Source organism: Bolinopsis microptera, chromosome 12 (assembly GCF_026151205.1).
Source record: "Bolinopsis microptera isolate Bmic1 chromosome 12, MBARI_Bmic_1.0, whole genome shotgun sequence".
NCBI classification, from domain to species: domain Eukaryota; kingdom Metazoa; phylum Ctenophora; class Tentaculata; order Lobata; family Bolinopsidae; genus Bolinopsis; species Bolinopsis microptera.
In genome coordinates, this window is record NC_087083.1 from 5,324,271 (window position 1) to 5,450,355 (window position 126,085).

The 126,085-nt window shown below is 39.9% G+C and overlaps 7 protein-coding genes across 7 annotated transcripts; 3 read left to right on the top strand and 4 right to left on the bottom strand.

Moving 5' to 3' along the window:
- Nucleotides 1-1,271: 1,271 nt before the first annotated feature.
- On the bottom strand, nt 1,272-6,197 carry LOC134823973 (isobutyryl-CoA dehydrogenase, mitochondrial-like). The gene is made up of 9 exons (XM_063835572.1): nt 6,112-6,197; nt 5,607-5,764; nt 5,357-5,458; nt 4,971-5,035; nt 4,610-4,760; nt 4,319-4,467; nt 4,117-4,203; nt 2,400-2,513; nt 1,272-1,886 (listed from the first exon to the last, which is right to left on the bottom strand). Exons 2-9 carry the CDS (start codon nt 5,761-5,763, stop codon nt 1,842-1,844), a joined length of 870 nt encoding a protein of 289 aa, XP_063691642.1. The 5' UTR covers nt 5,764; nt 6,112-6,197; the 3' UTR covers nt 1,272-1,841.
- Nucleotides 6,198-23,189: 16,992 nt separating this feature from the next.
- LOC134824539 (probable ATP-dependent RNA helicase DDX49) lies at nt 23,190-24,781 on the bottom strand. The gene is made up of 5 exons (XM_063836447.1): nt 24,621-24,781; nt 24,288-24,411; nt 24,061-24,140; nt 23,586-23,713; nt 23,190-23,399 (listed from the first exon to the last, which is right to left on the bottom strand). Exons 1-5 carry the CDS (start codon nt 24,745-24,747, stop codon nt 23,190-23,192), a joined length of 669 nt encoding a protein of 222 aa, XP_063692517.1. The 5' UTR covers nt 24,748-24,781.
- Nucleotides 24,782-25,223: 442 nt separating this feature from the next.
- On the bottom strand, nt 25,224-26,591 carry LOC134824058 (thioredoxin-like protein 4A). The gene is made up of 4 exons (XM_063835749.1): nt 26,490-26,591; nt 26,147-26,255; nt 25,899-25,992; nt 25,224-25,770 (listed from the first exon to the last, which is right to left on the bottom strand). The coding sequence occupies exons 1-4, from the start codon at nt 26,573-26,575 to the stop codon at nt 25,631-25,633; spliced, it is 429 nt and encodes a 142-aa protein (XP_063691819.1). The 5' UTR covers nt 26,576-26,591; the 3' UTR covers nt 25,224-25,630.
- A 6,986-nt stretch (nt 26,592-33,577) lies between these two features.
- LOC134824540 (craniofacial development protein 2-like) lies at nt 33,578-34,660 on the top strand. The gene has a single exon (XM_063836448.1). The coding sequence runs from the start codon at nt 33,578-33,580 to the stop codon at nt 34,658-34,660; it is 1,083 nt and encodes a 360-aa protein (XP_063692518.1).
- A 531-nt stretch (nt 34,661-35,191) lies between these two features.
- Nucleotides 35,192-45,764, top strand: LOC134824541 (uncharacterized). Its single transcript, XM_063836449.1, has 4 exons — nt 35,192-35,286; nt 38,586-40,621; nt 44,987-45,482; nt 45,752-45,764. The coding sequence occupies exons 1-4, from the start codon at nt 35,192-35,194 to the stop codon at nt 45,762-45,764; spliced, it is 2,640 nt and encodes an 879-aa protein (XP_063692519.1).
- LOC134824277 (sortilin-related receptor-like) lies at nt 44,492-70,092 on the top strand. Its single transcript, XM_063836079.1, has 11 exons — nt 44,492-44,515; nt 51,460-51,634; nt 51,924-52,023; nt 52,203-52,322; nt 52,493-52,618; nt 52,929-53,054; nt 59,003-59,164; nt 59,977-60,069; nt 60,397-60,442; nt 65,564-66,601; nt 69,884-70,092. Exons 2-10 carry the CDS (start codon nt 51,494-51,496, stop codon nt 65,739-65,741), a joined length of 1,092 nt encoding a protein of 363 aa, XP_063692149.1. The 5' UTR covers nt 44,492-44,515; nt 51,460-51,493; the 3' UTR covers nt 65,742-66,601; nt 69,884-70,092.
- Nucleotides 70,093-71,015: 923 nt separating this feature from the next.
- Nucleotides 71,016-87,981, bottom strand: LOC134824232 (uncharacterized). The gene is made up of 8 exons (XM_063836014.1): nt 87,040-87,981; nt 83,396-83,536; nt 82,981-83,107; nt 82,660-82,797; nt 75,828-75,934; nt 74,254-74,390; nt 73,930-74,006; nt 71,016-72,332 (listed from the first exon to the last, which is right to left on the bottom strand). The coding sequence occupies exons 1-8, from the start codon at nt 87,079-87,081 to the stop codon at nt 72,037-72,039; spliced, it is 1,065 nt and encodes a 354-aa protein (XP_063692084.1). The 5' UTR covers nt 87,082-87,981; the 3' UTR covers nt 71,016-72,036.
- Nucleotides 87,982-126,085: the final 38,104 nt, after the last annotated feature.

A 126,085-nucleotide genomic window follows, 5' to 3' on the forward strand; every position in this document is an offset into this window, starting at 1 on the left:
GTGGTGCATCTCGCCGATCTACCGAAGTAGATGGTTGCGAGAAGAAATATTTGATGCGCGGCGCGACCCAGTAGTGCATCGCGCTACAAGCGAAGGTGGTTGCGAAAAGAAATGTTTAATAAATGCACGGCGTAGGAATGTATTGTCATACGTTGTATGACCCGCCGCGCACGAAGTGCGCGGCTCCCCCTGTATCTTTAGGACGATAAACCATAGTGAAACGACCGTGGGGGTCGCAACGTGATACAAGGAATGTACAAGCAAAACCAAAAAAGGATACCATATTGTACCAATTGTTTGTAACTTACCAGCAGTCCAGCACGCGCACCGTGAGTTTAAGGAACAAATATTTTACTATTCACTAGTATCGCCCGTTATATTGTTATAATGGTTAAGTTCTTGCTCTAGTCAGAAGTACGCGTAGACTCGTCACTCATGGCTAGTTGAAGTCTTATATTGAGTAAGCTAACCATATACAATATATGAGTAAGCTAACCATGAATTGTTGTTGAAATTGGATAAAGGGAAGGTTACTCAATGAGCATTTGTTTCAAGAATTTTGTACTGGCCAAAATTAGCGCTAAAAAACCACCCTACAGTCGGCACGCGCGGCTTACTGTCGATGGCGCACTACCTTACATATGATATAGGGCAGGGCGATTCCTGATGAGTTACACACGTACTATATTACTCTTGCCTCACGTTGTAGGCCCGCCGCGCGGATGTAACGTGACTTTCACTCCAATAAGTTAAACACGAAATGACAATGGTATGGGGGTCACGACGTGATACAAAATCAATCTACACTCGATCATCGAGATTTTTCTAGAAGGGCCCCAGACAGCTGAAACCAACCTGAATCAATGTATTTTTGAACACTGATTCCGAATCACCCCGGCCCACATGATATAGAGTTAAACATTAAAATGCTCCCCTGGTGAGATATTTGCTCTAACCAAACCGGCTTTGCGCTTGCAGTAACAAACACGTCACGTATCACGTATACTGACGCGATATATTAATAGCCCGCATGGCCAATGCCAATGGTTAGGTGAAGCAAGATATCGGCTGAAATTAGTTATTTATCGTGTCTGTCAAGGGTGGAACTGTGAATTATGAATATGTGATTGCCAGTCTAGTCACGGTGTCCGCGTATCAAACTAAGCTAATAATATGAGAAAAATCAGAAAGCTTGAAATTTCCTCAGAGTTCAGTGCCCTATAAAAGATGTGGTCCAGAATTACACCCAAAACGTCTAATCAAAATAAAACATTTTTATCATTAATTGTAGAAACAAAATCTAAATAAATATAAGATAAAGTTACGTAAAAACTGACAGAAAGCTTAATAATTTAGATAAGCGTAAAAACCCTTCATATTTTCAGTATATCGAGCAAAGATGATTGTCAATGTAACTTTATTGACCAAACAAAGAAAATCATGTTGTAAAAATTTTCTCAGCAGGTGTTGGAGGGCCCAGTTTCGCATTTTGATTAAACAGATGACCAACTTAACACGCATCTATATAAATGTGCGTATTAAACAACAATGTTATTATAGCAATAATCAATATAAACCGAAAAGTATTAACAAAGCATATCAATATTTACATTTTATAATTTTCTCTTCTAACTAACCTATCTGATGAATCGAAAGCATGCTCAAACTTACAACTAGAGTTAACGAAAATAGAAAATCACCTAAGTTTTTTATTGAAAAATTTGTGATTTTCGGGAGCAAAAGAAGAGTTCAGAGCTATTCTTATTTTTCCTATTAATTGACGAGCAGAGGACAGGTCACACAATGGTCACATGGGTCACAGGTAAATGAGGATCTGATCATTAGAGATGTTTAAGGAGGTCTCTAGCTACCAGCATGTGCATCACCTGGAATAGTTTTAATAGTTCTGGGATAATATCGGGTAGTTAATTAAAGGTATCGTGGTAAACAATAATAATTATAATAATTAATAATTTCATTACCTACATTATAATAATAAAATAAATATTTGTTTTATTAATATTTGTTTTATTAAATAACATATAATTAAGGCAAATCATGTAGGTAACGATTTATTATAAATCGTTACACTTACATGATTTGCCTTAATTATATAAAGTGGATTTATAGAATTACATTTAAACGATTTCAGACTTCATTGGATCTGGAGTCTCCAATACAATTGCAATTTCTTAAATTTGTTTGCTGAATCTGTCGACTCATCTCCCAGAAAAGAAGGTTCATAACTCGGAAGTCTAACCTTGATCCAAACTTTATAATAAAGTTTTGATCAATGTTAGATTTCCGGGTTAAGTAGTTGGTAGCATCGTGAATAAACTGAGTTTATTCACGATGCTACCAACTATACTTTACTACTTGAATATTACAATTTCTCTTACCTCGCTTGTTCCCTCTAATATTCTGTGAACGCGCGAGTCCCTCCAGAACTGCTGAACCGGATAGGACTTCAGGTAACCGTAACCACCGTGCAGCTGTAAAGCGTCATCACACACCTGCAGGTATTAGGAATGTAGGTAATGTAGGTAATGTAGGTAATGTAGGTAATGTAGGTAATGTTATACTAACAGTGTACTTTGAAAGTCAGTTTTATCGCATCAAAAAATATCCATCCCAACCGAAGATACAAGCCATTAAAATGTAACTTGCATTGTATACAACGTAATACCAACAAAACTGATCATAATCCCATGTCAATATCCATTGCACGTGCACGTTCGCATTTCCACCCGCATTACTATGCACGAGGGCGGTCGTTGTATATTGTACAGAGAAAAACTTCCTAAATATAAGAGGTATAGGGAATAGGGTAAGGCACGTAATTTTGTCAGGGTACCTAATTTTGTCATTTTGCTCTGAAAAACTGCCTCGGCTCGGAATTTCAGCTTGAAAGAAAAGGTTTGTGTATAAAAAGAAAGCTTAGACTTTGCTGAAACTGCTCCTACAAAGTTTAAGTTTCTAGCTCTTTTGCATCTGTGTCAAAAATGAAGGCGAAACTGTTAACCCGAAAAATAAATAAGATCCTTAAAGTTTTCTTAAGGAATTTTCAAAATTTTGATTTATTGCTATTTCAAAAGTAATTGAGCTAGCTTCATGCCATTGCATATTTCAAATATCTTCTACAGCAGAAGTATACGTACAAATTTTCAAGTCTCTAGCGCAATTATTGTTCAAGTTACAGAGGGTGACAAAATTAGGTTCGATTTTGCCAAAAGTACCCAATTTTGTCAAAAAAATCGACCTTTCTCAAATTTCTTGTAAATCACAGATTGTGTTGAAAATGGCCTTATACAACTATTCTGAAGTTTTTTTGCCCATAGGATATCTATAAGGCACTTATAATAGCATTTAAACACTTATAATAGCATATTTTCGCCGAGAAATATACTGTAATTCTGGGTTTTAAAGAGCTATTGGTAAATATAGTTTCGTGAATCAGTAACCAATATTGATTCATGCTTCATAGAAAGTTTTCAAGATGCCAGTGGTTTCAGGGGCATTTGGGGGCTATTTTCTAAGATTAGATACCCAAAAAGTGTCATCTTTTCATCAAGCTACAAAACTATGAAAACATCATATCTTTGGGATTTTTGAGGTCAATGTTGGTAAAAAAGCGCTCGAATGATGCATCCAGGTAGTCTAAAATACCGAGAAACGGTTAATTTTTGCACAATCTTCAAGTGACAAAATTAGGTTCGGGGTGACAAAATTAAGTAAAGTCACCTAATTTTGTCATTTTTTCAAAATAATTTTTTTGAACATCTTCAACCCCAGCAATTTCGATCATTTTTGTGTTAGAACTTGCCTAGACTGTCTACTATAACATGGTGGAGGTTTCATCTAAATCGGAATTTCAGACGAGGTTAAAACCCATGGTTTATATCAGGCAGTCGGAAAATTGCCAAAAAATGACAAAATTATGTGCTTTACCCTATTATGTAGGGAATGTAGGGAATGTAGGGAATGCAGGGATGATAATGTTATTACGAGGTTTAGGGTATCACATGATTAGTAATACTAATAATACAAGTAGGATTTGGGAATGTCGAGGAAACTAAAACTCAACGTTTGTCCAATTTGTTTGAGAATGTAAAAAACCTTGAAAAGTCGCTCTGTAGCGTACAGCTTACACATAGCGCACAAGGCTACTGCGTTGGGTTCCTTCGAGTCCAGAGATTTAGCTGCCTGGGATAGAGTCGAATAAAAACAAACAATCGAGGAAGTAAACTTGGGTTATTTGAGAAAGCTATGACGATGTAATAATCGCTATTTAGCAAAAGTTGAGTGTAGTTCCCCGCACCTGTCTAACAATGAGCCGCGCGGTGGTGAGCTCGGTGGCCATCTCCGCCAGTTTAAACTGAACGTGTTGGTTAGCGTTGAGAGGCTGGTTGAAAGCTTTACGGTCGTTAGTATAGTGTAAAACGTCCTCTAAACACTGCTGTGCAGCACCTGTAATATTCAGTTAGAGTGAGAGACTCCAGCTGAAAGTTACGAAACCTTAAAATATTTCAATCTTAAAATTTCTCATATTTTAAAATAATAAAACAAACATTGACCCGAAAAAGCTTAAACTATACGGGCACCAACTTACCTAGACTGCAGGAAGCAATGTTGATGCGGCCCCCGTTTAAACCATGCATAGCAAGGTTGAAGCCCTGTCCCTCCGCTCCCAGTAAGTTTTCACACGGTACCTCTACATCGTCAAAGTTTACAACACAAGTTGGCTGATTGTTCCACCCTATCTGGGGAATATCTTTATTTGATCTATAATTATTATAAATTATTAAAAATAATTAATCATTATATTAGGGGTCGTTCAAATATTACGTAATCAATTTTTTGATCGTAACCAGCGTAACCAGTTTTAGACATAGCTATTGTGTCAAAATTACACTAGCGTAATCATTTGGAAAGATATTTTACTAATGCATTATGATTTTCTGTTGTAGTACCTTCTTTTCTTTCTGTCCGTATGATATCCCAGGAGTGGCCGTGTCAATTATGAGAGCTGACACTCCTGAGGAGACATGTTCATTGTTCAGGAATTAGCACACATTCCAGCAGGTAAACATAGATTAGCACTCTGACCAATTAAGTTATTAATATTGGAAAAGAATTAAATTTTGAAATACATTTTCGGATTTCATATGATGAGCGCCAACTTTTCTTAATAGTTTTTATTTCAAGAGTATTTGCTGTTTGAGCAGATGTCCTGATCACGAGATATCATACTGGTAAACTGCTCCGCTCTAGGTTAGGTTGCGCTGCTCAGATCAACTGTGAAATCTGGAGCCGCGTAATCGAATCTGCACTAAAAAGTGGCAGAGTTCTGTCTTACCTTTAGGGCCTTTCCCTCCCGTCCTCAGCATGACAACAAGCAAATCTGTAACTCCAGCACCCGATATAAACGATTTTGATCCGTTCACTATGTATTTGGATCCTGTAGAATGTAGATATCAATATCAGTCAATTGTAGCATTACCATCGCTACCAGCTTTGCAATTTTCAGACGTTGCCCACTTTAATACTTAGAATTTGCGAAGCGTGCAATTAAACTCGAAAAAAAATATTTCCAAGAGGAAATAAACCGTCAGTAGTAGCTTTAGTAACGAGAGCAGCAGCATCACTCCCGGAACCCGGTTCAGTGAGACAGTAAGACGCTAACTTCTCCATTGTACTCAACTCAGAACAGTATTTCGCTCTCTGATCCTCCGTTCCGAATGTGTCTATCATGGCGTTCACCATACTGTGCAATTTTAGTTTTAGTTGGGCTTGATTAATAATGAATTTGGTTTGCGAAATAAAGTTTATTAGTAGTAATAACGTGAATAACGTAAATAAATTTAAGAAAAGGACTTGATTTGATTATTAAAAGGTTGATCACCATATCGATAAGAAATACTGCCATGAGTAGAAATAGAAAATCTTATGTACAATGTACAATGTACATGGTTACTTTAATGAACCATAACGTTTGTATAATTAGCTCATAGCTTAACAGCGAAGTAGAAGTTTTAGCACATGACCCCGAATAACTAAAGCCTTTAGTCAATATATTGATTGTATAAATATAATATCTACTTAAAGTCCTACTTGTGAATAGTGATGTAAGAAGCAGTGGTCACACACCCCTGACTAAGTGCCTCAAATATTACACTCCCGTCGTGTCTTGGTAACGATAATCCTGGAAGTATTGAAATACTTTAAAAGTTTAAAAAAGGGGAAGGATTCTACCCATTACCAGGAGTACGTATGTTGTAGACACTTATGACAGGAGTCACGTATTGTAACAGCTCATGACAGGATTATTGTATGTACAGTCCGACCTTAACAATAAGGATGGTTGAACAAGGATGGGGGGGGGTGGAGGGGTCGTTGTTTCTATAAACATCACATCTCTCTACTATCGAAGTATTGGTTGTTTTGTCTTTATTGTGTGTTCGCTGGTTTAAAGGTCAGATAAAAACTTTCTAACGTTTTGTTTCGAAATCTTTCGAATTTCAAAACAAAAATGACAGTGGACCAGTGGATGATTGAATTTTTATGACGTGACGAAAAAATAATCACTAGTTTAATCGTTTGTCAAAAATATTAGGAATTAGCCATTGCAATCCAGCTGCCCGAAATATTTCCAACCCTTGTTTGGTCCGCTCTTTGACCCCAAATCAATTCGATAATAGATTTTGTTGACTTTAATGATGATATTGTTCGAATATTTGCCATTCTTCCACAATATAATATTAAGATAATATCGAATACGACTTCAGAAATTGTCATCCTGAAGTCGATAGAGGTGGTGGCATTTAGAATTAATTTGAAAATGAAAGCAGCTTGAGTAACGTGGTTCCATGCAGATTGCAGATCCAGACGTATTTATTGTAGAGCACTGCGTATACATTTAAGTGACCACCTCGCACATTGTTTGACGGGTCCTACCCAACATTTACTCCTCGAACAGCCGCCTATTGAACAATCTGCACTTGAAAAAGAACTTGTTAATTTACTAATTTTCTGGTTAATTTACTAATTTTACCTGAGATCTTAGGGCCTGTCATGATATCTTGGATCGCTTAGGTTTCCACCCAGGAACTGTAGTCCTCATAATTTCTGCGGCCTCTATATCTCGTCATCTCGCACAACTCCGTAAGACCCTTGGTGAGTTTGGCATGTGAAAATTTGCAGCTTCCAGACATTTGATGGGTTAACGAAGGTGTCGTACGTCACCTCAAATCGGGTGACATGGGCTGGACCAGGCCAGAACCCAATTGATTGAGTCCTGTGGTAACGTTATTATAGACCCTGAGGTCACATGACTGTGATCCACGTGACTGTGACGTCACCAGAGCTTGTTCCCTCCGTTTTTGCTTGTGAATGTGGGTGTAAGTACACGGTACTGTATTTTATATCTTAATTACCCCCTATTAGAGAACCCGTAAAATTATTTTCTGACAAGAAAAGCTAGAAATTTACCAAAAATCGACATTGTTTATAAACTGATTTTGATGAACATTCCTGAAGCTGACCTAAAATTGCCACGAGAAATCGATCTAACTTGGTTATTCTAGAGCTCAGCAATGCTTCATAATAGTTATACCTTAAAATCCAATTTTTTATCGATTAACAATCAATCATTATGATCGCTGTTTGATTAATTATTAACAAGTAACAATTTTCTTTACGGATCTTCATATTGTGTAGCTAACCTCAATACATATGCAGTACTAAGTGTGATAACGTTTCAACAGGGTCGAATCACAAAAAATAACGTATACCATTGATTTAAAGCAACCGCCTCTTCGCAAGGACAAAAGAAAAGCGCGATATTTGGGCCAAAAATCGCGGCGCCGCGACAAGTCACACTAGCAAAATCGCCGCGAAGTTGCGAGCTAATTCATAAACTTCGTTAACATCCTTGTTAGTATAGATAATTAGGGAGCGACAGGCACGTCAGGCAAAACACTAGCATCTATATTAATAATCTTAAGTGTTAAGATCAATCTAAACAGACCTTCTTCATGATGTTGTTACACCGAATTATGAATTAGGGAATGCACTGGTTCATAGGATTAGGGTAATGAAAATTACTAGTTGGTTTGTGTGTATGATAGTAAGGTCTGTGCGGCCTTCAGTGAAAAGAAAATTATTAATAATTATTGCGTAAGAATTATTATAAAGTTAGTTTATTAAAGAAAATAAGGAGAGTAACTTACCTCTTGAGGCACTTTGCTAATCCTTAATTGTACCTATCGAGAATGACACAGACCGACATTATCTAAATCCAAATTATTTCAAAGTTTTTCTGGAAACTACTTTTGTTCAAGTTTCACGCTTCCCTGAGCATTATGAGCCGAAAATACTTTTTCGGTCCTACCTACCATCGGAAGGCTGTGGATGTGATTAGTATATCCATATAATTATAAAAGAACGTGATATTTGGCCCCTCGGATTTAAGGAGAATGCGCAAATGAGGGCCCCTCAGAGACCTGGAAGTAATCGCAAATATGGCGCGAAGATCTTTGTTGTCCTCGGCAAACGTCAAAAATCGCGATTTGACGCAGGGAATGAGGAAAATCGCAATTCTGTAAGTGCCGCGATTTCCTTTGACCTTTCCGCTCCTGTCACTTGATTGCTTATTAATGAAGTCATGAACACATGACGTATCCATCACGACGATTATTGTCCACTCCGAAATCGACCCGTTAAATAAGAATGCAATGTACCTTAACGACCGGTATTGGACGACATATAATGAACGGCATTATTATGAACGGATCATTAATAGTGAACGCTAGAATCATTCAAAACCATCAAAAAGTCTGAATTTTTTTTCATTTCTTTGAAGTTTTTGTATACCAGCTAATGACCTTTAGATCCATTTTTTATACAATAGCATATAATATAAGCTCTCAATACTCAAGTACTCCTATATTACATTGCAGCAGCCGACCGCAATACAGAACAGTTTTAAGTTCAACCGTTAACAATTTTTTATTTTTAAATTAGTTTTGTATACGAAACGTACTATTTATTGTTTCTACAAAACATAGCACAATGAAATATGAATCTTAATCCTCAACACTCAAATATATTACATTACAAGCAGCCGACCGCAGTATAGAACCTTTTAATTCAAAAATGTAAATTATCCAAATTTACTTACTTGTTTTATCATTTGTATTGGCGAACTAGTATACTAGCAGTAGCTGGTTCAAAGGACAATAATCGGCGCGGAACTTATTGACATTTGATGTTTAGAAAAATATTTTAATACTCTTCTATTATGTTGTCATTTTCAATAAAGATTGGTACTATGAAAGGGGTGCGTTCACATAGTACGAAAGCAATATTTTGCAATTTTTAAAAAAAAAAAAAAAAACCCGATAGGCTCCCTCCCCCCCCCCCCCCCTCCGTAATCAACCGTAATCAAGACCGAAAAACCCCCCCCCCCACCCCTTATAATACGTAATCAGGTTTGACTCGAAAAAAAGAAAGAAAAAAAACGGCGGCAGCTAAGAGACAAAAGAAAAAGTCTGTGGGGGCGACGAAAGAAAAAAAACGAGACAATAAAAAAAAGAAAGCAAAAACCCCCCCAGCCCCCCCCCCCCGCCCACCCAACCCCACCACCTTCCCACGTTGCCCCACACCTGCCCCCCCCTGCGCTCCCGCCCTCCTCTCCCCCCAACCCTCCCCGTCCCACCCCCCCCCTGGGCGCCCCCCCCCCCCTTTGCCGGCCCCGGACCCCCCAACGCCCTCCCTCTTCCCGGGAGGATGCAGCGGTACGGCTCCCCCCCCCCGCTTCCCTCCCCCACCCCGCCCTCCCCCGCCCCCCCCCCCCCTCTCCTGGCCACCCGCGCCTGGCGCCCGCGTCAGTCCACCCCCCCCCGTTCTACACCGCCTGGTCCCCCTCCCCCCCGCCGCCCCCCCTCCCTCCTCGCGGTCCCCCCTCCCCCCACCGTGCCCCCCATGGCCTCCCCCCCCCCGCCCCATTCCCCGCCCCCGCTCTCAGCCCCCCTCCCCTGCGCCGCCGTCCCTGCCCCGCCTCCACCTCCCTTCACGACCCTCTCTCCCCCGCGCCACATCCCCTCCACGGCCCCGCACCCCAAGCCACGTCCACCGACCAATCCGCCCCCCCCCCCCTCTCCTTCCCCCTCCCCCACCCCCCCCCCCCCCCCGCACTCTCCCACCCCCCGCCCTCGCCCCACTGCCCCCGCCTCCCCACCCGGCCCCTCCCCATCCTCGCGACCCCTCCACTCCGCCCCCCCCCCCCCCCACCCCCCCCCTCCCCGCTCCCCCCCCCACTCCCCCTGACTAACCCCCCCCCTCCCCCTGCTCCCCCCTCCCCGCACCCCCCGCCTTATTGCCCCCTCCCCCCCCGGCCGCTCCTCCCCCCTCCCGCGCCTCCCTTTATCCCCACAGTGGTGTCCCTCGCCCTCTTCCGCCTCCCCCCGCCCTCCCCCCGGCCCCCCCAGAGCTGTCGACGGGCATCCCCTACCGCCCCGCGCCTCTCCGCCTATCCTTGCTCCGCCCCGGGTTGGGCTGCTTACCGCCTGTGTTCAGGTCTGTCCTCGCCCAGTCCCGGCCCTACACCCGCCCTGACCGACCAGTGACATGGACCCTCCCACGTCCCAACTCTCACCTCCTCCCGCTCCCACCAGGCCCACACCACCACTCCTCATCCGCTCCGACCCCCCGGTAGGTACATACTAGGAACCCATCCCCCCGCACGAATCCCCTCCACCAACCAGACCCACCCATAACCCCCCCCGAGTCTGTATCGCCCCGGCCGCCCCCCCCCCTCCCCCCCCCCCTGTTTTTTTCCCAGGCCCCCTTAGTTGCCCCCCGGTGAGTCCCGACGCCCCCCCAACCCCCCCAACCACCAAACACACCCCAACGAGGCACAATGAACCCTTAATCGCACCTCTCCAAGGAACTCCCGCCCCTCCCCCCTGTATCGTTTGCACGTGAAGGCGATGCCCCCCTGACTCGCCCACCCATCCCCCCGCCGCCCCCCACCCAACCGGAACCAACCCCCCCGGTTCTAGCAGAAACGACCGGTAAAGTGATACCTCACGATGCCGACCCCACGACCCCCCCCCTCCCCGTACGTACCGCCCCCCCATACTGGCCCGCTATAAACCTTTCATAGGGTCCCCCCCACCCCCCCCTCCCTCCCCACCCCGCACCCCGCCCCTCCCTTCCCCCCCTTCCCCCCCCAGCTCCACCTCCATCGGTCCCGCCCCCCCCTCCCCACTCCCCTCGCCCTCCCCCCGGTCCTCCCCCCCCCCTCCCTCGCCCCGCCCCCCACCAACTACAGCCCAAGCCGCTCCTCCCCCCCCCCCCCCGCCTCCCCCGCCCCCTCAGCCCCAGACACCCCCGTGCGCGCCACCCCTCCTGCCTCCCAGCCCTCCTCCCCTTCGTACCCCCCTCCTCCCCCCCGCACTCACCAATGTCCCACTTCTCCCCTCCCACATGGTCCCACCCCGCTCCCCCCACCTGGTCGCCTCCACCCTTTAAGGTAGCCCCCTAATGCCCTCCACCCGCCCTGCCCTCCCCCCAAATTGGTCTTCTTCCCCCCCCCCCCTCCCCGCAATCATTCTCCTAACATAGCACCGACCTCCCTCAGTACCCCCCCCCGCCCCGTCCCCCGGCCCTCCCGCCTCTTCCCCCTCGCGCCCACCCCACCCACCCCCCCCTAGCCGCCCCGCCCCCCGCTTCCCCGTCCCCCGTGGCCCCCCCGCCCCCTCCCCCCTCCCCCCCCGAACCCCTCGCCCCCCCTCTCCTCTCAATCTCCCCCCCCCCCGCCGCCTCCCCTCACCCGCCCCGCCCCCCTAGCCCCCGCCTTGCCCTCCTCGACCCACCGTGCCTGCCCCTGGAATCGCCCCGGCCCACAAAACCCATACCCCGCGACCTCGGAGGACTATGTCCGCCCCAGCGCACGATCGTCGGACGACCCCACGCCCCCCCCACCAGCACACCTTGGAATACCGCCGCCCCCCCACCAGCGGGCAAATCTCTGAAAGCGTACTAGCCCCGAGCCCCCCCCCAGCCCCTCCAGCCCCGAGCCCCCCCCATCGCTGTCCCCCCCCCCCCCCAGCCGCCCCTCCCACCCCTCCGCGCGCCGGCCTCGCCTCGCCCGCATGAGGCCCCCACCTCCACCGCCCATCCGACCCCACGCCCCCCAACCCCCTCGGCCTGCAGTGCGTTCCCCCGCCCCCCGACCCTCCCCCCCCCCCCCCACCCCCCCCCCCCCGGTAGTGGGGCTGTTGAAGTTTGCACTGGCGCCCATAAGAACATCGCCCCCCACCAAACGACACCAAATGCCCCCCATCGTCCCCCCAACACCCCTCCCGCGGAAGCCCCCCCCCGCCCCCCGTCCCCCCGTGCCCGAACCCACCCAGGCGCCCCCCCCCCTTGCATCCTGATCCAGAACCCGCGCCCCTCTCCCCTCCTGAGCCCCCCCCATCCCCCCCCCCGCCCCCTCCTATGCGCGCCCAGCATGGCCCTCTGTACACGTACCCCCCCCGACGTGTTTCCGCCAAAGCGGCCGACGACACCACTGAGCCCGCCCGACCCCGCACCAGCCCCCCCAGGTACGCTTGCTTGCCCGCCCTCCCCCTCCACCCCCCCGTCACTCCCCCCCCCCCTCGCGTCTGTTCCCGTCCGGGGTCCCCCCCCCCGAGCCCGCCCCCGCCCCATGCCCTGCTGGCATATAAGACGCCCCGCCCCCTCCCCTCCCCGCTCACCCCCTCCCGCCCCCTGCCCCCCCCGCCCCCCCCCTCATATCCCCCGCACCCCCAACCCCCCTCCGCTCAGCCCCCCGTGCCCCACCCGAGGTGGGGGGACATAGAACCCTACCCCCCTGCCCCCCACACGACCCCGGCCCCACCAGAAGAGCCCCCCCCGCGCGCCCCCCACCCCACGTCCCGCCCCCGCCCCCACCCCCCTACCGGGTACCCCGGTTACGCCCCTCCGCGGACCCCACGCACCCCGCACCCCCTAGCCCCCGTCCCCCGCCACTTTCCCCACCCATCAGTCCCCTCGCCCCCCCCCACTTTGCCGCCCTCCCAGAGGACCCCCCCTCCCACCCCCCGCGCGGCCCGGCCCCCGCTCGTCCCCTCCTCGCTCTCCCCTCCCGCCTCCGAACCCCCCCCCTGCCCCCCCCCCACCCCGTGCCCCCTAATCCCCCTCGCCCGCGCGCTCCCAAGCCTCGCCCGCCCCCCCCGCCACGTCGGGGTGTTTCAATTCCGCAGACAAGAAAACAAAACCGAAAACAAAAAAAAAAAAAAAAACATAAAGAACACAAGAAGAAATGCACACGGGCACCAATAAAAAAAAAAAACAAAATCGAGAAAAAACGAGACCAAAGACGCTCGCAATGCGCAACACTGCACCACCCCCGTAGAAAGGGATGAACCCGCCGGCGCGCCGGTGCCGCCCTCCCGTTCTCGGCCCCCCCACCCCTTTAGCCTCCCCCGCCAGCTCCCGCCTGCCCCCCCCCCCCCTTCCTTCCCCACTACACCCCGCAGCCGCGCCGCCCGCCCCCACTCCCCGCCCCCCGCTCCCTCCGCAGTCCCCCCGTCACCCCATCCCCAGCCAATCCCTCTTGCTTGCCCCCCGTCCCCCCCCCCCCCCCCCCCCCCCCAGTAATCAAGACCCACCCCCCCTCCTATCTTAAGGTAATCAAGATTGAGGAATCGCAAAACACTTACTAAACGAAAATTGGTTTAAAAAACGAAAAGATTTTTGATTACATACTAAACGCAAATTGCCCAATTCTCTTATCTGCAAATAGCAGTGTACTAATTGTGAGAGTCCGATATAAAACTGTTTCTTCCCGGTAACTCCTAGTGAAAATTACCTGCGTGAACCCCGAGCATCCCACTGTATGAAAGGTTTTAAAAAGAGAGTATTCACATACCTTATCCTACCCTTAATTGACGTAGATTAAATGATCGGACATAATTATAACGGACATTAATATGAACGCTAGAAGGTATTCAAAACCATCAAAAATTCCGAATTGTTTTCATTTTTTGACGTTTTTTATTTTCAGCAAATTAGTTTTAAATCCATTTTTTATACAGTAAAGTAAGAATGCAGTCGTTCAGCAGTAAAAATGACAAAGTAGGTGTACATGATCATTTCTAATACACATATCATCTTCATCAAATGGTTTTTCGTGCATGAAATGAGTCCAAGCATATGCCAACAGTGATTTCGTAGCTTACTGGAAACCTTTTTTATCTAAATACCCGGTCCAGCATTTTCAGTGTTAACTTTTCCAAGCCATTGCGGCGTGAAGTGGTTTTATCTATTTAGACAACTTAAGGTTAACCTTAATCACTTGGAGTTTTCCCTACACTGTTTCATTACCTCCCCTGGAGTAATATTAACTAATAACAACGTCGAGCAATGTCCTTAGGCAACACGATTATACCGTAATAGCTAAGGCTGGAAAAAAGTTTGTCATGTTGGCGGGGACTAACTCATGAACTGTGTTGAGTGCCATAATTCCTGACTTTATTCCCCAAGTGACCCTGAAAACCTCATATACTAGTAGAGTTTTTCTGTGGCTTCTGCAGACCAAGGAGAACCTTTCCTTCGTTAACTTAAGGCCACAATAAAGTTCTCATAGTTGTCATATCTGGACAAAAAGTTCAAAGTGTAAAATGTGAAAAAAATTCAACGGACTTTTACTGTACGACCTAAATGAACGTACTTTATTTGAACGGACAATAAAGATAACGTAAGGCCTCCAGCGTTGTCAATTAAAATGTCCGTCCAAATAAGGTCCGATTAAGGTAGGAGTGATGGTTTAGTTTCTGCGAATTGTTACCTGTACTAATTGATAAACAGGATCATACATGTTGATTGTATCGGATAAAAACTGGATTTTAAGGGCTAAGGAATCCCCCAATTGTTGAGCTCTGAAACCAAGTTTAATCGATTTTCTCGTGCAATGTTAGGTCAGCTTCAGGAATGTTCATCAAAATATGTTTAATAACAATGTCGATATCTTTGGTAAATTTCATAGCTTCTGTCAGAAAATGAAATTTACGGTTTTCTATAATAGTGGGTAATTAGATATAAAACTACAAGTACAGTGTAACTTACACCCACATTCACAATCATGCAAGGCTCACGACTGTCCAATGAGCGGGAAACGGAGAACAAGCTCTGGTGACGTCACAGTCCACGTGACCTCATGCTCCATAAGAACGTATTTACCACCGACCTAGTCAATTGGGTTCTGGGCCTGGTCAGGCCCCCTGTCCCACCCGATCTTGAGGTGTCGTACGACACCTCGTTAACCAATCAATGTCTGGTAGGCTGCAAATTTTCACATGCCAAACTCACACGGGACTACGGAGTTGTTCGAAGATGACGATACATAGAGGCCGCAGACTTATGAGGACTACCAGATCCTGGTGGAACCTAAGCGATCCAAGATATACATGACCGGCCCTACTGAATCATTCTTACTTCCCAAATTTTTTTTGCTGAACAATTCACCAAATATGCAGCCTTTAGGTACTCTCAGGTTGGATTATTCAACGGCGTATTATATACGTTGCATTACACGGTCGAGTCGCGGTTGTTGAGTTTTATACATCAAATAACTTACAAGGTTAATGTATTACACCTGATAAAAGGTTTTACAATTAGATGGACAGAATCCGCTTATTTCCAATTGCGCTAATTAACAATTGAGTGAGAGGTCAGCTAAACACAAACTTGTAGTGATTAATTGTCCGCATCAGATCCACCTTCCATTAACATTACATAATGATATCTAAATATTATATATTATGAGCGTAGAGCATTTTGCATATTATATATATAGATATGTAATATTATATATATATATTATATATTACGAATAAAACGGCGACTGTTAGGCTGACCTCCGACTCATTGTTCTACTTGTATAATAAAGCTCCCCTCCCGGGTAGAGCACTCCTGTAACTGGACATAATTATATATATATATATATATATATATACAGTGCACATAGTTAGTTATTAGTTGAACAGCATGAGATAAGTGGAAGAAACAAACGAACGAATAGGCTTCAACAAACAAGGTGTACATTTTATTTCTCCTCTGTAGTTGCGATCATAATAATTGAACCGACTTTTGTTAAACAAAACATTTCCGGATGTTTGACATATTAATCAGTCTCAATAAATGTATATATTTGTAATTTTAGTTGTGAAGCAGTTTAAAATAGACTTAAAAACGGTCGGTTCCTGTATACTGTACGTTTAAAATATATAAAATCACTTAAATCTTTACTTTTAGGTTAAATGGGGGACAAATATCCAAGCTAGCTGTCACCGAAATCCCTGATGCCTATATTGCAATCTCAATATGTTCCAGCTCAAAGATAAGAATCATGAATGTGACACCAGAAGTTAGAGAATTGCTTGAAAGACTTGACCAGGAAATAACAGAAAAATATGGATCACTCGAGGTGCACTTGTAGAATACTTCGGTACTTTGAAAATCCACGTTGGAGACAGGCTTACATTTGGAGAAGGGAGGTGGCAAGGACAGGTTCTACTCTCGGAAGTTCTTTGCTCTCCGTCTCCTGGAAGAAATGTACAACTTGGGATACAACCCGGTTACCAGCAGTGAGTTAGCGACACAGCATGATAAATCTACATGGTTCTTTGCAAAGAGTGCTCATGAAAACAGAGGCAGGGCTAGAATTTGTTGTATTGCTCCAGGTGGAACAATACGGAACAACAAACTTGTCCTGCTACATCATGATGAGCATATAAAAACAAGCAGTTATGCTAGCTGTTGGAAATGCATGGCCGAGCTCATCCGGAGCTGAGGACGGTTTCAGCTGCAGGTGAGACGCTACATGAGATTTCTTTAGGTGGATGCTGGGGTATGACTCATGAAGATGAATGAAAACTCGAAAATTAATTTGCAGCTTGGTGGGGAATATGAGTGCGCTTAATTGGAGGCTTCTCGCTTCAACTAATCTGAAAGGGTCTGCTGACTCCCTCTACTTTATATACGATCAAACTTTTTCTGCTGACCCAAAGGATTTCTGTATGCTGGCCCTAGCTAAATCGGACAGGTTTAGGCTGATTAACTGCGACCAAACTCCTTGAGCCTTTGGAGACGGCTATTACTGATGCTGGTCTTGTTATTCAAGAAAAACTGGATTACTACGGAAGCCATGAGATCAAGATTAAAGGAAATCCTTGGCGTTCTAATGATAGTGAAGCTATTACTGCACGAGAAGTATTTCACGGATTATGGAAGTTTTTGAGCAGAATGGTTACAGCCCTCTCTACGCAATGACGTTAGTCGTGGACTAACTGACAAATCTCCATTCTCTTCCAGAAAACTACAAACCCAGTTAACTGCAAATATGCTTGCCTGGCACTGACCGGTACGAATAGGCTGGCACTACTAGATTTTCCCGCTGATGTTAGTGCCGCTATGAAGGACTGTATACAACAATTCTACCCTACTGGTATCCACAAGGAGGTCCAATTACCAGACTCCAACCTACAAGTTGATGTTCAAGGAGATCCGTGGATGGCTCTTGGATTTGGTAAGGGTAGTGCTCGATTTCACATGAGAGCCGTGATGGGTAAAATGATGGCGGTTGCGGCCCAGCATGGCTGGCATGTCTCAATTTCAGCAGATGTTTCGGCGAAATTCCTGAAGGAAAGGACAATAGATGTTCACAGCCTCTATTTTGTGAACACACAGTAGGAAACGGTTTTTGAACAAAGACTGCTTGAATATTGCTAACTTTTTTATGTAAAATATGTCCAATAGAAAGATAAAAATTTAAGATAATGTTATAGGGAATTAATTTTTTTGTTAAAAACTTGTAACTTTTGTCAGTGTTCAGGCTACACTATGCATATGCGTCTATGCCCTGTGTTTTTTATGACTCTATTTTCCTCCTAATATTTTGTTTCAATGTTCTGATCGTTTGCCCACATCGAACTCTCGCCCTGACTCATGATTGTACATTCAATGGATGCTACTTCTAGATCTTCCTGGTGCACAATGTTCAGTGATGCAATATCCTCGAGTCGGAAAGTTATCCCGGGTTCATGAACTCCCAAAATCTATCCCATGTGTGTAGGTAAATCTTAGATCAAACTTCGCACGTTTAGTAAGGGGAAAAGTGGCATTCCGTTGGATTTGAATGTTCACAAGGATTTCTCAACGGAATATGGTAGTTAAGACCCCTACGAACATAATTAGACTTGTTGCCAATTTTGTATCTCAACAGAAACACCACTTTTACCACTTTTTACCACCTTTGTACCACCTGTCTGGTTTGCCAAATATCTTTAGTTGTGAACGTCGTAAAAGGCTGCAAATTAACCTAGAATGTTTATCTTATCAAGGAGTAAAACTTTTGTGTGAAAAATTTTTACATTGGACAATCAGCTAATTGGATAATTACCAATTAGTTAATCACCAAAAAAAGTGAAAATTTTTTATTGGCTCAAAATGATTGAAATCGTTTGAAACACGGAGAAATGTAGTTTTTAGAAAAACTTCAAAAATTTTTCACTTAAAAATTTTTTTCGAGACTTGGAAAAAAGTTTGAAAATTTAAAAATATTTTTTTCCGCCAAAAGTGATCGAATTGCATGAAACGTGGATAAAAATGCTTTGCAGAAAAACTTCGAAGATTTTGAGATAGGGGAATACTAAAATCATCAATATTTGAAGTTGGAGTTCAGTAAATCTCGACATATTTTAGTAATTAGGAATAGCTTAGCGGAAAGGGCCGAACCTGAAAAAGGTTAACCACACAATATTAGAGTTTCATAACTAATTACAATACAGCTTTTATTCCACAAATTCCACATAAAGAAACAGCACAAAAGGACCATTTAAGATCGAACCGATTTTACCTGCTGTACTATCATTTTATTGATTTCAATGATCAAAACCTCTGTACCGTCCACTGGGAGACTTTGGGGCCGAAAACTGATCCGGCCCCCAAAGAGGAGTCAGATCACGTCACCAATTAGTGACGTATAATTAGTGATGTGATCCATCTGTAGAATTTAATTGGCCCAGAAATAGGCTAGATACTGGGTAGAGTTCACATGTCAATTCTGTACAACATAGCTGTTCATTAAGAAGTAAACATGATCTGACTGCTCGACTCGTAGATCACATAAGGGACGGGAACTCTTGCTAAAGGGGGTTCTCGTATCAAGGGATGTGAGACGTACGTGTCAAAGGCTTGCAAGGGGAGTGAGCCGATCTAGTGTTCTAGGTATAAATATTGGGTGATAGAAGGTAGTAGTATCGCATTTAATTCTATCAACAGTCATGCCTACCTTCTCCAAGTTCCTCAACGGTTTCAGAGGATGTAAACAGGTGCTTGATTCTGACGGATATATCTACAGCCGCAAGAAAAATGATGACACCGTCCTCTCCTCTGCTTGGCGTTGCCAGAAGAACAAATCCCTTAAATGTCCTGCCAAGTGCTATCTCGCTCTCACAGACAACAATCTTTCCCTTGGAAGTAAACCACACAACCACGATTCAGATCTGGCTACCCCACAGAGACTCGAACTCCTTACAACGCTCAAGAGGAAGGCTGCAGAACAACCCCTGTCGGCGACTCAGAACCTGATATCAGAAGTCCTTGCTGATGCTTCAACAGAAGTAAACCAGACGCTACCTAATATGGAATCCCTTGGAAAAGTCGTCCAACGAGCCAGAGCTTCTGCCTCCGGATCTGCCCAACATACCGAGTCGAAGACTTCTCTTGAATTCGTTCTTCCTCCCAGCTGCACATCTACGAGAAGAGACGAACCATTTATCCTCTTTGATGGGAAGACTGACCGAGATGTGAGAATCATAGCCTTCGCCACCAACAGGAACCTTCACACCCTCGCAGAATACAACAATTGGATTGCTGACGGGACAACCTATCAAGGAGCAACAGGTTGTTACAGATTACCATCTGGATCGGCTTGCTGTTGGAAAGACTCCTTCCAAAAAGAAGAGGATTTCCAGCAGTATTCTGTACGACCTTTGTTCCTTCTACACGACATACCCAACAAAGATTGAGTACTTGTTCGCTGTTGCGAAATACTTTGGTAATAATATTGAGTAATTTGTTGTATTCTGAAGTATTATATTATTAATCGATTTAACATTTTATAACCAGCCAATACATTGTCTCAATTTAAAACATGTTCACTTCTTAATTTGTAGCTTCTGTGTGCAGAGTTGTCATATGAACTTTACCCCAGATCTAGCCCATTTCTAGGTCAATTATATTCAATCCATGGATCACATCACTAATTATACGCCACAAGCTTCAAGCTTGCATGTTAATTACTTGATGACGTATATGGTGGATCATATCACTTCGGCCCCAAAGTCTGGCAGCCGTACCGTCAATCTTGCCAATCTATACCGGGTATACCTCTTATTTACCTCTATAATTAGACCCAGTTGTGCAAGAAATGCGATTTCTCACAGGGGTTTCTTTTAACTGTGCACTTTTTGTCACTCTCGCAACTCGCAAGAGGCCCGGTATTATAGGGGGGTATAGGAAGCAAGTGTAAATATACCTTCCATCATCCACTGTGCCCCCACTGTGGCTTTTTTGTATTGTGAATGCGCATGCCGCTTCGTTTGCTATGCCAGATACCTCGAATAACCCCCATATGTCATTGCCAGGGTCGGGATAGAGCTGGAGATAGCATTGAAAAGTTGCTAGAAATAGCTAGATTTAGAGTAAACTGGTGGTAGCTGGGTGGTGCTAGCATGGATGTAGCAGAACGTAGCTACACGGGGTTTCATTGGAGTTGGTTATTTTAATGGCTAAAGAGTGCCGGAACTAAAGTTACTTAAGATTGCAGTTGAGGGGCAGTGTAAACCACGGTGTAGTCAGGGACACAGAGCTACAGTGCAGGAGTACTGCAAGTGCAAAAGAACAGTGCAAGTGATACAGTATGCAACAGTAAAACGCCGAAGAAGGAGATAAGATTGTGGCTGCAGAGGAGGAGAGGAGCTGGAACCTGATTTTGTTTGGGTTGAAAGAAGAGTAGGAAGAAGAGTTTCCTGCTCTGGTAACTGCATTTTTGGAAGAGGTGGGGTGAGAACTTATTTTCAAGCGACAAGGGTGGGCTGGAAGCAACCAGGTACAGCTATCCGACCTATTAAGATCACCGTCCTGAGCTTAACAGCCTTTCATCAGAATCTGATGAAAACAGAGTGACTGACCCACCCTTTTTAGATTGATTGATCAAAGTGAGTCTCTTTAGCCCTCTTCTTCTTTAGAGCTTTAGGTTAGTGATCAAACTCTTCGCTACTCGCTCTTCACTGGATCTATCAGGACAGATTCACATCTTTTTAGGTCTCAACCAGCCTTAGTTTTCCTGTTTTCATCATGTAGTACGTTCTGCTACCTCCATTTTAGCACCACCCAGCTTCCATCAGTTCACTCTAAGTCTAGCTTCGTCGGCGTTTTACTGTTGCAGACTGTATCACTTGCACTGTTCTATTGCACTTGCAGTACTCCTGCACTGTAGCTCTGTGTCCCTGACTACACCGTGGTTTACACTGCCCCTCAACTGCAATCTTAAGTAACTTTAGTTCCGGCACTCTTTAGCCATTAAAATAACCAACTCCAATGAAACCCCGTGTAGCTACGTTCTGCTACATCCATGCTAGCACCACCCAGCTACCACCAGTTTACTCTAAATCTAGCTATTTCTAGCAACTTTTCAATGCTATCTCCAGCTCTATCCCGACCCTGGCAATGACATATGGGGGTTATTCGAGGTATCTGGCATAGCAAACGAAGCGGCATGCGCATTCACAATACAAAAAAGCCACAGTGGGGGCACAGTGGATGATGGAAGGTATATTTACACTTGCTTCCTATACCCCCCTATAATACCGGGCCTCTTGCGAGTTGCGAGAGTGACAAAAAGTGCACAGTTAAAAGAAACCCCTGTGAGAAATCGCATTTCTTGCACAACTGGGTCTAATTATAGAGGTAAATAAGAGGTCCGGTACATTCAGATACCCGGTATAGATTGGCAAGATTGACGGTACAGAGGTTTTGATCATTGAAATCAATAAAATGATAGTACAGCAGGTAAAATCGGTTCGATCTTAAATGGTCCTTTTGTGCTGTTTCTTTATGTGGAATTTGTGGAATAAAAGCTGTATTGTAATTAGTTATGAAACTCTAATATTGTGTGGTTAACCTTTTTCAGGTTCGGCCCTTTCCGCTAAGCTATTCCTAATTACTAAAATATGTCGAGATTTACTGAACTCCAACTTCAAATATTGATGATTTTAGTATTCCCCTATCTCAAAATCTTCGAAGTTTTTCTGCAAAGCATTTTTATCCACGTTTCATGCAATTCGATCACTTTTGGCGGAAAAAAATATTTTTAAATTTTCAAACTTTTTTCCAAGTCTCGAAAAAAATTTTTAAGTGAAAAATTTTTGAAGTTTTTCTAAAAACTACATTTCTCCGCGTTTCAAACGATTTCAATCATTTTGAGCCAATAAAAAATTTTCACTTTTTTTGGTGATTAACTAATTGGTAATTATCCAATTAGCTGATTGTCCAATGTAAAAATTTTTCACACAAAAGTTTTACTCCTTGATAAGATAAACATTCTAGGTTAATTTGCAGCCTTTTACGACGTTCACAACTAAAGATATTTGGCAAACCAGACAGGTGGTACAAAGGTGGTAAAAAGTGGTAAAAGTGGTGTTTCTGTTGAGATACAAAATTGGCAACAAGTCTAATTATGTTCGTAGGGGTCTTAACTACCATATTCCGTTGAGAAATCCTTGTGAACATTCAAATCCAACGGAACCCTTAAATCGACCACTTTTCCCCTTACTAGTTACATTCGCATTTCTACAAAACTCACAGATATACTGTCGTGCGCGCAGCAAAAACTTGAGGTTAATTGTTTTAGCGGCTTACAAATAACATGATATTGTTTAGTGACCGGCCGAAACGTGCCGAAAAAGTGAACGAACTGAGTCTTCCGGAGCAGTCACGGAGGTTAAGAAACACTATCTTTACCGGTACGCTTCCCCGATTCGGAATTATTTTGAATTTTACTTTTCCCGACGTTTACTCATCTAGTCACATCACTTTACTTTATTTTACATCAAAACGATCTATTTAAATCGTGTACTCACAGTAGCGATATCAGTAAGGTCACAGTACACGTGTGGGGCAGTAGCAGACATGGATTTCAACTGTTCTATCGTATCAGTCAGAGTTGCACTGAACAGGAGGGTTTGTCTCTTTTTGGGGAGAGAGCCGAATATGGTGCCCAGATCTGATTCAAAACATGGTTCCAGTAACCGATCAGCTTCGTCGAGAACCTGTTTTGATTAAATAATTTCGTTTTAATTAATTAATTTCGTCAGATAAAATAAACGCTTAAAAAATATATTCTGGATAAAATCAGATTAATTCTGGGAAAATGTATACAGTAAGACAAATTTGTTCACGACACAAAAACTGAAGAGAAAAGCGGTAAGAAAAAACTAATTCTCTAGAAAACTGACCAAAAACTTGACTTTGCCCAACTTGAGACCATCTCCCGAGTTGATGTGATCCGCAAGTCTGCCTGGTGTTGCTATGACGATGTGAGGTGATCTGGACAGTTCCATACTCTGTGTTAACATGTCCATTCCTGTAGAAGAAGATACAATAGTATATAGACACGTATAGTAGACATTATACGTATTTCCGGAATGAACATTTTTATTTCCTTTTCATTTCACATTTTCAGATTTGAGCGCCCCAAATTTCACTGCTTTGACTGAATTTTTCTTGAGTGATCATCTAGCATCAAGCATGGTCACTGAGGATGACACAAGACACGATTGAGGTACTGAAAGTTCTATTCCCAAAAAAAGCTTTTATTTGATAAACGGAAAATCTTGATAATGATATCAACAGTAGTATCAAAAGTCAGCTCGTCGATAATTTCCTCTACTCTGATATTCTTATATTTTAAAAAAACTTTAAAAAACAAACCTCCGATGACAGTGGAAACACGTATGTTGATGTGTGCTCCAATCGCCACAAACTGGTCCTTTATCTGAAACGCTAACTCCCTGAAATACACGTGATAAGAAGCAGTCTTTTTACAGAAACTTTCAGTCTGCAGCAGTGGCGTATCGGGGGGGGGGGGGGGGGGGGGGTTAAAGCCACATTCCACCACATTCCACCACACTCGTAACTATGGTTACCATGCGAATTACCTTGTAGGAGTAAGAACTAGAGCAAATATCCCAAATGGATCATCACTCAATATATCAAGAATGGGAAGGGCAAACGCAGCTGTTTTCCCTGATCCTGTCTTAGCACAGCCAATACAGTCTTTACCTGGTGAGCATGAGGTAAACTAAGGGAAATAAATTTAAAAGTTGGAATTTTGAAGAAGAGCTGTCGAGAAAAATCGATGCAGCTAATACTCTTCGTCATAACTATTGTAGCTTTAGTGCTACAAATATGTCTTAAATTAAACTATAACCGATTAAGTTTATTAAAAAATGTAAAGGAAAAAAAAAGAAGAAAACAGAATTGAAACAAACCAGCTAAGATAGCAGGAACACAGTTAATTTGAACAGGAGTGGGTTGCTTCATTCCCAGACCTTTGCACTGTTGAACCAACCATTTCTTTATACCTAGACTCTCGAACTTTACTCTGGTTTCAGACATGACAACCCCACTACCTCACCACACTGCACATTCTATGTGATATAATAAATGTTAATTAGTATTATTATATTTATTCATGTATGTATTTATTGTATATTTCTAAATTTATTATTACTAAACATTTTTAGTGCCGAGTACTGCCTCCGGGTGGATCTCCTCAATCAATCATATAATTAAAATTTCGCTTGTAAGTTTAATTCATTCTTAGCAGTGTGATGAAAAAAATAGTTACTATGAAGAAGTTTGCTATTCATTTTGTTTCGCCATCATATTTAGAAGCATCAGAAAATATTGGATAAAAAGGCAAACGAATTTTTCCAGATGATCAACTCATAAGTTGTACAGATAAGCTTTCAGATATGAGGAAGCATTTAGAACTAACTCTATTTATAAATGATTTGGGTTGTATACTAATCAGTCGCAAATATAGATCAATAATTTTCTGGCCTTAATATCAGTAAAATATAAAACATAGATTAAGAGAATTTGAAATACAGCATAGTTTTTCACAATACAATTTTCATATGTTTTGTTAGTCATAATGTAACTTGTAAGCTAATCTTAGAGGAATGGAAGTTATGTACGTATACGTTAAAAGCGATGTCACAAAACTTAAAGCCTTAATTTTAAAGAAAAGTAAATCAAGTGGCCAAAGAACAAATAGCGATATTGTATTCTAAATATAGCAATTCTGAATTGTATCCAAGGAGAGCAGTAGTTAACAAATAGCAGCAGCAGCAGCAAGGAGTCATGTCTACATCTTGCTTTCAATTCCTTTCTCTTACGTAAGCATTTCAATTTTTCAGTTAATCTATAAGCCACAACCAAGTCTCTCATAATATCATGTAACACTACAACGTAAATGTAATGACAACACTGTTCATTAATACTTGTACTTGGTAGAGTAATCTTTAGGACTGATTACCAGACCACGCCCTTTTCTGGCACCTCTGTAAACCGTCTCGATGATATCAATCATTTCCTGCTTGTTGTCAATAGGCCAGTTTATCTTGTTGTTGTTTCCTGCAGGGTGGAAATGGTTCAGACGATATAATAATCAGATATTTTTAAAGTTTTAAAGTTTTTCCAATCTTGATTCACTCACTATAAGAGTGCAATTGTTTATTTCTCCTCTCAAATAGCTGACTAACCTGTCCCCAAATCAATCATAATGTGCTTGTTTCTGTAGAAAAACATAACAGTGCAGGGATCATACAGCTCGTACATTTTGTTGAAATCAGGAACCTGAAAATACCAGCTATTGATCTAAATACTAATTATCTCAACTGTTGTATTGGTTTCATTGGTACATGATCAAAAATTATAACCACTTCAATATTCACAGATTTAAAAGTTAGATTTGCTAAGAATTTATTACAGAAATTATGAGACATCCCACCTCAGTGATATCTACCAAGTAGATTTGTGCAAAATTTCTGATCTTGTCTGCAATACCGTACAGTGTTTCGTCCATCTTCATGCATGTTGGATCCCAATCGTGACCGTATCTGGAAGTATGCCAAATAATCCATTTATATAGATATATCATCAACGGAAGCTGTTACCATTAAAAAATAAAACAATTGCAATTAAATCTGTTACTGCTTTTATGAGAAAAGACAATTTTTTTGAGAAAAGACAAGAACTTTAATAAACTTATTGGGGTACTAAATAGCATTAATTTTTCATCTTAGTAATGAGACAAGCACAAGTAATGGTGGGGTTACTCCAACTATACTAACCTAAAAACAATGACTCTGTCTTCCTCTGACAGGATTGCTTGGTCAACTTGCCAGCCGTTGTGTAAATGTGGAAGCATGTACGACATGATGAAATCTAAAGCTGCAATTTAGAAATTATATTTAAAACTGTCTACAACATATGATGATGTACCCGGACAATATCGGGCAAAAACCACTATCCACAGCTAGTAGAGACACAAATTTTTTTTAGAGACACAAATTTGAATTTTGATCTTTATTACAGATTAAACATATCATATATAACCATAAAAGCCGCGCGTCGGCTGATTGCCTCAACTTGGATTGGTAGTAATTTCAGTTTACAGAAGCTGAAGGACGGCAGCTCAAAAGCCCCAGTGAACCATCGGAAAGATCAAGGACTCGAGTGCCAATAGTGGCTTTTTCGAACCCATTTTCGCCGATTTGCTGTGGCCCAGATGAGCCGCGCCCTGCTGCTTAACGGCACATGATGGTTTTTGTTTAAATACTTATTTAAATTTAAGCGATAATTCATTTGGTGGTTTACTGAGAGCTTGCCTTGTCTAATATTCACAAGTCAGAAAAAAATTCGCAGTTAGAAAAATACACCTTAGAAGACAACCTGATTTTAGAGGACAGGTGCTAGATGTCCCATATACACATCATAATGATTTTAATGATTTATTGAGAAAAGACAATTTTTTTGTTGAGAAAAGACAATTTTATTATTTATCACCAATTCAATACATAATCAATAAATATATATCCGAATAAATTTGATTTAAAATTCAATGATACAAGTATGCTAGCAGGCAGCAGCTAGCGCGCTTGTATTTCATCAATATACACGCTGTTAAAATGGGTCTTACCACACCGCCACTCACATTAGCACAGTTGGTGAACGGACCCAGGCGCTGTTAAGCTTTTATGAGCCCTGGTTGACTGCTGAGAGTGGCGACGGGTCTGACATTAATTTTATCTTAGTTTTCCCTATATTCCAGTAAAATTTTAGTTTAGTTTATTGAAGGGGGTTCAGTAAAATTTTAGTTTAGTTTATTGAAGGGGGTTCTTTACTTGAAGGCTCGGGATCTTTTGAATAGCCACACAAGTTTACATTGGAACAAGTTACAAGGCGACAACTATACACAATTATAGGAAAACAAATTTAGGAAAACAAATTTAAATTTTGGTATTTATTAATAACAATCAAAACATATCATATCATAAAAATAAAGCCGCGCGTTGGTTGACTGCCTCAGTAAGGTCAATAATTTAAGCTTGAAGGTGCCCTGCGCATTTACAGAACCTTATGCGGCGATCACATATTCATGAGGACCTGTGAGCGCCAAATTTAATTTAAAGTTTCTAGAAATCATACATCACTACGAGTTACTCATGCTTTTGGATTATAAGAGTGCGGATTGTCAGGTATTTCATTCATTCGGTTTAAAGCTCTATATTCAGAACTCACTATTGTTTAAACTACGAAAGCAGAACGTAGATAATGGACAATATACCGACGACAATACCAAGGACTCGAGTGCCGCATTGACTTTTCCGGATCCGTTTTTACCGAAGGCTTATCCACCAGTTACTCATGCTGCATCTATAGTCTGATAATATTTTGTCTTATCTCTAGCAAGCATTCTGTAAATTGAAGTGTTGTATTTATTATAGGAGAGCCAGCCAACCTCCGCATTATAATCTTTTGTGTGCCAAGTTCGTTTATAAAATCTAATCATATAATAAAATTGATCCAATAATCTAAGATGAACGGTATATATTCATGATATATCATAGCTCATCGTTATTAAAATCCGAATGGATGAATTAATCAAGTAATGTTCCCTTTCAACACAACTAAACAACAAACAAATGCTTGCTCACCAGTGGTGACGCAATCGTAGGGGCATGCAGTTGGTTCAGATAACTCTCACCCCGACGACGGCGTCGAGAAATTATCAAATTATGCATTTGCGCCATACTGGACACATTTTATATTTAATATTTTGTGGTTTGTAGAAATTAGTGTTATCTACACTTATAGCTTAACTGGCGAGCAAACATCATCCCACTTGGCCGGGACGAAAATACCGAGTCCAATCACAGAAAGTTAACCAAAAGATAAAAATAAGAGCTTGGATATCAACAAAAATCACACACTCCAGACGACAGGGGAAGAGAGGAAGGGAAGTTATGGGTTAACGAATTATATTTAAACTGCAAGCAGCCCCCATCTCCTCTGCTGCTTTAGTTTGGTGACAGGATTCAAACAGTGCAACTCAAGTCATACATTATTTCCATGCAGAACTTTTAAACCTCGGTTGGACCCGCCATCTATGCGAAGTTACACATTTCTGTAAAGTTTTCTTGATAGTCATATGCATGATCAGGAAACCATGATCGAAGAAATCAGAAACATGAATTTCTAAGACAGCTGAGATACGATAGTTTGCATAACATAACATAACATTATAAATAGTGCCTCTCTGGGCATCTCAAAAAAGAAATTCACAGAAAATGAACAATTTACGTTTGAAACCATATAATTACAAACTTTTTAAAAAAATCCAACTTAATACCTTTGATATTAACCTTCTTCCCCTTAGCTACCATTGGATTCTCTTTCATATAACTTACATAACTATTCCTATTAGACACAGACACATCTATCCTATCAAAGATGTCATATGACAGTTCCCAGTAGTGGCCAAGCTTATTATAAAACAAATTAAGAAGCTTAGCCCTAGCACTAGAGCTGTATTTGTTTGTCAGCTGCTTCCCACTAGGGACTTACAGCTGAATTTTAAAGTTGATTCATTTAATAGACTTATTCATTTTGACCTGCTCCCTACATGTAAGGATGTTGTGCGTGTTCAGGGTTTTATGAAGTTCGCCTGCAACCGTGTTCTTGCGGACGAACTTTCAAAACAATTTGACAGAAATGGTCGACCTGATACACTTCATCTTAACAAGTCAGGGGCAAGAGTCCTTGCTGGACTCATTAAACAATCTGTATTTACTAGGTTAAATGGCGGAGCAGACAGAAGACATCACATCGGCAAAGTTAATGGACGGCTATACAGCAACGTGGCTAGTGACCCGCCTGCACCGCAGCGGATGGGGAGGAACGGTTAACAGGTATGGTTAATCGTGTTCAAAAGGAAATTTGTTATCACTGTCTGAAGAATATTGGTCTAGGGCTTCCCCACTTCGAATGCTTTAACTGCAACAGTATTTTCCATGCCAAATGTTTTAATCCCTCCAAAGCACAAGTTATTAATGACAACTTTTACTGCATCAAATGTAAACATTCTATATCTAAAAAATATAATCCTTTTAAAGTAATGACCGATCCTGAAGTTAATGACTGTGACCCATGTCTCCAAAAGATGTCTGATGTTTTGGAAAACTGTAGATCCTATACAATTAAGGACTTTAACACACATATCAAACCGTGTTTTGCAAGCAACTGCTCCATGATTTTCCAGAATATAGATGGCAATAAAACAAATTTTGATGCCTTTAGCATGGAACTAGACCTAATAGCCGAAAAATTTAAAATTATTGGACTTGCTGAAACCAATATTGGAATAGAGGAAAGCACTGTTTACCATCTAGAGGGATACAATTGTTTCTACCAAGATAAACATATCAATAAAGCGAAGGGAAGTGGAGTAGCATTGTACTTAAAGAACGAACTTAATGGAGTTGTAAACGAAGAATTATCATGGGTAACCAAAAATCTTGAAACCCTATTTATTACCATTCAACATGATGAACCTCTACATGTAGGAGTTCTGTACCGTCCTCCTAGTGGGAACGCCTCAGAGGCACTAAATGAACTTAGAAAAATGATTGAATCATGCTCAAAAAAGAATGTTTACATACTAGGAGACTTCAACATTAATCTCCATGATGAAAACAGTAAACTCGTTCAAGACTTTGAAAACCTTATTCTAGGCCTAGGTTTATCACCACTTATTTCTACGTCTACGCATCATAAACCAGGATGTAACCAATCATGCAGTAAAATTCTAGAAAAGTTAATTTATAAGAGGCTCTATAGTTTCCTTACTTCCAAGGGGATAATACATGAAAACCAGTTCGGCTTTAGGAAAGGACACTCCACCAGCCATGCACTGAATTACTCTGTAGAACATATAGAATCGTTGATTAGTAAAAAGCAACATGTCCTAGGGTTCTTCATCGATCTCTCAAAAGCCTTTGACACTCTAGATCACTGTAAACTAACTACTAAATTAAAAAACTACGGTATAAGAGGGAATGCTCTGAATCTTATCTCTAGTTACTTGTCTAATAGGAAACAATTTGTAAATGTTCTAGATACCAAATCTGATGAATTACCGGTCGAATTTGGAGTCCCTCAGGGTAGTGTATTAGGACCTCTACTTTTCCTACTGTATATCAATGATATTTGCAATATAACTAATAAGGGTAAATTTGTCTTATTTGCAGACGATACTAATATATTTGTCGCTGCCGATTCGAAAAATAAAGCATACGAATTGGCTAATGAAGTACTACAGGCCGTAAACAAGTATATGGGAGTTAACCTACTGCACATTAATGTAAAGAAGTGTTGTTATATGTACTTTTCTCCCTCTAAACGTGATAAAAGCGAATTAAATGCAGATATAGATAGCCAAAACTTGTCCATAAATAACAAAATAATTAAACGTGTAAGTCAGACAAAATTTCTTGGAGTAATCATTGATGATAAACTGAGCTGGAAACCACACATATTATCTCTCAATAAGAAACTAAGTAGTGCTTGTGGACGTATCTACCGTATTAAGAAATGCTTGCCAGAATCACTATATAAGCAAATATATCATTCTCTCTTTGAATCACACCTAGGTTATGCTATTTCTGTCTGGGGAGGTATTCCCAATAATCAGTTGAAACCGCTATTTATTACTCAAAAGAAGTGTATCAGGATTCTCTTTGGAGACTTTGAAGCCTATGTAGACAAGTTCGAGACATGTGCTAGAGCAAGACCAATTAATTCTCAACGTCTAGGATCTGAATTCTATGTTAAAGAGTCCACCAAACCTCTGTTCACAAAACACGAACTACTTGCTATAGAGAACCTATACAGATACCGTTGTTTAATGGAATTGTTTAAGATCATTAAGTCACGAGTACCAATTTCGTTATACTACCTATTCGGCTTATCAAATAGGAAAGATAATTTGTTAATCACGCCCTCTCCAACTAATCAATTTATGTACAAATCTGCATGGCTGTGGAACGAATTTCGTAAAGTTGGGCCGATGAATTTCACCTCCCCTTGCAGCTCTGTCAAGAATTTGCTTAAACAGTCACTTCTAAGAGCTCAAAACAGGTATGGAACTGATTGGTGTGACAAAAATTTCACTGAATTCTGAGTGAGAAGTGATACTTGCCTGTTATTCCCACTTACTGACTGATAATCTTATCTATGGATACCATGCTTGAAATTAGGTAAACAACATAGCACTTCCTAACCAGTCACGTTGAACGCGATCGCCGAATGATAAAACAATATGGGAGCGCGCACAGCATTGCGCGCTGATACTCTAAATACTGTGCTGTGCGCGTTTCGTCCGGAACCTGGGGAGTTCCCGCTCTAATATATCTGACGACAGTGATCACTCATTATGAGAACTAACCCCGACCACTTTCCCGGTCGAACCGTACCCAAATCAAACTAATTTATGAACCACGTGTATAGCCAACGTCCTTGCGGTGCTGAGCCGATGTAAAACTCTTCTGTCTCTTGTTAATATTTTAGTTGTACTGTGCATAAAAGTGTGTAGTGACAAGTGTGTAGTGGTAATGTATTATTTATTATGACGACGCGATATTTATAATGCAGAATTAAAAGCTGCTTTCGATATGACTGGTGGTGGGCTGTCTCCGGCGGGACATAGATCTATATAGGGGGTACCCGGGATACGAGTTAACGAACAGTGTTCGTGTCCTTCCACAACCCCCTGTTACCTGTGTTTCTGTCGGGGTAGCCTAATTCATCCGTTAGAATCGCAGAGTTAGCGGAGCTCATGATATCTCGCGACGTATGCTGCATGAACGGTGCAAGACTTGCGCCGTTTGTTTCAGCATCCAGTTGCGAGTGCTTGCCCATCGAAAACATGATTAGTGATTGTGGATTTTATTGATATTACTGATTATCCATCATATTCAGTATTAATGTATCCATTATTTATTTATTGACATCCTTCAGTCTCCAAAACGAGGTGTGAAGGTAAATTAACTTTGAGCCTTGTTTTGGCGACTGCTTAATCGATGGGCAAGTAGGTATTTGTTTTTTAGCAGTGTTGAACATTGAAACAATTATAAAATGTTTATTTTTATCTTATATAACCAATAACGTACAATATGAATGACATATGCTATAGTGACGTAACATATATAGTGCAAAGAATTAGTAACTTGCGAGATGTGATTTAGTGATAATCGACATTAACATTTTGCAGTTTACAGTTGCACAATGTTGGCGTCGATTGTTACTAACATTTATCTGAATTTAATACAAGTACATGTCACATATAAATTGGGTAGCTGAATGAAACTCGTGCCTCAAAATTTTCCGTTATTAGCATTGCAGTGTCCACGCCCTATACTGCGTTAACGACCGAAATTTTCCCAATATGCAATTATTATTTTGCTTCTAAAATTCTCTGATAATTAATAATATATCGTGACATGTAATTGTAAGATAACAAACCTCGCGCGCGGCGCTTACATCTGCACCTGAGAATCTCTCAGCAATGTGTGGCTGTCTGCGCGGCGGGCTGTGTATTGTGTATATAGCTGAATTTAAATTTAGATTTATTTGTAAATGTATAATAATATTAAATATGTATTGATTGTTTTTGGCCCCAAAGGTTTTGCTCTATTACGGGTAAACCTAGGATGCTGCAGATTCAACTCTGTACATTCAGACCGTCTGTGCGTGGTGAAGAGCCACATCCTGCTCGAGGTGGGGCTGCATGCAACTTCAGTGATGGAGTTGTAACTGAACACAGCGGATCTAGGGGTGCACCCCCGAAAAACAAGCCGGGCATCCTCAGAACAAGCCCGTGATGATGGTGATGTGGGTTAATCTAGATGTAACAGATTCCGGAACTATGGGAGCACCATCTGTCATCTTACCGTTTTATTTACTGTATGTGGGAACATCTACTGATGAAGTAGCTATCAAGAGAGCCATTCCAGTGGCGCAGGTGGCTCACGTGTCACATAGCCAACAGAAAAGAAACATGATGAATAGTTCTTACAGCACTAGGGTATCAGCCCCTACTTTTGTTTCTGGACGAGAAGGTGGTAATGATTTCACCAACTTAAATCCGAATGGAAGGTTGGTGAATGATGAGCCTAATCAACCTGAAACACCCAACAGCATAAACGAAAACAAAAAAAAAAGTTTATTTTCATGTAACGACATTACCTGGGTAGGCACTCTTAACACTAGAACGATAAGAACTACCCAGAGGAAACTGGAGATGGTACATCTTTTCGAGAAGAGTGGCGCAGAGATTGTAGGTATCCAAGAGCACAGGATAGTTCATGAAGAGCCTGTCAGAGTAGAGAGAGTTGGCAAGAGCAGCTATCTAATTACTTCATTAGCTACTAGGAATAGGGCCCAGGCATCAGTGGGCGGAGTGGGATTCATCCTAACAAGCAAGGCATTTGATGCAACTACGGAGATAACACCAGTGACGGAGAGAATCCTTAAGATATCTCTCAATGGGAATCCTAAACCAACCTTCGTCTGTGTCTATGGACCTACGGAGGCAGATAGTGTAGAAGCAGCAGAAAAGTTTCATAACGATCTAAGGTGTGCAGTCTCGCAGATCCCTGCTCACAACTTCTTGGAGGTGATTGGGGATTTTAACGCTCACCTATCAAAGAGGGACGAGAATGACTGTGGTTGGTATTTCCATGAGAGAACCAACAGAAATGGGGAGCTGCTTCGGGATACTGCCCTGGAATGTAATCTGGAGATTACAAACACCAGGTTCAGAAAGAAGCGGGGTAAGATGTGGACTCACCTATCGGATGGAACCCTGAATAAGTCTCAGATAGACTTTATTCTAGTGAGGAAGAAGTGGAGGAACAGTATCAAAGACACTGAAGTCTACAGTTTCTTTATACAGCCACACTAATGATAGCTGGCAACACTAATGATAGCTGGCAATGCTACATCTGCATCGCCAGCTTACCACAACGGTACTGCCCATTTGCTTCTGCACTTATACGTGACAAACATGACCCAGTCCACCTTGATGAAATTGAAGATGTTTCTGAAATCAATGAAATCCATAAAAGCTGTAAAAATTATGATCATAAAAGCTTTAAGAACCTCATAAAGCTGTATCATAGAAATGGGCAGAACCTTACTGGTATTTTTAACAATATTGATGGAAATGCTGCAAATTTTGATACATTTGTCACAGAAATCTCACAGTACAGTCATCCACTCTCGTTTATTGGCTTGGCTGAGACAAATATTGATGCAAACCTCAAAGACCTGTATAGGATACCCGGTTATCTCTCTGAATACACCAATAAATTACGTGACAAATCTAAAGGTAGTGGAGTGGGAATTTACATCAATGAGTCACTTACTTACACCCGTATTGATAAACTATGTATGTGTACCCCTAACCTTGAATCAGTGTTTGTCTCCATAACAAATGTTGGCAGGCCCCAAACAGTTGGCGTCCTATACAGACCACCTGGTGGATCTGACAAAGATGCCCTACACGAATTTGAGAGCCTTCTTAATCAGGTTCCTGATAGGAACGTTATCCTGCTTGGAGATTTCAACTTTAATCTATTTAATAAAGGCTCTGCCAGCTTTGAAAACATTTTATATGGAAATAACTTCATCCCACTTATATCACTGGCAACGCACCATAAACCAGGCTGTGTCCCATCGCTTATTGACAATATTCTGACAAACTCCACTGACAATATTGTGTCAGCTGGACTACTGGATACCAGGGTTTCGCATCACTCTCCAATTTTCTGTATTCTCGAATGTAGCATGCCTGAAGAACCAGAACTTGACCCTTGTAAACCAAAATATGACTACTGTGAATCTAATATGAACAAGTTCTTAGAAGATATTCAAACAAATTTTTGTGGGCAGGTGTGCTACAACGTAGAAAACTTTGAAATTTTTGCAAATAAGATAAAACTTTTGATCGAAGAAAACTTTTTAATTGAATCTGAATCGTTCAAAAAGTCAAAAAGGAATATGATTGCAAACCCTTGGATCACACCAGGGATCATTGCATCAGTGAAAAAGAAAGAATATCTTTACAAGCAGTGGAAGAGTACAATTAAGGAACCCAACCCTCTTGGAGACTCTGATCTATACTTAACCTATAGTAAATTCCGTCGACAGTTAAAATACATTATCAGATCTGCCAAGAAATTGTACTATTGCAGAAAATTCTCAAAAGTCTCAGGTAATATGAAGCAAACATGGGCACTGATCAATGAACTGAGAGGAAAAACAAAAACTGGAATTAAGGCCTCGTTCAAAATAGATGGTAGTTTAGTAAAAGACAAACGTGTCATATCGAATGGCTTTAACATGTTCTTCTCTTCCATTGCAGGTAAACTTAATGCGAAACTCTGCTCCTCCAAACCAATAGGTCGTGACACAGCTTGCCAGAGACCCCTTGATTATAAGAACTATTTTAACAAAAGAGTCACCAACAGTATGTTCTTAAACCCCTGTGATTCTGAGGAAATCGAAAAAATTGTTAAAACCTTCCAGGGTGACAAGGCTAGTGACATATCAATAGCTGTTCTTAAGAAATGTTGCACAACAATCTCTAGGCACCTAGCTGGTTTCCTAAATTCATTCATGAAGCTGGGTCTATTTCCAAATATTCTCAAAATAGGTAAGGTTACCCCAGTATTTAAAAAAGGAGACCCACAGCTGTTTGACAACTACAGGCCTATATCCATTCTACCTATCTTTGGTAAGATATTTGAAAAAGTAATTTACTGCCGACTATATAGCTTCTTTACTTCACATATGGTCATATACGATAAACAGTTTGGATTCAGATCCAACCACTCAACGGCACATGCCATCAATTACTCCATTGACCACATTCTTAAAAACCTAGAAAGTAAGAATCATGTAATTGGCATATTTATTGACTTAAGCAAAGCGTTTGACACAATCGACCACAGAAAATTACTTGTCAAACTTGAACACTATGGCATAAGAGGGCCCTGTCTTGGCCTAATTGAAAGCTATTTGTGTAACCGACAGCAGTATGTTGATTTCCAAAATACACACTCTGATCACTGCAAAATTGAATATGGGGTACCACAGGGATCAGTTCTAGGCCCTCTCCTCTTCTTACTCTACATTAATGACATTACTAACTCTAGCCAACTTGGACACTTCATACTGTTTGCAGATGACACAAACATATTTGTTGCTGGAAAAACTGAAAAAGAAGCCTATTTGAATGCTAATAAAGTACTTGAATCTGTAAATAACTATATGGAATCTAACTTGCTGCACATTAACCAAAGCAAATCGGTCTACATGTTGTTCAGACCTGGCAGGTACTCGTCCTGTGCACGTGCTCGCGAATATGGCTCTGAGAACTCACTCACGTTATCAGGCACCACACTTACACGAGTAGATAAAGTGAGATTCCTTGGTGTTATCATAGACCATGAACTATCCTGGGAACCCCAACTGGATAACATAAAAAGTAAACTAACTACAAGTATAGCTATAATTAAACGTATTATGAAGTTTATTCCAGAAACAGAGTACCATAAGCTGTATGACTCCTTATTCAAGTCTCATATGAGCTACTGTATCAGTAGCTGGGGTGGTGTCACACCTTATAGACTATCTAAACTGTTCTCCATCCAAAAAAGATGCGTACGCCTTCTATTTGGAAGCAAACCAAGCTTTGACCGGGCAGAGTACTATGAAACATGTGCACGTGCAAGACCATACAGTGAACACATCACAAAAAGGAGCTTTGCTTTGGAAAACACTAAGCCAATTTTCAATATCGAGAAAATCATGTCAATCCACAACCTGTACATCCAACATATATCCACTGAACTGTTTAAAATCTTGAAACTGCATCAACCCATCTCTCTGACAAGTTTATTCCAAACAAGTTCCAGAACATGTAGCCAAACTATGCGGGTCCCCCGACACAAACTTGACATTTCTAAACACAATTTTGTCGTCAAAGGTACGACTATATGGAACAGTTTGATTGATAAAATATTCGACAAATGCACTCCTAATGAAAACAATGTCATGGTCCCTGGCTCTAGTAAATTTTCCGACCTTTCCTCCCCCATCTCAATTATCAAGAGCCGTATCAAAAAGCTGTTACTGGAAACCCAGCAATTGACAACACCTGGGCGTGAAATTGAGTGGCTCCCCCTAAATAGCTGGGGCATTGAACCAGCTTAGTTGATCAGCATCCCATCCCTTGCATACAATTAATTACAAAAGCGCTAATTATACCTGTTTCAAAAGCATCCTGTCTGGAAGTTCCCTGACTGCCGTGTGAATCTTTGGATCTATTTTTGGATCTATTTTTATATTGATATGATTTTTATATACCTATATATCCATCGCATAATTTCCATGTCCGCCTGAACAAACCTGGCACCATCAAATCTTACCTCTAGAAACCCCAGAACAAATCAAGCCTAGTCTGAATTCAAAACTAGTTGACCAGCTACGTACAGTTTCCTGGACAACTGGAACCTTTTTGGGCCATGCACAAGCCAATAGCATGTATGGTCCTGCAGTGGGGTCTCCTTGTCCTTGGATCTGTGTTTTGATCCGTCTTTTCTTAAAATTTTCAATTTGTGTCACTTAGACTCACCTATTAAATGTTAATCGACACCACTGGTCCTAGTTAGATTTAGCCAAGGCACGACTACTCAAAAGTAACAGTTAAATAGGTGTGACATACTATTATATTCTTATAATTATATCATATGAATTGATTGCACTGCTAATAAATAAAATACTTTGTTTTACTAAAATACTTTGTTTTACTTGTTTTACTTTAGTACATTGGGTACTGATCATAGATTTGTTTTGTCTAAGATCAAGCTATCTCTTCGACGAGCAAAAAAGCAACCCAAGAAAACCTGGTATAATTGGGGAGCACTAAAATCGGATGAAGACCTACAGAAGAGATATGCAGTAGAAGTCAAGAATCGGTACTCTGCTTTATGCGAGCAAACTGATGAAAGTGAGGTTACGGAACTGTATGGGCATTTTGTTGATGCGATTGCTGATACCAACAAAGCCATACTGCCTAAGAGAGAAAAGAAGAGACGTGACGATTTCGCGGGTGATCAGCGAGTTCAAAACGTGCGTACAGCGTTGCAGCAAGCAGAGACTGTCTATCACCGGGATCCTAGTGAAGACAGTCGACTCTCTGTTAACGTACTTAAAACTGAACTGGATCAGGTGTACCAGGACATCTTTGAAGAAGATCTAGTTGCCAAGGTTAAAAGGGTCGAAATGGCTGCAGACAGATGCAAAAATAAAGAAAGTTGGAATGTCATAAATGAGATTACTGGTAGGAAGGCCAAGGGGGCAACTCAAATAAGGGGCAACGGAGCCGAAGAGAGGAAGGAAAATTGGCTTAGGCATTTCACGAATCTTTTAGGGAGTACACCTGATGTGGAAAACGAACATCCTAGGATCGAGACTCAATTTGAAGGACTCAACATCAGTACAGAACCTTTTACTCTAGAGGAGCTCAAAGCTGCTAAACTCAGGATTAAAGAAGGTAAAGCACCAGGTGATGACGGTATACCACCTGAAGTCCTCAAAAGATGCGACCTGGATGAAATCGTGTTGTCCTTCTGCAACAAAGCCCTGACAGATGGTATTGCGCCAGATCAGTGGAGGATAAGCAACATCATTCCGGTCCCCAAAAAGGGAGACTTGACAAACCCTGGAAACTGGAGGGGGATATCTTTGACTTCACTTGTAGCAAAGACTCTTAATAGAATGGTGCTTAATAGGATCCAGCCGGCCATAGAAAGGGTACTTAGGGACACTCAGAATGGTTTTCGGGAAGGACGGTCCACTACTAGTCATATCTTAGCACTCAGAAGGATACTAGAGGGGGCTAGACAGAGAAACTTACCGGCAGCTATGGTGTTTGTTGATTTTAAGAAGGCCTTTGATTCACTTCACCGGGGAATTTTGATGCAAATACTAAAGGCCTATGGGATACCAGACAGTATTGTGGATATCATTAATCTACTCTATGTAAACACAAAGGGCAAAGTTATTACACCTGATGGGGATACTGAGCTATTTGATATCCTGGCAGGAGTTCTTCAAGGGGATACGTTAGCACCATACTTGTTTATTATAGCCCTTGACTATTGCATGAGACAAGCCTTAAGCAAGCACCCTGAAATAGGATTTACCATTAAGCCTTATAGGAGTAGGAGAGTTAAGGCGGAGAAGATATCAGACACTGGTTTTGCAGATGACATTGCTCTGATAGCAGATACTGTAAAGGAGGCAGAGACGCTGATGCTAGAGGTAGAAAGGGTTGCTGCTACAGTGGGACTTAGAATGAATGAAGGGAAAACCAAATTCATTACTCAGAACATCAAGAACCCTGATACCATCAAGTCCCTGGGTAACAGTACAATAGAGCATGTGGAAGACTTCACTTATCTGGGTTCTAGAATCAGAGACAGTGAGAGTGATATCAGGGTTAGGAAAGGAAGAGCATGGGGAGCATGCCACACACTCAAAAAGCTTTGGAATTCTAAGCTTAGAAAGTCTATCAAGATCAGAGTGTTTACAGCACTAGTGGAGTCGGTGCTACTGTACGGTTCCGAGACTTGGACAATGACGAAAAGGCTAGAGAAGATGGTTGATGGTTGCTATACGCGAATGTTAAGAATGGCCCTTAACATCAACCAATATCGAGACCATGTCAGCAACCACAGCCTGTACGGTGATCTTCCCAAAGTCAGCTCCAAGATAACCCAACGAAGGCTCAGACTTGCAGGTCATGCTCACCGACATCCGGAGCTGACACTGAACAAACTGATCCTCTGGAAGCCGAGTCATGGGCATACTAACAGGGGGCGACCTCATTTAACACTACTAGATAACCTAAAAGCAGATACTGGGCTGAAGTCAGTAGATGAGATAGCTAGACTGATGGAGGACAGAAAGCTGTGGAGAACTGTTGTCAATGGATCTCGGGAATACCACCCGCCTTAAGTCAGTCAGTAAGTCAGTTGATTGTTTTGTGGTAAATAAAAATTTTGTTTTACTAAAAAAAAATTTTGTTTTGGGGGGGGTGTCATGTCCGTCTATGTCCGCCTATGTCCTGTCCTTTTTGGATTCTATGAGACAACGGACGTGTTTTTTTGGCGGACACGGACGGACATTGGCGGACTTGGACGGACATTGGCGGACTCGGACGGACATAGGCGGACCCGGACGGACATAGGCGGACTCGGACGGACATTAGCGGACATTGGTGGACATTAGCGGACAAACATTTTGAGAATTTTTCGTAACTTGTATTATAATCTTGTACAAAACAAACGACTTATTAATCACACTAAAGCTATTAATAGCTTTAACTTATTATATCAAATTATATAGGGACCCAGGAAAAGGCCCCAAGAGTAGTCATTGGCCCCCCCCCCCCCCCCCCCCGGAGAAGGATGAGGAGGAGGACTGAGGACCGAGGAGGAAGAGGAGGAGGATGAAGAGGAGGAGGACCCAGGAGGAGGAGGACTGAGGAGGAGGACTGAGGAGGATGACTGAGAGGGAAGAGGAGGAGGAGGAGGAGGAGGAGGACTCAGGAGGAGGAGGAGGACTGAGGAGGACTGAATAGGAGGAGGAGGAGGGGGACTGGGGGAGGACTGAGGAGGAGGATGGAGGACTGAGGAGAAGGATGAGGAGGAGGACTGAGGAGGACTGAGGACTGAGGAGGAAGAGGAGGAGGGGGACCCGGGAGGAGGACCCGGGAGGAACTCAGGAGGGGGGAGGGGGAGGGGGAGGAGGGGACGTTGGGACTGATGGGAGGATGGGGGGAGGGGGAGGAGTAAGGAGAAGGGGGAGGAGGGGGACCAGGGGGACTGGGGAGGAGGATGAGGATGACTGAGAAGGAGGGGGATAAAGGGTACTGAGGAGGAGGTGGGGGGTGATGAGGGGATACTAAAGGGGGAGGAAGGATCAGAGGAGGATGGAGGAAGGGGATCAGGGGAGGATTAAGAAATGAGAAGGAGGACTGAGGAGAACTGAGGAGGAGGAGGAGGAGGAGGACTGAATAAGAGGAGGAGAAGGAGGGGGACTGGGAGAGGACTGAGGACTGAGGAGGACTGATGAGAAGGATGAGGAGGAGGACTGAGGACCGAGGAGGAAGAGGAGGAGGAGGACCCAGGAGGAGGAGACTGAGGAGGATGCTGAGAGGGAAGAGGAGGAGGAGGAGGAGGACTCAGAGGAGGAGGAGGAGGACTGAGGAGGACTGAGAAGGAGGAGGACTGAGGAGGAGGAGGAAGAGGAGGATTGAATAGGAGGAGGGGGACTGGGGGAGGACTGAGGAGGAGGATGGAGGACTGAGGAGAAGGATGAGGAGGAGGACTGAGGAGGACTGAGGAGGAAGAGGACTGGGGAGGAGGACCCAGGAGGAGGACTCAGGAGGAGGAGGAGGACTGGGGAGGAGGAGGACTGTTGAGGACTGATGAGGAGGACTGAGGACGAGGAGGAAGAGTAGGAGGAGGCTGAGGAGGGGAGGAGGAAGAGGACTGAGGAAGATCAGGAATACCAGGAGGAGGCCGAGGAGGAGGAAGAGTAGGAGGAGGAAGCATCTAAATGTTATTTCCATTTTTGTCCGTTTTTGTCCATTTTTGTCCGCTCTATTTTTTGTCCGTTTTGAAAATATAGGGTACCGTTTTGAAAATATAGGGACAAAAAACATGATCCCCTATAACAGCAAAAATTGAACATTTTATTTAGCAATTTAGGTGTCCATTAATGTCGCTAATGTCCGTATATGTCCGTCTATGTCCGCCTATGTCCGTCTATGTCCGCCTATGTCCGCCTATGTCCTGTCCTTTTTGGATTCTATGAGACAAGCGGACATAGACGGACGTGACAACCCCCCCCCCCCCCCCCCTGTTTTACTATTAGCCTGATATCCATGAAGCCGAATGGCATCAAATCCCCTTTTGAATCCAGTAACTGACTCACTAGCTTTCACAAGTGGTGTTAGACTGTTCCAGTAGCGCAAGACCCTTTGGGCAAAGAAGTCAGTCTCATTTGTGGTAAATCTGTGTGGCTTTGACCTAGCAGAGACATAAGTTTTTTTAAACGAGTGCTATTAATCGTCCTCAGCTGTAATGTGTTTTGAACATCGTTAGAACTAGGAATAAACAAGAAATCAACACTTACATACACGTAAAAGGTATCGCAACATTAAACAGTAGCGCCGATAAAACTAAGAAATTCGTGAGTAATAGGACATATTTTGCTTGAGCGCTCGATTTTCATAGTATGGCGTAAATCGGCAAAAATATGCGCGGCGCATAAATTTTTTTAAATTCACTAAAAAGTTTTTTTAAAATCATAAAAACATCAAGTACATTAAAATTTAAGCTTTTTTATTATAATTTGTGACAAATTTAACTGTCAATAAAATTATATTTAAGTGCCAAAAATAAAATGCGCGCAAAAATGGATAAAAACGATTTTTGAATTTTTGGCTTAGGAAATTCTGAAATAACAGGTTAATTTTAATATAAACTTGTGCAGCTTATTTCTTTGCAGCTAGAGCTAGACTAAGAGACTTTACACAAATTTTTTGATATTCCAACAAATTTAATTTGCTTTAAAAAAATTAAAAAATACAATTTGTTTACTTATTTTTGGACCAAAGTGAAAATTGATTTTTAGCAATTTTAAGGTGACCAGGGAATTTTAGTTTAATTATCTCGGAACCAGTTTTAATAAATTCTACGGTCAAAAATACGTTCAGGGGTGTACAACTTTTAAAATATTTCAAACTATGGCGAACACCGCGAGTCGGCGAGTGCATAACTAACTGATTAAACTAATAACTAACTAAACGTAACAGTATAATTAGTTGTAACATCATAATGCATAAGGTTTCGATCAATGATTAAGTTTATAATTAAAATTGTTCTACTACTACCGTTTAATGTTTAGGCGTTTATAGTACAATTTGATAATTTTGCAAAACGGCTCGCGGATTTTGAATTTCAGCTCCTTATATAGAGCTCCGAGAGTTTTGAGTTCAGAACAGATGTAGAAGATAAAACAGCTAAAAAGAAAGCACAAGCAAAGTGGAGGAGCTTATTTCGATAAATTTATGTTGATGGAAAAAGTACGAAAGTTTAAACGTAGATTTTGGGGGTGAAGATCGAGTTTTAGGATGATGATTAATCACTCTACACTCGACTGTCACGTAACTTTTTTAACCCGTTCTCTAGCTGGTTCTGAACGACTTTTCGAAACCGTAACCCTCTAATCTGATCCCAACCCTAACCCTAACCCAATCCTTAACAAAAACATATGCTGAAACCCTAACCCTAACGAGAAATTAGACTAACTTCCTTATACGGACATATCACGTGATCGAGACAGTTTTTCGCCAATATCTCGTCAGGGGAGCATTTTAACCCTATGTCATGGGGGGTGATTCGGAATCAGCGTCCGAAAATACATCGCATGAAGTTGGTTACAACCGTCGGGGGCTCTTTTTGAACAATCTCGAAGATCGACTGTAGAGTGATTTAGCACGCTCGCGAGTTTTAACGACTATATTTACGGATCTCCTAACGATAGAACCTGCACTCCTGCCTGTCCAACCAACTTCATTCTCAAGGAAGACCAACACCCAGGATGAGGCCCGTCTTGATGTATCAGCTAACATTTTAAAATGTTTTAATACTTTCAACACTACTATATAACAAATAATTTGAGGACCCGAAACCGCTGAGCAGTCTCTATCTTGAACTTGCTCAACCCCATCTCACTTTGAGAATGGTGGAATCCGGTCAAACCGATCAACAGCCAGTGGGGCTGGGTACCTCAAATTATGTCTTTCAGGAAGATAACAAAGGAAATGACAATGAAAGGCATGATTTGGGGTCCCAGATTAAAGACAATCAGACATCAGCCCCTGCTGCACCTGAATCCTCAGAAGCTGTTGCAGAGAACAGAACCCCTGAGGACTGTGAAGCAGACGTAAGCAGTTTTGTTTCATTTTGTACCAATGCTTCAACACCTTTTGATACAATTCTTTTGGCCCATTCAAAAAACTTACGATCTGAAGTAGACAATATCAAACTGAACTTTTGTAGTACTTTGAAAGTAGAAGTAGACCAATTTGCAACGTTGACCCCTACAATCATCAAAAACTGTTCAACACTTAACAAATATACCCTGGCAGACGGCCTTCTGTCCCTACTTTCTCTGTCAGAGAAAGTATGTGCAGTAATAGGGGGTAAAAGGTTGTCTATCGGTGACAACCCCATCGATGAAGCAGCAGTTGCTTCTTCCGTAGCTGCTGACTCCATTTCTGGAAATGCTACCCTCCATGAATCCCTTCAGGCTATTCAAAATAGCATTCTTAAGAGAGATAAGGTGCACAATGGCACTCTCAAATCAATCAGTGGCCAGCTTAACACCCTGACTCTCTCCATTGATCAGTACATGAAACCATCAGATATGTCAACTCCAGATGTACCACGTAACACTGCATTTCCTTCTTTCCCAATAGGCCTTCCTAATATCAATATCGAAAAACCAGATCCTAAGATTGACTTACATACAGTGCAAAATCCTATAGACACCTCCATTGGTCACATTGAGTCATTCACACCAGATTTTGTTGCCCAAGAACTTTCGGATAAACTCACTGAATACCTTGACACATTCAGTGAACAGTTTGATGCAAACTCAGAAAGAGGACATGGTGTCATAAGCTTTGGGGATGCATACAACTATCCAGGAGCCAAAGCTGCAAAACCTATATCCAAAAACATCCCTGAACCCCTAACTGAACTTGTTTCGCTCATCCAGGCCAAATTCCCTGAAAGTGTCATTAATCAGTGTTTAGTGAATCGCTACCTTGACGAGAAATCAGAGCTGCCGAAGCATTCGGACAACGAAGCCTCACTAATGTTTGATAGTAACATCTTCACTATATCACTAGGCAGTACCTGTGATGTTCTATTCAGTAAAATCGAAGGATCTGAAACCAAAACTGTATCAGCTACTGGAAAAAGTCTATATGTTATGAGTAAGCAATCTCAGTCTGTTTGGCAACATCAAATAGATCAATCTCCAACCACACGTGAGAAAAGATATAGTGTTACATTTCGTTATGTTACATCTAACAACGAAAATGCAACAATAATAATAGGAGACTCCAACACCAGATTCTTGAAATTCGGTAGTGGGAAAGGACGTTTCGGTCATAGAATGCCAGGGAAAAGGGTAGAATGTTTTACTATTGATATGATTAACCCAAGTTTGTGTGAAGGTTACAGAAATATTTTTATTCATTGTGGAGTAAATGATATTAAGAAACGGAGCTCAAATATCGAGCAGTGTGCCAGTGATCTCAAGGTAAAACTTGATGATATATGTCGTAAATGTCCATACTCCAAGGTTACCGTTTCGCCAGTACTACCCACTAAGTTTGGCTGGTTGAACGAGAAAGCATTATATTTTAACAAACTTATATTTCAATATGTTGACATGAACCCAAGGGTGGGAACTCTAGATTTTAATGAATTTGTTGGTGAAGATGGTAAACTAGCTGACCAGTTCGGTCGTTTCAAGGATAAAAGTGATGCCATCCATCTTGGGTCTACTGGTATCTTTAAGTTGTCTAGGCTAATAGTGGATAAAATACAGCGCAATCCAATAGATGGGCGCCAATTTAGTGATATTGCTAGGAGTAAAGTTGGGATGTTCAATTCACGTGTTCAAAGAGCTCCGAAACCATGAATAGAACAAATATATGTGAGAACTGTATCTGCTGCAGCAAACCTATTCGTGCTGGACACCCATTTATAAATTGTAATAAGTGTGATTGCATCATTCACAAGAGATGTAAAACACAGGAAAACATTGCCACTTTTAGAGAAAAAACTTACTGCTCAAATTGTATTCAAAATCATGATATAATTCGTTATAATCCATTCTATCAAGCACCTCACTTTTCAAACAACGAACTACTTGACAATGAACCTCACGACTATATAGACTCAATAGGTACAATCTCAAAAACTCTTGAGAACTGTCAATCATATTCTACTAAAAACTTCAACAACCTCATAAAGCAGATTCCTCAAACAACATCAAAGCGCATATTCTCACACTACTTTCGAAATATTGATGGAAATGGTACTAACTTTGACAAATTGGCCTTAGAATTAGCCTGCATAGACCACAAATTTTCTGTGATAGGTTTAGCAGAAACAAACATTGATCCCTGTAATAGTCAGCTGTACCAAATTAAAGACTATACTTCATGTTACCAAAAACGCTTCGTTTCTAATAAGACACAACAGGTAAAAAGTAAAGGAAGTGGAGTTTCTCTCTACATGTACATTCACAACTCCTTTAACTTTAGTGTGATTGAAAAGTTATCTGTTTGTACAGAGCAATTTGAGTCCCTATTCGTAACAATAAGTAATGCTCCAGAACCAGTAACAGTTGGAGTTGTATACCGCTCACCAAGCAATCCACTTGCTAACTTCAATGCACAGTATAAAGAAGTTCTTACTGCACTGAAAGGACATAAAGCATACATATTAGGGGACTTCAATGTTAACTTAACCAATTTATCAGGCCCAGATGAAGATATATTCGAAGAAGTTATTTATAGTCACGGGTTCACGCCCACAATATCCATTCCCACACACCAAATGCCCCACTGCTCAAAAACGTGCATTGATAACATACACACTAATGACATTCACTCATCAACTATATCTGGAGTAATTCAGGATAGTGCTTCACATCACCAGCCCATTTTCTGCCTTCAAGTAATGAATTCTGATACTAGTTCGGAACAGAATAAATCACCTGAAAAAACAACCATTTATTATAACTATAGTAATGCAAACCTTGATAAGCTCTGTGAAGAAATTGAAAACGACATAGATACATTTTACCACAGATGTGACTCTTTTGAATCCTTCATGGATCTGTTTCAAGAAAAGATAGATATATCTTGCAAATTGGCTTCACCAAAAACCACCAAACGAAATAATATAACAAATCCATGGATCACAAACGGCCTTATCAACTCTGTGGAGAAAAAAGCCAGACTTTATTTTGAATGGAAAAAAACAAAAACATTGTTAATTCCAGATGGGGATCTGGAAAGACATAATGTTTACAAGGACTACTCAAAATATCTTAAAATTGCCATAAAAACTGCCAAAACCAGGTATTATGCTGAAAAGTTTGAGAAAAATAGCCATAACTCCAAAAAAACCTGGCAAATAATTAACGAGCTTCGTGGCAAAAAGAAGAATCAGCTAAAAGATGACTTCATTATAGATGGAACTAGAGTAATTTGTAGGCGGACAATTGCAAACAAATTCAATAGTTACTTTACATCTTTAGCTAGTAATTTAAATGAGAAGGTTTTGTCCGAGAACCAACTGTCTATCCAACCAATGCAATCATTTGTTGAGTTTATGTCGAAATCAGTCAACAGTTCAATACATCTAGAAGAAACTCATCCTGAGGAGATTCTTGAAATAATTCAAGAATTCGTTAACGGAAAAGCCAGTGATATACCAATAGCAGTTATCAAGAAACCGGCTCATCTCTTATCCAACATATTAGCAAATTTGTATAATACATGTATTCAAAAAGGCACGTTCCCATCCATATTCAAAATAGGCAAAGTAACTCCTATCCATAAAAAAGATAATAAAGAAAATATTGAAAATTATAGACCTGTGTCAATATTGCCAATCTTTGGTAAAATATTTGAAAAAATAATATACAAACGGCTTTATACCTTTTTCACTGCTAATGACATTCTCAGTAATGAACAATTTGGTTTTCGAAAAGGCCACTCAACCTCACATGCACTCCACAAATCAGTTCATTCAATCACAACATCAACATCCAGTGGTAATCATGTTCTAGGAATCTTTATTGACCTAAGCAAAGCTTTTGATACTCTTGACCATGGCATTCTCCTGAGGAAACTGGAAAATTATGGGGTTAGAGGTCTAGCTCTAGGACTTCTAAAAAGCTATTTATCCGATAGATCACAGTATGTTTCATTTCTCAACACTACATCAGAGACTATGAATGTAAAATATGGAGTTCCCCAAGGTTCCATACTAGGCCCTCTACTTTTCTTATTATATATGAACGACATAATAAACTGTTACAAAGGCGATGAATGCAAATTTGTGCTCTATGCTGATGACACAAATATATTTATCACTGGACCGTCCAAAGAAGCAACATACTTGAAGGCCAATAAAGTTCTTGATTTCGTATGCAAATTCATGAGAATTAATCTCTTACATATAAATATGTCTAAATGCTGCTACATACATTTTCTACCTGCATACGAATCTGATGAAACCTGCGCCAGGGTTAGGCCGTATGCCAATGAACATGACAAATCACAAGGAATATTTATAAATGGACACAAAATTGTCAAGGTTAGCAACACCAAATTTCTTGGTGTAGTAATTGATGAAAAACTTAGCTGGGGCCCACATATAGAATATCTAAGAAAAAAAATTAGATCCACTACAGGAGCACTTAACAGGATTAAACATTCAGTTCCAGGGGAACACTACCAAAAAATATACTCTGCATTATTGGAATCACATCTTGCTTACGGAATAAGTGTTTGGGGCTCAGCTCTCAAAGACCAACCAAACGATAAGCTGTTCATAACTCAGAAACGTTGTATAAGAATCCTTTTTGGAGACCTAAATGCATACCTCGACAAACATGCCACTTGTGCACGAGCCAGACCTTATACAAAACAGAGGTTAGGAGCTGCTTTTTTCGAAAAAGAGCACACCAAGCCCATTTTTAATCGACTAAAATTGCTTACCGTTCAAAACTTGTACAAATACCACTGTATATCTGAGATATTTCGAATTATGAAATTTCGCACTCCATACTCGTTGTATTGTACTATAGACTCATCAAAACGTGATACAAGCAATGTCATAATTCTCCCAAGAAAAACCAACACTTTTCTTTATATAGCCTCCAAATTGTGGAATAGCATACATAAACGGATTCTAAATGAGAATGGGGAAATCCTCACTACTTCTGTAGCTTTGGTTAAATTACGCTGTAAAAGTATCATCCTGGGATCTCAATCCATCAACAATAATAACACCTGGACTTACCACAACTTTCACATCGCCCCTCACTCAATCACAGACCAAACCATTTCATCACTCACTCACCAAATTGCCGACCCAATATCTATTGAAGTGGCGAAAATTTTCTAGACAAATGATATTTCGATATTATTGCTGCAGCAGATACAAATACCAACATTATTATATTCCCAAACGTTTGAACCTTTAAATTAACTAGGAAAGTCAATCCTCAACTTGACTTTTACTGTTTTAAACAGATATGATGATATTAACTTAATTTATTATTATTATTATTATTATTTTTTTTACATACTCCTTCTTAGTGTGGTGACTTGGGGTCCATAAATATAACAATACAAGCTGATAAACCAAAAAGAACAACTGGGGTAGGTAGGTAGCCCTGGTGGGTGCGTAAACTTTACGGCCTGCTCTCTCCAAGATCAGCCTGCTTCTCCATTTTACCGTGAAGCCCCATTTCTTATGAAGAAATGCAAAGCTACTAGGATTTTTCCAGCATTCATTTTGAACAATTGTAATTTAAATACAGACATTTTATTTCCTAATCATCTTCCTCTGGACTTCTCTGTGTTTTTGCTTCAATTTGTTCGCAAGTTAAGAGTCTAAAGAGAAATTCTCCAAGAGAAATCAAGTTCAAATGCGACTCATAAATATAGCCCCCTTGAACTATTTAGCCTAATTTCTAGTTTTTATAAAATATACAATGCAAGTGCAGGTTTACTAATCTTAATCTACTTAACAACTCAATAGCCCAAGTCACCATACCCGTAGTATATTCCATGGTAATAGAAGAGCTTTAAAGTTTTTCAAATTGTTGCTATAATTGATTTAAATAAAAATTTGTTGTTTTCTTGAAAAATTTGTTGTTTTCTTGAATGTTGGACTGAATACACCCCTGCTTTGCAGCATCATCTGTGGTTCCTTGTCTTACTATATGTAAAGCGAGACGATATATATGAATTCAATAGGTACTAATTATTTTAGTCTCTTGAGTCTTGACACCATTTAGGGTTATACGGGTTCCTGCTAGTATAACTAACTCAAATATTTGCCGACAAAGTGCTGTTACATACAATTTTACTTTACAAGTTTGTTTATTTATTTCAATAAGAATATTGTGATATTTTGAAAAATGATTATTTTTGACAGTGAATTAGAACTTTTAATTTAAAGTTCTAAGGGAATAAAAGAACCATTCTGTCAGAAACAGAACTATTGGTATGGTCATTATTTGAGATCAGAGCAAAAAACTAACAAAGATTAATTTATGTTTCATATGGCCAAGCTTTGTAGCATCCGGTCAAGTTTGCAACATCTGACCAACTTTAAGATGAGAGCGATTCTGGTGCTTGTTAGCAATAAGGTTAAAGAGAAATCTTGCTGTGTCATGTGACTGAGTCTCGAAAGTCTAAATTTTAAAATTTTTGATCTTTTATGTTCTATTTGGTAGGATTTTCGATGAAAGAAAATTAAGAATACTGTCTGTCAACTTGATGATTACTTATCACTTATCAGCAGCTAGAATGTGAAGCAAAACAGTATGATCTATGGCATGGACTTCAGTTTACACGCTATCCTGTTCTTTTCTTGTCATTGTTTGTAGCCTCGAAACCTGCTCACTCTCCTCCAAACAGTATCCTGAGTTAGAATTGAAAAATGCATCAAACTATACGAGAAACTGTCCACTGGTAAGTTCTCATTGGCTTGGTGTTTGTAGCACAATTTTTTCCCTACTATTGCCGAAAGCAAAAAGATCATAAGTATTGGTTAGGACAGCAAGCTACTCCTTCGTAACATATACCAGGCCCTTTTATTTCTGTGGAGGCGTCTATTTTGCCGCATGCGACACCAGTCATGAGCTAATTTATTACACCCACAGAGACCAGATTTAATGTCCATGATATATTTCAACGATTATATTAACTTGAAGCCCAAGTTACCAACTATAATCGATTTATTTAAAATTACTTCTCCCAGATTTCAGTGGCATCAGAACAGATATGTATCAAAGAGTTTTGTAGAATAGTTGAAGCAAGAAATGACTGTTATGGTAATGCTATCCAGTTACTAAAAGATGGTAAATAGTCAAACTATATATGCAGGGATTGGGAAATTATAATATAATGATCAGTAAAAACTAAAATAGTCGTTTTTTCATAAAGCTATAAGTAATAAGTGTAGATAATTTCTCAATTTTAGCTCACTCTTTTTATTAATATGCTTTTAAATAATTTGTAAACTAAATAAATTTTTCAGGTACGGGATTTATATGCTACATTTTACAGTTACACAGCTGCCCCGGGTCATCTGGCTGTCAGTTTGAAAAAAGGGTTGGGTCCAAGATTCTTCTTTCAGACAATTTCAAAAAACCTGAAGGTTTGTCAAGCAAGTTGTAGGTATTGATATCTGGCCTTTATATGGAAACTGTAGCTTAGCAAAGCTTGTCACGAGTCTAACAATGAGACATATGAACTGAATATTTTTGCTGTGTCTTTATTTACATTTTTTATTGAGACCTTATTATTTAATTTAACTGAATTCCTCAGAGTATGATGTAGTGTGTCCAGAAATGCACCGTTGTGCAAGTGGAAAATGTTTGGACAAGATAAACATTTGTGACGGTATAACGGACTGTCCAGATGGTAGCGATGAACTCGCATGTGTTCAAGATGGTAAGTTTTTGTAATTTAATGATAAAAAGTATTATAAAGGTTGACATTATTTTCGTAGTGCTTTATTTGGTTGTTTGCATTCATTATTAACTGATTTATAATTATATTTCAAACAAAATATCGGTCAATCTGATAAATTATGATAGATTCAAGTTCTTCTGCTTCCTTGCTTCAGGTATTGGTGAACTACCCTCAACCACAAATTACATCACTATTATTATTTTCTCATTATCTTATTTAAATATGATCCCTTATATATATCATTAATTTTAAACTAATTTCCCACTATTTGTAATCCTCGTTGTTTCAGAGAGTTGTGATGCGCCAAACAACTTTGTATGTCGGAGTGATGGAAAATGTATACCATCCTCTCTAAAGTGCGATGGAGTTATTGACTGTACAGATGGTTCTGATGAGATGGGGTGTACGGAGTATTGTGAGTGTAATTATAGTTCTTAATTAATGAGTACGGAGTATTGTGAGTGTAATTATAGTTCTTAATTAATGAGTACGGAGTATTGTGAGTGTAATTATAGTTCTTAATTACGGAGTATTGTGAGTGTAATTATAGTTCTTAATTAATGAGTACGGAGTATTGTGAGTGTAATTATAGAACTGTTAATTAATGAGTACGGAGTATTGTGAGTGTAATTATAGAACTGTTAATTAATGAGTACGGAGTATTGTGAGTGTAATTATAGTTCTTAATTAATGAGTACGGAGTATTGTGAGTGTAATTATAGTTCTTAATTAATGAGTACGGAGTATTGTGAGTGTAATTATAGTTCTTAATTAATGAGTACGGAGTATTGTGAGTGTAATTATAGTTCTTAATTAATGAGTACGGAGTATTGTGAGTGTAATTATAGTTCTTAATTAATGAGTACGGAGTATTGTGAGTGTAATTATAGTTCTTAATTAATGAGTACGGAGTATTGTGAGTGTAATTATAGAACTGTTAATTAATGAGTACGGAGTATTGTGAGTGTAATTATAGAACTGTTAATTAATGAGTACGGAGTATTGTGAGTGTAATTATAGTTCTTAATTAATGAGTACGGAGTATTGTGAGTGTAATTATAGTTCTTAATTAATGAGTACGGAGTATTGTGAGTGTAATTATAGAACTGTTAATTAATGAGTACGGAGTATTGTGAGTGTAATTATAGTTCTTAATTAATGAGTACGGAGTATTGTGAGTGTAATTATAGAACTGTTAATTAATGAGTACGGAGTATTGTGAGTGTAATTATAGTTCTTAATTAATGAGTACGGAGTATTGTGAGTGTAATTATAGTTCTTAATTAATGAGTACGGAGTATTGTGAGTGTAATTATAGTTCTTAATTAATGAGTACGGAGTATTGTGAGTGTAATTATAGAACTGTTAATTAATGAGTACGGAGTATTGTGAGTGTAATTATAGAACTGTTAATTAATGAGTACGGAGTATTGTGAGTGTAATTATAGTTCTTAATTAATGAGTACGGAGTATTGTGAGTGTAATTATAGAACTGTTAATTAATGAGTACGGAGTATTGTGAGTGTAATTATAGAACTGTTAATTAATGAGTACGGAGTATTGTGAGTGTAATTATAGTTCTTAATTAATGAGTACGGAGTATTGTGAGTGTAATTATAGAACTGTTAATTAATGAGTACGGAGTATTGTGAGTGTAATTATAGAACTGTTAATTAATGAGTACGGAGTATTGTGAGTGTAATTATAGAACTGTTAATTAATGAGTACGGAGTATTGTGAGTGTAATTATAGAACTGTTAATTAATGAGTACGGAGTATTGTGAGTGTAATTATAGTTCTTAATTAATGAGTACGGAGTATTGTGAGTGTAATTTTAGAACTGTTAATTAATGAGTACGGAGTATTGTGAGTGTAATTATAGTTCTTAATTAATGAGTACGGAGTATTGTGAGTGTAATTATAGTTCTTAATTAATGAGTACGGAGTATTGTGAGTGTAATTATAGTTCTTAATTAATGAGTACGGAGTATTGTGAGTGTAATTATAGAACTGTTAATTAATGAGTACGGAGTATTGTGAGTGTAATTATAGAACTGTTAATTAATGAGTACGGAGTATTGTGAGTGTAATTATAGTTCTTAATTAATGAGTACGGAGTATTGTGAGTGTAATTATAGTTCTTAATTAATGAGTACGGAGTATTGTGAGTGTAATTATAGAACTGTTAATTAATGAGTACGGAGTATTGTGAGTGTAATTATAGTTGTTAATTAATGAGTACGGAGTATTGTGAGTGTAATTATAGAACTGTTAATTAATGAGTACGGAGTATTGTGAGTGTAATTATAGAACTGTTAATTAATGAGTACGGAGTATTGTGAGTGTAATTATAGAACTGTTAATTAATGAGTACGGAGTATTGTGAGTGTAATTATAGTTCTTAATTAATGAGTACGGAGTATTGTGAGTGTAATTATAGAACTGTTAATTAATGAGTACGGAGTATTGTGAGTGTAATTATAGTTCTTAATTAATGAGTACGGAGTATTGTGAGTGTAATTATAGTTGTTAATTAATGAGTACGGAGTATTGTGAGTGTAATTATAGAACTGTTAATTAATGAGTACGGAGTATTGTGAGTGTAATTATAGAACTGTTAATTAATGAGTACGGAGTATTGTGAGTGTAATTATAGTTCTTAATTAATGAGTACGGAGTATTGTGAGTGTAATTATAGAACTGTTAATTAATGAGTACGGAGTATTGTGAGTGTAATTATAGTTGTTAATTAATGAGTACGGAGTATTGTGAGTGTAATTATAGTTGTTAATTAATGAGTACGGAGTATTGTGAGTGTTATTATAGTTGCTAATTAATGTGTACGGAGTATTGTGAGTGTAATTATAGAACTGTTAATTAATGAGTACGGAGTATTGTGAGTGTAATTATAGTTCTTAATTAATGAGTACGGAGTATTGTGAGTGTAATCATAGTTGTTAATTAATGAGTACGGAGTATTGTGAGTGTAATTATAGTTGTTAATTAATGAGTACGGAGTATTGTGAGTGTAATTATAGTTGTTAATTAATGAGTTAATTAATGAGTTAATTAATTCCATTAATTTTTTTTGAAAATATTCGAAAAATATATTACATTAATATTTATAACAACGTATATCAATAAGATTTTTAGCATCAATTCATTGAGTCCATGTGCATGGGACTCCTAATTAGCTAATCAACTAGTTAACTAAGCTTTGATACAAAGCATGCAAACTCAAAGTCACTCTCATCCTGGTCGATTCCTGCAGTAAATGCTCATGTACTTCCATTGATTGTACTGCACTTGGATTAATCTAATTCTAAAGTGTGCGATGTACAATATTCAGCATCAATGTTATTAGGTCATATTTCAATACTGCTGTTGAGTATGAACTCTGCAATGTGTTTACTGTAGATAATGATGTGGAGACTGGAGAGGTTATCCGTGTTTTCTTTTGGAGGACCGAGCTCACTATTATTAGTAAATGAATTAATGCAATACATGTACATGACGTTATCTTAGCAGTAAACGTTACTGATAGTATAAGTAGGTTTAATAAAATGGACTCAAGTTAGAGTGCAGTATTGTTGTTGTTGTTGATGTCCGCTGTCTGCATAAGTTAATCGTGTAATGTGTAATGTGTAATGACAATGTGTAATGTGTAATGTGTAATGTGTAATGTGTAATGTGTAATGTGTAATGTGTAATGTGTAATGTGTAATGTGTAATGTGTATACATGATAAACATGGAGAACTATATTCGTTTTAATTCACACCATGAGCGCCTCAAACAATTTGTCATAATATAACTTAGTGTTGATTGTTGAGAGTAATTGTATTTATAGGATATATAGCAACTTTTTACCAGTATAAAATGTACATTGTACAATATAAAGGGTGTGTTAAGTGTACAATTTATTTGGTGTAGAGTGTAGAGTGTAGAGTGTATAGTGTAGTGTAGAGTGTAGAGTGTAGAGTGTAGAGTGTAGAGTGTTGAGTGTAGAGTGTATAGTGTAGAGTGTAGAGTGTTGAGTGTAGAGTGTAGAGTGTAGAGTGTAGAGTGTAGAGTGTAGAGTGTAGAGTGTAGAGTGATGAGTGTAGAGTGTAGAGTGTTGAGTGTAGAGTGTAGAGTGTAGAGTGTATAGTGTTGAGTGTAGAGTGTAGAGTGTTGAGTGTAGAGTGTAGAGTGTTGAGTGTTGTGTGTAGAGTGTAGAGTGATAAGTGTTGAGTGTCGAGTGTAGAGTGTACATTATGCTATGATTCTACTGTTGTCTGTACGATGCTATAATTACGCCTGCTGATCAGATATGATTATATATGCTGATTGCTGATGAGGTATTGTTTGTTTAATTATGTGCTATTGTTTGTATAATTATGTGCTATAAATACAATTGGCACACTCTTTGAAATTTTAAAGTTTCTCATACATATTAAAGAAGATAAGTGCAGCGAATGTGTGGCTCTTCTATATAGTACATGTACCAAATGTAACCTTACTATACACTTACCTTGCTTGTAAAGGTAAAGGTACGGAGTCCAATATGTTATATATCATTTATTGAGCGCAATATATTAACTCCACTGTACCCCGAGCTGAGTACAGTTCTGTTAGTATTCTACAATCAGTGAGATATATCTACTCCTCCGTACTGAGAGCTGAAACAGTACAGTTCCCACTTCCTAGTCTCTCAATCGAACACTGACTGTATAAGTGTGTTAATATCAGCAATATATAACAATATATCTGTATATATATTACTAGTAATATATCTAGAAATATATCTAGAAATATATCTAGAAATATATAGCAAATTATAGCAATGCAGCGCTCAACCATTTTATACGCAGTATCTGCAATATTTTCAGTGTTTCAACCCTTTTTAAAAGGATTATAGACTTGGTCACAAGTGAAAAGGTGAGCCACCTTGTCTTGCTTCTTCGAATTATACAGGAGAATTGTTTAGGCTGAGGCTGAGGCTGAGGCTGAGGCTGAGGCTGAGGCTGAGGCTGAGGCTGTTATCTGTTATATTATGTAAGATATGATCTACATAACACATAATATTTAGTATGTCATTATATCAGGTGATGTACTGAATATTAGAGTGTGTGTGTGAAGCGATGTGTAGTATCAAATAACACCGGAACATGATATGATAACGTGACTGGTACTGGTGTATGAGTGGTTTTATTGCTTATTTTACTGTAATATATAACTGCTTCCACCTGATCCAAAGTAACACAATGTTATATAGTTATATCATATATGCATATTATATATAATGTGATTAGTGGTATACACTATACACTTTACATATATAATATGTAGTAAAGCGAGGATTTTGGCAAAACGTGTTGGCTAAAATGTATTAGGTTAGGGTTGGTGTAAAGATAAGGATCCTAGAGCAGGAGGTTCTGGTACAGGACAGGTATATCCTGATGTAGGGTGATTTATCCAAATACAATATCTTTTCTATAACAGAATTAGGCATCATTACTCGATCATTAATCAATCTTATCTGAATATATGGTTATTATTTAATATTTATACTTAATACTTATTTTACGTATGTAAACTGACCGAAGATACAGCCGATTTAAATATAAGACACTTTAAACACAACTCGATTACCACAAAACCGATCAAAATTCCGGTCGAGCAATCATTGCACGTGCGCATTCTAACACTGTTGCTAGGCAACCTTATGCTTTTTACCTAACTTCCTATTCCTCATATAATTTGCACGTGGCCGGTCGTACATGTACAATATACATAGTAGAATTATAGTAGAGAATATGTTATTACAGTTTTCAATTTTCATATTACCTGGCATGTTACCTTGTAATTCTAATGACTGGCATATAACTGGCATATTATTGTATAATAACTGGCAATGTTGTGAAGGCTGATTTTCAATGTGAGCACAGTACGTTTTTCTATTGAACTTGCCAACAATTTATAATTATGCAGCGATATCACAATATTTTTTTGAGAAATTCTAGAAGAATGTTTGTATGGCTTTTTAAACTAGAGATATGAAAACTGTACAGACATGGGAATATGGTATTGCTGTTAAAGTCTTGAATTCGGAATCTGTCTTTTTTTCGAATATAAAATATAAAAGGTTTCTACTGCCCACTTGCACTTTCGAAATATAAACCAGTGAGTTTGATAGGGAAATCAACTAATTAATAAAGTAAAGTAAAGTTTATGACATCACATGTCTACAAAATATCATCGCACTAGCCACTATGTGAAAAAATATATAATAAATATTTCCTCACCAACATCAGTTATCAAATACAATATATTAAAAAGTTTATCAAATAAAGTATCCTATTTTAAACACCCTGATTTTTCAGTGACAAGAAGAAAGGCTAACACAACGTTGATGATCACTGCTATCTCAGTTGGAGTGGTGTTATCTTTGTTACTTATAGTCCTAATGTTCGCTTGTGGCCAGAAGTTGTACCTCAATCATTTTGAGCAGAGAGAACGGCTGAGAAATCTCAGACTTGGATCGTGTGAGTGGATAATTAATTACCAGTTAGTAGTGTAATTGATTATTGAAACTGTAAAGTAATTTGACTTGAAATTTTGTGTATCAATATTTGTTTTTTGGTTTTGTTAGTTGCTTAATAAACATTAGCCTTGACCGATAAACCACAGTCCAATAAATTAATCATTTATCAATTAAACATTTGCTAATGAACTAATTAAATATAAACACCTCCGGGATACAGCTAAGGGACGGATAGAAAATAAGCGTTATTTTGATCCATCCCGCTGTTTTCCCCGCTTACTAAGTCATCCCTGGACAGTTTTAATAATCCCACCCACATTCACTCAACCCGGTTTTGTTTATTGTGTGATCGCTTGTCTTCGACTAAGTCTAGTTTTCATTTTCCCTCGAGAAACTAAAAAATTTAGTAACATACGTCTCTTACTTCTCCGATCCCATTTTCCATTTTCCATACTGATCTCAAATAACGAGAATGAAAAGTAAATTTTAAATCGAATTACTCCTAGCAGTATCCCGGAGGAGTTTTTAACACAAAACGCCTCACGTTTTATATTAAAATAACCCCTAGCGCTACACACTCTGAATTGTTATCCGCTTATCCTTCGCGCCACGGGACAAATTGAAATATAATCCCTGTGTGTGCGGTACGGGCCTGATGTGTGTTATAAACTATAAATTGAATAAATAAATTCTAACATTTATTGCACGCTTCGATATTAAAATATACCCAACAAGAGGTACATTTAAGCGAGACTTCTTTATTACTTTATTAGTTCAGAATTTATGGACAAATAACTTATCTTCTCATTTCAGCTGGCGCTGACTACGTCGTGAGACTGTTGCCGGGAGAGGCCCCTTTTCAAGACACCCTACCTCCATCATATCACGATTCTATGATACCCGCTCGTCAGTAGCTTTATTAATGATAATTTGATTAACTTTTAATGAGAGCTGTTAATCATTTTAAATCTGTATTTGTAATTCATTAACATAACTGAATTTTACATGATATTTTTATGAGCTTTCAATAAATTGTGATATAATCTGATGATTTTCTTAACTTAACATAAGAGTATGTTAACATAAGAGTATGTTAAGTCTCTAACATAAGAGTATGTTAAGTCTTCTTATTCTTAAAATAAGAAGAATAAAATAAGAATAAAAAAGAATATTGTATCGAAATAGATTATGAATCACCATTCTAATACTTTTAAATGAATCTGTTTTGTTCAGCAGGGGAAGGACCGCCAGAGTATGAACCAGAAAGTAGCTTAGAAAGGTATGTCATTATACACAGTTACACATTTGAGTGTAAAGTCAGCTAGCGCGCTATATATAATATAACTCAATTCCAGTAATGTGTCACTGTTATTTCTGAAAATAGCGATTTTGATAAAGTATGTTTTGTAGCGCGCGGATCAAGAATTGTGATTGCACTAGCGCCAACGCACGTTCTTATTCGATCTATCGATCGATCGCGCGATCGATATATATATATATTAATTAACCCGTGTTTAGTTTACAATATTGCTATCAGAGACGTGTTATATTCATTACTATTTATATATTTTTACTGCTTGATTCAGAGAAATCTAGCTTTTTCCGAGAAACTAATCTTTAATAGATTAGATAAAATGTACGCAGCATTCTTTTCGTTTGATTATTACTCAGTATATTTTAGTTTTGTACCGTTTTAAGTCACATAGTTTTGTACGTCTTCCTAAGACTTGTTTTCCTTTCCTAGTTTGTAAGTTATTTTAAAGATTTGTGAATATTCCAGTTGCTTTTAGAACAATTTTATCTCAGATAACGATGTTTAATAAAATGATGCAAAGACTTATTTCGAAGATCTAATCAACACCGACTTTTAATGTGTAGGAGTACAGCTACAAAATATATATAGCACTTCTACACAGCACATCTGACACAACGTGGTGATTCTTCTACAATCAATCAGCTACAAGCTCGGTTATCGTCAGAATCCCCAGAGCCTTTACGCTCCGTTTGTCATCCGCCATCTGATTGTGAGATTTTAGAGTTTTATCAGCAACAATTTAATCATCACGATTCCCCCCGATGTCTAAACTGGACAACTTAGCTGTCAGATCAGTGAGGGCATCGTGTCAATTGAGATACTTACAGACTACGAGAGACAATGGTAATATCCCCAGAGGAATTGCTACTCAAATCAATTTTAAGTGTGCAGTTAAAGACCCATTTTATGTAGATTCATGTAATGCCCTCAACCAACGTCAGAAATCTAGAATGTTAGACTTAGTCATAGAGAACCAAGTTATCAGGTCTAAGAATTTACGTAAAAGTTTTTACAGCTTTAAAAACTGCATAAAATCTTCGCTCCCACCTTCAGATCATGATAATTTAGAGAGTCATTTATCCAATTTGATGCACATGGAGAGACTTGAACTAACAAAGCGTCATCATTCTAAGTTAAAGAGAGATACAGACTACGCCATTTACATTGCACCTTCATATGTGGACAATGCCAAACCTGTGAAGAAGAAAAGAAGGAGGAAGAGGAAAAAGGTCAACCGTACTTCGTCTCACAGACATCAGAGGACATTGATCAAAGGCACCCTTCCGAAGGTTGAAGACTTATCAATGGAAAACATGTCCAGAACAGTTGTTAACCTTACAGACAAGGAGCTCACCAAAGAGCAACTATATGTCTTCTTCTTGTCTCATAAGTTTGCACCTACACCTCCCCTACCAGATCTGAGTCGCTTCGAGAACGATTTGTGTACATGGTTTTCCAAAATGAGAGCCAAAGTTGTTTTTGATAGCTTCAAATGTGGACCCAACAAAGCAGATAAAAGAGTTACTGACATGGAGCGCTGCCTCATCAAGGCCGAATCATCACGTACTTTTGAATCATGTAAAAACCCTGCACTCGAGGCATTCATTAAATGCTGCAGAGCAGAAGTTGATCTCCACCGGCCAACTCAGAAGTATGTTTCACCAGACAACATCGCTGCACCTATCAGATCAGCTCTCAAAGAAGTGAAAGGATGGAAGGATGTGGTTATTAGACCTTTTGACAAAGGGGTAGGATTCTTTCTTCTTGGAGAGGAAGAATATATTCAACGAATAGGTGTACATTTGAATGATAGATCTGTATATAGTATTGTAAATAATGTAGATGATTTAGTTTCAGAATTAATTGATAAAATTTCATGTTGGACAGTCAAGTATAAAGAAGAATTAGGTATGTCTAAGAAGGTCAGGGAGTGGGTTATTCCGTGTACGGAGCTCAACCAGCCTGGTAATATGTACCTGAATCCCAAGGCCCACAAGCCACCTTTGTACCCTGGGAGGATGATTACTACTGGATGTGGTTCGTACATTGAGAACCTATCTGCCCTGACTGCATACGAATTGAAGAAGGCTATTTTAGATTATAGAATTATTGACACCCCTCATTTTTTGAGGAAGATTGATAGCTTGAATGAGTCCACCATATTGTTGGGTAAGGAGGTGATACATGTTGCCATAGATATATCCAACATGTTCACCAATATCCCCAGGGATATGGGGATCCAACAATGCACCAAGCACCTGAATGAAAGAAGTAGTTATGATCAATTGTTCAGTACAGAATGCATTATTAGTGCTCTAGAAATCACTCTTGATTACAACATAGCTTCGTTCAACGGTATAACATACCGTCAGGAGCGTGGAGCGGCGATGGGTCCTAAGAACTCATGTGAGTATGCAGATTGTGCAATGGATAAGATCGATATTTTAGTTAATGAAAGAGATTTAGAACATGGCCCGCCACACAGACCAGCATTCTGGGGTAGGTTGCGTGACGATATATACATGGCCTGGCCTGGTACTGTTGAGGAGCTTCTACAATTTATGGAATGGCTCAATAGTATCCATCCGGACCTTGTGTTTACTTACGACTACTCTAAGGATGGTGTTGAGTTTTTAGACACCTATGTCTATGCTGTTGGCGATGTTATTCATACCAAACTTTACTCTAAGCCCAGTGACACCCACTGCTATCTCATCCCCACCTCATGTCATAGGAGCCATGTTCTCAAAAACATACCCTATGGTGTGGCGAGGCGAGTGAGGCAGAACAATAGTAAAGACACTAATTTCTTAGAGCAAAGGGAGGTATATACTGGTTACCTTGTAGCCCGTGGTTACCATTCTAGTATTGTAGACGATGCTTTCAACAAATTTAGTGATATAACCAATAGGAAAAACTTGTATGCCCCTAAAAATAAGGATGAGACGACTACTTGTCTAATACCCATGGTGATGGATCAGAATCCAGCACTTCCCAACATGGGGAGCATTATTCACAAGTATAAGCACCTTCTTAATCTCGATCCAGCCTTGAAGAAGCTAGTACGTGCTGACAGTGTATTTGTAAGTCACCGAAAGAATCAAACTATCGGTGGCATGCTTGTACACAATAAGTATCGTGCTAGTGGAACTGTAAGCAGTGATAGAGATGGAGAAGCCACTGCTAGTCAATTTCTTGAACCAGACGCTGCAATATTGCCGGCTGTTCGGGAGGCTGACAACGCAGGGTGCCATGCCTGTGGAAAATGCTATGTTTGTAAGCAAAGTTTCCTGTCCCCTTGTTCCAAATTTAGTAGTCACCATTCTAAACAAGTTTTCCCTATTACTAAATATATAACTTGTCAGAGTAATAACCTTATTTATTTAATGGAGTGTAGAACTTGTAAACAGTCGTATGTAGGATATACTACTTCTAATCTCCCTAAGAGATTTTCTAATCATAAGAGCCACATTAAGAAAGGTATCAGAAGTTGTAAGTTAGTAAATCACTTTTTAGATATTGATCATGATTTAGATTTTAGTTCAGTAGCCTTATATAACTCTTCACTTAGTACGCACCTTTCTGTTATTATAGTGGACGCTCTTGAATTTAAACCTGAAATAAGTCAAGCAGATAGGGAAAAGGCCATGGAAGCTAGAGAGGGGTTCTACCAGACCCAATTGAAAACCCTTGAGCGTTATGGGGGTATGAACACCCTCGATAGTAACCACATCCTTTTTAAATCCGCTGGAGCTTAGTGTTTAGTTTATTTATTTTATTTGACATGATCTCAGCCTATTAACCCGTGTTTAGTTTACAATATTGCTATCAGAGACGTGTTATATTCATTACTATTTATATATTTTTACTGCTTGATTCAGAGAAATCTAGCTTTTTCCGAGAAACTAATCTTTAATAGATTAGATAAAATGTACGCAGCATTCTTTTCGTTTGATTATTACTCAGTATATTTTAGTTTTGTACCGTTTTAAGTCACATAGTTTTGTACGTCTTCCTAAGACTTGTTTTCCTTTCCTAGTTTGTAAGTTATTTTAAAGATTTGTGAATATTCCAGTTGCTTTTAGAACAATTTTATCTCAGATAACGATGTTTAATAAAATGATGCAAAGACTTATTTCGAAGATCTAATCAACACCGACTTTTAATGTGTAGGAGTACAGCTACAAAATATATATATATAAACTATTTTCACAACTACAATTAAATACATTTATTGAGGATGACTGTAAAGGTACATTTTACCGACATTTGAAGTCAAGGCGTTGTTTTACTGATAGTTGTGGCTAACTAATAATATATATATATATATATTATCATTACTAATAATCCCAAAATGTCTGTCTGTCTGTCTGTGTGTGTGTGTGTGTGTGTGTGTGTGTGTGGGAAATTTCCAAACGGTTTAATCAAGAAAACGGCAAGAGTTATGGGACTGGTTTGTCCGGTATAGTTTCGACAAATCTCTTACGAAGTCAATGTGCAAATTTTTTTTTAAATCGGCCGATGGTAAGTGGTTTAATTGATGGTTTTGTACTGCAAATGTGATATTGAAATGACTCACTTTTTGTCCCTCTCTCACTCTCTCTCCCCATTTACAGCTCCCCTAATTACTTAGTTCATAATTAGGTAATTTGGCAGTGGGGCCTATAAGTATTCCTACTGGAAACATATTACGTGATGGGCGCTCATTAATTAAATTTTCTCTAATGCAGTCGGTTTAACTGAGAGAGTTTTTACTTTTGCACAATTTAACTTTTGCACTATTTATGATTTTGCAATTGAACTGCGATAGTGAAGTCCCGGCCGTAGGCACAGGTTACACTAGTATAATATTATATTATATAGGCTTTTTGTTTGGATTTCTCCAGTCGCAAGAGTGCTCTAATGAATTTTATTTAGATCTAGCGAGATCAAGTTCAGGAATTAAATAACCTGTTCCGTTGTGACTCAATTTTGGAGCTGTGAAGCTCATGCGCTAAATTGTGATGTTAATCGCACTCACCTTTCTCAGTTCTCACCTTGATTACCAGTCTTGCTATTACACTTTTGTCAACAAGCTATTTTCAGATTATTAGACATTGCGGAGTGCTCAGGTTACATATCTCCTCACTCATCGAAAGAAACCCAAGACACTTGTTCAAGTAATGTTATGTCCGCGGATAGTCCCGGACCGTCGTTAGAAGGGTCGAAAATAGAATCAGATTTAGTGACTGTGGATCAGATTAATGGAGAAGAAATTGGATGACCAAATTCAGGAAGAGTTTTTATTTGAATATTTATTTTGGGTTTCGGTTTTTCTACATTCTAAGAGTAAGACGTGGAGATGGTTATCGTTTTTCAAGCCTTCTCGTTTCAGTAGCTTATTCATTCGGTTTTTGCAAATAAAAGTGACTTTCGGTCAAGAATAGACAAAACAACGAAATAAATATTTCAATTTGATCATGATGTACATTTTGGCGATTTAATATAAAATTGTTTTCATTTAATGGGCAGAAGAAAGTTCAAGAATTCTAGATTTATGGACTTCTGACTCTAACCAGGGTCAATTGCTTACAATTGCTTTATATTTGTTAGTCCAGTAACTGCAATAATCCCGTCGTCAGCACGGCTAGTCATGTTGGATGATGATTAATCACTACACTCGACTATCACGTGACCTACTTAACACGTTCTCTAAGTGCCCCTGTATGACTATTCAAAACCCTAACCCTTTACTCTGACCACAACCCTAACCCTAACCTAATCCATAAACTAGAGCATATGCTTAAACCCTAACCCGTACGAGAAATTATACCAACTTCCTTATTTAGTCATATCACGTGATCGTGACAGTTTCAGCATTTTAACCCTATTTCGTGTATATGTGGGGTGATCCGGAATCAGCGTTCAAAAAGACATCGATTATCAAGTTGGTCTCTATTCATAAATCATGAACTTCTATGATCTAGTGTAGAATAATTCAGCACGCTCCATTTATGTTGGGTAAACGTTCTCATTCTTGCGTTCAAATAAATATATTTGACTTGTATTTCAAGTGCTTTTTTGTTGAATTTTTAGTGGGGTAATATTTCGATGTTCTAACGTTTTCTAGTTTACTACGTTATAGTAAGGGGAAAAGTGGCATTCCGTTGGATTTGAATGTTCACAAGGATTTCTCAACGGAATATGGTAGTTAAGACCCCTACGAACATAATTAGACTTGTTGCCAATTTTGTATCTCAACAGAAACACCACTTTTACCACTTTTTACCACCTTTGTACCACCTGTCTGGTTTGCCAAATATCTTTAGTTGTGAACGTCGTAAAAGGCTGCAAATTAACCTATAATGTTTATCTTATCAAGGAGTAAAACTTTTGTGTGAAAAATTTTTACATTGGACAATCAGCTAATTGGATAATTACCAATTAGTTAATCACCAAAAAAAGTGAAAATTTTTTATTGGCTCAAAATGATTGAAATCGTTTGAAACACGGAGAAATGTAGTTTTTAGAAAAACTTCAAAAATTTTTCACTTAAAAATTTTTTTCGAGACTCGGAAAAAAGTTTGAAAATTTAAAAATATTTTTTTCCGCCAAAAGTGATCGAATTGCATGAAACGTGGATAAAAATGCTTTGCAGAAAAACTTCGAAGATTTTGAGATTGGGGAATACTAAAATTATCAATATTTGAAGTTGGAGTTCGGTAAATCTCGACATTTTAGTAATTAGGAATAGCTTAGCGGAAAGGGCTGAACCTGAAAAAGGTTAACCACACAATATTAGAGTTTCATAACTAATTACAATACAGCTTTTATTCCACAAATTCCACATAAAGAAACAGCACAAAAGGACCATTTAAGATCGAACCGATTTTACCTGCTGTACTATCATTTTATTGATTTCAATGATCAAAACCTCTGTACCGTCAATCTTGCCAATCTATACCGGGTATCTGAATGTACCGGACCTCTTATTTACCTCTATAATTAGACCCAGTTGTGCAAGAAATGCGATTTCTCACAGGGGTTTCTTTTAACTGTGCACTTTTTGTCACTCTCGCAACTCGCAAGAGGCCCGGTATTATAGGGGGGTATAGGAAGCGAGTGTAAATATACCTTCCATCATCCACTGTGGGTTTTTTGTATTGTGAATGCGCATGCCGCTTCGTTTGCTATGCCAGATACCTCGAATAACCCCCATATGTCATTGCCAGGGTCGGGATAGAGCTGGAGATAGCATTGAAAAGTTACTAGAAATAGCTAGATTTAGAGTAAACTGGTGGTAGCTGGGTGGTGCTAGCATGGATGTAGCAGAACGTAGCTACACGGGGTTTCATTGGAGTTGGTTATTTTAATGGCCAAAGAGTGCCGGAACTAAAGTTACTTAAGATTGTAGTTGAGGGGCAGTGTAAACCACGGTGTAGTCAGGGACACAGAGCTACAGTGCAGGAGTACTGCAAGTGCAAAAGAACAGTGCAAGTGATACAGTATGCAACATTAAAACGCCGAAGAAGGAGATAAGATTGTGGCTGCAGAGGAGGAGAGGAGCTGGAACCTGATTTTGTTTGGGTTGAAAGAAGAGTAGGAAGAAGAGTTTCCTGCTCTGGTAACTGCATTTTTGGAAGAGGTGGGGTGAGAACTTATTTTCAAGCGACAAGGGTGGGCTGGAAGCAACCAGGTACAGCTATCCGACCTATTAAGATCACCGTCCTGAGCTTAACAGCCTTTCATCAGAATCTGATGAAAACAGAGAGACTGACCCACCCTTTTTAGATTGATTGATCAAAGTGAGTCTCTTTAGCCCTATTCTTCTTTAGAGCTTTAGGTTAGTGATCAAACTCTTCGCTACTCGCTCTTCACTGGATCTATCAGGACAGATTCACATCTTTTTAGGTCTCAACCAGCCTTAGTTTTCCTGTTTTCATCATGTAGTACGTTCTGCTACCTCCATTTTAGCACCACCCAGCTTCCATCAGTTCACTCTAAGTCTAGCTTCGTCGGCGTTTTACTGTTGCAGACTGTATCACTTGCACTGTTCTATTGCACTTGCAGTACTCCTGCACTGTAGCTCTGTGTCCCTGACTACACCGTGGTTTACACTGCCCCTCAACTACAATCTTAAGTAACTTTAGTTCCGGCACTCTTTGGCCATTAAAATAACCAACTCCAATGAAACCCCGTGTAGCTACGTTCTGCTACATCCATGCTAGCACCACCCAGCTACCACCAGTTTACTCTAAATCTAGCTATTTCTAGTAACTTTTCAATGCTATCTCCAGCTCTACCCCGACCCTGGCAATGACATATGGGGGTTATTCGAGGTATCTGGCATAGCAAACGAAGCGGCATGCGCATTCACAATACAAAAAAGCCACAGTGGGGGCACAGTGAATGATGGAAGGTATATTTACACTCGCTTCCTATACCCCCCTATAATACCGGGCCTCTTGCGAGTTGCGAGAGTGACAAAAAGTGCACAGTTAAAAGAAACCCCTGTGAGAAATCGCATTTCTTGCACAACTGGGTCTAATTATAGAGGTAAATAAGAGGTCCGGTACATTCAGATACCCGGTATAGATTGGCAAGATTGACGGTACAGAGGTTTTGATCATTGAAATCAATAAAATGATAGTACAGCAGGTAAAATCGGTTCGATCTTAAATGGTCCTTTTGTGCTGTTTCTTTATGTGGAATTTGTGGAATAAAAGCTGTATTGTAATTAGTTATGAAACTCTAATATTGTGTGGTTAACCTTTTTCAGGTTCAGCCCTTTCCGCTAAGCTATTCCTAATTACTAAAATGTCGAGATTTACCGAACTCCAACTTCAAATATTGATAATTTTAGTATTCCCCAATCTCAAAATCTTCGAAGTTTTTCTGCAAAGCATTTTTATCCACGTTTCATGCAATTCGATCACTTTTGGCGGAATAAAAATATTTTTAAATTTTCAAACTTTTTTCCAAGTCTCGAAAAAAATTTTTAAGTGAAAAATTTTTGAAGTTTTTCTAAAAACTACATTTCTCCGTGTTTCAAACGATTTCAATCATTTTGAGCCAATAAAAAATTTTCAAATTTTTTGGTGATTAACTAATTGGTAATTATACAATTAGCTGATTGTCCAATGTAAAAATTTTTCACACAAAAGTTTTACTCCTTGATAAGATAAACATTTTAGGTTAATTTGCAGCCTTTTACGACGTTCACAACTAAAGATATTTGGCAAACCAGACAGGTGGTACAAAGGTGGTAAAAAGTGGTAAAAGTGGTGTTTCTGTTGAGATACAAAATTGGCAACAAGTCTAATTATGTTCGTAGGGGTCTTAACTACCATATTCCGTTGAGAAATCCTTGTGAACATTCAAATCCAACGGAACCCTTAAATCGACCACTTTTCCCCTTACTATTAGTTACAATTTCAAATTTAAGATCTTTCATTTTTATACGATTCCTTGATCCCTGTGACTATCATGATATCATAATATTATTATTAAGCTTTAGTTATTATTTAATGTTTAATGTTACATTTGATTTTGATGTTACATTAAACATCAGTTACCAATTTGTCACAAATTCATTTCCCTGTAAAATTTGTTCAAATTAATTCATAATTGATGTGAAGAAAATAGGAGTATATTTTTGATTTTGTAATTGGTGTCACACGCTGACGTGGGCACGCTGTAGAACTAGACCTGCCGCGCACGAGTGCACAGCAGCTGTATCGTGCCTTACTGCCTTAATACTAATAGCATTCGCTACGATACTAGTGAAACGACAAATACAATGGGGTCAATTAGTGAAACGACAATGGGGATTGGGGGTCACGACGTGATATTACTGGGCCGCGCTCAGCCTGTCATTCCGCCTTATTTTATTATATGTCAATGAACATAATAGAACTCTTACTAATTCGCTCGCCCAAAAATTTCACGTGACTTTGGTTTTTTATGGTTTTGCAGCCGTACAAAACGGTTTTACATAAACCCTAATCCCAACCCTAACCCTAACCATAACCCCGAAGCTAACCATAACCCTTACCACAACCTTAACCCTAACCCGGGCCCTAAACAATCGAATTCGCATTTTACTAGCCTGTCACGTGACCAAAACGGTTTTTTGCCCATAACTCTCCAGGGAAACATTTTAACCCTACGTCATGGGGGATGATTCGGAATCAGCGTCCAAAAATACACCGATCTAGATCACTTTCATGCCCAAAGGGCCTTTTCACAAGAATTTTCTTAAAATTTGGGCGAGCGATTTAGTAGGAGCGACATAATAGCCTGGGGTCCCCAGGTAAGACGTGATACAAATTTTGTGTAGGTTTATGACCTACCAAGACGCGCGCCAAGTTAATTTAAAAAAGTTAGGGTTAGCAGTTAGGGTTTTAAGATATGATCGAGTTAGGTTGGGGTCAAAGTGACAAAGTACTAGTAGAGGGTTATTTCGAATAACCCTGTTAAAAATCACGTTACAGTCGAGTGTACAGTGATAAAAGTTAAAACGGGTTTTTTTCATTTTTGAAGAAATAAAATACTGTTTTGATAAACGTTCTCTGTCAATAAATACTATATCGATACGCACATTGCAAATGTAACATCAAGACAAAATGTGTTTACCACCAACATAATTTGAAAGTGTCTCCGCTGACTGTAGCCTAAGGAATTTCTTACATTTATGATTTACCATGGAATGATCGTGAAAATACATTGAAATCTGAAACCTCCAAAAATTTAGAATATCGTTTCTCAGTCAGAGACATTTTTGATGCACCCCTAATATGGGGTAAATAATACACACCTGAAACAATCACAAAATTCGAGTTAAAACTGCTCGAATTATCAGAAAAGACATTTGTTAGATGGTAAGATTATCTGTTCCTCACAATAAGCCCAAAGATCAAGATAAATGTAAACAATCCAGTCTTGTCACAAGTTAAATATACATTAAAACACAAATCAAAACACACGAAAAACAGCAGCAGCAATTAAACTTATATTTTGTTAGTCTTCAGTTCAAGAAACGTAAATGTTTCATTGATTCACCCAGCGATTAATCCCTCAGGGTTAACGTTCAGCTAGATGGGAAGATCTCAACCAGTGACCAATCTTTGATCTTAAGGGGGAGGGGGAGGGGGTTCCAACTTTTTGTGAAACTTGTTGATCAACAAACTATAAATTTGTCAAAATCTGGGTTTTGGGTATGTTGAGGTGATTTGGCATAATTCCTAATTCATAATTGAGCCAAAAAGGCCGGACTAAATATGGGCATGGTTGCACCGCGACTGCGAGCATATTTAGTGGGGATCAGGTTCTAGTTTGTTGGTCAACACAAACAATTCAGGCAGGACCCCCTCCCCCCACTTAAGACGCCTGACACGGTCTGTCCCTTAATTTAAGACACGGTCTGCCCCCTGGCCTCAATGACAATATCAGGACACAAGTAAGAAATTCCCATATTCCCAATAAGCCCCGCGCGCATCCCAAGCTTAAAGCGTAGTCATTTCTAGTTACAATTTGCCAGAGATCTGATACATGAACATTATTCTTTCTCTTATAGTCCATCACCTCCTGCAAGCACACCGGCTAAATTTAGAGCATTTGGAGTAAGGTTGATATCTGCCGTGAACTTTGGTGAAGCCCCTGTTCTTATCACAGTTCACACAGGTAGGGTTGAGCGGCTGGAGCATGGCCGTGGCCGGGGTTAGTGCCTCAAGGTCATTCACGTGGGATTTGAGGTGCTTGTAGAGGTCGTCCTTGTCCATGAACTGTCGGTTGCAGGGCCCGACGTGTGACATCCAGTAGCAGTTGTACGAGCGACGTTGGCCCGATAGGTTGGAGCTACCGCTACTCCAGTTTACTGAGGAAGTGTTAGATTTACAATATTTGAATATTAAACCGGTATGAGAATTAGATAAACGTGTCTGCTTCTACTGCACACCATGGTCCATGACATATACTTAATTTGCACACGATCACAACACATTTCAAGACCATATTACACGTTCATTGTATTATCATAAGTTTAGTACAACTGATTGTTCACTAGAACTCCTCGTTCGATCAGATCAATCAACTTAACTGTGTATTGGAGGATTTTTGCAGCCTTTAAATTCTATATCAATTATGAAGGCGGGAATCTGTGTCCAAAATTTATTTAAAGATACAGATTGAGACAGCCTTGAACCGACTTCCTAAGCTGTGGACCCAAATAATAAATTACTCCTTGAAAATAAAATCGTTCCAATTTATCCACCCTGACGGCCATCTAGTTTCGGATCAATTTCATGTCTGATACTTCAAGATCCTCACCATTGATTGCCAGGTAATTTCTTCTAATTAATCACGGCGCGTCGGTTTAAGTTTACTTTCCCTACATTACATAAACTAGCCCAGTCTCAGTCCTCACGGAGGACGAACATAATGACAAGGGTTTGGTAGGAGACTCAAACAGTTGATGTTACACCAAGGTCGAGACCACAAAGAGTGACTACTAATTCATAAACTGCAATTTGTAAAACTGTCTGAAAGTATAAATAAATAATCTCTTGAGCGAGGTATGATGGCTAGACATGATGGACCGAGTAACGCGTCTTAAAAATCATGCGGAGTATGAGACTAGTATGAGTGGAATGTTGGTGGCTGAAGTTCAAAGCACAGAGAGTTTGAAACAGCATAAATAGGCTGGGTAGGCTGAGATAGTCTATAAATAGGCTAGAAAGTAGAAAGGAAAGGTTGGTTCAACAAATGAAGGAACCGTCACGGAACCGTCAAATGCATCGTTTCATGTCCCTTGGAACGTCCGATTTTAAAGTTTTATTCGACCTGATTCACCCCATTTAATGCTAAATTTCACTCACGCTTGGCTGGATCTATCAGACTAAAGTACACACTAGCACAATACTATTGAAAGTTTGACCGAAAGTAGCGAGATTGCAACAGCACAGAACGGCCAGATCTAGACCTCTAGGACAGACCAAGAAAATAGACCAACAACTCGGTCCACTGTAATGGTAAATGACTTTGGTGTAAAAGTTTCAGTATAACTGAGAGATCGGGCAAAGCATCGTTTATAAGACATGGCGGGTGTTACTGTAACAATTACATCCTTAGTCCGGGATAGGTACAGTCGCGTGGCAGTGTAGTGGTCAGTGGAAGTGTAGTGGTCAAGTACCATTCACAGTTTCATGCTGGTGATGATGTTGGGATTGTACCGCGTACGTGATTATCAGAGCCTATTATTGAGCTGGTAATTACGGAGATCTAATTGGAATATGATAAATGTCTTGTTTGTTGGAGACAAGTGTATCCATTTTACCCCTGTTCTAATTCTAAAATTTTCAAATAACCCTGTTCTGCTTCTAGTTTTAACACTAAAAGTTTCAAATAGACATTGTTAGCAACAATATAACTTATAAGCAATATAAAAAATCTGAATAAAATTGTAAGTATCTTACTGTTTGTCAGAGTGGAAGTGACAGAGGATGTTTCTCCTTTGCCGCTCAGACAAAATTTCTGCAGCTTGTTTTCCAGGCTGAAATAAAATTGTTTTATTTAATAGAGAAATCAAATCTGAAGGTTTATCCAATTTCACAAAAACACACGAAAAATGTTCTCTAATCTCTGTGGAATTCCTGGAAGGAATATCGTTAGTGCTCATCATCATTTCGATAGCATAGTAAATACAAGAAGAATAGAACATCTGCAACCACGCAAACTAATCTAATCTAATCTAATTAGATTTTAATTATTAAATCTAATTAGCCAGCAGTCACACACACCTGATAGAAGTTTTGTAAGGATTGAGAAGGTTAAGTATGGAGGTATCACAGGGATGAAGTTTGGACAGGCTTGTTGTTGTGCTGCTGGTGCACGTTTTGTTTGGAGGAGGTCCATTACTAGCGCCTCCCCAGTGAACCTGAGGTTGGGTTTCTTATTAATTAACTGATAATTAACTTGTTAATTAACTGATAATAATCCTTAATTTCATAGTTATGAGACTGGCAGTGCTGACGGAGCCTGGTCAGCACTAGCGCGCCGGTTTCTGTGGATACTGGTTTTCTAAAAGAGAGGACTCACAAGAATATGGTCACGCCATGATTTCCATTTTGCTGGACTGGCGGTTACATTAAACTTGAGCTAAAGCTCTCATGCGCCGAAACATCCTATTCTGTACTCACTACTCGTGTCGATGGTTTAATCGTTCACTTTACAATTTCTTTTAAGGCTAGACGATCCTGGTTTCTAGTAAAATATGCGACCTCCACGACTTTGTGCTATATTATATACTGCACCACAAAATGGAAGTGATCGAGTGCGTCGCAAGTGCACTTGAAGTACTGAGGTAAGTAGTTGCACCAGCAGTAGCACCCAGTAAAGTCCTAATGTCACGTGATACTTTATAGACACGTGACATGTCACGTGATACTATAGCTGTATAGAGCTAGTTCAAATAATGGAGGATTGTCTAAGTCTGGCTATTTAGCCACCCCGACTATATCATTACCCATCATTATATCATGTAGTGAGCATGAAGACCACGTCCTGTAAAAAGTACGAGAATATTATGTACGTTTTCTAACGCGAGAACTACACTACTAGTTCAGGGGCGAGTCTGGTAAAATAGGAGATCGTTTAACGCTGTGCTCTACTGGACAGTGGACACAGTCGGTCCTATCTAGTGAGGTCGTCTAGACAAACCCCCGTGGTTTCATTGAGCAGGGGACGATGTTTTAATAGTTTCACTGTTCCTGCATTTTTATTAAATTTAGCTGACGTGGTATTGGGAACGTCTGGGCGACGTTTTATGTTACGGACAAAAATGGTTATAAAGTTTATCTTAAACGTGTGGTCGTCATGATTGTTTCAGTTTGACCAGAATTCTGAATAATCGACATAGTGTCCTCAATAAGAGGGTCCAGGATAACTATTACACTACATTGCCATTAGATACTGTATTAGATACTGTCCTCACTCGAGTGAAACGAAACAACAACTTAGATTTCAACGGACTATATTATAGGGGTGTCCGGTTTTGAAGCTGCTTAGCTTGATATCAATCAGAAATTTCAAAACCTTTCAGAAAATTTATATGACCATTGAAAATTTGATGCCGGGTCCTTATGTTTGGATGCCGGGTCCGAATCAGATATCGGGTAAATATGTTACATGCTGGGTCCAATAGCAGTCGATGTCGGAAATTTCAAAACTTTTCAGAAAAATTTAATATTATCTTTCGAATTACCAGAGCTCGAAAATTTGCCAAAACATTGATCACGTAATATGTGAACGACCCCATAGTCAAATGGAAGTGATTACCAGTAATAATAAGTAAACGTGAATAGCAAGAACTTACTGTCGAAGTGAGCGGAGTGCCAGGAGGAGAAGATTTTGATGTTACTGGTCGAAATGATGCTTTCAGATTTCCCGGACTCTTAGGCTCCTCTTTCACGCTTGTAGGTGCTGAAACTTTATTGTATTACTATTTATTGCAAAAGAATTTGCTTTGTTCTACTAAAATAATAAATATACCACTTAAACAATATAAAGATATTCATAGCGACGAGACTTTCATTTCTCTTGTAACCTCCTGAGTTGTAACTATACAATCCCAATTATTCTATAGGTCGTGCAGCGAACAATATCTGGTAAGATGACTGATGTCTTGACTAAGACGCCAACTTATGTAGGATTTTAAAATTAGAATTTATAAAATTAGGGTACTTAAAATTGGGAGATTCGATTGCTCCACCACTCTCTAGAATGAAAACGTAATAAGTCATTAATAATTTCCAGAAGGAAGGCTGAAGGATGGGAAGCGAGAATCGACCATCGACCATCGTCGGGTTCCCTAATCAGTAGACAAAAAAGATAACTCCCAAAACCTATTAAATTTATGACAGCTATTGATATATACTATTTATATTGTTCCTCGTAATTCGAGACAATAGCGATGTTAAGGTTGATTGATTGGCTTGGTAATAGCTGAGACGGTTGAGTGATCATCCCATCTCGATATCCCAGGACCCAGTCTCAAACTCTCACGAGTAGCATTTATCAAAAGCTCCCCAATTATATTATCCCAAAATTCAACTGGTTCATGAAACCTCTCCAACAAATGCCTGACCATAATTTGAGTTGAATAGGTCCTGATTGCTCTATTCATAAGTCTGTAGACTGGAGCGGTATAATAGTGGTATTTCAGGTCCGTGTCATGGTATGTTCACACTGTATTGATCAGAACAATGTCTTATTCTGTGTCACGTGACACTAACAAATTATGATATGAATATTTTAAATGGTTGAGGATTTCTTTTATTTGTGCTAGATTACGGTCCACGAATAGGCTAAACCAAAGGGATGAGGTTAATTTTGAAAGGGAAAAAGTCTTCATAACATGAAACATATTGCAATACTGCCGATAGATCTGGTAACTTGTTGACTACAAACCTATCTGCATCATATACAGACAACTTCTCCTCAAAAGTTTAGTTCCCTTTTATAATCATTAGAATTCTAAGCAGCTGCCATCATGCATATCCACTAATTATCCACTAATTATCCACTAATTATCCATTAATACTATCCAGGTCTGAAATTAACAAATGACTGATATCTAATCCCTGTTTACCGTCTCTCCTCTATACAAGCTAGCAGCCATACCCCAGAGGCAGGCATAGCATGCACTTGCTATCCTCTCGTGGGCCACCGCGGCCCAGCCTCTCTTAAAAAACTCCCTGTTATGCGCTGTTATGCACTGTTATGCCCTGTTATGCGCTGTAAGTTACAGCTGTAAGCAGGTCGAACAGTAGCAGTCCTCCGGCTTCCTCTCACTTATTTCCTTGTTAATTACACGTGTCCTCGACTTTAATCACACCTCTTCAGTTTCGCCGGAAATTATCATAATTTAAACCCCCTCCTGGCTGTCATTAACATCAAGTCTGAAGTCTCAGTAGCAGGGCATATAATTTGTGAGAGTCAGTCTGTGCTAATAGTTTACTTTTAACTTGAATCAGAACGTGGCGAAAATTAAAACTCACAAGTCTCAAAATGTTACGATTTCTTTGATTTGGGGAGGGAAAACACGAGATGATAGAATTAAGCTCTAGATGACGTCGTATTTACAGAATATCGGGATACAACTCACCAGGTGACAGTAATATGTGACGGGGAGACAGCTGATACAGTTGATGACTGAACTAAACGTGTTTCACTCGCTCGTGCAGGTTCAGGTGCAGGTTCAGGTGCAGGTTCAGGTGCAGGTTCAGGTGCAGGTTCAGGTGCAGGTTCAGGTGCAGGTTCAGGTGCAGGTTCAGGTGCAGGTTCAGGTGCAGGTTCAGGTGCAGGTTCAGGTGTAGGTTCAGGTGCAGGTTCAGGTGCAGGTTCAGGTGTAGGTTCAGGTGCAGGTTCAGGTGTAGGTTCAGGGGCAGGTTCAGGTGCATTTTATGAATCAAGGTATGATTTTCAAAGGGAAACGTGCAGGAAGATGGTTATAAGATCATCATCATAACGTGGCTGAGTAATGTTTTAGTGAAACAGGTGAATGATAATTGATCAATACAATGATATATTTTCACCGCTAATCTTCCCTGCAGAGCACGCAACCTAATCCACTTTTTACACTACTATTATTCACATTGGATCATATAAACTGCTCCCTCACTTATATTATGATAGCGCTGGATGAGAGAAGATACAGTAAATTGTAGTAAGGTGGCGGATGGAGATCTAAAACATCAGACCATCCCCACTGTGGACAAGGTCTAGACTGATTTGTCAAGAGATAGCTCTCCGAGCTTAACAGTGAAATAATCCGAGTTGGATCTGGCTAGACTGCAACAGCTGAACAAGGGGTCACGTGATCGGGATTGGAGGGTGGGGATTGGATGTGAGCTGTGTTAAGACGGTCACGTGGAGAGGTCTGGGGTGGGTGATTGGAGGGGGTTAGTTTTAGGATAATCACGGGTTCAAAACATCTGATGGCTGAACTTAAGATGATATAACAGTTTACATTAAGGATCTCTCAAACACACACACACACACAATCGTACATTGTTCACAATCCATATGGCCGCTTGTTCTCTGAATGGTGGAATACAAGTGGAGAGACAAGAACTCGTGGTGAATAGGATGATGGCGATATTGTTACCGAACAGCAGGTTTATTCCAGCACAAGGATATGACGGCGGGTTTATTCTTCGAGCACGAGGTCATGTCGGCGGGTTTATTCTTCGAGCAAAAGGATATGACGGCGGGTTTATTCTTCGAGTACGAGGTCATGACGGCGGGTTTATTCTTCGAGCACTAGGTCATGACGGCGGGTTTATTCTTCGAGCACTAGGATATGACGGCGGGTTTATTCTTCGAACACAAGGTCATAAAAGTGCGTTCATTCTTTGAGCACGAGGTCATGACAGCGGGTTTATTGTTCGAGCACGAGGTCATGACGGCGGGTTTATTCTTCGAGCACTAGGTCATGACGTCGGATTTATTCTTCGAGCACGAGGTCATGACGGCGGGTTTATTCTTCAAGCACTTGGTCATGACGTCGGATTCATTCTTCGAGTACGAGGTCATGACGACGGGTTTATTCTTCGAGCACTAGGTCATGACGACGGGTTTATTCTTCGAACACAAGGTCATAAAAGCGCGTTCATTCTTTGAGCACGAGGTCATGACGTTGGGTTATTCTTCGAGTAAGAGGTCATGACGACGGGTTATTCTTCGAGTACTAGGTCATGACGGCGGGTTTATTCTTCGAATACAAGGTCATAAAAGCGCGTTCATTCTTTGAGCACGAGGTCATGACGTTGGGTTATTTTTCGAGTACTAGGTCATGACGGCGGGTTTATTCTTCGAGTACTAGGTCATGACGACGGGTTATTCTTCGAGTACTAGGTCATGACGACGGGTTATTCTTCGAGTACTAGGTCATGACGGCGGGTTTATTCTTCGAGTACTAGGTCATGACGGCGGGTTTATTCTTCGAGTACTAGGTCATGACGACGGGTTATTCTTCGAGTAAGAGGTCATGACGGCGGGTTTATTCTTCGAGTACTAGGTCATGACGACGGGTTATTCTTCGAGTAAGAGGTCATGACGTCGGATTCATTCTTCGAGTACTAGGTCATGACGACGGGTTATTCTTCGAGTACTAGGTCATGACGGCGGGTTTATTCTTCGAGTACTAGGTCATGACGACGGGTTATTCTTCGAGTAAGAGGTCATGACGGCGGGTTTATTCTTCGAGTACTAGGTCATGACGACGGGTTATTCTTCGAGTAAGAGGTCATGACGTCGGATTCATTCTTCGAGTACTAGGTCATGACGACGGGTTATTCTTCGAGTAAGAGGTCATGACGACGGGTTATTCTTCGAGTACTAGGTTATGACGACGGGTTTATTCTTCGAGTACTAGGTTATGACGACGGGTTATTCTTCGAGTAAGAGGTCATGACGACGGGTTATTCTTCGAGTAAGAGGTCATGACGACGGGTTATTCTTCGAGTACGAGGTCATGACTGTTATCAATATCATCACTAAACTTCCCGGACAAGCTCTTTCTGCGTTATCCGCGTCGTCGTCCTCTTGGAAGTTTTATCGCCTTTACTCACTCTGATCGGCGGCAAAGACTGGTTTATATGGTTTTTACCAGTGACTGTTATACTGTTATGATGTCCGATATATATATATATATACATATACATCACCCAGACGTCTGGAATATCCCACTATTACAGCTAAATCCTACAATTATATCCTACAGGAGGCGGTAGTGCAGTAGTCGCGCCTCAATTATAAACACCCAGTTCTCTCAAGCTAATGCCTTATCAGGATTGATGTTCGTCCGGGGGGATGTTGTCGGAGAGATGGGATTATTGCTCTTAGAGTTAATATTTATCGGCGAGACGGTTGGTTGTGGGGCAATTACGGGATCAAAAAGGCGAACCCTGACAGAATTATGAAGAACTTATTTCAGGGTCTTAGCACTGATATCTTAGTAAATACTTAGTAATTTGGGGTTATTGCGTGAATGAAAGTGATATTTAATACTCTTAAGTGTCAGAATTCGGAAATGCTCCAATTCCTACCAATTCCAAGTCTAATATGTATTTGAATCACCGTAAATGGACCTGCAAAAGACCGTACCAACATTCCAATGTGTTCTACAACAGTACAAGCACTGGTATATGTCGTACACACAATTGTGTAATTTTATTCTCAATGAATAGAATCGCAACTCGAGGGTCAAAAACATATTTCAATTATTATCTGAAATTATCAGGACCAATGCAGCTCCGAATAACTTAAGTCGAGGTAAATTATAGGTTTGAAGAGACAATCAATCGAACTTTGTTTTATGTGATAAAATTTATTTACAAAAAGTTAAAGTAAGAGCTGTGGAGTGTGAAAGATACCATGTATGTCATATGTGTATATGGGTGTTTATTGTTTATGTGTATTTATGTTAATATGTATGTATGTAAATGTGTATTGTGTATGTACAATCTATGTATGAATGTGTTTTTGTACGTGAGTTTTATCACGCGCGTAATCTCCATTATCTAAATATTCCTCCTATTCTCAGACAACACATGATAAACATGTCTCTGACACGCATTACGTTCTCTCACATTGGTCTAGACTGCCTCTCACTAGTCCACTCTGCTGCAATAAGTGTCAATATCCCTTACCTCCCTCTTCATTACACAGTTCGAGACAACTCTCACAACGCACGTGGTCCTCTCGGTCACGTGATCTTATTTGACGAGATCACATGACATGTCTACACACGTGGGTTACTACTCTCCCAGTGTGTGTGTACCAGGGATGTCGTCACATATTTCCCATTCATCTAACCCGCGTCACCCAAACCACTTGCTCAAACTCCCTCCCTACCCCGCCCGCCGAGTCCCGACAGATTGGTGTGCAAACTCCCTCCTGCCTCGCTCCCCGACAGATTGGCATGGCTCGTTTTTAATTGATAGACCAAGGGGTCTAAGAGAGGTATTAATCAAGTACCTACGTCCCCCGGGCGGACTGTTATACCTTTAGAAATGGTATTCGAGGTGCCAGTGGCATTAGTCTGACCAGTCTACAGTTAAAGGCCTAGCCTTGGTCCTTGGCCTCCTATTAGCCGTCTCCATAACAGTGGCTGGACGGTATAATTCGGCCCTTAGTTTCGTATCACGGGGGGAAATGTTGTCCGCCATAACAAGGTAAAATTCCCGATGTGCAGTTAAGTAGTCCGGAAATAATTTCCGTGTATAATCCCCGGAAATAACGTGGCATTCTTGTCGGCATTTCAAGTGTAATTCTCTTGACATGACATCGGAATTTCAAGTTCAATGCAGATCAGTAAGAATCCTGAGTTTCGTTAGAATCCGTCTGAAGTGTGCGAGTATCGAGGTGAAAGGGGGACATTGCCTGTCAAACATTAGACGGACCGGAAGTAGCAGTCGAAGAAACGGATAACTGCCGTCTTGTTACGTCACACACCAGTCTATCCCGCTACAATAGTGAGTCAGACTGTTTTCAAATAGTCAGATAGAAGACAAGTTTACCAGTCTGTTTTGCGGAGGAGATTGTGACCACCCAACTAGCTTGAATAGTCAGACTGCGTTGGAATGACGCTCCAGCCTGCATTTGCCACCCGTACTCGCAATTCTAGTCAGCTACTATTGACGGCTTGTGCAGTGATCCCAATAATACGAGACTGAGTAAAAGGGAGAGAGAGAGAGAGAGAGAGAAAGAGAGAGAAAGAGAGAGAGAGAGAGAGAGAGAGATAAAGAGATAGAGAGATAGAGAGAGATAGAGAGAGAGAGAGAGAGAGAGAGAGAGAGAGAGAGAGAGAGAGAGAGAGAGAGAGAGAGGGGGAGAGAATATTGTGTGGATCTCGTGCTATATTGATGGAACGCACTAAGCACTGTGGTCTAGCCATGCGATGGTTGAATTTGGAGTGAATGGTTCGCTAGTTCTACTCGGCCAGCTATCCGCCACAGCCCTTCTAAGAGTCTTATAGTACATATAATAAAATATAATACAATCTATGATGTGTCTGACGTATAGGTCTGATATCTACAACTTAATTTTAGACGGCCATTAAAAACTGAAATTAAACATAGTATGATCCCTAACAAATGGTAGATAAAGATTAATAAATAATAATATAAAGAGGTATAACTTACATGTGCTGCCAGCACGACAGGGAGAGGTTCCATGACCATCTGATAGCAGGGTGGGAATAAGGTCGGAGTTATGCTCGGAGGATAGTTTGGGTGGGGAGAGGCAGTTCCTTTCAGGAGAACTTGCTGAGGTTACGGCTGCTGAAGGATTGGCGCTTTTTAGTTTTAAGGGGGCTTGGGAAGGAAATTATATACGATAAGGGCAAAATCACAATGAGATTTGTGTGTTTTTTACAGTGCTGCCAGAGTTTTACTCGAATGCTACTAGAGTAGCACTCACGCAGCACTGTATTACTCCAGTATAGAAGCTTCCTGAGTGGTTACCTGCAGAAGATTGAGCTGAAGTAGTAGGTCTAGTAGGTGAGGGTAGGTTGACATGACCGGAGAGGGAGGATGGTGAGAGGTCTATGGAAGGAGGAGGGAAATGTGCAGCTAAACACTCTAGTAAACCCTGAGAAACAGTTAGTTTTATAACGTTCAAGCTGCGATCTTTGGCTTATATTTTATGAAGTGCTTGTCATCATTTATGTAATAAGTCACTTAAGCTTCACATATATGATCACCCAGCAATCGCAGACAAGAAAATTCAATTTTTGAGAAATATTCCAAAGCTCGACAATTTGGCAGTTGAGATAGCTGTCAGTGTCGCGCCACGTCTTGTATCCGAGGAAATGCCAAAAAATGTGAAAAGTAAAATTCGTCTTGTACGTAATTGTCGGGTTATATTCTGATGCGATACCTGTTGCTTGAGAAAGTCAGCTGAAGCAAGAATATCGTTAACGGCGATATCTGGGGCAGAAGGTTCGGGAACTTTGTTGAGAGCTCCGGCTGCCGCTAACAGAACCAATTGTGAGTTAACGTTAGTCAGCGTATCTTCCGGCTATAAGGAGAATGGATGATAAAGTTATGAAATAAGTTAGGAGACAATAGCAGCCGCCCCCTGGCATTTGACTCTCGAAGAATTTGCATCACCAAATAAATTTCTAAATTTCACAAACCATGAATGTTAGTGACCAGTGTGTTATTATTTATTTGTAGGATTATTTGGATTTACAGCTCTAGATATCAGAAAAAAGGTTCTAACACAGTCTCAATTTCTAAAAATAGAGACACCCCACCAGGGCTCCGCCCATGGACCCCAACGGGGGCAGAGCCCCCAGACCCCTGCAGTAGGAACAATTGATAACGGCTATTTCTCTCTTCAAAGAAGAATAATTAATGCATGTCATGATTTGACAATAAAAACTTGGTCTGGAGGGGGATTTGTTTTAAAACATATAAGAGATACGAAAAGTTTGTTTTAGCAGAAGCTTTCAAAATACATGTGTAAATCAGCTGTTAAAAACTTGGTGTTGATTTTCTGGAGTAAAACTGTTAGGTTTACAAAACGGCAGATCATAGGCAACCATTTAGACTTTTGAACCAATTAATTAATTAATTAATTACGGAGGGAGTAAATTGGAAGCCATAAATTGATAATATGAAACAGGATCTGACACACAAAAGTTATTAAAATATTAATGCCTTGTAACGCAGTGATCAGTATTACACGCAGCTTTATCTTTTATCTTCTTAGGTTGATTAAATTTCAAGCCATTCAAGTCTACTCAAGTTTACGGCAGATCTCATTCCACTTTTTGCCGCGTAGTGATCACCATGATTTGGCCACTAATGAATGGTTGCAATATCATTCAACTTATATTACAAGTCTAGTAAACTTATATTTAAATATTAGTTTACTTATATAACAAGATTAGTTAGCTTATCGCACGAACAGTCTACAACTTAATGTACCTTGACAGCTATTAAACCCGTGCTGAATCCAATAAAAACGATGAGAATTATTTGCTTATCAAATTTGATAGAAATCTGGCGGCATAGAATGTACACCAATGTACATTGTACACCACAATGTACACCACAATGTACACCACAACTTTCTCAAGATTTTTTCTCACATCTTAAAGAGGCAGGCACCCCTACAGATGTTGAACTCCCGCTCCATCAAAATACACCACTAGCAATTCTGATTAACAGGGTGGTTTAATTTGCCGATCTCAATTAGCTAATGCAGTACTGAGTTGTAGATCATGCGGGCTGCTCCAACCCCGGCGAGACTCGTTTGACAAAACCTGGCAGACATTGCCATGTCACGTGATCCCCTCGCTCTCCCATTGGAGGGTTGAAATAGTACTCGAGTCCTGATTGGGCGAGCCGAAGTCTTTCAGTTGCAGGCTCGTCTCGTTTGGAGATATTGGTTTTAAGGACGGTTAGTCACGTAGCCTGTCTCGGCAGTAACAGGCGAGTTATTCCCCCAATGTGTCAGATATAGATGATAGGGGGATATATACACCATTTTACAGAGAACTTTCGCAGCAGTTGGTGGGGAAATGTCTCGGGTAGTCTTGTTGAAGATATTGGAGATATCTATGATGACCACTATAATATATCCATCACACGCGAAAATAAAATAGAACGTTGAGACGATTGAATGTGCAGACGGCACTAATGTTCTCTCAGCCGCCAAGCTCTTTATTGAAGGAGCCTTCTACTTGATCAACTCTTTTGATTGCGAAGATATAAACACTGTCTGGGAGTTATAAACGCTGTCTGGGGCTTACGAATGAAGTGTCTGAAGAACTTGTAAATGTTTTCGCCGATTCAAACTTCAAAACTCCTGTTTAGAATCAGACTATCAATACTCAGGATGTTGTCGTGCTTCATCGGTTCCTAATTACATAAAAAGAACCGAAAAGAAAGAACTGTCTTTGGGCATGATTTATGAAGAGGTTATCGAGCTGGAAGAAGAAAATGTTCAATTATATTCCTTTGCTTATAACAAACCCCGAAACACCATCCAAGGAACAAGCACTCCTGCCAGGATGAATCTATTTTATAAAAGTTACTCCTCGACCTCTGAAAAAAGTAAAATCTTCTGTCAGGGCACCCCCAATCTCTGACAGCAGGACTGGTGTGAACTCTCACCCGCACTTAAAAAGTAAAATCAGGGCACAGCAGTAGTCGAGACAACATCGTCGCCATATATCACTTACTCAACCCGTTCAAAAATGACCAAAACCGATCAGCATAAATGGGCCGGAGGAAAAGGGTTGCGGAAAGTGCCTTTTTGGAGGATCCTCATGCTTACAGTACGAGATAATGGGGAGATGGTGCCGAGTAGTTTATTGGACTTTCTGAGCACTTATGTTGTCGGCGGTATCGGTGGATTTTGTGGCTGGAATTTAAATTTTATACGACATCAACTGGACGAGGACCTGATGACTTAGTCCTGGTCACGTCCATGGTCACGTACTTATTTAGAAAATCAATTCGTTGGAGGGCAGACTAAAAAACTCATCACGATATAGCTGGCTCTGACTTACTCCTACCACTTAAAAGGATTTAGATTCAAAGTCCTGTTTTAGCGAAACGACTGATAACTTCAATGGGCAATTTATTAAGTCCGATTTTGGCAATGCTACACGTGTCAAAACCTCTTTCAATAAACAATTGTTAAGTTCCAATAAATGTATACCACACGTGATGTAACAAGTGTTACTCCCAGACCTCACGATAGCTGATAGACGAACCAGTGACAACGCACACTTTTGTACTTCGCAGCCTTCATAAGACCCTCTTATATTATATCACCTTGCTTTTTGTGCCGTGTGGCTGATATGCAGCCGATAAAACGATGACGATAAGCATGAAGACGATAATATCGGACACGGTAGCCCAAACCTCCACCAGCAGTAATGTTAAGTCGCCATTATTGGTATTATATCGCCCTCCGGCGGCCACCGGGTAACACCTTTTTTTGGTTTCTCCTTTACGCGTCATGGATTTTGATAAATGTGCCTTGTCGCGGATAACAAGAAGCCCCGGCTGTGTGGCATATGGCGGGGGTTAGCCCGGGAAATCTATATTTATATATTCCATTGTCTGGCGAAAGGGGGTATGTGTATTTATTCACGACTCGATTAATTGACCAGTAAATTGGAGATAAGATTCTGGGTTGACGGAGATCGTGGAGGGAGCGTCTAAGTTTATGACATAGTCTGGAGAGAGGCATGAAGTCTGTGTGGGTCATGTGATGTGTGGTGGTGGGTCACATGAGACTGTGGGATGAGTTAGAGGAAAGGCTTTAACTTTCCAGCCTTTCAGCCTGTCTGATGTAGCATTGTGCCAGATTTACCAAGACTTTTAGTTTTAGTTTGAGAAATAGAGAATGAATTATGGTCGGGGCAGACTTGTCGCTATTACGATGATGTGAGTTAAAATATGTTGGGTTGGTAGTTTTTGTATATTTACACAATATTTCAACGATTTCAATGACAAAAAGCAGCAAAGTAAAGATAAGGTGTAACATACGTTTAGACTCACCAAAGATTTGAGCAGCTTGAAATAGGCTAGATTCGTCAACATTCCTGTTAAGAAGGAGGGTTAGAAATCCAAGATATGCAATGTGTAGACAAATGTAACAATTGATGCAAAAAATAAACATCGAGTTTCACAAAAAATATAACATATAGACACGGTCAAGAAGGTATGAACATCCCAATACTAAATATCTCAAGAGTCTGTTACTCCCACACTGAAAAGTGTGCCCTACAAGTCTGCTTAGAATCAAACGACTCGAACTATACCAGGTGGCGAACAATATATCTATATAATGAACAAGACAATAAGGCTGAAAACTTTTACAAGAGAAGAGACAGTACTATCAGTACTATTATAGAACAAGGGGACATGAATGGGGTCTGAGGAGTCACGTGGGGTCTGGGGGTGTCACGTGGGGGGTGTCACGTGGTATCAATTAACGTAGCCGCACTATTAAGCTTTAGAAGTTTTTTTAGTAAAATCGACAATTTTTAAGGTACGCTATAATATCAAGTCTTCAAACGCATTCGTCACGGATGAAGCCAGTATTTGGAATTGGTAGAGCTGAGAATTGACGAGAACCACCTCTCAACAATGTCTTATTTTTCTTCACATCTTTTGATCAACCGGCTTCGACCGATACAATATTCGAGAAAAAACCAAACGATTGGCTTTAACATATTGATATCTATCATTCAAAACGATGCAATTTAACTAAAACATACATAGGAAGCAAGCTAATTTAACTTAAGAACAAAAGCAAACCAGACGATCAATCTCACAAAATACTCCCCAGCAAAACCCGACACACTCTGCAGGAGACATCAGCAAACACCCAACTCCAACACAACTCTCCCTCCCAACTCTCCCTCCTCCCTAACTCGATCCAACCGAAGCTACAATTTGTATATTACTAACAAATTTCACCGTGACATTAAACTAATATATCGTCTAGTCACGGTGTCCATCTCAGACAACGTGATGGTGAATTAAGTTTCAATTAGTATAACAACCTTTTACTCACGCCAACCTCGTCCTGTAACACACATGGGCACAGACAGACGGCTTGATTACTTGTCTCCCGATACGGCTCCTTAAATCACAGATCGCGAGAGAGAGAGAGAGAGAGAGAGAGAGATAGAGAGAGAGAGAGAGAGAGAGAGAGAGAGAGAGAGAGAGAGAGAGAGAGAGAGAGAGAGATATATGTATTGGAGAGCTTATTTTAATTTCGGGGGAGTATTCCCCAGCAGCGCGGGGCTAATTCTGTGATCGGGTGTTTGTAAACGGTGCTGTGTGGAACTAGTTGGTGTTTAATGGAATTAGAGCCAGAATAGTGCAAGTGTACTCAGAGAAGACGGTGATTGTTACAGTCCAGTGTAAAATTACAAGGTCGGCTGAATCAGGATGATACAAGGTGCGCATGTATAACTTGAACAAAGAAGAATTCTAAATTTTCATGAAAGCTGCCTAATTTTTCTCCTTCTAGTCCTGGGCGAGAACAGAGCGCTTTTCAAAGAAATTTCTCCCGCTGCCTCTAAGGTTTCTTCAATGTATATGCTTGGTTCAATGGACCGTAGAAATATGTAACGCTTCCCTTGGATTTTACGGCTCAACAGTTCGCATCTCTCATACCTAATTATGTACTTAACAAGGGTAAACTTCAGAGGGTCTGATGAGAAATAAGGAGCCACTTTCCTAACGTATGGAGGTCGCTAAAAGTCTAGGAATTCCGAATTTCTCGACTATACAGGACAAGCTACTATAAAGAGCTCTTCCGACTTACATAACACAACTATTATGTTCTAATCAATACAATGCGACCCTCTATAGAATTCGATAAAATGATGTCTACAAAGATAGTAAACCCAACAATGCGGAGGTCAAAAAGAGTTATACACGTGGGTCTGTATATTGATAACCGATTACTGATACATGAATCTGTAATGGGAGTACTAAATATCGCTTATTATCTTGTTAATCCACAATAAAGAGCCGCGTAATAATAAGATTCACGGTTTCACGCTCACAAAAGCGGACACCGCAACTGTTGCACAATTCAAGTACATGTGGCGGGAGGAGAAGGGGTAATAGATTATAATCCCCGAGGATCAATCATCAATGGCCCTTTATTTAAGACTGCACTAGCCCAAATACCCTCAAAGAACGGAGTCCGTTTAGATCAAATGAACGTGACAGACACCCCTCTCAACGTATTTAGACACTATTATAAAGTCGATAAACGACCCTACTGGACACGTTTCAGACTAGAGTATAATTCCTACTTGAGTATAACCGTCCACTTCAACACAATTTCATACTTAACAAACCACTGATAAGGCTTCCTAGAACACAATGGTTTTACAATTCAGTTCGCGGCGAGTCCCCCCCATTCATCGTGTGTCCGAGCTGCTCCATTACAATCGCCTAATTTTTACCAGATTCAAATCAGGGGTCTGGGGGTATTTGTGTAACGAGGGTCGTAAATTCCGAGTCTAGATCCATTGGGCGTGTGTCTAATGCCAGCACGTATATATTTATAATTCTGCTAAAAGTAAACCAGAGTGTGCATGTTAGGTCACTGGTAGAAAATAGTGGCTCCCGCGGCCTTTATAAACTGTTAGATCTTTTTCCACCGAGATACGACGACACGTCAATGATAATAAAAACTTACTGGAGGTTTAAAGCAACCATATATAATTATAATCAAGGATGATTTATAGAATTTCAGTCTGGATAGAGAAAATTGGAGGGAGAGCTGGCTCGGGAAGTTGAAATGTTTGAGACGTTCTCCTAAACGGTGATAACGATTACGAAATTAGGGGTCACTAATGGGGCTCGTCTAAATTAGCGGTCACTAATGGGGCTCGTCTATACTGAACTAGAAATCAGAGCAAATAAACTGTGGAATAAAGAATAATTTCTGCAAATCTATTAGATATTGGCCGGTTGTGCTCGTGGGGGTTCCGGTTATAGAAAATAAATATGACTAATTTTTGTTTAGATAATTTATCTTTAAGTTATCTATAATAGCCTGAATCATCAAATCTAAATGTGATGATAAGAAAAGTACATTTGAAATCCTCTTATGCCTATTTATATGGAAGCTTTAACTTTTCACATATGCCAATAAACGTGATCCTCTACGTTTATATTCTTCAGAAATCAGTTTATGGCAAATCAGAGAGTTCCAATAAGAATGTTATACTTATATCTACCATCAGAGTACATTTCAAATTCTTCAGAATTAATAAGGATCGATTCAAAGAGTCTATCGCTCAAATAACTATAGGCGTTATATACCTCATTCAACAAATTAAATGCGGCTTGCAAGATATGTTTAAACCATTAATACGTCGCAAATATTGACGATATATTCCAAAGAGGTTTGCATCTGCGTCAAATTAATAGAAAAGTTCTATCATGATTTGATAGGGCCTCAAGGTCCTTAACCTCAGCTACTCATCAATTTCAGAATCATACGACCCATTCTGCAGCAAGGTCTGATAAATAATGATATCATCCCGTCTGTAAACCTTTTTATGCGCCCTCTCCAAATGCCAACCCTGTAACTTATAAATTGCTTCCATCGTCAGCGAGGACACCAGTCGTCTGAAGATACTGCTTCATGAGCTAAGTTGGTATGGCTACTAGAATTGACTATTTCGTTTGTTGAGGTCAGCGTCGTCGGGAAGCAGTCGAAACTCTGCATTATTATCGAATGACCGTTTGGCCAATGTTTCAGCCATAAATAGCGCAGACACTTTTAGCGTCATCTTTAAACAGTATCAACTAAAACCGTTGTTTCATATAAAGATATAAAGATTTACTAAAGTTCTATCGATCCACATGCTCCAGAATTGTAGAACTTGTTTTACTATTAAAACTGTTAACTGCGTAACTTTTCTCTAGTCACCGATAGGGTGTTCAACGAAGAAGTTTTCGAACCCCAGCATATATTCATATTGGTCAAGGTTAAAACTAGACCAATATATCACATTTAGGTAGGTAACATTTATTGAGGCAAAATCTTGTAATATTGTGCCTCAAGACCACGCGTTCCTGCACTGGAAACGTCAGCAAAAAAACGATTCACAAATTTACATGCACCCGGATTCATCGCAAGAACTTCACTTCTGGACATCGTTTAAATTGTAACAATAAAATAATATCAAGACATTACGCCACACTTTAAAACGAAAGTTTGATATTTCATTGAAATAAATACGAACCCCCCTCCCGCACGTATACGCTATAAGAATAGAATACGACTGATCGCGACAGAATTTTTTCATTGAGTCTGAAAACAATGGTCCAATAATGAGAGAATGGATTAATAACTTACTGATTGCAGACATGAGACAATGGTGGAATTCATGCGTTACGAAACAAAAGCTGGCGACTACAAGATTGTTTGCTAAAAAATAAGGTTATCCGGGCAGACTTAGGTAATAAAATGATTAAAGCAAAATTGATAATGCTTATATTTAGCGAGAAAAATTGTCGTGGCGGTTCTGTTTAAGTCGACCGACAGATACCACATGCAATCAATGTTTAAAAGATTTAGAACCGGGCACCGTCGGGCGTAGCATGCATGCAATATACCAAATAAGACTGGCTACGACTACGAGAAACTGTAAAAACCACACCAATATGTCGGACATAAAATCAACGTTTGGAGAGAGGGGGCGGCAGTATGATCGTGACAAGAGTGAAACTCTACACAGAGTGAAACTCTACACAGAGTGAAACTCTACACAGAGTGAAACTCTACATAGAGCTCCCCGCGAAGTGAGTGAAGCCTGAGCAACATATATTAGGCTGAGAGATCGAGCAGGGAACTGATCAGAGAGCAGGGAAGATATTGTCCTATTGGTGGAGAGTCAGCTTTAAGGGGAGAGTCAGCTCTAATCTCGACTGGGGGAGACAGGGCACAACAAAAGGACTTCATCTCATGACAATTCGTGTTGTTTACGGTCTGCGCCCACCGTCTCTTCAGTAATTGCTTCCAGAGGATCCACCGCGGGGGTAGCTGAAATCAAAAATCAGTCCCGGAGTCATGAGCCGGGGATAAGGGGTGAAGGGGGTGATCAAGCTATGTGACTTGTCATGACGTCTGAGATGACCAATCTGTACGCTCCTGATTACCTATTCGCCTTATCATGTGGCCACATAAGCAGATCACATGATACTCCTTTGACTATCTCCCCTCAGACAAAACTGGGGGACGGCTAGACACTAGGAAGTCTCTCTGCAGATTTTCAACCCCTGGGCCCTATATCTCCCAAGTACGAAGTAAGATTGTCTCGCTCGATCACTTCTTTGATAGGGTGTAGTGCTGGTACTGACCTTGTCTGACCTACTGATACAAATCACCGTGATTGTTGCCTCATTAGGGTAACTTTAGCCAAATCACCAGCTCCCATTTCGGGCTAAGTTCCGACTAATTAATTGATTGGGTTTAAATTGGAAGATGGTCTGTGTATATCAGGTCCCGGAGACAGGGGGCTGCACGTAAAACATGAATATTATACGGGTGACATATCCAGCCGGAAGCAGCGACAAGTCTGTCTGCCTCTGAAAGACAACCCTTAAGACTGAGACTCAGAGGGAGGCCCTGAAAATACGACAAATACGTGTACTGCACTCAAACAGGACGGATATATCGTAATCAGAGGAGTTGCCCTACAACTGCTCAAATGTGCACTTGAGGTCACGTGGGAACCACAACATACTCTCAAAGGGAAAGTTCAACATCAAAGGGACTTGAACAAGGTATTCTCTCTTTAATAATGCATCAGCAGCAAATCGTCATCATCATGTGCCTCACTCCCGAATACGCGACTATTTCACACACTTACACACAAACAACTTCTCTTAGATCTATACTGTTACGGAAGCGTGAGTCTAGACGGGGTCTGCCGGGAGTGTGTCTACTGTAGCCCCGTGGGGGGAGGCTGGTTGATCTGAAACTTGAGAGGGGTGTTGGAGAGGGAGCTAGTGGGGGACTGTTAACAGCTGTGAGTCAGGTAGATGGATGTAGAACAGATGGTGGTATAACTCTGAGGTTTAACCGTGAAATAGTGTACCAGTATTAGGTCATACTCTCTCAGTGAGACGGTCATGTTTTAAGAGAGAGAGAGAGAGAGACGGGAGAGAGAGAGATATGGGAGTTTGAAGCAGCTCGTCTCTACTTCAAGATACAAGTAATACTATTTTATGCTTATCTGCTTCAATTTAGATAGTGGCAGTTCAGATTTTATAAATCATCCGAAGACTTCGGCTTCACCTTTACGTTATGTTGATGCTTGTTGCCGCAATCTTTGAGAAATTAGCTCCATTGTCGGGTGTAAATATTAGCTACGTACATGTAGTATGTATATCACTCTATAAAGTTTCAAAAGCCGAAAGTATAACTGAAGAAATAAAGATCGGTTTAGCTATCGAACTGTGCCAAGTTCCAAAAGTCGAAAGTCAAACGGCAGAATAAAATATCGGTGTAACTGCAACAGTAACAGAAGGGGAAACGTCCGAGAACACACTTGGCACACCGATGATCAAGTAAAGCCAAATGGATTAATAATAATAGAAGGAAAACTATGACTTATTGGCAATCTCTATTACAAGATTCCACGTCAAAAACGATTGATAATAGATAGTTTAGTGGGGTATCCACTATTGACATTTGACATGCACACACATATATATACAGAGATATTTGAATCACAAATCATTATCACCTCCTACACAAATATGCGAACACTCCTCCAAGTGTGGGATCAGAAGGAATTCTGACGATATTCGGAGTTAGATCGAAATTCGAACTACTATAAAACACCGGTTTGAATCAGCTTTAAATTGCGATGACGCATGACTGAACTAAAACTGGAACAAACTTAGAGCAGAGTGGAAGGAAATGTGGAAATCAGATCGGTACAAGGTTACAACTCCGACCAATTACAACGGCGAAAATTATAATGCCGTGAAGCTCCGCAGAATTCCTAGACCGGACAAATCAACAACTTCTTACAAGAACACCATACAACTCCTGCTTATCCCTCTCATGTATCCTGACAGCTGCAACTCCACTTCTTAGACACTGGAGGTCTAATTCCGACGCGACATGTCCGAAGACAATTATAACAAGATAGAAAGTTGATCAGGTGTAACCGTGAGGAGCTGGGAAGCCGGATAAGGGCACACATCATGGACCGTTCCGCGCTAGACAGGTGTAGTGAGGTGAGGGTTGTGAGATAATATCCTTCCTCCCGGGTCAACTTATATTTCAAGGCATGTGGAATTATCCGTGGGTTTAAATTTTGGTTAGGGTTGAGGTCAGTGAAAGGTTTTCAGTACTGAGACAGGGAAATGGGAGATTTAGCAAGGACGAGCAGAGGAAGTTTTTTTCGAAGGCAAAGAATTCAGAGTTAGTGCAGAAAGCTGCCACAAAATCAGACGACAGGCCAGATCTCTGCTGATCTCACGATGAAAAGTTAAAGCGACGAAAGCTGTATAAAAGAAAGTAAAACTGTTAACCGCGAGCAATGGCTCGATCCTAGAGAGCCTGATTGTTCACTCTCTCCCCATCACGGACCCTCACCATTTCTCGGACCAGACACATCATTGAGAACAAGACGCTCCGAATTACACGACTCGTTTCGAATAATCGCATGCTGAACCGCCGCGCAGCCAATAACTTAATTAAAGTAGGATCACGTGACGCACGCGTGATCCTGTCTAGCCAATAGAGGGTAAGATAACGCAGTCACGTGACCAGGGGGATTAAGAGTCGCTCACCGGAGCTGCGAGCCAGTGTAATGAATAAGACTAGACGGATTTGAGATGGGATGAATTGAAGAGGGAGAGAGTGAGGGAGGGTTTGAGAGATCCCCTCTCTCCTAACTATACTTCTCTCTCTCTCTCTCTCTCTCTCTCTCTCTCTCTCTCTCTCTCTCTCTCTCTCTCTCTCTCTCTCTCTCTCTCTCTCTCTCTCTCTCTCTCTCTCTCTCTCTCTCTCTCTCTCTCTCTCTCTCTCTCTCTCTCTCTCTCTCTCTCTCTCTCTCTCTCTCTCTCTCTCTCTCTCTCTCTCTCTCTCTCTCTCTCTCTCTCTCTCTCTCTCTCTCTCTCTCTCTCTCTCTCTCTCTCTCTCTCTCTCTCTCTCTCTCTCTCTCTCTCTCTCTCTCTCTCTCTCTCTCTCTCGCGATCTCCCTAGTTAGAGATTCAGAACAGGGGGACGGTTAATAAGCCTACACTTTGTCTGGTGTCTAAGATAATGCACAGTTGAGGACACCCCAATAAAACCCGTCGTCCGACGGTAGCTCTCATCAGGACCCCCGAAAATCTGAGAAAAGAGTTGAGTTTCGGGAACATGGCCGACCGTGTTGAAACACTATCAGCTTCTTCTATGAGAGAAAATTAAATTGTCGTCATACCACCATCTGAGAGTTGGGGATCCAGACATGTATTTTACGGTTTTTAACTGAAGGTTAGTTATTAATATATGGGTTCTACTTCTAAGAGTTTTTAACTTGTAAATAATGGATCTCGAAGTGTGTCGGCGGGGATATTAGAGTCAAGTGTAAGGAGCCCGACTCGGTGCTTTCAGTGTTCATCCAAGACTGAGAAAGTTGGACATCATTCCAAGTAAGTACTAGTGGAAATAAGAAATAAATGTGAGCATGTCCAAAATAAAGGTGGAAAAATGCAATTGTTCGAAGAGATCTTAGTATTTATAAATTTGATGATCAGTAGATCAATGATTAAGGCAGTGTATCTTAAAACAACTTATCCACTAAATTATCGAGGAATATAATATTGTTGGTGGCACAACTTTGTGAGAATATTTACTACTGTCATGCGACAATTTAAATGTTATCGTCGGCGAAAGCGGCAAAAATTAATCAGTAAACCTTATTTTGACGAATGTAATTATAATACAAAAGGATAGTGATTTGCTAATCTTCATTTCCTGAATCTCGCAGATATCCTTGATAAACTTAAGCAGATTAATTTAATCAATCTAGGACCAACCGGACGGAATTAGGCAAAATGTTAAAATTCAACTTGAGAAAAGATGCAGACAAGCTCAGCACAGTTTGACAAGCTCAGCACAGTTTGACAAGCTCAGCACAGTTTGTTAAGCTCAGCACAGTTTATTAAGCTCAGCACAGTTTATTAAGCTCAGCACAGTTTATTAAGCTCAGCACAGTTTGTCAAGCTCAGCACAGTTTGTCAAGCTCAGCACAGTTTGTTAAGCTCAGCTCAGTTTGACAAGCTCAGCACAGTTTGTTAAGCTCAGCACAGTTTGTCAAGATCAGCACAGTTTGACAAGTTCAGCACAGTTTGTCAAGCTCAGCACAGTTTGACAAGCTCAGCACAGTTTGTCAAGCTCAGCACAGTTTGTCAAGCTCAGCACAGTTTGTCAAGCTCAGCACAGTTTGACAAGCTCAGCACAGTTTGACAAGCTCAGCACAGTTTGACAAGCTCAGCACAGTTTGTCAAGCTCAGCACAGTTTGACAAGCTCATCACAGTTTGTTAAGCTCAGCACAGTTTGACAAGCTCAGCACAGTTTGACAAGATCAGCACAGTTTGACAAGCTCAGCACAGTTTGACAAGCTCAGCACAGTTTATTAAGCTCAGCACAGTTTGTCAAGCTCAGCACAGTTTGTTAAGCTCAGCACAGTTTGTTAAGTTCAGCACAGTTTGACAAGCTCAGCACAGTTTGACAAGCTCAGCACAGTTTGACAAGCTCAGCACAGTTTGACAAGCTCAGCACAGTTTGACAAGCTCAGCACAGTTTGACAAGCTCAGCACAGTTTGTCAAGCTCAGCACAGTTTGTTAAGCTCAGCACAGTTTGTTAAGCTCAGCACAGTTTGTTAAGTTCAGCACAGTTTGTTAAGTTCAGCACAGTTTGACAAGCTCAGCACAGTTTGACAAGCTCAGCACAGTTTGTCAAGCTCAGCACAGTTTGACAAGCTCAGCACAGTTTGTCAAGCTCAGCACAGTTTGTTAAGCTCAGCACAGTTTGACAAGCTCAGCACATTTTGTCAAGCTCAGCACGGTTTGTTAAGCTCAGCACAGTTTGTTAAGTTCAGCACAGTTTGACAAGCTCAGCACAGTTTGTTAAGCTCAGCACAGTTTGACAAGCTCAGCACAGTTTGACAAGCTCAGCACAGTTTGTTAAGCTCAGCACAGTTTGACAAGCTCAGCACAGTTTGTTAAGCTCAGCACAGTTTGACAAGCTCAGCACAGTTTGACAAGCTCAGCACAGTTTATTAAGCTCAGCACAGTTTGTCAAGCTCAGCACAGTTTGTTAAGCTCAGCACAGTTTGTTAAGCTCAGCACAGTTTGACAAGCTCAGCACAGTTTGACAAGCTCAGCACAGTTTGTTAAGCTCAGCACAGTTTGTTAAGCTCAGCACAGTTTGTTAAGCTCAGCACAGTTTGTTAAGCTCAGCACAGTTTGACAAGCTCAGCACAGTTTGACAAGCTCAGCACAGTTTGTTAAGCTCAGCACAGTTTGACAAGCTCAGCACAGTTTGACAAGCTCAGCACAGTTTGACAAGCTCAGCACAGTTTGACAAGCTCAGCACAGTTTGACAAGCTCAGCACAGTTTGACAAGTTCAGCACAGTTTATTAAGCTCAGCACAGTTTGACAAGCTCAGCACGGTTTGTCGCCATACTGATCATGGAACTGATGGACACCCTGGTAATCAATCATAACCCCATCACTTATAACCATCCTCTATTAAAAGTCCGCCGGATATTTAATAAAGATCTTCAGCGAAGATTGATGACCTGTTAAAGAACGTCTGTATCAAATAATAAAGATCTTCAGCGAAGATTGATGACCTGTTAAAGAACGTCTGTATCAAATCAATTCCCATATAACTGTAAGCAATTGATTTGGACCCTATCAGCCAAATTCTTTAAAAACTGAACGGTCACACCTCAGTGGCTAATGAGTGTCTGATATAGCGCCAAGTGGGGTGTTAAACTCTCATGATCATGAATAAGTGGTGGATGGAGTTATCATTAAATTGATTAATCGAAAATTACTATCTGTTCCAACGAATTGGTACTGCAGAATATCACTACAAAGTAGTTCAGCAGTCAATAAGTTTGTGATACTCAGAATTACATTCAGCCAACGTCTAAAAATGACTGTAACTGCTTCAATAAAGTTATAATCAAAATATCTATATTTACTCTATTCGAACGTTTTTCAGTTCAAGATGTACTTGCAAACCTTTACCGATAAGGTATAATCCCTTTTTTACATTTTTCTGAGTCTACTGGGAATATTCCATATGCTTTCTGATAGTCAATGAGCCTGACTATCGGCGAAGGCATTTGCAAAAGAGTAGGTTCTATCAGCTTTACTCTTGAGCTGTAGCCACAAAAGATATCTGATGGTTCTTCAATTATTAAAGAAGAACAACATGTCTGAGCTCTATCACCTGCCCCATTATAAAAGCCGGATTAATTATAAACGTTTGTGAAGTACACTCTTAATTTGATGAAGAACGTGGAAATCAAAAGAAACACTAATAATTTCCACAACTGAGTGTAACCTCCTAACTCAAAAGCTCTACTTACCACCCGTGTAAAGAATTTAAAATCGCAAGTACTGCACGGCGGGAACCATTGAAAAAGCAATATTTGAAAACAGCGGCCGCGACCATGACATGGCCCCGCACACGCACACCCCAGCCACCTCCACTTAAGTCAGACACTTGTTGACATTTTTATGAATCCTAAAAATTTGCCGAGCAGACTAAATTGAAAGATCCCCGCTATGATGGCAGAAAGGGCACGGGTTATTGATTCCCGAAAGACGGCCCTATGCCGTGTCCGCGTATATTCTCCCGTCTAGGATGGCACCTCCTGTCAATATAACACGGGCTGTTCGCAATTTATTGGACGTAATTCGGCCGGCTGCCTCCAGTCCAGCAATGTACCGGGGGATGTTAATGAAGTACCAGGGAGATCCGCTAGGGATTATAGGTGATTTTATGGGAATTTCAGTGGGAAATGGACAGTTATTAGCTTGGTTGATGAAGCAAACCCCTGATGTCATGAGAAAGCCAGAGTTGGAGAAGCAACCGTGTTAATAGAAAATATCTATTTATAATCGTACCAAAACTTAAAAAGCTCCATTGCAATTTCGACTTCGATCAAGTTCAATAGATATAATTGACGTTTCAGACAAACAAATATATTTTTCTGAAGAAATCTATTAGTGGCAGCAGTAACAATTATCATAGGCTAAACCTTGGTTCGCTACCTCAATGATTCAGATCTCAAAAAGGTCTCTGACCATGTCTAAGATACCGTAGGAGCTGTAAATGCAGTTTTAAGAGAAAAATGGGTTATTAATCCGAGAATCTGGATTTGTTTAAGAGAAGCGTACATGGCATGATGGAATGTTTTATACAAAGTAATTGTTCTAAAGATTATATAAACGATATGGAGGGAGGACAATGGCTTCACCGCTTCGTTTCAGGTGTCACCCTTATAAGAACCCGGCGGGATTCTTTTCGGTGATTCAGAAAGGAAGCCATATTCCGTTCATATCAAGAGGGACAGACAGTCGCAATGGGCATCTTTGTCTGTTTCCCACAATGCCAGAAAATTGTGCTGCTAGGGATGGGAAAACGTAACCGTACAAACTCAAGAATAAACCTCAGGAAACATGGCCTATGGTTAACATATGACTTGATATTGTCATCTTGATTCGCAACGATCAAATAAAGTTATCGTTAACACTTGTATTGAATTACTTGTATTGGACTAACTTGTTAACACTTGAAATACTTGTCATTTATAGAAAAAGTAAGGTAATCTTTACAAATAAACTTTATGTTTGCTACAAGACGTGAAAGGAAGGGCAAAGAAAAAAAAGTTCACAAACAAAATCACTGTCAACCAACCATCATCACAGTAAACACAAAAACAGTAAAAATAACACAGTTTTAAAACAAACCAAAGCAGCATTTTAATCAAAATCTAATCGTTAAGCAACGAAGGGAAGTCATGTGAACAATAGTTAATTGTACCTCAATTAACACTATTTGTGTTGCCCCTAGCAAAGCCTGACTGGTGCATTGTTTGGGGCCCACAGAATCAAAGGTTTCGTTCGTCTATTGTTGCGGCGGTTGACGCTATTTGACTCATTTGAGGGTAGAGCAGCGGGCAATCCTCGGAATGGAGAAAAAATTATGAATACCATGATCAAAGGCAACACCGACACAATAAGGCAAATATAGCACACAGTTACAATTTCCATGATAATATCCTTTTAAAAGACTGTCAATTATATGTTGATGATTTCAACTTGACGACGCCACCTGTTACTGCAGTACACTCACATGGGGCACACTTAAATAGACAATAAACTTGTTGTATAAGTAGCAGCAGCAACCTTGAGGGTATACAGTTTACCTATCTTAATTTTAAGCTATTAATAGAAGAACATCACGCATTGGGTGCTTAACAAGAACCCTTAAAGTTAGTCTTAACAGGGTAAAAGCAAAAGAGTAAAATATATTTTACAAAATAAGCGTAGCAAAATATCTTAATGCAAATTATCACGGTTTGATCGAGAATGAACTGGTAACGTAGCTATTTCACCTATGTTGATATCAACAATTTCGATACCAAAATAAAAAAATCACGCCAAATATTTATCAGCAGAAGAATAGTTCTGACTGATTTTCATAAGAAGATCAGATTGGATAAAAATCCTTTGTAACCATGCAGATAAGGGTGATAAAATTAACCAGGTCAGAACCAAACGAAAAGTTTGATACTTGGCCTTGGATCCCTTGTCTATTCGCAATAAAATAATTGTACGGATTAATCAAGCTATATGATAAATATTATTGATGAAAATAGTTTTTTAAATCAGCGGTAAATTTTGTGACAGGAAATACATTTATTAGCTAATTTGAACTAAAGCTATTAAATGATAACAACAATTTATCTGAGTAAGTGGTCATAAAAAAATTAAAACTTAATCATGAACCCAAAACAAAAATGAAGGAGCAACTCCATATTTTGGATTCATACTTCCTGCTCTTTTTTAGATCCCGAAAGCGCAACCTGAAAACCTGAAACCAGAGCTCTTAAGCAATAATGCCTCCAACATGATGCCTCCCCAGAAAAATTAGAGTGATCTACATAGTTCCCCCAGAAACATTGAAGTGATCTACACAGTTTCCCCAGAAACATTGAAGTGATCTACATAGTTCCTCCAGAAACATTGAAGTGATCTACACTGTTCCTCCAGAAACATTGAAGTGATCTACACTGTTCCTCCAGAAACATTGAAGTGATCTACACTGTTCCTCCAGAAACATTAGAGTGATCTACATAGTTCCCCAGAAACATTGAAGTGATCTACACTGTTCCTCCAGAAACATTGAAGTGATCTACACTGTTCCTCCAGAAACATTGAAGTGATCTACACTGTTCCTCCAGAAACATTGAAGTGATCTACATAGTTCCCCCAGAAACATTGAAGTGATCTACACTGTTCCTCCAGAAACATTGAAGTGATCTACACTGTTCCTCCAGAAACATTGAAGTGATCTACATAGTTCCCCCAGAAACATTGAAGTGATCTACACTGTTCCTCCAGAAACATTGAAGTGATCTACACTGTTCCTCCAGAAACATTAGAGTGATCTACACTGTTCCTCCAGAAACATTGAAGTGATCTACACTGTTCCTCCAGAAACATTAGAGTGATCTACACTGTTCCTCCAGAAACATTAGAGTGATCTACATAGTTCCCCCAGAAACATTGAAGTGATCTACATAGTTCCCCAGAAACATTAGAGTGATCTACATAGTTCCCCAGAAACATTGAAGTGATCTACACTGTTCCTCCAGAAACATTGAAGTGATCTACACTGTTCCTCCAGAAACATTGAAGTGATCTACATAGTTCCTCCAGAAACATTAGAGTGATCTACACTGTTCCTCCAGAAACATTAGAGTGATCTACACTGTTCCTCCAGAAACATTGAAGTGATCTACACTGTTCCTCCAGAAACATTGAAGTGATCTACATAGTTCCCCAGAAACATTAGAGTGATCTACATAGTTCCCCAGAAACATTGAAGTGATCTACACTGTTCCTCCAGAAACATTGAAGTGATCTACACTGTTCCTCCAGAAACATTGAAGTGATCTACATAGTTCCTCCAGAAACATTAGAGTGATCTACACTGTTCCTCCAGAAACATTAGAGTGATCTACACTGTTCCTCCAGAAACATTGAAGTGATCTACACTGTTCCTCCAGAAACATTGAAGTGATCTACACTGTTCCTCCAGAAACATTGAAGTGATCTACACTGTTCCTCCAGAAACATTAGAGTGATCTACACTGTTCCTCCAGAAACATTGAAGTGATCTACACTGTTCCTCCAGAAACATTGAAGTGATCTACACTGTTCCTCCAGAAACATTAGAGTGATCTACACTGTTCCTCCAGAAACATTAGAGTGATCTACACTGTTCCTCCAGAAACATTGAAGTGATCTACACTGTTCCTCCAGAAACATTGAAGTGATCTACACTGTTCCTCCAGAAACATTGAAGTGATCTACACTGTTCCCACATAAACATTGAAGTGATCTACATAGTTCCCCCAGAAACATTGAAGTGATCTACATAGTTCCCCCAGAAACATTGAAGTGATCTACACTGTTCCTCAGCCTCCCTAGAAACACTAGAGTGATCTACATAGTTCCCCCAGAAACATTGAAGTGATCTACATAGTTCCCCCAGAAACATTGAAGTGATCTACATAGTTCCCCCAGAAACATTGAAGTGATCTACATAGTTCCCCCAGAAACATTGAAGTGATCTACATAGTTCCCCCAGAAACATTGAAGTGATCTACATAGTTCCCCCAGTAACATTGAAGTGATCTACACTGTTCCTCCAGAAACATTGAAGTGATCTACATAGTTCCCCAGAAACATTGAAGTGATCTACATAGTTCCCCCAGAAACATTGAAGTGATCTACATAGTTCCCCAGAAACATTGAAGTGATCTACACTGTTCCTCCAGAAACATTGAAGTGATCTACACTGTTCCTCGGCCTCCCTAGAAACACTAGAGTGACCAAACCCTACCCTCGCAACTTTCAGTCTGATCGTTGTCAAGAGCTGAAGACGGTTAGACATATTAATCATGTGGGATAGGGCCTGTACAACAGAACTTGAGACTTTTTAATTAAGTAATAAGAGTACTTTTTGCGTTATGTAACTGTCGGATGGACGACCTCTTGTGAATAGTTCTAGTCATGATTTGATTGGGCATTTAAGATTTGCCCCTAAAATAAAGCCGACAGGGATCAGAGGGTGGCAATGCTCCAATGGATCACAACTACCGGTGGTTTAAGGTCCGGCAATGCTCCAATGGATCACAACTACCGGTGGTTTAAGGTCAGGCAATGCTCCAATGGATCACAACTACCAGTGGTTCAAGGGCCGTGAAGAGTTGATTTTAACTTGGACTATATATAGTACCTATGTATATATCAGAGTTCAGACACTAGAAATTTTAGATGAAGGTTAGCTCATTATTTCGAAGACGGACTTTTTGGCTATGTAGTTTGGAATACCCGTGGATTTTTGCCGCCATAAATTTTGATTAATGAAGATACGCACCACGCGGCCGTCGACTATTTCATCGACCAGTATTTCAGTCTTAAATATCCCTGACATCGTATTTCGGAAACTTATTGAGCAATGAGCACCGATACTCTGTAATAAAATTCACCAGGAATCATTAAAAGTGACACAAATTTGTGGCTCGACAAGACGGATTCGATTTTCACTGATGAGAGCTCCCTTGATTAATTAATGCTACTTCTTTCTTATGATTAGAATAGTACAAAATCCATTATAGTTCGAATCTTTCAATTCATTAGCTGTGGACCTACTTATCTGACTGGGTGCCGAGTGAAACCAGCTCGAAACATCGCCTGATGGACTACAAATTGAAATATGAAGCCGTATCGATGAGGATCAATCTCCGGGACAGAGATTGAGAAATTAGTTCTTCTGGATATTTTCATCTTCTACAAAGTACAGACACCCTGAATATGCTGCCCTCTAAACGACCTACTGGCCAGCATATCTGGGCCTGTTTACGTAGTTAGCGTAGATCGTACGGCCGCCATATTTTTTGATTAATTAACAAATGTCCTATTCTTGGATGGTGACTACCGATTCGCGGTCGGTCAATACTATGCGACGGTCCTGGTGCATAAAACGTAAAAAAGTGTCGCCAGTCACATGTACTTAAACAGTGTCCACTACTTGGGTGCAAAATCAGTAATATTTTCATTAGCTATTATTAAAGGCTGAGAAATGGCAATTGAGAATTTTGTCTTTGAAGAAAGCTTCAACTTGAGGAATTTAGACGAAGGCGTGTTTCAAAAGTTGAGGTGTAGTTTATTGACAACAGCCAGGTTTGTGAAAATTTCCAGCGACAAAAACACCAAATGTCCGCTCTGAAATCACCAAACTGGAACTTTTAGAGTGTGGTGTCGAAGGAGCTTTGAGTGTGTGAGTTTTGTGCTGTGATTGTGTGAGTTTTGTGTTGTGAGTGTGTGAGTTTTGTGTTGTGATTGTGTGAGTTTGATGTTATGAGTGTGTGAGTTTTGTGTTGTGATTGTGTGAGTTTTGTGTTATGAGTGTGTGAGTTTTGTGTTGTGATTGTGTGAGTTTGATGTTATGATTGTGTGAGTTTTGTGTTGTGATTGTGTGAGTTTTGTGTTGTGATTGTGTGAGTTTGATGTTATGAGTGTGTGAGTTTGATGTTATGATTGTGTGAGTTTGATGTTATGAGTGTGTGAGTTTGATGTTATGAGTGTGTGCGTGTTGTGTTGTGATTGTGTGAGTTTGGTGTTATGATTGTGTGAGTTTTGTGTTATGAGTGTGTGAGTTTGATGTTATGAGTGTGTGAGTTTGGTGTTATGAGTGTGTGAGTTTGGTGTTGTGATTGTGTGAGTTTGATGTTGTGAGTGTGAGTTTGATGTTATGAGTGTGTGAGTTTGATGTTATGAGTGTGTGAGTTTTGTGTTGTGATTGTGTGAGTTTTGTGTTGTGAGTGTGTGAGTTTGGTTTTATGAGTGTGTGAGTTTGGTGTTATGAGTGTGTGAGTTTGATGTTATGATTGTGTGAGTTTGGTGTTATGATTGTGTGAGTTTGGTGTTATGATTGTGTGAGTATGGTGTTATGAGTGTGTGAGTTTTGTGTTGTGATTGTGTGAGTTTGATGTTATGATTGTGTGAGTTTTGTGTTGTGATTGTGTGAGTTTTGTGTTGTGATTGTGTGAGTTTGATGTTATGAGTGTGTGAGTTTGATGTTATGATTGTGTGAGTTTGATGTTATGAGTGTGTGAGTTTGATGTTATGAGTGTGTGCGTGTTGTGTTGTGATTGTGTGAGTTTGGTGTTATGATTGTGTGAGTTTGGTGTTATGAGTGTGTGAGTTTGATGTAATGAGTGTGTGAGTTTGATGTTATGAGTGTGTGAGTTTGATGTTGTGATTGTGTGAGTTTGATGTTGTGAGTGTGTGAGTTTGATGTTATGAGTGTGTGAGTTTGATGTTATGAGTGTGTGAGTTTTGTGTTGTGATTGTGTGAGTTTTGTGTTGTGAGTGTGTGAGTTTGGTTTTATGAGTGTGTGAGTTTGATGTTATGAGTGTGTGAGTTTGATGTTATGATTGTGTGAGTTTGGTGTTATGATTGTGTGAGTTTGGTGTTATGATTGTGTGAGTATGGTGTTATGAGTGTGTGAGTTTGGTGTTATGAGTGTGTGAGTTTTGTGTTATGATTGTGTGAGTTTGGTGTTATGAGTGTGTGAGTTTTGTGTTATGATTGTGTGAGTTTGATGTTGTGATTGTGTGAGTTTTGTGCTATGAGTGTGTGAGTTTGATGTTGTGATTGTGTGAGTTTGATGCTATGAGTGTGCTGGTAACATTGCAACCGCCAAATACCACTGACAGCAAAATTGGTTCTAGACTGAATCGAGACAGCTTACACAGTGATCATCATTTTTACGATTTCAGATTTCAAGCTTGAGCACTGGAACTGGAAACTAAAACACACAATGCTACGAGTCTGCCGGGGATGGCACCTGACTGGAAGCTAAGAATGTGGTGCTACGAGTACCACTCTCAGTGGCTGCTGTTCAGCCTCTAATTACTGGGGGTGATAACTGTTCCAGACGGAGCGCGGCTAGACTACCGGCTCCACTAACGTGATAATCGGGTCACGTGACCAAACAAAGTTTAACTTTGTGGTGGTCACGGGACTTTCACGTGGAATCTGGTGGGCAAATCACAAGAGGTAGAGACAGAATCAGGGCTGTTTAGTGACGCTATTTACCCGGGCCTCCGTATGAAGCTCTGAGTGAACTATGATGGGCGGCCTCCTCAGAAACTAGCCGGGTCTTGATGAGGTCCATAACGGAGCTTCAAAGAGATATTTATCCTCCCACAAGCTTTATAGTATTATATATACTATAAAATATAGCACTCCAACCGCCTAGCTCCTGCAAGAGGATCTGACGGAAATATGGGACCACTCAATGATTGTAATTACAGTGGCGCGTCCACCTTTTTACATCATGATCACGGGGTGGTTTTACAACCCGATTAACAATATAAAACCAGACCACCACCCCTCACAGCTGGGAGATTACAAAATCAAAGAACTGACATTTTGTATTACAGTAATGATGTTGTAATGTTGTAAGCTTCCAGGAGAGTCGAGGGGAGAGTTTGAAACGTCTAGGGTAATGGTCAGCAGGTACCAGTGTATGTGTTCAGATGTAGGATTGTCGGGATTTACTCGTGATTTACCGGCCAAATTATGACGATTATAAACGGATAAACTATAGAAAGGTCGCCGTTGTCTTGGGAGGTTAAACTATAGTTAAACTACACTAGTAGTATAGTTACTACTCTAGTAATATAGTTATTATACTAGACCAGTCTTACTTGGGTATCTTTATCACGGGCCGGCTTGAGGACTAGTGCATCTTAGGAGATTCTGTTGATTTCTATTATATCACTCAAAGTAAAACCTTGTTAGCTTTACACCCTATAGTCTATACTATATACTATATCACTCAAAGTAAAACCTTGTTAGCTTTACTGTTTACACCCTAGTCTATACTCTATACTATATAAAGAGCCTCAATTTCCCATGGAGCTAAATAGACAAGCCCCAAACTTTCCCCAACAGACTAAAATACCTAAACTTTAGAAACATTGCACAGGACGGTTACAATTTTGAATTTCGCAGGCTGGTGATGGGCTAATTAACGTGCACATAGCACTCATACATAGTATTGGCAAACGATACAACAGTCTAGTCACGGTAGCTTAGATCGGGCTGTAAGAGAGAATTAAGGGAATTAGAGAGAACACTTCAAGGTATCCTGAGTGAGGGTGAGGAGAAGAAGGAGACGAGGATCAATCTTACTGTTTGCAGTCTAGTGATGACGTCACGTGGTGTTGTGATGACGTCACGTGGTGTTGTGATGACGTCACGTGGTGACTGGTGTTGTGATGACGTCACGTGGTGTTGTGATGACGTCAGGTGGTGTTGTGATGACGTCAGGTGGTGTTGTGATGTTGTTAGGTGGTGTGGTGATGACGTCACGTGGTGTTGTGATGACATCATATTATTGTGAGAAATACCAAGATCTACCAATTATACGTCAATATTACCTACAGTAAGGACCGTCTGATAAAATTTGAGGAAAGTAATCAAATGTTCAATAATAAGATTGAAAAACAACTAGTAAAAGTTGTGCTAAATGCAGGTGGTGACGACATTGTTGTCTTACATGAAATAGGCATGTAACACTCCATTGATTGAATTCTCCACAGTAATTCCTACTTAAGTATTTCTAGTCTGGTTACCCAGAATAAGAATATTATCGGAAGATTGTTAATGATTAAATAGAAAGGTGCTCATCACATTTAGACAACCCCATATTGGTAACATTATCGTCAGGTTACCATGCACCACGTCTGCCTCGCACTATTTCCCTCTCAGTATTACAGTCTGATTCTAAGTCGAATAAGGAGAGCCTAAAAGCCCAATACCCATTTAATTCCTAGAATTGTAAGGTATAATTCTGGATAACACCAGTTTGGTATATAAAACATGCTAATACTAAAGGTTAAGTATCTGATTGATACAAGGTTTAGATCGTCGTCAAAATGCCGGAGATCACAGTACATTTACACCTACAGAGGTGTTTAAACTTACGACATGGACTATTCGTGAAGCCATCACACGTGCCATGATCACGTGACCACGTGCCATGATCACGTAGTACTACTGGGCCAGCCATTATCTCACCAGCTGTGTCCAGACTACGGAACAATGAAATGTGTCGGTAGTAATCATTTCTTTGGACGTGAGTTTGAGACCTCGACATTTACATTGTTAGCCATTGAACCATGATGAATCATGGTCATTGGTATAGCCAGGTTAAGTATGATAATTTTTAGCCGAGGGACTTGGGTCAATGTTAGACGTAGGAGCAAGATGCGCATCGTTAGCCTGATCAGGAACATTATCAGGAACATGATCTTTCTAGATCGACAGACCGTATCGATAATTGCGCGAATGAGCTGGCGATGAGAGGGTTGTAACTACGTATAAACCACAGCTTTATACATCTGCAAAACACACATTATTCCTGCTGAGTCCGGCTGAGTGCCAATTAAAAGCTTTCATTAGCAGCTTCTTCAGTATCAAAATATTTAAACTTAAACTTTAAAGAGTTAAACACAGCATAGTTAAACAATAAACATGTGCTGCAAACCCTTATAGTTACTTGCACAATTTCTAGCTATCAAACCATTCCAATGAAAGCGTTTATGGACAGTTATCAGATATAGTCTTCCTTGATTCGTGCCGGTTATCTAAGACCAGTTGTACACTCTCCGAGACTGGTGCTAGACTTTTACAAGAGAGACACTGAGACAGATTCAAGTCCTACAATGATCGTTTCGGGTCCTGGAACCACCATTAACTTAACTGTGATCGTTCTTAGCCCATGAAACCATAACCCTTCTTAACTACAATGCTATTCGGCATTCTTTGCCATGATCCCATGATCATATAAGAGTTTAGCAACCGGAACGTTCTGCAAAGAACCCCGATTTAGTCACACGACTTCCCCCCAGATTAGCATTTATCAGGTTAGACATTTGTCCCTGAAACCGCCACACGATACCCTCTAACAGATATTTCTTTGATACCCACCACCTGGTATTACCAGAGACCAAGTCTGAGACTGGCGCTATACCCCAAGGGAGACGAGCCAAAGACCTACAACTCAGCAACGTCTGGTGAAATTACGTGAAGCTCAACTATGAGGACCGGGCTAGTACCGGTGTGTCGGGTTATATATTTAAGTAGAGGATGCTGGTGGGAGTAAGTGAGTGTGAGATGCTGAAAGATTGTAGAGATACAATAATAAAGTTTGTGTGTTGCTAAGGATATTGAATTTCTAGTTCGCTGTTCGACAGTATAATGGCACGTGGGGTTGCGCAACCATACGAATGATGTATCACATTATTATTATAATATTTGATTAGAGAGTGAACTGAAATAAAAAATGTTCACGTACTTGAGAGCGTATAACATGACTATTAGCGCAAGTGAAGGTGCTAAAAGCACAGTTGTTTAAAGTCTATAAAACAGCTCTTGTGTAATAGCAGTCAGATAGTATTGAACGCAACAGCACTCAATGGAGATGAGAAAAGAGAAAGAGCCGAGCGGTCTCGACTGCGGTGGAGAACAAACACAAAGGTTGAGGTGAACTTGAGGTATAATAGGCTGGTACCTGCACGAACTAATGAACAGAGAGAGAGAGAGAGAGAGAGAGAGAGAGGGAGAGAGAGAGAGAGAGAGAGGGATCTAGCTACACTGTAATGTTATATCTATCTAGAGTGAAATCACGTGATCGTTCACCGATATATATATACTAATGTTTCAAGCAAAGAGCAGTGAGATATAAAGTGTGCTGGAGACTGTACTTATACAACTGGTCATGACGGTGGTGGTGGTGGCGAGTCAGTGGCGATGTAGAGAACTGTATTTCAGTCTAGACGGCCGGGTCTGTAGCTCATAGAGGGAGCTAATGACCCGGCGTCTGGGAGGGTTCCTAGACCGGTCACCAGTTGTAGTAAAACAGGTGTTACGACTCAAACTCGGAGGAAGAGAGGGTTGGTGGTGGCTGCAGTTGACCTTTGTGGACCGTGTGTTTAAGATGCGGGGGGAGATATTGACACAGATTAAACTGTACAGATGATAGAAATATCATCAAACATCTCTCCCCATGCAGTATAGACCGAGACGAGGTAGAGATACCGGACGAAGCTGGGTTGATAAGAATGGCGGTTCACGAAGCTTGAGAAGGTCCCTCCGGCCGCGTGTCATGTCTGAGAGGGGTGGTTATCAGGTATACAGCAGCCGAGAGTGTATTTTAACTGATACACTGATACAGTGAGGGCAATGTCTGGTCTTAAGAGTCATGGTGGAGTAGGACAGCCTAGTACGAGAATACAACATTCCGAAAATAAAACACAGACCAAAACAACAGACGACTATTCGGTCAAACTAGCCAACCATTAATACATGCTGAGATAAGGACAGTGGGTGTCCAGGGATCGGTAGACATGGGAATATCAAACCACTTGCAGACCACTTGCTCAGACCATGAAAATCACCACTTTCGCGTGCGTAGCCGGGAGCACCAAAATTACCTGACATATTTAGTATATTTAAAGAAGGGCCGCAATAAACGTCTGTTCTAGAACCACCATGTGCCATATGGTTGTGTTTAATGAATGAACCTGTGAGTCAGGCTGACCCATGTTTCAAAATTAATCGTTTTTAAATCAGCGAAAGAAATCTATTACACGTCTCGTGTCTGTTCGATATTTGTTGAGAAGAGGTTGTTGTATTATGGTAGAAACCGCTCCGTTATTGACATCATTAGCTGCCCACATTGTTTGAGGAGATCAAAGACGGAGACCGCGCGTCAAATTACAGTCAGCTCTCTCAGGGTTAAGTCTAAGCACAAGCAAAAGAATGAGAGTTTCTTGATGAGTGCACCAGGATTTGTGTGCATTTGAGAGAATGAGATCACGCCTCGCTGCACGCTTGATTTATTTTAATGAGTGGAGATTGAAAAGTGAATGAAATTGAACAATATCTGACTTTTGGATACTGGAAATATTGAAAAAGCTAAACGATATTATACCTTTTGTCTGCTGGTGGAAAGTTACCTTCAAATCAATCGTTATTCGACAATGAAGATCCAGTATAGCTAGCACACGATTAAGGGACACAAGCGATACGAATTCTAGCAAAAAAGGGTTTAGTTTTAAACTAATTACAACATTACAAATCTATAACATTTATTGAGCCATGTAAGAAGTTATTGTAACGTGACAAAAGCGTCGACAACTATTTGTTTTAAACACTGAGTGGAGACTCTCACTTCGTCCCCAACTATTAAATTATATGATCGACCCACTCATAAGAGCGAAAAAATATTACTTAAAAAGGGTGTGCATGATCGTGTTGTATGATCGTGTCCGTGATGTGCCACAAATATTTACTAAGTTAGCGGTTCAAACACTTTTAACCCATTCCTAAATCCAAATTTCAGCTTGGTTTCCAGTGGGGTTGAAGTTTGGATTTTGAAAATGAGTACAAATGAGTTTAGAACCTAAAAATACATTATTTTATTTAGAAATGTATAGAAGAGGATATTGCAAAGAACAGCGATCACATAAACTATACGGATCAAAAGATCCTCAACGACCATCAAATACCAAAAAGTATCAATCATAAGTCGAATTATAATGACTAACGTTTGACTAAATCTCAAAGGAAGGGTAACAAAATCGTCACTAGCATAACAACAAAAATTCAGGTCATTAATGATCAAACATTTCTATCGTTTTAACCGAAATATTATTCCTTTTGTCAATTGTGCATTGGTTTACCCTCATCGAGTAATTTCAGCCAATAATTCGCAAAGTATCTGAGGTACAACTATTAACAAAGGTCTGCTTAAATATCACGAAGCTAACTAATAGATACTGCATTAGTGCCTCCGTGGACCTCATTTTGTACCCAGTGTAGTCTCACAATGAGCAGCGCGGAGCACTTGTGTCACGTGATCACTTGTGTCACGTGATCATTGTAATTGTGGGGGAGTCTCTTGAAGGGTTTATAAGTGCAGTATTAATAACATAGCGTAGTTGTACACAAGCATTATCGAGTTAATTAGAAAAAACATGGCAATGGGGCCTTTTCTGAAAGCGTTAAAAATAACACCAAATATGGAATCTGCCAAACATTCGAGGGAAAATATTTTGCAGCCCTCTTTAATCGCCAGAGCCGGATGCGTTTATCTAAGGGCTTGTAGGTTTGGATTACAATCTACTGAAATTATATCTAAAATTACTGAGACGCTCATAAAACAAAAATATCACAACGATCTGATGTGGTTGCAAATGACAAGCAACTATAAAAATAAACAACAAAATTTGACAGGTTTATTGAGAAGGGACGAATCTAATGACCCATTATAAATTTACGGTCAACCGGAAAATATTGTAAGACACAAATGGGATTCCAGTAATTGTAACCCTGACATAACAATATCATAAAACGACGGTCAAACTAGCAGGAAAGTAGCAGCGAGCAAGTCTAGATCTGCAGATGAGATAGGAGGATGGGATCGTGAGATAGACAAGAATGACAGCAGCCAATTGAACTGCAGACCAACTTTGCAACCCTGTCATCTCCAGGTACTCAATTAGGAGGCCTGTTTGAAGATTGTACCGTGGCAAATCCAGTAATTATTCGCCACAAATGGTCCCGGGCAACGATCATGATCCTTTTTTTCGATACCGGAAAGAATATGAACCGTGACTTCCAGGCCCGATTGGTGACAAATCAAGGCTTTTTCAAGCTTGAGGGGGTCGATTAATACTAGCAAGTCCATCATCATCATCATCAAACGATTATTTGGCAGAATGTCTACTTCTGTATAAATGCTATAGCCCCGTTTATACGTAACCCTCAAGATTATTTTACCACTTTAGTTCGTCTAAAATGGTTAATTTTAAGAGATTGTTACATCATACCCACTGCTTGGTTGGTAATTACTTAGTTAGTATTAGCGATCTCGTCCAGTGTGTTAATTACCACTAAATAGCTGATTACCTTGATACAACAATGACGTCATATCAAGATACGGTAATGGAGTTACTACGAGGATGAGGTAGTGTACATTACGTCTCCTCGTAGACCTACTAAAGAATACGGTGGACAGATCATGACGAAGGATGACTCACAGCAACACAAAGCATTACAGTGGCTCTCTCTCGTACTGCTACGCTAATCTGACATCTCACAATATGTTGCAAAATCACGACACGGCTGAAGCCAGGTGGAACGTGGCGTAATTTAGTACCACGATTTGTCCGGTCTCCGGATGAAATGACGCGACTTAAAATTACCATCTTGGACGGCGCTAATAGCTCTTTCATTTGGGAGAGTTTGTAAACAATTACAGGCTGGACCTCCAGTCATATAATATAATGGCGTCTGAAACCAGGTATTCCCCCATAGTTCCACTGACCGGTCCTAGACATGAAACTGTCCTAGACTATATTTCAACTTCGAAAATGGTAGAGCTCTAATCAACTTTTCCATTGTCGCACGAAATCCAAATGACATTACTTTGTCACCCCTCACAATGGAAGACTTATGACAAAGGACCAGGCTGGGGTCTTCGTCTACTCTGCTGATTATCCGTGTTGTCCGGAACCATTGTTTCCAGAAGCTCTCCAGCTACCATTGTAGCGGATCGTGCTGTCTGACAACTAGTCTTCAGTCGAAGGATGTTGACTTAAATGTGGCGGGGTATTTGCTTGTTGTAAGATTTAGATTGGGTTACATCAGGGTGGTGATTAGAGTGGGTTTTTTCAGGAAGGGTTTAATCCCGGGGATGTTTTGTTGTGGAAGAGTTGTAGTGATGGTTACATGTGTATGACTTTTGATCTGGTAGATATTAAAAGCTTTCATGGAAATCTTCTAAGCTTTAAAGGGGAGAGGAATGAAAATCAGAACGTACTAGCAATTTCTAACATAGATAACTGCTCGTATGAGATATAACATTAACGACACACATAAAAACCAGGTCACACTTCAATAAAATATTTTCTAAAAATCAAATAAATGTTTACTTAGATAAGCGAGCCTGTCAGGAATAAACCCAGAGAATAGAGTTACTCAACCTCACCAGTAATTCAAAATGGGAGATTGTTAAGCTTGAAAATACAATACAGTTCACTCATCTCCGTCTAAATTTCTCTGTTAATCGTCCCATGCCACCATTTCTCCCATTTATACATGTCTGAGAGCAGTATGGATTCAAATCATTTGAAATGACACAGCATGGTACCATGACCCATTTGGTTTTTAATTTACCTTCAAAACTTTCTGGATTCATAACGAAAAGGTTTCCTAGCAGCCATTTGAGTTTCGGGGCATCCCAAGTCTAATATACAACTTTACAGTATATATAATACATATAACGTACAACTACTTTTAGACACTACTTTTAAAAAGCATTCAAATATCACCAGTCAGTAGGTCAACAACAGGATAGTCGGCAGAATAGAACATGTCCCCGAGCCGGGGGAAATAGACTCTTCATGTTCGTTAATTCTTTGGCTTAACAGAAAGCCTTAATTTTTGACTGCAGAAAGTACAAGACTAGTCTAGGTGATATTCTAGGTCCATTTTGTGTACATCAGTACTATTATAATGGAGTAGCAGTATAGTATTAGACTATACGGGCTAGCACAGGGAGGAACACATGTTTAGACTAAGAATCGTCTGATCAGAAGTTCAACCGATCTCATGTTTTCAATGGTCTGTCTTCATTGCCTATTCGAAGAATTGACCTCGAAAAACCAAGAAATTTGTTTAATATTTTTATTCGATCGACTAAGCTTAAGGGGTAACTAACTTATGACGTCCTTCAAAATCTTCGATTTTCAGACCAGCCCCCTCGTCCGGGATTGTTCGAATTTTCAAAACCACCCCAGTCCCCCCTCTCCTCCCTCCTTTCCAGTAACTTTTAATAATAACAAATTAAAATAACTTAAATTCGTTGGTAAAATGCAGGTATAACATAAAATATATAATTATTATCTACCTGGTTGAAGAAAGCTATATAACTAGCCAGCTAATTAGTTTAAAAGGTTTTGCTGTTTGCGCGTGCGTGTGTTATTGTATTAGTTTTAAATATTGTTTCAATTTTCCAATTTTTGCTTTATTTTCACTGAATTTCCGAACGTCCCAATTTTCAGAAACCACCCTCCCCTCCCTAGTCCCTATATGCTGGACGTCCTACGTAAATGGCCCCTATTAGACTATAAGTATAAGTACGTGTACGAAAAATGTTTGAACCAAACTTCGATAGTATTTTAGGTAACCCTGAAAATTAGTGCAGGTTATAACACAAGATATCAGGCCTTATTCTGTTGGTCATCACGCGGGAATTGGTAGTTCAGCTATAATTGTAAAATAAAGTATATTATGTTTTATAACCTAATGTACATGTCATACCAAAAAGAAATGAAATGCTGTTAGATGTGCATTTCAGAAAAGGCTAAAATCAGTGCATCTAAATAAAAACAATAAATTTGTATTATATAATATTATATTTATACTCTTGTTTACTATATTATATTACGATGCATTGTTAGTTGAATATGGTCACTTTCCTCAAATTGTTGCTTTATAACAAAACCCAGCCTAATAAACCCAAATATTTGCAGTCCGTCCCGAGCTTCTTTCCGCCAGCCTCAATTAGCCTACTGGTAGCGATAAGAATCACTGATAACTGGTAACATCACGGAAAGTCGTCCGGTAATTCAAAACGTACTGCTCTGATTATGACAGTGCTGCCCATTCAGTTATTAGACTGAGCGATTAGCGCGGTCTCGGCCACTGGAATTTAGTTGAAATCATTGGGTCTGGGTAGAATTACCATTAACCCATATAGTGTGCTGTTAGGAGAGGCCCAAACGTTGCTTCTAAATCTTGTTGCAAGGTTTCGAATTCTCTAATTCTGGTGAACGTTGGACTGTAACTTTAAGGAGTAGTTGGCTTGATCGTTTTGACAAAAAAATTGAAGTTATCGCATGTAGATTTAATATTTATATTTTGTCTGTGATCTGTTCACGAACAAATATAAACAAACGCCCGAGATATGACACTGATACTGACTGTGGACGCTTATATCAGCTTGCTACAAACAATGGCGTTACTGTATGCTACAAATATCTAAATAATGAATAGCTGTCGAGCTCATGTGAAAAATAATAATAAAATAGCTAAACTAAATTTTAGTTTCGACACGAGAGAGCTAGAGTGATTCTAGGCTTTTGATCGGTCAATGCTGGAAACTGATTGGTTAATATGTTTATACAGAATGGTAAATTTAAAGAAGCACAATTGTACAAACTCAATAACTTATTGAATAAGCTTGTAATCCAGGACCAGTTTTTTTGACCGTCTTTAGTTCTCCTTTTGGAACATACAATGTACAGAAACTCAAAAGGAAGGCTGAAAATGATTAAAATGCTATCAGCTTGTTTTGACGTGAATGCAGGAACAGAACAGGGCAACCCCTTGAGCCCAGAACTCTTGAAATACTATGTATACACGAAGTCTCCCTACAGATTAACGCCCTACCCGGAGCGGAAGGTCCTCAACTCAATAGCCACCTATCGAAATACAGTGCCATCCCCAAGTGAACTATTTTTTGATAGAAAAATAGGAATGCATGACTGCACGAGACTGTATGCGATTCTATAATATAAATAGACACGGCACGCGTTAGCGAGATCTATCTGATAGACAGTAACTATACCGAGTGCCCCGGGCTAGAGTTGTCTGTCTCTGTGTATTCAAGAGCACATGACCACAGCTAAAATGTTAAATATCAACAATACGAGTCTCGTGCCAATACTACAGAAGTCATGTGATCAATCAGCACGCACCAGTGAACAGTTTTGCCATGACAACGGAATGCAATTAAACTTGTTTTGATTATGATAAGATAATATAACGTCAGATGTGGTTTAAGTTTCAACGTTTAGTTTCAAAACACTCGAATTAGGAAACAAGTATTTATCAAAGTATCAAACGGCGAAATATATATGATATAGTTAGCGGGTCTATCTAGTGCCAGGATATCGTCAGCAGAGTATCTGTCTATCTCTAATTCCGGCACTTCTTGGCTATTCTCACTCAAATACCCGGACGAATTTGTTATTTTATGATAAGCGGTATCAGGACTCAGGCATGTATTGCTATCAGGTATCAGGTATATATTGCTAGGAAGGTCGTAGGAAAGTGTCGAATGCGGAACATGTTAGCAATAACCAATTACAATATAAAGTCAGGCCTCTAGGGTTAACAATTACTTCGACTGCAGATCGGCAGATCGGCTCCTTTAATCGTGCCTCGATAATAATTATATAATGCTCGATAATAATTGTATAATGCTTCGATAATAATTAGTTGTCCTATATTGTCCTACAAACTTAACGCTCGTCAACCGTGCACGTATTACAGTCGTAAATACTTGAATTTTGACTGAACACAATTTACCATTTCATTCTGGATAGTACGGATGATCACTTATCGAATAAAGTTTTAAGCCGGATTAAAAATGGCAAATTGAGCTAACACTGCATTTGAAATTAGCTAACAATTATATAATCGAAGGTTCCGAAGCCCAAGGTTTAGCTCCAGTTATATTTAATAACTTAATCGTGGTGTAAATTTTGGTGGAGCAGCTGTTTAAGTGACTATTTTTAATTCTTATATAATTGTGCACATTTTATCAAGTCGAGATTTTCAATAAATATCTGTTTTCCAATCTATAACGTGTACCGAATCTTGATTTATGAAACTTATAAAAATTCGACATGACGAAGAAACAAAAATTAACGCTAAAATAAATTTCATGTCAGTGCGATGAGACAGAGTGTTTTATTACTAAATGAATTTTATCAAATTATATAAACGATCAGAGAACTTGCAGTTATTGTCTGCCAAAAGCACCAGAGGGCGTGAGAAACTGTGATAAGTGCACCATTTTCACTTTTATGGCTTTCTTGAGGGTGAAAATGGAGACAATGGAATCCCAGCAGACAATGAATGATAGAAAAAAGTCGGGGGGACAGAAAAGATTTCAAATTGGATTACTCCGTAATTAGAAATTAGGTCGAGTCATGGCTGCTGCTGCATGGTATACGATTCAGTCGAAACAAAATTATTGAATTTGAACGGTTGAAAAAACATCTACAATATGATACGTGAAAAAATGATGAAATGATATTATTATCTCGACTAATACTTTCTGCCCTGGTTACTGTCTCTTTCTTAAAACAGGGAGTAGAGATGGGTTTAGTAAAATTGTTGAATTCGAACAGTGCAAAATAATTAGTATTATCTCAACTTAAAGTTTATCCTGCATTGTCATGGTTGCTGTCTATTTCTAAAAGACAGCGTTGTTAATCTAAGTTGGGGTACCTATCGGCGAATGGTGAATAATATTGTTAGTTAATATAAATACGATCTGTTAAAGATAAAGTTTTTATAGACAAATACGTGATCGATTCGAGCTAACCTAAAATAAGTATAAATGTTCAAAATGCGTCATACAAATGGAAAATGTAACAATAGAGTTTATCTTTCTATGGAACGATGGGAATATGGCATGTGAAACTGAAATGGGTTTATCTTATCTGGAACGAGCTCCAGACAGTTCCAATTTGTCTGCTTCAATAGACAACTTCCGTCATACTGTACTGCTGAGCAGACATTTGACAGAGCTGTATTTCTGTAATCAGGTTATCTCAGATAACATGTGCAATTGTGCACAGCCTCACCTGCTTCAGTTTATAACACGGTCGAAGTGAACTATAAACGTTCTTAAATTTGTATAGGATTCCAAAGAGTTATAAATTTAAATAAATTAATCACAAATTGTACAGTTACGCCAATAAAAAGACACTAAAAATAGCCTGCAAAACTTGACATAACCGTAAGCAAGATATTATCGATAAAACCTTTTCTCAAGACTTCAATAGTCAAGGCTGCATTGATTCAAAAATACAAGTCACAATTATTGAAGCTCGATAAGGATGAGTTGATATTAATGGGTAATGGAATTAACTTGTTTAAGTGGAGCATTTTTTGGTGTAAAAAGATTCCTTAGTTTTGAAATTTTGTCTGATCTTGAATTCATATTCATCAGAGTATAGAAGCGGTAACAAAATCTATTTGAACACCGAATGGACCAATCCAATGGAGAATTGGGTGAGAAGCATAAACAAAAAAAGAAAATTAAAAGAAGAATTATATTTTTAACTTAGTTATAGTACAAGGTTGACTGCCGAACCTAATTCTCCAGCAGATAAGCTTCAGCTGTCACGGTAAGTACGTTAAGTATTTATGTTAAGTATGTACCAACAAAGAACAGTTAAATCAATTTTCCACGCCCACAACTCTCGGCAACGCTTTCTTTCAATATTTCGCCACAAAACAAGTGTACAGACTAGTCACGACAATTATAGTTGCAATGCAAATAAACATGATGTAAATTCAGCGTGGACAACCTCAGATTTGTCACGCGAGGAACAACATTTACAACATTTACTCGATAAATTATTGAGTAAAATCGATGAAAGAATTCCTACAAAAGTGCGAGCTAAAACGGCCCGGACGGATTCATATTCGTAAAAACGAGGTCTCGTAAAAGAGCGGTCAATATGATGATGATGATGATGAGTGACCGTCCAAACCTCTCCCATGGCGTGAGCTGCGACCAAGTCACAATCGAACTGACACAGTCTAGTAGCTGATAGAATCGAGTCAAAATTTCAAGATAAGATTCCTGAGCTAAGTATGCACTTGCCGTGAAGTGTTAACTCGATTTAACCCCTGGCCATGTCAGTTCATTAGCAGATACTCAGCGATAAGAACGATCAAAGTGGGCCGGGGGGGGGGGGGGGGGGGCAATACACAGTATTTACTACCCCGCTCCTATGCAGCAGAGATATTGTTTAAGATAAGATATAACTAAATAAGGGGCCATCTATTTAGGACGTCCGTCAAATAGGGAGGGGGTGTGGTTTTGGAATTTCGGACAAATCCGGACAGGGGGAGGTGGTGTATAAATTTGGGGATTGAAGTGGTTTGAAGTAACCAGAGAGATGGTTAGATGTATACATTTGGGGATAAGATAAGATAGCTGGAAGGAGCTTCTGAAACTAAATGGTGTTACGCCATAAATATTATCTGAATGTGTTCATGCTGAACATTTTGCTGTGCTGCAAGTAAAGTGACTGTAAGATTTTTTTAGCCCGGGATACCAAAATTAAATACATGTGTTACTATTTTAGGATGCACGAAAGTTAAAACAGTTGTTAATGAATATCTCCAAAACTAAGCACTATAAACCCTATGTTGCTTTATAGCTTGTATGTGTTACTGTTAATGTGGCCTTTGCAGTTAGTTTGAGCTAAAAGAGAGGCCCCTACAACGTTCAGAAGCGGAGATACAAAAGTCATATATTTGCGCCCGAGGGTAATTTAGAAATTTCCCCCCTAGGGTTGGAACTACTGAAAGAAATTACGTACCTTATCAATTCTGATCCAGAATGACCTTACATAAGGAACTGGTTTCTGGAAAAGTTGTAGACACCAAACTGCATACTTGATTTTAATTAGCTTCTAGCGTAGATTTTGTTTACTCTCGCCCCAGTGAAAATCAGTTTTTCTGGATTTTTTTCCAAAAGTAAGCATTTTGGGCCTTTATGATCCCTTTATAGTGTCAATATAAACATGTGCATTGCGGTCATTTTAAGTCATAATTTTAGTCTCTAAGACCTTCAGAAGCTGAGATACAGATTTCCCATATATGCGCCTAATGTGAAATATGGACGTGGCCCCCACAGGGTTGGGACTAGCGACACAACATGTGCCGTTCGGTGATTTGAGTTACCAATAACCTATTTAACCCGATATTCAGTATCAAAAAAACTCTGTAAAGCGATGTGCACACTCAACTCCTCCCTGCTACTAGAGTATAATGATTAGGAAAAGTTTAACAGATGAATCGGATTTGTTAAATGAGCACAAACTGCGGTGCACGCAGTATAAGTGCTAGGGAGTGATTTGGTCTAGAGTGTTAAGTTTTTGATATAACAACGGAATTATTTTATTGAATTAATGAAAACGCCAAAAGATCGCACTGCTACACTCTACAGCCATTCCAATAATGGAGAACTTACCTTTAGATTAAATATAAATTAGTTTTAACTGACCGTAGCACAGTCGCCTCCCACAGCGAGCACTTCATCCCCACAGAAAGGGTCCCACTTCGCACTCGAACACGGTAGGACTGCCCGCGTTTACTAACTCCAGTTGGGGAGTGTTGTTTTGACCAGGGTCAGCTAGATCTATCACTCCTAATCTACCCCCACTTCCTACCATGTGGTGCACTCCGTATTTCCTGCCTGAAACACGTGGTGTTATTGGAGATATCACGTGGTGTTATTGGAGATATCACGTGGTGTTATTTGAGATACCTTAGTTCCCAAAAATTTGTGTGCCATTATATTGAGCACAATTTATTTGAGCCCGAAAAATTTGGGCAGAAAAATTGAACTCATTTGGGCGACCGAAAATTTGGGCACAAATTCTTCGAAAAATGAACGATTTTCCACTAAAATTTCAGTTAGATATTTGCCTTAGTTCATTATTATTCCTTATTATTCCAGTCATTTTGCTTTCAATTTTAAGCATGTAGGTGGTAGTCTGAGTTGTTTCACATTATGAAATTTAAGATCTGCCCAGTAACTACTAAAAAATACAGTGATGATGGCACAATACAAAATGATAAATATACAATAGTGATATTTAGTCTCTCAATCAGATAGTTTAGTCTACTTACACTCAGCATATGATACCCGCTTGACAGTGATCCGTGAAGTACACGCTCGTTGGATCAACGAACTTTATGTATATTTAATTTTAAAAGGGAGGCCAGATGACATAAGGAAAGGCTTTGAGAAGTCGGGTATAACTGATGCTTGTAGATCAGACTTTACGGTGGATGATAATCCATTTGCAGATCTTGTTTAAATCTCTAGCTATCCGAACCTCTAGCCATTTGTTTTATTAGTAGCTGTTAGCTATATTCCAGTTATTTCTATTCATTTAAAATATAAGCCTTTTTACTTGGTCAAGCCATGAATGACAGATTAGAAAACTAAAATTTCAAATATTATTTCACTTGGATATGAAGAAAAAGCCATCTTTCTATAGATCTCAGGGCCACAGGCCAAATTCCAAAAGTTTGGTTAGCAAAAAATTTAGCAGACGGAAAAGATTTATGCAATTAATTTGGTCTGCAAAAAAATTTGGGCGAGAGGCCCGCTCAAATTTTTTGTCGCCCAAATTTTTGGGAATTAAGGTATTTCAAAGGATTTCAAAGGATTTCAAAGGATTTCAAAATAAAATGATCATTACAATAAACATTGTGTCGGATCTAAATTTAAAAAATAAAGATAAAATGAAAGTCAAAAACGAAAAAACCGAAACCTGTCCTGAAAAATGCACGGTTGACGGTTATAGTCTAAAGAGTTTAAAAACCGAGCTATTCTAAAAAGGAATGTTCATGACGCGAACAACCAGTCCTTTGTGTCCATGCCTAAGATCCACACATAAATTCCACACTAAATCAAAAGTGTGAAACGCACACGAAAAATAACACACTGTCGGATCCACGTTTCGCATGTTGAGTCCGTGAGTCATGTTGTAGGTCCTTCCTTTTCTTTTCTGTCACTCGGGGGAACCTCCGCTTGTTCACTTTACTCAAGAATCTGGCAGTTTCTCTGATCAATAGGATATCCTTGAAGAGGTCGGCAAAGGTCTCCGCTCCAGAGGTGATCATGGTTCTCGCCTGCTGACCTATGTTTCGCCTCAGGTCGTCGTAAAGCGAACAATCCGTGAGAACGTGTTTCTCATCTTCAATGATCGGCTCAAACATTGGTAGTTCGGCCAGTATACCGACAGCTTCAAGGTCTGATGAAGAACAGTGCTTACAAATGCGATTGAGCGGATTTTCACGGTTGATGGCGTATCTACCTATCAAGCAAATTTCGTCATAACTTGGGATCGTTACCTGAGTTAGTAGCAGTTCTAGAAGCAGTTATAAACTTAACCATTAATTGAGAAATTAAAAATCATTAAAAGTCATTCTCTTCATGAAAACAGGTACAGACAAAACCCTTAGACTGACGTATACGGTGAAATTACTAGTGAGATAAGGACACGTTTTTTTAAGTGCGGTAAAAATGACTTTGAGTGCCATGACACTTTTGACAGTGAAAGTGAAAAGACTAGTAACTAGAAAGTGTTGCAGAGAAATGCATTCAATCTTAATTTAACGAAAATCCATTAGTTAGTTAATATGTCAGTATTAACTGTGCCAGTTTTCAGCATTTTGGACTATAATGCAATGTTTAAAAAGCCCATAAAAACTGAATTTTGCGACTTTTCTGTTTAAAATTCACAATATGTCTCAGAATTATTCAAAAATTATTTGGATTTTGGTCGTAATACTTAAACTGTGCCCAAAATGAACAAAAAAATCATTGATTTGGTAAAATTTTGAGTTTAGATTAGTGAAGTCATTCCCTATCTCATTTTTAAATCCCGGGATTCTGGAATCCCGACCGAAATAAATCCCGGGATTCCCGAAAATCAGGGGAAAATTTACCGGATTCCCGAAAATCGGGAATTTCCCGGGATTTCCCGGAAATCGGGATTCCTGAACATTGAAAGTTTGTTAAAAACAAATGGTGCCAATCCTGGAGTTCGACTACGAGTTTCATAAAAGTACTTGAAGTTGAAGCAGTATATGCTTTCTCCAGAAATCTTATTTCCAGTATCTTAATTTTGTGTAATCTCATCTATAGTAAGCTTATTAATTGGTCACTGGACAAAAATTCTATCAAAAAATTAAAATTTGGTGCAGAAAAGTGTATATCTAAAAATGGTTAAAGAGGGGTGTTATTCAGTATCCTTGATCTCTGCACACGTGATGCCCATATAAGGTAATACTAAGGTCTTACTCCGCATATTACAACTTGAAAAATGAAAGCAGTGAGATCATGCAAGCGTTGTTTTGTACTATTGTTTTTTTACTATCTTTTTGTACTATAGTTCTGCCGTTTTCTGACAAAAGTGCTTAAGTAACATTTTGGAAATTTCGGGTGTTTTGGTCTAACTTTTGTTTTTGGGTCAAGAACTATCCCTGAGGACCATTGGATACATTCGCCGACCCCCCGAAACCCCCTTTTTGGAATCCCCTAAAATGCAAAAAATGGTAATTTTTCTGAGAAAAGTGCTTAAGTAACATTTTGGAAAACGGGTGCCGTTTATTTCAAAAATGGTGCCATTTCGGGGACTGAAAATGGTGGCATTGTTTTCTACGTCCAAAACTGGCCTAGTGACAGCAATTTGGTGATCGTGGGTCTTTTGGCCTGGGAGAAAACAATTTATGTCACTTAAGCACTTTTGTGAAAACGGGCTCGTTTTCTCACAAAAGTGCTTAAGTGCCATTATACGTTTAATTAAATGTTGATTCTGCCAACTGAAACTATATAATCGGTACTAACAAATCTAAATTTCCACGACGTATCGATTGGTGATGGTCATAAACTTCAGAAACGCCAGCTTCGCCGTCAAAATTGCCGATTTGTCAATGCAGAAAGTTAAAAAATATACGTCATAATTTGCTTTAAAATTTTTTATTCTCTTATAAGTTGAGACTGGCGGGATTATCGACAGGCAAGGGAACATTACCAAAGAGATAGAAGCGATTTGCCTCACTGCTCCTTCTCTGTTGATATGGAGAAAGTTCTTACTTCTTTTACTACCACACATGCCGGAGTACAAGGAGGCGATTTTTACAAGACGCCTTGTCACATTTAACGAGACCTTCGCGAGGCTGGGGTCAGACGGAGCTCCTTTAGCGATTCTTTGGAATGAGTTAATTGCAGGAAGGAAAGATGAGAATGTGTCCTTGACTTGGATAAGGGCAATAAAACATTTTGTCGCAGGCAAGATTGATGGTAGCAGGGAGATCATTTTTTGGGCAGACAATTGCTCTGCTCAAAACAAGTGTTGGACTTTATTTACTGCCCTATCACTATGTTCAATTATCAACAGCCCAGATGTTGACCTGGACAAGATAACGGTCAAGTATCTAGAGCCAGGGCACACCTTTATGAGTGCAGACTCATTCCACCATAAAGTGGAGTTGTCCATTAAACAATCAGGTCATCTTCATGATTATAAGGACTTTGTTCAGGCAGTTGGACAGGTGGGTACTGCGATAAGCATGAACTGCACAGACTTTGAATCGTGGCCAAGGTACTACGGAACAAGCAACCGTTGTAAAACTGAGCGACCTCTCTTAAAAGATGTTAAAGTTGTAAGTTTCCAGCGTGGGTCTGTAGAAGTGGAATGGAAAACAAATCATGACGAGGTTTCCTTTCATTTCACTCCATTTCTCAGACAAAAAGACGAGAGACTCATTTCCATAGGTTGCAAAATAGCTTTCGCCCAGGAAGAGCCCCGGGGGATAGCTACTCCCAAAAAACAAGACATTATACGTAAACTGCACTGTGCAGGCTTATGGCCCCGAGTAGTAGGGTATTCTGGATGAACTTGCCTGATAGTACAGATATAATATAACAGATCTTAATCGAGTGTTTGACTAAAAATCATCTATTTCTTGTATTATTTACCATTTATTTATGTACAGAATTACTTACAATTAAATGTTACATTTTTATACGCTTGTTTTTCTTTGCCT

Coding starts and splice junctions, on each gene's coding strand:
- LOC134824232 (XM_063836014.1), bottom strand. CDS start 87,081: ATGTTGACGAATCTAGCCTATTTCAAGCTGCTCAAATCTTTG. Junction 83,537..87,039: donor TCAAGCTGCTCAAATCTTTG/GTGAGTCTAAAC, acceptor TTCTCCTTATAG/CCGGAAGATACGCTGACTAA. Junction 75,935..82,659: donor CTGTCGTGCTGGCAGCACAT/GTAAGTTATACC, acceptor ATAAAGTTTCAG/CACCTACAAGCGTGAAAGAG.
- LOC134823973 (XM_063835572.1), bottom strand. CDS start 5,763: ATGGTGAACGCCATGATAGACACATTCGGAACGGAGGATCAGAGAGCG. Junction 4,761..4,970: donor ACGGACAGAAAGAAAAGAAG/GTACTACAACAG, acceptor GATATTCCCCAG/ATAGGGTGGAACAATCAGCC. Junction 1,887..2,399: donor TATTAGAGGGAACAAGCGAG/GTAAGAGAAATT, acceptor AAACTATTCCAG/GTGATGCACATGCTGGTAGC.
- LOC134824058 (XM_063835749.1), bottom strand. CDS start 26,575: ATGTCGTACATGCTTCCACATTTACACAACGGCTGGCAAGTTGACCAA. Junction 26,256..26,489: donor GACAGAGTCATTGTTTTTAG/GTTAGTATAGTT, acceptor GCATACTTCCAG/ATACGGTCACGATTGGGATC. Junction 25,771..25,898: donor TATGATTGATTTGGGGACAG/GTTAGTCAGCTA, acceptor TCCACCCTGCAG/GAAACAACAACAAGATAAAC.
- LOC134824540 (XM_063836448.1), top strand. CDS start 33,578: ATGATGGTGATGTGGGTTAATCTAGATGTAACAGATTCCGGAACTATG.
- LOC134824541 (XM_063836449.1), top strand. CDS start 35,192: ATGTTGGCAGGCCCCAAACAGTTGGCGTCCTATACAGACCACCTGGTG. Junction 35,287..38,585: donor TTGAGAGCCTTCTTAATCAG/GTTCCTGATAGG, acceptor GTTTTACTTTAG/TACATTGGGTACTGATCATA. Junction 40,622..44,986: donor ACTGATCCTCTGGAAGCCGA/GTCATGGGCATA, acceptor ATACCCTGGCAG/ACGGCCTTCTGTCCCTACTT.
- LOC134824277 (XM_063836079.1), top strand. CDS start 51,494: ATGGCATGGACTTCAGTTTACACGCTATCCTGTTCTTTTCTTGTCATT. Junction 52,024..52,202: donor TATCCAGTTACTAAAAGATG/GTAAATAGTCAA, acceptor TAAATTTTTCAG/GTACGGGATTTATATGCTAC. Junction 60,070..60,396: donor CGATTCTATGATACCCGCTC/GTCAGTAGCTTT, acceptor TGTTTTGTTCAG/CAGGGGAAGGACCGCCAGAG.
- LOC134824539 (XM_063836447.1), bottom strand. CDS start 24,747: ATGTCTGAAACCAGAGTAAAGTTCGAGAGTCTAGGTATAAAGAAATGG. Junction 23,714..24,060: donor TGTTTCCACTGTCATCGGAG/GTTTGTTTTTTA, acceptor CTTCTTCTACAG/GAATGGACATGTTAACACAG. Junction 23,400..23,585: donor TGGGCAAAGTCAAGTTTTTG/GTCAGTTTTCTA, acceptor TAATCAAAACAG/GTTCTCGACGAAGCTGATCG.